Consider the following 128,839-nt stretch of genomic DNA (forward strand, 5'->3'; position numbering starts at 1 on the left):
CTGCTGTCTTTCTACATCGAAGCTCTTTCTCCGTCATTTCTTTAAGTCCCATCCATGCCCCGCTCTAAACATGCTGTAAAAAAAGGTAAAAGACCTCTTTCATCAGTAATTGATAGGTGCTTGTTTTGGTTCAGTGGCGTTGTGTCACTCTTGCCACTATGCGTTAGGAATATATCAGAGCTGGAGCGGCGTGTGAAGGTGGGGAGATGGTGGAAACAAGTGTGTCATGACCAGAGAGAGTGGCACATACGCCATGCTTGTCAGGATGACTAATAGCCCAGGGCAACAGGTCTCACTGTGGGGTGTTAACAATCAGCCAGGCCTCAGTTGCAGCCTGACAGCCAGCCACATGACTTGGATACAAGTCGGTCACCTGCACTTTGAATATCTTAAAAGGACCTTTGTCTCAACAAGCTTTAACCAGCTTTTCATGGTTAAAGATAACACCATTCCCAGGTGTTAAAAATGCCTCACACTACATACAAGTTGCTTTAATTTTACTAATAGCTGAAAATGCTTTCAAAACAATCACCAGTGCCACAAAATGAAAGACATTTGTATTAACGTTTTAGAACGAATCACACAGATCATTTAGTCTTGTTGCTGAAAATGAGAATCTTTATTTGACAAGTCAGCTCAGAAGGCAGCTCATCAATTCAGAGTGACATTTACACTCCCACTGACCCATAGGGGGTAAAAGAAGAAAAGAAACCTGTCCGCTCAGCGCTGTGCAACACTATCCCCCCTTTACATCCAGAGATTCCTGGTAGTGCTCTGCATACAGTAGCCAGCTCATTTAAATGTATTAAATGATTGTGTTTTATGCTTAATTGTCTTATTTATCAACTTTTGGGCCATTGTGTGATATATTGTAAAGTATAGTCGGATAATTAAGCAATATATTTAATGAAGGAAAAACATGTCCTGCCCTGTAATTACCTTGTAATATTAGACGGGGTGAAACAACATGTTAACTGTAGACAGCCACCGGTTGGACCACTTTGTTAGACGCCTCGGTGAAAACTGAGACGCTTGTCTGTCGGCCAGCTTCCTGCACAAGGTGAATTCCCTTTCTGTGAATGTGACTCGTCTCTTCTTAGAACTTGTTCTGTCAGCATGTACAAATAGAAAGACATCTTGACACAAAAAAAGTCACAAACTCCTTCAAATAAACTATTATATTGGCTCTGAATTACCTCGGTTCTTTTTTTTTTAAACCTCTCAATATAGAAATTGGTCGGTGGAGGTGACACGTAGAGTTGTTGACCATACAGTATTTAAACTGGAGCGGACACGTCAGCACTGTGGTACTCAGGAGACCTGTCTTCCTCCAGACTTAGCTGTACATGCTGCCATTACACAGTACATTGGATATTATATACAGCTGGTCGCATGCATCCAATACCCCACATGCTGACAGGGAGAGATTTGTACATTTGTTGACACAGAAATAACTGTTTAAGGGCTGCTCTTTTGAAATGCAATCTCTAAAGCAAAGACATTAAAAACAAAGCTTAAAATGCAGCATTAAGAAGCCTAAATTTAAGCTTTAATCACTATTTTCTGAGTGCCTTTAACTGACCTTATATAGCCTCAGGTTTGCTGTAATGTAATATCCAGTGTGAAATAATTGCAATTGCACAACACCTTAGATATGACACCTGAACATGCTGTACAGATACAGATGGGTACACATTGTTCAGATAACAATCTATGAAAAATAATTAGAAGACATCTTGTTTTGTGCGCTGTCCTGAGTGCTGACCATAGTGATGTCATTGCTCCACACCCCCCATTCAACTGACTACTGGTCTCCATTTTTCCAGCACTGGTTGACGTCCCTTCCAATCATGCCCGTTCATTTACACATCGGTGTAACGCAACAGCTCAGGTTTGTTAAAACAGTGTTAACAGCCAATTAGTCATGAGCAGAGGTGGCGGATTTTATGTTGCCCTGGAAGACAAGCGTTTTCCAGCGGCATTTTATTTTCCAGGTGTGTTAAGCCGATTTTATATGGTGTGGGCAGACAGCCTTGCCCACCCTGTAAACAGTTATGTAGAACGTGTTAGGACAATAAAAAAAGGACCACCAGAAAATTGTTCTGAGATTTAATTGACTTCTATTCATAAGGAAATCAGCTTGGTGGGTGCCGGTCGGTTAAAGGCTGTTCTGGACATAAGGATTAATGTTGTTAGTGTGTAACACATCATAGTATAACATAATATAGAATGTGACACTTTTAGTACTGTCACCTTGTTCTTGTTTTTTGGCTGTTAATGTTTTGAGCAATGTGGTTTACACCTCTCTGATTGGCAGTGGTGTAGTTAAGGGTAAATGCAGGTATACGGGGCATACACACCTCCTTTTATCTTTTCTTTTTCAGTCAAAAAGCCACTGAAATATGTTGTAATATATAGGTGAGTATACCCACTTCCTTCATAGTATCCCACCCATCTACCTAGTAGTACACTCGCCTCATTAACTGCCACTACACTGCTGACTGGAACAAAATCAAACATGACAAGTTGAACTTTATGTTTTCTGCTGCTTTAGATTTAAATTTACATCCATCCAAATTTAAATTACAAAAAAAAAAAAAAAAAAACTGGAGTGAAAATGATGAAAATCTGTATCGTTTATCGTGTGTCAGGTATCGGGTATTGTCTATTGTTTATCGTGTACCGTTTATCATTTATCGTGTGTCGTATATCGTGTATCATTTATTGTGTGTCGTGTATCGTTTATCATTTATCGTGTATCGTGTATTGTTTATCGTGTATCGTTTATCATTTATCGTGTGTCGTGTATTGTTTATCCTGTATCGTTTATCATTTATCGTGTGTTGTGTATTGTGTATCATTTATCGTGTATCGTTTATCATTTATCGTGTGTTGTGTATCGTGTATCATTTATCGTGTATCGTTTATCATTTATCGTGTGTCGTGTATCGTGTATCATTTATTGTGTGTCGTGTATCGTTTATCATTTATCGTGTACCGTGTATTGTTTATCGTGTATCGTTTATCATTTATCGTGTGTCGTGTATCATTTATTGTGTGTCGTGTATCGTTTATCATTTATCGTGTCTTGTTTATCGTGTGTCGTGTATTGTTTATTGTGTATTGTTTATCATTTATTGTGTATCATGTATCGTGTATCATTTATCGTGTGTCGTGTATTGTTTATTGTGTATCGTTTATCATTTATCGTGTATCATTTATCATTTATCGTGTATCATGTATCGTGTATCATTTATCATGTATCGTTTATCATTTATCGTGTGTCATGTATCATATATTGTGTGATTTTGTTTAAACACATATTGCGACAAAGTGCAAGGGAAGCAGACTTCACTTACTGATCATGATGTACATAAAGGATGTGACTTAAATGTCTCCTAAAACTTCTACAGGACTGGAGAGATAAAACATTTTATCAGAAATGTGTGGATTAATAAGAAGATTCAAATGAATACTTGAAAAAAAAGTCACCCCTCCATCATGTTTTCCACATTGTTTTTGATCCATTGAGGTTTGACTCTCTTTTAATTGCTTTATCTTGTTTAACCTTCTGCGTCTGCAGTGGTTTTAATGGCCAACAAATAAATAAGAAAATAACTGGAGTGGATGTAAATGTGCATCTACTGTACCTGTATGTTACTGATTCCTGATTGTGCCTTTAACACATCTAGTAAGGTGACTTTTGCTCGACTAAAGTCTGGCATAAACTCCGTGTTATGCTAAAATCTAAATGATATGTGTATCGTATTTCTCTCGAGCTAGTTGTTTTTGTGAGTCACGCAGTAATCTGAGGGGAATATTCTTCCTCCCAATCCAGAGATGTGACTGCCTGAGGTCTTGGCAAAGTCCTGCGCAGTCCGGGAAAAACTCCACTGAGCACTTGTGATTAAGTGTCTTTATTTAAGCCCATGAACTCAAACGAGCAATCAGAGCCAAACCGAGGCTCCAAACTTCCTCAAAATCATGCTGCTGGAAGCACTGAAGAGTGTAACTGACCGGCTATCATCATTCCTCTCCTGTCAGCTGGTGCTGCACATTAAACTTCTGTTGTTAGATTCACTGAAGTTGCAAACTTTGCAATTAAATGAAAGATATTAAAGATTTTGCTCTCTTTTTTTCTGAGCGATGCAAAACTTATCCTACCTATATACCATATACACCCCTCCTATACTGAATACTGCTATATTATTATTGTAGCACACAGTGACAAAGGAATTATGCATAATTATGGCAACATGTAGTCCTGGTATATAGTCTTTTCCAGACAGATCTGGGACATACTGTCTCTTGGCCTCAATCCAGACGTCTACAGTGGCCTCATTTCATTGTTCTGCTGTGCCATCAAGGCTGCGGCTCTGTGTATGTACACAGCAGTTAATGCATGTATACAAAATAAGATAACCTTTTAAGTTATCCCGACACTCAACAAATTGTATTTAATCTGCGTTACTTTAAAACTTCAGACGCTGGTGCACGTAAAATAAAGAGCGAAGTCATCAGAACACGTTGAGAGATACATGTCTGGATGATAAAGCATGTTTTGCTTTCTGTGGTTTTCATGAATGAAATCATGTTCCTGTGTGCCGGCAGCCCAGTCTTGTCTCTACCTGTCTGACGGTGAAATTCCCACATTCTCTCTGTCTCGCTCACATCACTCGTTCTGATGAGCAGACAATGTCAAGGAAGTTGGATCGTGGACGTGTCTTTATTTAGTCTCCTCAAAAAAAAGATCCTTTAATGGGATATGTGATAAAGAAAAATATACAGCGCTGGTGCCTCGTGATTTAACAAGCGACTGCTTTTATTTGTTGTGTCACCCTAAAGAAACAACTAAATGCTCCATTAAACTGTGTAAATTACGATAAGCTTTTGACAAAGAAAGCTCAAGTGGGATTAAAGGGATGTGATTGTATCTGCCTACGTGTGACACACAGGTATGACACCCGTTGGGTGTGGGGATCTAAGTGGGTGTGGGCGTGCAGTGTCTATTTTTAGAAACATTTAAAGGGAGAATGAGGTCAGAATTCACTGTGTTAAACTCAGCACACACCTCCGGGTGATTCACTGGCACCAACTTGCGAGACCTGGTCTGGCTGGTCGGCTCAGATGTTGAGGCAGGAACAGACCAACACCAGGAACATTAGATCACTGTCATGACTTTCTCTTTAATGTAGAGTTTTTGACTTTTAATGGTGTCATGAAGTCGAGTTTTGATAGGTAAAGCCTTAATTTTTTTTATCATGTGTTGTATCCATATACAATCACGGGCAGAAATGCACACCTCGTGTGCTGATGTTATGCACATTTTTGCTGACTTAAATAAATATAATAACCTTCATTTAGTTCAGTCAATGGTTTACCAAAAATGCAGATAGATGGACAGATTCAAAGATGAAAAATACAATTAAATAATAATAAAGAAAAGAGTAGAATGAATATAGCATCAAGGCAGTAATACAGATTTCTTAAGATAAAAAAATGCTAATGTTAAGCTTATTGAGGAATAATAAATCTTAACAAATCCCTCGTTTGAGATAACAATCCAGGACTTTCAACTGTCATGGCTGTCATGAACAGACAGATTTGGATCTCTTCACGTGCAAATGCAGTAATAGCAATGATTTCATCTATGCCTGTTCTAGGACGTCTCATCTGTCAACCCAATTGCAAGTAAAAAAGTTTGTATTGTACGTTTTTGCAAACCACAGATTTGTTACATTTGTAAATTATTTTGTAGCGGACATGTTGAAACTTAATGTTTCTTAACAATGCAGTGGTAAAGGTGTGGTTACATTTAGGCACAAAAATCCCTGGTTATGGTTGAGGAAAAGATCATGTTTTGGCTTAAAACATTCACTTTTGTGGTACAAAATCAGCTGGAAAAGCAGGGACAGGTCAGTGAAAAACACCAAGGTCCGGTGCCACAAATGCCACGGGAGAAGCTGCAATGTGCCTCTAAAAACACCCAGGTTCAGTGCCACAAACACTGGTGGAAACGTCACAAAGGGTCACCAAAAAAAAGGTGTTTTTGGTTTCGTACAGCAGTCTGCAACTTGGCATCTGTCTTCCTTGACATGCCATCCACCAGCCCCTCCACCTGAAGATGAATCAAGTCAGCTTACATCACCTTAGAAATGTTGATAGGACACATATGAAACATGCTTATTTTGTGGTCTGCAGAAATGTATAATACCAACATTTTCTTCTAGCGACTGGGCTGTGTTCATGTTTGCTTCCAAGTTCAGCCTGGAACTTCATTCTTGACCTTGGGAATATAAGTTTGGCTTAACAATCCAAGATCCACTTACTATCTTTTTTAGGATATCACTTCACATTTCATTACACACATATTACAAATGTTTTAAAGGGTCATGCACTGACTGTTTGTTCATAAGGTTCCTTTCAGTATTATAATGAGTAAACTTTGTTTGTTGAGAATTTAAAACGCAAGTGAGATCACATTTAGTGGTGCCTTTGTGGTCAAAAATCATTTTTAGTGCTGTTTCTAAATGTATTATGAATTGTTTATAGAATATAATATAATAAAATATAGACTATAAATTTCTCCATTTTGGTTTCTGATATTTTCTCAAAGGAGAGCACAGGATTTGTGATTTACAGAGCAGACATAAACTACAGCAGACAAATAAACAAACAATTTCACTTCAGTTGTCAATAACCGGCAGATATATCTGTCAGGTTTAACAGACAGAACATTTCAGGTATGTCTACAGGCATGATGTGAATGTGCCTGAATTCCTGTTGTGATAAGCGCCATCACACATGTGTCATTCATACTGTACACCAGGGAACAAGCAGGCATCTTAATCCTCTTGCTGATGACAGACAGACCTACACCGTCACTAGCTGGAAGCTCTGGGGATGCTGCTCTGTGTTTTAATTCTGCGTACATGTATTTCTATACGTGTATGTGTCTTGCCAGTATACCGTTTCTGCAAAAGCGCGTGTGTCACAGCAGGTTCAGACAGCCAACACACTAACCTGTTTAACTCACTCGGCGCCTGAGCCACTGATGGGGGCCCTTTACTGCTCCCGGCTGGTCCAGCCCCTAAAACAAGCTCCTGGGCTGCAGCAGCGGTTAGGACCCAAACCAAGCCTCCATTCACCTCATCAACCCAGCTGTTTATTTTCAGAGGCATTAGAGGAAACACTCGACAGGGCTTATCAGATCCAAACAGTCGCACGTCTTTGTTATTTTACACACAGGCCTCCTCTCAACTCAGCCTCATTTTCAGTAATTGTTTTCTTTCTTGCTTGGTAGAATAACACGGTGGGCTACATTTAACACAAGTGGTAAGGGAATCCGTCAGTGTAAACAAGGCAGATACAATGCACACTGGGATTTTATCTGAGCCTTTTCTGTTATTCTGTGTTTTTTAAGGGCAGGGCTGGAGCAAATATTGGAGTGTACATGTGTTAAAGTGAAATTGGTGAAATTAAATACAGGTCTTCAGCCTCAGCCTCTCATACAGACCTCTGTTTTTCTCAATTACTGCTGCACTAAACATCAGACCCACACAGGGCTAGTACTGGATCTCCAGAGATACTGGACTGAAGTCTTTTATTTAACTACTTAATTTAATCTGCTTTAAACAAACTATTGTCATCTCACAGCACAACAGAAATCCTTTGCTTTTTAAAATGTGCTGCCAAAATGTTGTGATGCTGAAGAAAGACGGAGTTGTTGTGACACTGTAGTACATGTGTTCAACATGGTGGCAGTGTTGCACTGTCTTTGGGACACCTGAAGCCCTCGGTGCCACCCAGTACCAAGCAGCTGCAGACAGTGCTGCTGATTATCAAGCAGCCATGAGGATCAACAGGCTGATTTTTTTTGTACCAAATCATGATGCACAGTGCTCTGCACATGTCAGCTTAATTGTGCTGCAGATTGCGGAGGCACAGACAATACACAATTGTCTGAATTCAGAAAACAGTGAGTGTGCTGAATCATGTGAGATCTAATCATTCCTCCCTATCAAAAGAGACAGCCTCAGTGGAGAAATCAGCGAGTTTTCAGCAAGCAGGAAATGTTTTCAGTCACTCATGACTGACAACGCAACCTCTGTTCAGCCGCAAGGTCCTCAGACAAGCCAGCGTTACAGCCAAATATCAAGGCAAACATGGTCCAAATCCCCCAGTCCACCTCCGCGTGCTGCCAGCAGGAGCTCTCGTAGATGGGCCGAGCTCCGCTCTGCCAACTGCGCCATAAAATAAACACACAGTAAATCCAGCATGATTAACATTAATCATGATCACGTCACTGCTAATGCACTGACTGAGGGCCATACAGTGAAATCACACTGACCTAGACGCTTGTCTCCTTGTAAGGAGAGGGGGTCGGCACAGACACAACGCTGAACGCTGTGATAACGAATAAGAATTCATTAAAAGTGAAATTAAACAGCTGTGTAAGTGAATGAGTCTCAGACAGAGAATGACGTGACTTGAACGCACAAGTCAGCATAGGTGTTTGACATGGCAAACCTCGCTATATTTGTGTGACCCCTGTATCTGGAGAGAGCGCCGCTTTGAATACATGCAACTTTTGGGAAAGACATTTATTTAAAAGGCTCTTTTCAACTGTGGCAGTGCCAGACACGGTTTGACTAAAAGGTCCCGCAAGGCTTGTAACTTATTGTCGAGGATTGGATTTCAGCTAAAATTAGCCATCAGGCCCAATTTATTACTCTGATTGAGGAGTCTGAAAATGCCAGTAACGGGCTCCCCATTATATAAGCTAAGCCCTGAGTTGAAGATATAATGTTGCAGTTTAATTCAGCCCACATCACTTGTGCGTCAAATGTGTAAAAGTGGTAGTAATAGTAGCTTAGGTTTCCCCCAAAGTATTGAACTGGCCTGAGAGAGGCTTGGAAAAACAGCAAAATCCCCTACCAATTTTATGGAGGTGGCAAAACAAGCGTCTTTCCTTCGGTGACTTGACTTATTAAACCCGCTGGAGACTGTGAGTTATGAAACGGGGGAGCAAACTCAAACTGGCACATTATGGCTCAGGCAGTTGTAGAACAAAATGCCCCTCAGTTTGGGTCACGATTGTGATCTTAATTCAATATAATTCATTCCTACAATGTGGTGAAATTAACTGTAATGTGTTTAGTTGCAGCAGAGAGTGCTGGGGAGAAGTGAGCTACATGTAACTGAATTATGGTTTAAGTACATTTTGCAGTAGCTTGCTGGTAGTTCAACTATTTGCATAGTGATTCAAGTTGTTTAATTATGTTTTTCTGCCATTTTTGTGTTTTTAAAAGTCAAACTACAACCAATTTTTAACCATAAAAGGAAAGGAATGACTCTGACCACCATTAGTCACAAGTATTAATTATTGCTATGTATTAACGAACGGTCAGAAATGTTGTTGCATGCAATTTTAAAGGATACCTGGCTGACTGAATTATCCTGTTTGGTGCAACACCCTCACCTTCTTCCAGTAGCTACACGATATAGAGATATTTCATGTAGCATAGCAGCCATTCATAACAAAATGTTTCTGTTTATGAGACCTGTCACATCAGTTTACCATCATAAATAATTTGAATATCTGTTGACCAGCGCGCAGCTCACCCTGTTTTATTACAAATTCTTTATCATTGTACTGATCTGTCTTTGCACCAACAGAGGCAACAGTGTTCCTCCAGAGGTTTGCACACAAGCTCACCTAAAGGACAAATGTCCTTTTGATTGAAAAGTCGTTTCCTCCTCTCTGTTTAAACACAGGTGTTGATTCTGGTGCAAACTACTGCTGCTGCTGCTGCTGCTGCTGACGCCCTCCCCTCATTTGCTCTTTTAAATATGAAACAGGCCAAATGGTTCCTCTGCTGAGTACACTCGGGCAGGACCTGTGGACACTCCAGCAATTATCAGAGATTATTTGACATCCCCCCGGCACCCCACCCCAATACACACATACACTCCCTTTCTCGTTTTTCCACCCTCTAAACTCGCACGAGCGGCAGGGGATCATAATAGTTTGCAGTTTGAACAGGTCTGCTGCTTGAAAGCGTGTACCGGCTCTGCTGCCAGGAAACAGTCTGTCCTGCCACACTGCTGTAGTACATGGAGACAGGCACTGCCCTGGCTCTGGACACGAACAAGAATACGGGCCAGACAGCCCCCTTCTCCCTTCTCCCCTCTCCCCCTAATGTCACGTACTTCACCCAAGCGTGGGTGTATCTCTGCTGCGTCTGCAGAGTTTTTCAGCTTCTCGAAGCCTCGCAATACGCTAACGGCTTTCTGTGCTTTTCTTTCTTTACTTTCTGCTTAGATTATCTGAGTAAGTTTTCCTTCCCATGGTGCACTATGGATTCCTGCGTGTCTGTGGTTGGCACAAACGCATGTCTCGTGGCACAGATTCTGGCCCGTGGCACTGGCGTCCTTCGAGCCCACACCCAGTGCCATGCTGCACACTCTTCACCACTGACATCCTCCACTCTGACCAGAGACTGTAAACACCAATGGAATGGACCACACACACACACTCCCAATGTTTGAGTGAGCTGCTTGGTGCAGGAGCATGCATGAAGGAACACACACACACACACACACACACACACACACACACACACAATTGGAACTGAAGGCCCAATCAGTTATTTTGTCTTTTTTGACTTTATGAATTATAGATGCATTCACATGTGTTTGAAGGAAATGAAACAAGAAATTTGTGTGTTTCTCATAAAATCATATTTTGAGTTTTTTTTAAATGACCCAGATATTTTATATGATATTCTATCCAGAACATTCTGTTGCCCAAGCTAGATTTTCATACACAGTATTAAAGTTTTAGCTCTTGAATTAACTGTGGAACTCCAAGATCCTAATACTTATTTTACAAATACTAAAAAATATTTATGTTGTGTAAATACAATCACACAAATGTATTTAATATGTCTTTAATTTCCCTTAATAAGCAGATTACTGCACTTTTGAAAAGCTGAAATGCAGCAGTAAAACAATTATTCCCCTAAATGAAATTAAATGGATATGAAATATTGGTTTTGTTTTTATTTAACCTTTAATCAAAATGTACAGTATTACATTTTCAAGATATCCTGTTAAAAATCAAACGAAGTAATACCGATGATAAATGTTGTAACATTTATGATCCATTTTGGTCTGGAAACATTTAGAAAATCTGACACATATTTAAATAACTGTATTAATACAATATCTTCTCTTATATTAATATGTATATAATAATAAGTAATGTCACAGTCATTTCCATTGCCATAAGTCTTTTCTATCACAATAAACAAAGTGTGACTATTGTGGAAATGACATTAAAAAACTTTTGATATGTTAGCATGCTAATATCTGTTTAGCGTTAGCATTAAATGTACACAAAATGCACCATAAAAAATATGCTGTTCCTTATTTTTTGTACATGTAAATGAAATACAACCTGTTTGGAAACCAGGAAACATATTCTTTATTTAAAAACACACAAAAAAAGTTACTTCGATTTCTTCCAATTTCAGTTTCCTCCGTGGTGCTAACTCCTCCAGCCATGTGCTCTCCTGTCACATGACTGTTGCTGTGGTCATCAAGCATACAAAACTCTAAAAATGAAAACAGGACAGGTGTTCTTTCTATGAAAATGACATAAAATACTAACATATCTTACAACACACGATACATTTAAAAAATTGTATTTAAAGTAAACATCAGATCAATAACACATTTAAAATTAAGCAGAGTTGAATGTCCAAAGTCTGGCTCAGGGACGAAGGAAATACAGCAAAAACCTCACATAAAAGGCCACTTTTAATGCAATAAAAATGACTGATCTATCAAATAATTTTTGCATGTTCCTTTTGGTTTCAAGTAAGCGTGACAAAATAATCTTAAATAATCTTCTGTACTTCATTTTCATTTTGAAAACTGCTGTGACAAGCATCCTCTTATAACAGGGCAAAAATAATGTTTTGATCAATGGAAGCTGAATACTGAATAAACAAACAAACAAAAATAATATACATTTATAAATCACAGATAAGAATAAAAAGAATACCGTTACATAATATCCCACTGTAAACAGTGTGGTATAAATCAGAGTAGATGACACAGTAATACGCGAGGTGCTGTAGGAAGTGAGCTGTTTGTACTGCACGACAATGTGTACTTTTCAGGCCTCTGCGGGCTCGAGCCGCGTGTATATAATGGCCAAGCTGTACAGTAGCTGACCACTCGGTGACGGATGCCAGCTGACAGGTGGGACCACAACACCTCTTCTAAATGTTAACGCCCTGAGCCAGAGCCTCATTTCTCATGCCTGTTAGACACTGCAGCTACTAGAAAATAATGCAAATACCTCAACTAAATTTAAAATGACACTGAGATAATAATGCAAACGGTTAACTTGTGGTTCCTGTGAAAATATAGACAACCTTTGAGAATGACAAAACATGTTGCACTGCCCTTACTTGATCATCACAGCCGCTTTTGACAGTGGCAAACTTCTCCACTTGCAGTGTTTTAAGCACCTTATTAGTTTAAAGCCCAAGGCACCAATCAGTCACTGCAACTGACTTCTCTGAGTTTATTCTGCTACGAGCTTTGCAGACTGAAAACATATTTGCAAACACTCTCTGAGTACCGAGTCATCCTGTCTTCTGTTCCCTCCAGCAAGCAGTCTCACTTGGCGAGATTTACAACCCCAGGCAGGGCTGGCGGATAGGGACCTACACAGGAGTGTGTACGCGTAGTGTTGTGCTATCTTTCCTGTTTTTTTCATCATCAGCAGCAGGTGTGCCATTTAAAAAACGGGGTCAAGTTGTTCCCCGGCACTTGATTCAAGGGGTGAGGATGAGGCAGGGCTCAGTGAGCACAAGTATCCCTGTCAGCTGACATTCACGAGGCCCTCGGCTGCCATCGTGCCCTCCAGATGACTCCATTGATTTATATTGGACCTCTGTGGTCGGAGTGGTTTTACTGGTGTGGTTGCCGCAGTGCCCTTTTCAGTAAAGCTTACGTCAAACGTGTAGCACACGGTAAATTGCTTTGCCAATCCATCTAAATATTAGGAGGAGGAATGAAGGAGGGATCAAAAACAACTCAAAAGTGACTCAAAAGACCTTTTTACACGGGCCGAGGCAGACTGCATCTCGCTCTCATTGCTCGGAGGGAGTCGCCAAGCTGCATGTGTTTTCTCACCAGCTTTAAATAAACAAGCCCAGCTCCAGATTTAATGAACAGGAAAAGCAGGCTGATGAGAGAAATCAGTTTATTTAAGGACTGATGCCACATGATAAACAGTAAGCTCTCGGCGTTACTTAGGGCGCATTTTTGGAAGTGCAAATGACTTCATGGTTGCCAAGAAATACATAGCAACACATTTATAATAGCCAGTGAGTTTGACAGTGTAAATGTAATTTGAAGAAATGATTTTAGCGATGCTACTCTAACCCAGCTGTTTCCTAGAAGCTGAGATAATTTGGGAGATTACAGCTCATGGCTGTTTGTTCGGTCCTATAGCCAAATCAAGGCGAATCCCCCTCATGCAACATTTGCATGATGGCCACAAAATTACACAGGTCAACATTAATACACAACCGCCCAGCCAAGATAAAAAAACTGCTATCTCCATGATCTGTTGACTCTGTGAGCGAGCGAGATAGGTAAATGTTAAAATGTCTAAGACCGGAGCAGTTAGAGTGCAAACATGTCACAACAGCTGTGAACACAGTATGGTTTTTAGATGAGCTGAGAGGAGATCTTTGTGTAAGAGTTGAAATACAAGTCGCGCTGGGTGAGCAACAGCAGCGAATCCCTGAATCCTTAAAGCCTTTGTTTGGGACCTCAGATGGGAGCTACTGTAAAACTGTATGTTGATGTGAAACAAAGGTCCTCTGTGTGTGTAAGTGTGTGTGTTTGATATAGAGCCAGACCAATAAATCCGTCAGGCTGACACATCGGCTGATATTAGCACATATGCAGAGAGTATATAGATAAAAAATAAAAAAAAATGTTGGGGAGTAACTAGTTACATGTAATTAAATTACAAAATAGTTGTAATCAGTTACAGTTACTGAGAAAAATAATCTAATTAAATTACAGTCACTAATCAAAATGTTGGTGATCACAAAGGGTTTAAAGCCAAACATATTATTTCCGATAAAAACACACCATCTCAAAACACCTAAAAAAAATCCGTAGGAATGGCCCAAGGAACTTGAAGATCTCAAGGTGTGAACCTGGCCCCCAAATTCCCCAGATCCAAATTTAATCAAGCATCCATGGGATATGCTGGTACCCCACCTCACAACACATGGGACTCAAAGGATTCACTGCCAATACCCTGGTGCCAGAAACCACAGGAGACTCCGCAGAGGTCTTGTGTCCATGCCTCGACAGGTCAGAGACAAGTCCAATCCACAAAAGCCTCAATGTGGATCGGGGGTACCTCTGGAGTACTGGCACGACTCACGGATGCTTGATCAGATTGGGATCTGGGGAATTTGGAGGCCTGGTCCTAAAAAAAGCATATGGCAGATTGACTGTGTGAGACTTTTTACTATCTATCAGCTCTCAAAGACGAGTGAGTTAGTCATAATGGGAAAGATAATAAATACCTTCCTGTAAACATATTTATTGTCAGTTAAATGTCGAGTTAAAAGGAGCTCATCTTTCACCAACACAGAGTGCTCAGGCAGAGGAGTCTTTTACGCCACATTAGGGAAAAGAGAAATGTACAAGAACAACACAACCAATGTCACTGGTGATTTTTCAGGGGTTGAGAAGGAGGCGATATTGTAAAGAAGAAAAAAAAAACATAATTCCACGACAGTAAGCAGGACTGGCTTTCAGATCAGAGGTTGCAAAACATTACAGCCTCAACGCTTTTTATCATCTCCAGCGAGGGGGCAGCCGGGTCGGAAGGATAAATGAGGAGGTGCACTCCACTTTGGTGTCAGGTGGGTTTCAGGTTCCTGCTCCCCAAAATGTTTTTAGTGTTGACTTTCACCTTGTAGCCTGCCTCCAGCTCTCCTGGGCCTACTTATCATGTACAACAAGAATGATGGATGACCTGTGGGAGTGATCATCAGCTTCCATAGCTGATGCAGCAGCCGGCTCATAATTCTTTGACTGTGTAGAGATTAAATTAAACTGAAGACCAGTCAGAGTACGGACGGCTATTACTTTTCCTGATCTTTTTCGGAGAGTCACTGAGACAATGTAGAAACAGGTGCACGATTTGTTTGTCACTCATGTTTGTCTATGTAAATATGTGTCCGTTTGGCGTGCCATTTACTTTTTCCCCCTCTTTTTCCTCCCTCAGTAACATGGAAAGTGTAAAGGCTTCGTTAATGTTTAAACTTTCACGTGTAATCATTTATTCAAATCTTTAAACAGTCATGTATTAGTCCTTTTCATTTTAAAGTTAAAAACAGATAACCCAATCTGTGTTTTGTGTGCTTTATGCACTACAAGATAACATACCTGATTTACATGCAAGATGAGCTGAGGACCATCACTGAACGGGAATGTTTTATAGCAGAGAACATGTATTCAGTGGTTTCTGTAAAACAAGGAAATATAAGGTGTGACAAGAGCCAGAGCTGCAGTGCAAACACAGATGACAGTCATTTGATTTATAGCTAAGCAAATACATTACAGTGGTTAACTCGGAGCTCCAGCTCAGGGGATGAATATGCTGATTTGCTTATTTAAACCAACAGATACTGAGAACAGTCAACAGGCATTTCTCCGCACCTGGGTTTTTATAACTGTGCACATTATAATCTCAGTACAATATTCTTCTGCATCAGTCATGATGGATTTAAAAATATATATTTTTCTGACTTTCCTTTTAAACAACAGAACAAAGAAAGCAGAAAATGAATTTAATGTTCAAGTGAAAGTGTATTTTTAATCATCCCATAGCTCAGCGGTTCACAAGTGGTAGGTCGCTGCCCAAAAGTGGGTCATGGGCCCATTCTGAATGGACTGAATGTAAAAATAACACATTTTATTTTTAAGTACAGTGAATTTCTGGCACAGAGCATTTATTTTGAAGTGCTGTTTTCTGCTGTAGAGTGAGAGACTAACCGACAGCCACTTGATGAAGACAGCAAACTAGCTAAACCACATGGCCAAACAAAAGTATGACATTGAATGTATCAAACTTTAGGAGCTTGAACTAATGACTAAGGAGAAATCTGGACCGCATGGCTGGACCAGTAGGGTACCACTGCTGTAGCTTTCAAGCTTGTACCAAAGCCTGACTCATCTCATCAAAATTGGTCATCCTCATGCTTTTAACTTAATTGTGTCCATAATAAATTTTGACTACTAACTTGATACTGGTGAAAAAGTTCATATGTTTCTTCATAGATTTCTAATGGTTTATAGCACAGAATATAACTCAAACATTGGAGGAAGATAAAACACGACACAGATGGCATGCAGCAAATGTTCCAGGTCACATTCATATCACCAAAACTTGGTATATGATCGAGCCAATGTAGCCACCAGGCCTTAAAGGGGAACTACGACCATTTTCAAATGCATACATATTATATGTGTCATTCCTATGGTCTAAATCAGTCCAAAAACATCAGTAAACATTAACAACTCTCTTCCAGATCCAAACACTAGAGTGCTAAAACTCAAATTTGTGACGTCAGGGTATACTTCAAGTATAAAGTGTGGAGCTGCTGCACAGACAAAGGATTGGGAAAAATGTTAGAGATGACACAGAATGCACTCAGGGGTACATTTTCTGCTTCACAGCTGAGAACACTAATAACGCTTATTTGATTATTAGAAAAAAAAGAAAGAAGAAAAAAAAAACAATCAGTAGTTTAATCACAAATTTGAGACTTACTTCTGTGGTTTCTGGCTTTCAGAGACAAAATGTCATGTTTACAATACCCACTAAACTTTCCTAGGCCATGGAAATAACATACTGGAATTGTTAATGTCAGTGGTGTCCCCCTTAAAAAACTTTTCTTGCCATGCACCAAGGGAAATAGCCTTCGTTTCATGCATGTTTTAACTGGACATCATGCAAACTGGTGACATGTAGAGGGCAGGCAGGTGGATGGGCTCCTCTGTCAGGCAGGTGGATGTTCAGAGAGCCTGTCTGTAGACAGGTCCGTCTATCCTGGAATGTGCCTCTTTGATCCCTGGATTATAGCTCATCTGCTCCTCTGTGATCCAAGAGGCTCCTCAGATCCTATTGATATATTACCTGTCTGTCATGATATGCAGATCGTATCAGCTGCATGGATCCTCAGCTAGGATTTGACAATTTGTAATAATATACCAGCTACAAATTTAGTAAAAGTATCCATGTAGAATGATTTTTCTATTCGACCAAAATTGCAAAAAGTTTGTTTTTATAATTGAAAAATATATATAGTTTGTACATTTGTGCAGCAAGTGTTATTTCAATCAATCAATCAATTATATTTAATTATTTGCTGTTAAACACACATAGCAGGTCACATCAAAAGCAAAATGAATAAATAAATAAAATAAAAAAAGAATAAAATAAAAAATAAAATAAAATAAAATAAAACAGAATAAAATAAAATAAATTAAAACATCCAAATTGCACCCAAATAAAATAAATTCCTAAAGTTGCATAGAAGTTTCAGGTTTTTTGAAAACGAAATGAAATAACAAAAACAATATAGCAATTTTCATACTCTTAAAACAGTAAAACAATAAAGCAAACAGGTACCTGCACAACAGAATGACTAATATCCAACAATACTGAAGCTTCAAATTGTTGTGGGACCACTTTGATCAAACAGAAATAACCATCCAACTAATTGCCAGCATCAAACCATTACAACTATTTTACAAGTACCACTTTACAAGAGTATTGCTACAGTGAAGTGAATGTCCTGTGACAAAGTTGAGCAATAAGTAATGCTTTTTTATGAGGCACATTCCTCTGGGAAAAGAATGCCAACTGAGTGACCTCAAAAAGAAGAGCTGCGCTGGCTGTGGGCTGAACCGTGCACTGGAGTAACCCATCGGCTCTTAAATCCCCTCCATCCATTGGCTCGACTTCACTGGCCCCTCCTATGAGAACATGCTGTCATAACTGTTCTCTTTATCTCATTTCGCTGTAGTGACGATGGCCCTGTTGATCAACAGAAAGGAGTGTGCTGATAATGTACTGTGGAACGAAGCCGTAATAACTCTGGCTAGACCAATAAGAGCTCTATTATGATAAAGATTAGATGGAAAAAAGTGGGTATGTTAAGACAAGGGTGTCTAAACATGTAGTGAGATATGATAATCAGTTTCCTTGTGGTTGAACTGCACCTTGCATTCAACATGTGGGAAAAGATGCCATCTATTTTACATCAAACAACCTATGGTGCACAGGATCTGACTAACAGAGCTCCTTCACATGAATTTCAGACAGCTTTTGGTCTCTACCGCCTCTGACGAAACGGCTTTGCATTCCTGGAGAGGGTGCGTCAGATAAAGAAACAGTATGGAAGCACATTTTTGTTCAGTCACTGAGTCAAGGGACTCTCCTCCACTCATACAGCACACGTGTAAACGAGTGTTTTCATTCATTTGTAGCCTAAAACCACTGTTAAATTGTCAATAACAGATTATTTATTCAGCAACGGTAAGTTGTCACTCTTTAACTGTTGCAGGCTGCCATGCACAGATCTTTCACTTTGCCCGGAATTCACTAAAACATTACGCAAAAGGGTAAACACGGCACCATTTTAAGAGTTTACTGAGTAATTATTTTCACTGCTATCATGTCTAATTTCACTCAGTAGGAATACATGTTGATCTAGGAAGTCAATAAATTGACTTTCCCGCTGAGTAACTCACAGCTTTCTCCACATTCGGTGCCAACACAGGTCGTGTTTTCCTTTTAGTATATTTAACATGTCATCACATGGGCAGAGCCATTCATCTCCTGTGTGAGGTAAGCCACTCGAAGACAATAATTCATGTGATGTTATTGTAGGGAGAGTTATAAACATGTAATGCAAGACAAAAAGGATTCCTTGTAAAGATTACAAATTATGCCACAATAACAAGTTTGTTTAGGTTTATTTAAAAAAAAACAAAAACAAATGACGAAATAAATGTTTTTCCCCCCGAGGTGAACCAATGAACCGACAGAGAGTTCAGTAAATGAAATATCCTTCACCACCAACACAGAGTGTACCTTCCTCAACCTCACCACAGCTCTTAGACAATAATTACAGCCTTTTCATGTTTCATGTGTTTTACATTTCCTCTTTCGGATGACAGTGCAATGAAGCATTCCTCCACAAGTCCCACAAAGTTTATCCAAGTGTGGTTTGGAGGCTAAACCTATTATCTGAGTATCTGCTGATCAGACAATAGAAAAACTACGAGAGCTTGCCACACAGAGAAAGGCAGCACATGTGCGACAAACACATACTGTGATTTCATAGTTATTGTAGGAGAATAAACACAGACAATGGTAAGACAAACACTTGCCATTCTCAGCTGATAGGCTGCTGATTCACTGTAAGTCTCATGACTCAGTCGGTCATGTATGCCGGTTTATGCCTTCGCACCGTAATGTCAACAGAATCGGCCTTTGATCCAGCCATGGCCTCGGCTCAGACTCACAGTCTGACCCAGCGTTTAGTTACAAAGTGGGTGTGCTGAGGATATACTGTGGCTTCCTTTGTGGCAACACTCTCATTTGGCTCCATGTTTAAGGGAAAATATAAAATTGACCCTGTATTTTTACTCGGCACACATTTAATCCGCTGGCAGTTTCCTGCCGCAAATCCTTCCTGTCACACATTACACATCATGTTGAAAAAATAGCAAATTTCCCCATAGGGCAGTCCTTGCATTTACACTGTATGTGACTCAATAGACATACTATTACACATACACTATAATTAAACCTGTGTTATGAATGTACCCACCCTTCCACATACCATTGTCTGTGCAGTAAGTGGGTGCAATTAGATCCCTCACCTGTCAACTTTGATTATCGGGGAAAGCCCCGCTCATGGAAGAGATTCTTCATTTTTTTAATCTTATCCGAATTTTTTGTCAATAGATAGAAAAAAAAATTTTTTTTCAAAAGCATTCAAACAAGGGGGATGGCTGTTTTTCCTCTTTCTCTATACTGAACAGAAAAAAAACCAGATGAAATTAGTTTGGAAGTAATGTCTTTTAGTAAACATATATGCAAACGTGTGCAATATAACAAAATAAGTAAATAAAAATACATTATTTTCCAGTGTGAGTTGGACCATATGCACAAATTATTACACACACAGCCAGTTATCAAATGTTCAGCATTTTCCTTTCTGATATTCATCCTCCAGACAGTAGTGCAGCGGGCAGAGGGCAACAATCTCAGACACAGACAGTATTAGGCTGCTGTCTGAGCTAATACTCAGATGATACATCCTCCAGACCACGAGTGATTCATTACGGGACTGTCTCACAGACCCTTTAGTGTATGGAGCATCTTTTTACATAACCAAAGCACATAATTAACCAGACCAGAAGATGCTTTCTTTTCATAGCACAAAGGCCTCCTGCTTATCAAGGAAACTTCTTTTCCAGAAACCAGTCTTTAATGTGGAGCACAATAAATATAAATGACACAAAGTGATTATCCCTGACTTCTAGGTACTGTTATAGTGACTGACACTGATAGAAGAAACCTGGCCAGACGTCAGCGCACAATATCTGAAGGAACAATTGCTGCAGAATCGAATCAGCGTAGAAAAGGCCGTGAAACTGTATGTGCTCAGCGGTTAAAAAAAAAAAAAAAAAGGAGGAGGAAAACAGAAATTGGCAGAATCATTGAGAATTTAAGGGTATTTTCTAAAAATATAAAGGTGATGTCACTATGTCATTTGAAAAAATTAAGGGAATGCTTTGATGCTGGGGGAAAATATAAAAACAAATATGATGAGTGAGTTAGAGCTTAGATTCTCTGCCCGAACCCAACCTGGACCTGACACGACCCGTCAGGCTCCTCATAACAGACCTAGGCTATGGAACCAACTTCTTATCACACCTGGGCGGGGGGGCCTTGACGGCGCCACTGGCTGCGCACGCATCACACTTGACCTGCTGCGCATAGGCCTAACCAGCGAAATGAGGCCTTTGGATGTCAAGAAAAAATAGCCCCAGGAGAGTTTAAATTGGCCCAATCTCAAGGGAAGTCCGAGGTTTGGGACAGCTTTAAATTAGTTGTCGACGGTGACAACGTGTGTGTGTCGGCTTCGTTGAGTATACCAAGTGCAGCATGATGCTGGTATATGACAGCAAAAAGATGGGGACCTCGACACTTAAGAGGCACATGACGAAGGCTTGCCATGGAAAAAAAGACGAGAGTCAGCCTTCAATGTCCACATTCGTATCCCAACAACTCTAGTTCAAAACGTCAGGGCCCAATACTTAAAAAAAAAAAAAAAAAAATCATGTTTAAACCGGGCTTGGGCTCATAATTACAGTTAAAGGAACGGGCCAAGCCGGGCTTGGACAGATCGTGCACGGGCTCTGGTGGGGTCGGGCTGGATTTTTGGGCCTGATCTAAGCTCTAAAGTCTGTGTTATACTATGCAGGTACTCTTTACGGCACAACTGCACCTAATTGTGCTAATTATTAGGCCTCTGATGCAAATTTAACTGCCTGTCAAAACTGAGTATGGTCACGAGCATATTTCATGATTGGGGTCAAAAGTCAGACACAACTTACACCGTTCTGCTGCTTTGTTGTGTTCTTTTTTTTTTCAGGGGGAAATCTCTCAGCCTGACCTTAAAACACATCTACTTCCCATTTTCCCCCCCTCACACCCAACGCACCCTCCCACTCATTTGACCTCTGACAACTGGGGCCCCTGTGCCACAGCCTATTGATTCCATGGCATTGAACTTGAATCTAGGGGCCACAGAGACTACAATCAAAGAGGCATTGTCTCTCTCGAAGACAGATTGCAGACCAAACAATACTTGTTCACTTTCCTTCATTTCTCCATTCATAGAATGAGCCACTTATCCTCAGCTGTCCTGGACTTTTTGACCATTCAGTTCATGTGGAATGCATGCATTTCCTGTGTATAGAAGATGTCCTATTTACCCTGACGGATCACCGGATGATAACAATCTTCATACGCCCCTTGGCGTAACCCGACCAGTGTCGGTGGCAGGAAGTCAGAGAGGTCCCTCAAACTACTTACAAAGAATGGAGCAAGAAATCACAGCCTTTTACATCTGTATTATAGCATAACATCATATTTCACATTCAGAGTCATATATTCTATGTATTTAAAGGTTAACTTTGGTATTTTCTTTTCACTTGGACCTTATTTTCCCATGTTTTTGTGTCCAAGTGATGAATGAAAACAAAGATTTTTAATTTGGTCCAGTATTGCAAGAGACTGCTGCAGCCAGCAATGGCTAAACGTGCTGCAATGTAACATTGCTGGGCAACTGTGCACTGTCAATTTACAACCACTAAAAGTGCTTGTTTTTGCCACTGACAGGCTCAGATTATTCTGACGACATGTGTCCTTTTTGTTAAAGGATAAGATCTTCCTTGTTCTACCAGAAACAGCCCAGAAATCGCTATCACCAAACCCACCAGACTTCCTTTAAATAAACACCAATTTTATTATTGTGAAACACACTTCATTTAAAGATGGCCGAAACAAAATAAAACTCACAAAAACCCTCTTGGTTTGTCTTTCCATTGTTCCAACAATCATCAACTCTGGTTTGGTTGAAATAAACCTTTAATTCACCAAGTTAGATGTGGAAACATGGTGGATCTATACACGTTAAAATGACTGTTTATTTAGATAGGGTCTGGTGGGTTTGCAGATAGCAATTTTGGGGGTGTTTTTGGTTAAACCAAAAGGATCTTAATCTTTAAAAAAGGTCTACTTCTGTAGGTATCCTTTCCATAATGCTGTCAGACATGTAGAATAATAATCTGAGCCTGTCAATGGCATTGGGTATAAATTGATGATGCACAAATGTCCTGAGTGGTTACATTGCAGCCTGTTCACTGCTGTCAGCTTCAGTGATCTCACAACACTGAAGCAGTTTCAGAAGTTGTTGTCTCAGTCACTTAGACACTAAAACACGAGAAAGCAGGGTCCTGGTTGAGAAATACCAGTTACCCTTTAAGTTACCCTTTAATTGGAAAAGAATAGAAATCAACAATGCTGCTGTGTATTTGTGCAAGAAGCCACATCGATTAAACTGTCAGCAACACACTGACTGCGTCTACTTACAAGTAGATGTCACTGTCATCACCCCTGGTAGCAATGTGGCATTTACTGTATATTAAGTAGACATGGCATAATTGCAAACTTAATTTTTCAGCATAATTACCGGAAAAATGTCTTAATGATTCCACTGGAACGACAGTTTGAAAATATATGTTTACTTTACTTCAAGCTGAAGTGAATTAGAAAAACATTCGCTGACTTCTGCTGGTGTAAACATGAGGCATCTGAGATCCATTACAATGAAGGAATTAAATAAACAGTAGCCCAAAGAACACTGGTGGATGCATGCTTCATTAAAAAGCAATGTTGTTGTAAGTGGCTAATTAACTTGGGGCACCCTTTTGGTACTGTAAATATACAAATTAATGAATACGCTCCCTGATTGGTGTGAAAGGGCACCCACAAATCACTTTTTATGCAGTGTAGTAAGGTCTTGCACTGAAAACGACTAGGAAAATAACTGAATGTTATACCTTTACCATGAAACTCAAGTGAATCTGTTAATACAACATTCAGACCACAAAGATGTAATTAATCATCTGGATTAATGAATACAAAATACTAGAAACACTTTACAAAACAGAGGATTCCCCTTGTAGCAGTAAAAGCTGGGCCAATACTGTTTCATTTTTCCTCTGTTCTAGTTTCACTCCCTTGACCTTGCATTTGCTTCCTGTAGAAAATGCAACTTTTTAATGTCTCTAGCAACTGGCCAGTAAGCATCAGAGAAATGATAAGCTGCTCATGACATTTAAAACTCTCACACCACTTGATAAACAAGCCATTGGGGTGCATTAACAATTCGACAACAGCAAAGTCATTCATTCATTCATTTTCCATAACCACTTATCCTGTTGGGGGTCACAAAGGGGGCTGGAGCCTATCCCAGGTGACACTGGGTAAGAGGCAGGGTACACCCTTGACAGGACACCAGACTATCGCAGGGCTGAGACATAGAGACAGACAATCATTCACACTCACATTCACACCTACGGGCAATTTAGACTCACCTTTTTGACCATGGATTCATCACCCTCCTTAAATCATACCATCTCCATGGGATCTAATCATCAAAGACTTCACATATTTTTCAACTTATGTCCACATGTCAATAAAAATGAGTCTGTCCTGATTGAAATGCGTTTGGCTCCGAACCACCAGTGCTTTTGACTAATCAGCATCCTGTGAAGAGCTACTGGCAGCGACAGCCATGGTTTAGGTGTGTGTGGTGAGGCACGAAGAGATGACTTTCCATTCACAACAACAATGGTGGCTCCTAAAGACTATAGCATAGAAGCATCAGTTATATTAAAAGAAGACAGTATTTCTTAACTTAAAGACTGGCACTGAAGGCTTTTCTTGACGGAAAAGAAGTTTTCACTGTTTTTCCGACTGGAGCGTGATAGACGGTGATAGACGGATGGTTCATCCAATAACCTGCCAAGTATCTTTTTTTTAAAGTGCCCTTGCCCTCTTCCAAACAGTTTCCAATGACAGCTCCTCATATGGTTCTGTGTGACAAACATTCTGGCACGTCAGGTTTCCGACCCACCCAACATTGCCAATTGTATTTCTTGGAAAGTCAACCAATCCAGGGTCTTTGCAATGTTGGGAGAGAACTTTGCCTTGCATGTGCCAATCATGCATCCTCTCTCTCACGGTTATGACTCACTTTGCTCAGCTGACATGCAGTGGTACACATGATGGACAACGTTTTTTTAGTCTCCCTCAGCGTGCCATCAGTGACCACCCACTTCCTGTGCCAATGCAATTAAAACAGCCTGTCTCTCTTCCCAGTGGTAAGCGATTTGAGTTTTTCTCTGCGATTCTCCTCCTAAGAGTGGACCACACCATCAGTGCAGCTGTTGTTGACCAACCACCACCTTACATGAGGCAATAACTTGCTTCCTAAAGAACGGCGCCATCAGCGGGACTCAAGACACATTCTATTTCCCTTACTTCCTGTTTCCCAGAAATCAAAGAGCATGCGTCTGATTATCATGATACAACTATAGGGATGTGTTTGTCTTGGCAACTGAATCACATTCACAGGCATCAAACATGTATTTCTGCATTCCCTCTTTTGCAACAGGAAATACCATCCTTCCACGCGACAGTGTTCCAGTACTACTGTCTCCTCTCTGGCTCCTATAAACGTGACCAGACACTACCTGTCTGTGGAGGGAGTTTAACAATGAAAAGTATGCCTATCTAAGCGATAACAGCAGCTCCACCTGCACACAAGCTGGACTCCGGGAGGAGATCAACAAGATTGTTTTTTTTCCATCACACAGATTTGGCTTCTGCTGGCTGATAATTATTGTCTTTGTGTCCAAGGAGAGTGTGTAATGTTACCTTTGGTTCTCCCTGCAAAAACCACTTACTCTGTTTCTGGGTGTGGATGGTTTTGTTCATGCTTTGTGGTGTCAGGGTCTGCAGTGCGTTTCCTCCCCCAGTTAGCGATGAGGCAACCTCATGTGTTGTCAGTCATCGTAGCGGCTCACTAGCTGGCTCATTGCACGGGTCATACCATTTAGAAGGCGTATGAGGCTATGGGTCATGCTTCTTGGTTGGTGCTGAGAATGACTGTAACAAAACATTGTGACAACAAAAGACTCGGTAACTAGGTTGTCAGGGCTTTTCACAGCAACCTGGGACCGCCTAGATGAGGTTTTTAATCTGTGATCCTGCAGTGCCGACAGCAAGCAGCAAGGCCCAGTTCCAATACACCACTTGCCCAGACCACTTAGCCCTCACCCCTTTGTTTTGCACATCATGTCGGGATAGGGTGTCCCAATTCTTGCTGGGATAGAGGGGTAAGGTGAAGTGTAAGGGCTACACGATCCTTCAGATAGAGATTTGAAGGGCACATTTTAAACCAAGTGATATGGGTAATCACATCACAAAAGCAACCCACAAATGTATTTTCTTTGTTGTATGCCGATTTCTCGGTAGCTTACAAGCTAGCGTACATTGTTATTGCTGATCTGTGCATGACAGTGCCACATTTTGACATTTTTCCATGTGACATTCCCCTTCATTTGATGACATATGATGTCCGAAAGTCCAGCAGCAAAGTTGCTGCACTTGTTACTGCTGCTACTATTATCAGTACAGAATGTTAGGGCAGGAGAACAGGTTGCTAACGTTAGCCTACAGAGCACCACTAGTTGCCTTTTAATGAAGCAGTATTTGTTTTTATTTGATGACTTGTTTGACTGATTTATAGCATGGAACTTAAGCTGTGAACGAATTGTGAGCTTCCTGACAACCACAAAAGGATGCCTGTAGCCCATGCAAAAGAGGTCACCACTAGCAATGGGCAATTTGCAATGTCTGACAATACAAGTCACATTTGTTTACGTAAACACCAGCATGCTGATGATGTATCAGAGTCTTAAAGGGTTGTCCTTTTTCACAGGGGAAGTTTTCAACCACCACCCCTTGTAACTCTGTTTCGAGGGGCAAGGTGGCAAATGAAAACGAGTGAAAGGGGTAAAAATGTGAAATGGGATTGGGCCCAGGTCTGCCATGTTACATCAACGTCTTCTGTCCCTTGCTGTCATTACATTTTGTGATTATAAATCTATGGTTATCATTTTACAAATTGCCTACAAATAAATTGCCTCTAAACGCATGAGGTTAAATATCTGTTGTATGTCAATAGTTAGGATGCCAGGTAGACAAAACTCTTGGAAGGCTGAGGTGAAGCCATTATGTCAAAACTCATTCATCATTCACCAGACCTAACAGTAAAAACACTCAGACAAAACAGCCCAATTTCCAGGCTCTCAGTAGCATTGATCATATCAAAATGTCATAATAATCTGTGATAGAAATAAAGATTAATAGCCTCATTTATGGGTACTGATTAAACATGAAGAAAAAGGTCAACTCAGGCATATTGAATGTCATGTAGCGTACATGGATAGCATTTTTCCCCCCTAATGTTTCTCTTTACAGTGTGAAACAGGGGAGCGACAGTGATTCATATGTCAACCTTTTGCACAATTCCCTGTCCAAATAGCCAATCAGGATCCATTTAGGCAGCAGTGGCCTGGAACATGAACTGACAGGCCTGGCAGAGGTGTTCTGCGCCACATGTGAGCAATGGAAGTCCTCAGCAGTCCAGGGTTGAAATCCATACTGTGGTTTGCACAGACACTGCTGATTACCACACTGCTGGTGCAGACGTGCAGGACAAGGTTGTCAGGTCTAATCGTCTGATGGACAGAGAGTGAAGTCACCCCAGTACAGAAGAATTCCTAGAGAGTTTTACGTCTTTCAGCCTTTAATTAATTTGCCACTATTGATAGTCAGCAATCAGTCTGCAAGAGTGCTTCCTATGGTTATATTTGGACCCTCAAAACTTTAAATTAAATATTATTTCTCTCTTTTTTGGCTTTTCAGATGCCAATGTAATATTTCAATATTTGTGTATATGAAATGGTAATTCACAAGCAACATCCTACCAACAATACAGATAAATGCACAACAACACAAAGCGTAACCAAAACACACAAAAAGCTACCTGGCAAACAGCACTGTTATTTTCTTCTTCATTATTTTTATTTATCCTATGTAAACTTCGGTCCTTGGAACGAAGTTCTGCCGCCAGATCACCTTTCAGGAGGCCTGCAATTTCAATGTCCTGCCTCCACGCTTGGATTAGTTTGGTTTAAACAAACTGGCTCTGGGCTTTGTGAACCTATTCAGACCACAATCATTGTTGAGGGCCCAATCAGACACTTCGAGCCACAAGTCCTTTTACCCCTCTGTTTTTACACTTGTGAGGGTAATGAGACTGTTTTAAATATAACAATATGATGCATAGAGTCGTTTTTGTAATGATTAGGAACAGGTTGTAGTAACGTTGTGAGAAATTGCCCTTTTTTAACTTGAAATTTATTGACTAACCAGACTGCATGTGTTTAAATGAGGCGGTTCTCATGCACTGTTCATATATGCACCACAATTTGTGTATAACCCACATAGTCATGCGCCATTAGTTTGTATATAATCACACGTAATTGGGAAGGCTGCAATCATATGACCAATGTGCTGACAGGATAGAGAGGAAGTAGTCTACATACTGTATGGAGGAAGGTTGGGGTGGTGGATGGGTTATGAAACACAGAACTTTCTGCCAGGAGACCGGTGCTCAGAACCACATGAAACCAAGAAAAGTTTAAGTTACTTTATGGTACACTGTCACCACGTCCCTTTTCCTAAACCTAACCTACAAAAGTTTATGTGAAGTATGTAACATCATTCATGGGGCGCTAATTTGTTAGATATCATATGAACCGTTGTATGTGCATTTTCGTAAGATCCCATACAAAGGATACATTTAATTACGTCCTGTGTTGCAAATTCCACAACATCCTTTGCAATATAACTGATAATACTCATAACAGTTACTGCACCTGCCTGATATGGTGTGCTACTGCTGCTCAACAGTGCTAAAAACCAATTCAGACTAAACTCCTACAATAAGGAGCTCAAGAAAAATGTAAATCATGCCCTCTGTACAATGTATCCTCAACAATTTCCCATCTACTGTTTGTTCCTCAGTGCTGACATTACCTGCAGTGTACTAAGTACCAAGGCACCATGTTGGCTAGCGTCACTGCTAAGACTTCCTCTTTTAAAAGCAGGGCTCCAAATGAGCTCCAACATGAAACCCCTTTGTTTACAGAAGTCAACCGACTTGGCAATGCACAGATTCAAAAACAAAAACAACAAAAAAAATGTCCCGAGACTCCCCTGTGTTTACTTTGTGAACTTTGCCCAATTTGTCTCAATTTCTCAGCCACGTCACTGAAACTGTATATGTCCTGTCAAAACCAGGCAATATATGACAGATCACCCCGGCTTGATTCATCTAGAATTTGGCATGTTTTGAAGTTGTGTACTCTTTCCATGGCGCCACACTAAACTGCCCAACATTTAATTAATTTCCCTTTATTTACACTTGGACTTTGCTTCTCACTAAAAGACAAAGTACGCCTATGCATAAGTCAGGGTTTTTAATTATCATTGAATACCAATAAAAGGTTCCTGCCAGGAAAACTTGGCCAGTGTTTGGTTTGCTCTGAGTCCAACACAACTACAGTCCCATAAAAACATTATCCATTTACATTCCATTCATTACCACCTCAGGACATCTTTGAGCGCTGCTCCAAATGTTTGGAAAAGCACATTTTCAATTTCAGAGCATTTTTATGCCTTGTGAGAGTTTACTTAATGATGCGTAATCTAGGACCCAGCAAACCTTTAATTTCACACCAATAGTTTTAGAATCAATTTGAAAATCTTGGATTCCAGGAAGGTGCTCGCACTGGGCAAAAGGGGCCTCATCTCATCCAAGGCTTCTCAAGTAATTCTCTGGACTATCCTCCAGGGGCTAAATTGTTTATTAAAAGCCAAAGCATGACTGTTTTCGCAAACTAACCACAATCCATCCATCAACCTATAGCAAGTAACCAAATTAGTCTTCTTCCACTTAGGGACTTAAAGACAGAGTATACTGGGCTTCCTGTATGCTCAGAGGGGATAAAGGTGTTCGGAGAGCCTGCATTTGATGTTGCACAGACACCATGTAAACACCATCATCATCACATACGGGGCACATACTATCCTACTTGCCTTACCTTAAATGTGGAAACAGAAAATGTGTTCAAGCTAATGAGCTTTGTTTCAGTTACCAAAAAGAAACATATGTCTAATGGGACTACTATAGGAGTTCCAGGATCAGCTTGTTTTTGGCTCTCATAAAATAAGAGCAAATAACTAAGGTGCTGGTACATTAGTTTACCTCTGTGCTAACACCCCTCTCCCTACCTACCAAGACGAGAGAGATTGAGCTGAGAATCACTGATGACGAGGTCTACATTTCCACATGGCACATTCTGTGTAGGACTGTGAAAGCACTTCTTTTTTTTCCTATCCAAGCATCCTGCATACTTTATAAATCAAACCATCAGTGTGAGGACAGGCTGATGACGTCATTCACGGTCGATTTCCAGCAGCCGACAGGGCTTTGATTAGGGCAGTAAATCTCCTCCTGTTTGTCTGTCCTCTGGAGTGAAAGGGCAGCTTAATGGTCAGCCCTCCATATGTGACTGAATATTATCTGTCTTTTACTGGGCTTTGTGGGAAGGCTTGTGTTTGCCAACACTGAAATTCTGTTTTAAATTCTGGAGGCATTTTGTACTGCAAAATATGGATGATTAGAACAATTTAAATTTGCAAGCTGATGACTGTTAAGAAATAAGATTCTTACATAACTGTGGTATGAAGATGAAAGCTTTAAAATGACAATACGAACTACGCCAATTCCTGATGGCCCATGCCATTACTATTTATTTCTATGGTAATTGAAATTAATATTGATGTATGCACCAAAAGACTGCACTGTTAGATAGACTGACACCCAAATGCTGCCCTTAAGAAGGTCCCGATGATGTTGCTTTAAAACATAACACAACTGTTCTAAAATGGTACCAAACAAAATCATTAGCAAAAACATGACTGTAAAATGACCTCCTTGGAAGTAAAGAATAACTGTTCTGTTTATTTATTTTTTGTTTAACGTCAAATATTTTCATTGCTACACTGCTGAGTACCTTGAATTAAATTTTGTTGCAATTTCCTCCCACATCCATTGCTTCATGTTTGCTGTTATTTTTGGATCAAATCGACTTTCCTGTACATTCTTTCTTTTATTGAATTTCTCCAGAAGTATGATTTTTTTCTTGCTCCAACCAATTTTGCTTTAGTGTCTTCTGATCTTCTGCCATTTTTTTTTTTTTTTTAACAATCAAGCCAACTTTGTAAGATTATATACTTGAGTGCAACAACAGGTAGCTTAGCACAAGCCAAGCACACATTCAAGCAAACAAATGGTCTCCATAGAAACAGTAGAACTTTACTGCTGTAAAATCTCTTTCAGTACAGTAAATGCCTTAACGTCTTACCTTTCAAGAGACTCTGTGCTCTCTAACTCGAACTCTCTAACACCATTAAATAATTTTTTCAGCTAAGGGAAAAACTAAACCGTAAGTGTCATACTTAATGTGCTCTGTGCAACCAGCCCCAGCACCATAAATGAGCAATATTTACATTTGTGTAGCAGAGACGCAGTCAGCAGATGTCTAAACGCCAAAACATGCCACCGCTAAATAGTGTGCTTCAAAACAGCCACCCCTATTATTTTCTACACTGGTGGGGGCTAGGCACACACGCTTGTGGACGCGTCATACATCCAGCTTCACCACCCCTGAGAAAGCACATTTTATCCCCAAATCCTCCTCCTCATTTGTGATGTATAAAGGCTGAATCCAAATGGCCCGGACTTCACTGCATTTGCAGACTTGCAGACTTTGCCGGTACATTCCCGAGAAGTCTGGGAAGGCTTAGGGCTGTCCAAATCCACAATTCATCCAGTCCACAAGGGGCCTATAGTGGACTTCCTGCAGTATTCCACAGAGTCCGCTTGGGGCGCCGACTTCAGCAGACTTCACTGATTTAATTACCCACAATTCATTGCAATACGGAGGTGACTTTGTTGTTTCTTTAATAGCCGACTGAAAAAAACAAAACTTATGTATATGTAAAACTGTTACTGTAGCCTTGTAAAACAATATTTGAATCATGTAGGCCAGAAATAATATCCAACAACATCACGATACAGAAATATGTACTGTAGAAAACAACCCTATACAGAGATTTATAACTTGTTATCTGCAGGGACAGATGAGCAGACAGTATATGACAGCAGTTACAATGATTGTAATTGTCACTCGAATGTTTCCATGGCAATGAGTGAAACGGCCTCAAGGGCTGTCTGTCAGAGGGTTGCAGTCTCTGCCCTCACAGACGTTACATGATGACGAACTTGTCACGGTGCATACAACTGAAGTCTGCGAGTCCAGAGAGTGGACGTTTGGATTCAGCCAAGGAGAACTGTCACCTCTTGCTGTCACTGTTTCTCGTGACATATCTTTCAGTAAAAGTAGTAATAACTGGAAGTGCTGCAGCGTGATGCTTTCTACTGGTGCTATGGGCGAACATTACGCAAGTCATATGTGTTTCCAGCTCTCTTCTCTAGCAAACAATAGTGTTTGGTCTGGCAATTATGTGCCGTTGGTTTATCTCCAAAGGGAGAAGAGAACTACTGAAGCAGAGCAGGTAGAAGGTAAGAGATATTGTAGATAGAAATGGTTGAAAAAAAAAATTAAAATTAGACATGCTTTTGTTAATCAAACAGCCCATTTCAAAGGTCTTAAATAAGCACCACTAATATTTCATATGCAAACATGTAATAGTTATCTATCAGATATATTTACAGGGACGTCAATGACGGAACACCTCTCCAATATGTTTTCTTATCAGTGCTCGTACCACTTAAAGAGATCTCCGCTATGGCCTGACAGTCTAAAGGACAGCAGCAGTGTGAGGACAAAGTCCAAAGCCAGAACTGTATCACGAGAAGTGACTGTGAATATGAAACCAACACTGTTCCTCCTAACACTGCACCATATATGCTGGGTCTTGCATCAGCTTCATGTATATATAATTGATTGCCAAGGCACCGGGGGAGTCACGTTCACCCCCACGTCCAAAACCTGCACAGAATATAATGAATGTTCAGGACTGTCTCATTACTCCAATGTACACATGGAGAGTAACATTGCATCCCAACATGCATTTGACTGTTGTCCAAGCTGTCATTGCTCAGGGAGCCTATGGTCTTAAGTGCTCAGCCGGTAAACAAATCAGGGTTTATTAAATACACACTTGTCACTCTCCACTAGCCGTGCATGAGGAAATTTATTTTGACAAACGTTGCCCCACAAGACTTAAGTGTCCCTAGCTGACGCCAACAGATAAATACCTCTGAATTAGGAAATGGATTGAATTTAGCCGAGGTATGCTTTTAAAATGTGGATTTCTCCCTATCCCTGTGAGCCTATCTAAGGTCAATAAACAGTCAATGAGTGACACATCTAATTGCTTAATCTAATTGTGTTGCTTAAGATGTCTGACTACTGTACATTAAGGCTGAGCGGGTAGCTAAAAAAAGTGTCAGACCATGTTTATTTACAAAAGTGTTAATTAATGTAGGAAAGAAAGAAAGAAAGAAAGAAAGAAAGAAAGAAAGAGGAAAGAAATTAAAGCTCCATGCTGCCCATACATATGCCGTCAAAACACTTAAGTTGCCAAAACATTACGGGAAAGTATATTCCTGTGTACGCACAATGTGTGTGCATGCATGCATCTGTGCATGAGTGTGTTTATGTTCCTGTGCCACATGCAATATAGCATGCTCATGTGAGAATACGTCTTCGGGACTGTGAACATGCATTCAAATGCACTCATTCTGGTGAAAAGGTCAGACTGAACAAATGGGAAATCTTTACTCATGTCTAGGCCAAGGTGCTTATACATCACATTCATGTGACACTTTGCATACATTTGCTGTAAGTGAGGTCAGGAGACTTAAAAACAGTCCCTTCACCATCGTGGCATCGAGTAGTTGTCAGCTGGCTGGATTTTTTAGGCCACACAGAGGGAGTCCCCCTTTCATACAGCCATCTGTCTGATCGTTGTAATACAGCAGGGCTGCAGTGGCACAAGTGAGTTGTCCAACCTGCCAACTAGCAGCGGGTGATTGGGCAGTGGAAAAAGCAGTAACTGTGTGTGTTTGGGTGTGTGGTGAAGACAGAGTCAAGCTGAAGCCAATGCTTGGTCAGGCTGGTAGCACTATATTGCTTGCGTGTATGCTGCCAGAAGAAAGCATCACACGTGCCTAAAGAGACAATAAAAGGGATTGAGGAGACTTTAGTCAGAGAGATCTTAGTTACCTGCTCTCCAGCAGAGCACATGTGTTAGACCACAGAGTGTGGGGAGCTGCAGTGAGAGCTTCCAGACCTGAACGAGACCTTGCCTGTTACCCTCAAACATGCACACACACACACATGCCAAGTCTGTGGCAGGTCTCGCCATGTTAAGCACCAGTGGAATCATGGTCTTTGAGGCTAGACAAAAACACAGTGGAAAGGTGGGAATGATAATAATAGCGGGGGTGTATTTCATTTACTTTGCACTACTTTGGCAGTTGTGCTAAATTGATACTAAACTTCTCTGCTCTTGTTACAGATTCTGTGTTTCACTGCTACATACTGTACTTTGTCACAGCTGACAAAGCTCTGAAAAAAAAAGTAAGAAAATGCTACACATTTTTGTTTTGGTTCTCTCCGGTAACTGATGCCATATGGTCAGTGTCATAAGTAATCTTTGCAATAGGTCCACAGTGCACAGCCAGGTAGGTGAGCTTTGCAGAGAAATAAAAGAATTACATAACGTATTTACATTTAATACTATTTACATTCAAAACAGGTCCAAGCAGTCCTCATGTAAGTCATACAGCAAGAAAGGGTTGTTTGTGTGTGTGTTTGTGCGCGCACTAGTGTGCTCGTGCTTTTGTTCGGCAGCACTGACTTGACTTTCTAAGCGGAACTCAATAATTAATTAAGAATTCTTTTATATTTTGTCCCCTCTTTGTTTCCTATTGGTTTTCTCCCTTTCAATTTTGTCTGCAATCAACTTTTAACATCTCCCCTTTTTCTTCTCTCTTGTGGGCTGAGTCATTACCATAACAACAGAGTGAGGCACAAAAGCCCTATGGGCATGTGACAGAGTTGTGGGATGGGGGCACATGGACTGGGAGAGAGGGAGAGAGACAGGGAGAGAGAGAGAGAGAGAGAGAGAGAGACTGCCCATGCTAATATCTGCAGCTGGGCCTTTGGTTTTGTTCTCTATGCAGCTGGGCTGGATGAGAGAGCCTGGATTCCAACACACCCCCATCGGCATAAATCTTGCCATGCTTGAGGCTGCAACAATGCCACTGGGTCATTCTATGCCAAGTCGGCTGGGTCTGCTCATACACACACACACGCACGCAAGCACATGCTCACAAATAAATTGTTGTTGTGTGGGGTTGTTTGTAGCTACCAAGGCGTTTTTGTTTTTTTGTCTTGTGGGATGCATATATTAATCATTTATCATCTGTTCAGTCAGAGGCTAAATGAAAGCCCAGACGATGCTAATTATTCCTTTCAGTCTCGCTGGCATTGTCCACAGAACAGGACCAGACAAGATTGTGTCATGTGCAGGGGTCAGCTCCAAGAGTCATTTTGATGATCACTTGTCACTTAAGGTCAGCAGCCTTCAAGAATAATGACAAGTTAGTCTTTGCTCTTGCAACTCCGCAGTTGTCGAGATAAGGTTGTTTGGGTGATGACTTTTGAAATGGAGACAAACAGATACTAGACATGCTGCAACACTGTGACAATCCGATGTGCTTTTTAACCTCTGACATATTCAGCGCCCACAAGACCGCGCCACCATCGCAGTGGAATGCACCCTGACTGAACTGGCATGGATTAAAACAAAGCGACGCTCAGCCACAGTGACAAACTTGTTCCCAAAACATTTGTCCCCAGCTTTCAGCCGATCATTAATAACCCCATAAAGAGCTCTTTATGTCTGAGTGGACAGTGTCACTTTTTGGAGTCAACTTTGATGAGATGAATGTGCGTGGTGAGCTTGAATGCTTCGCAGCTGGGTGCGAGCCGGGTGCTGGTGACAGCGGGTACCAGGGCACAAATCCCATGGCAGAAAGGGCATCTTTGTTTGGCCCAGGTGCTCTCTGGATGCACTGCCCTCACATCCTGTGCAGTCTCATTCATTATGCATGAGCCGTACATTTAAAATCATGAGCTTCCTGTCAAAAGCCAGAAAGGGCAGGCCCGGCCAAGTGCGCTTTCTGTGGCTTCAGAGGGAGAATAGAAGCGTAACATTTTCAAGGCATTGAAAAGCCCTAAAATGAAGGCCATTGTGGAACGGGCTAGCATTATAAAAACACATTATAGCTCTAACTTTCCGAGATACAACAAGGGCTCGTAAAGCAGTCAGCGCTTTCAGCCCCATTGACGTGGACTTTCACAGTTGCCTATCTCCTCAGCAGGCTCTGTATGGACCACATTGTCCGAGTGACACGAAATGTGTTTTGTGCAGCTTTTTGGAAAGCTTTTGTTTGCAGCAGTTTGTCATCAGTGGCTGCCATAACGAATAACAATGCAGAGTCCACTCCTCTCATGTGCCCCACTGCTCCCATGAGAAGATGTGGCTCAGTAATTACTGGAGGATTACAATAATCTACGTTTGGAAGCGTAACCTCCCCCTAGCCTTTGTGGCTCAGCACGAGATGAATCCAGTACAATTAAGCCATTTTGTTTCACTGCATGACTGTTCATTAGCATTATCTACACCAGTGGCTTCAGCTCTCAGACCGGGTCCCCCTCAGGTTCTCATCATTGCATCAGTTCCCTTGGTTACAGCTCAGTCTCCCAGAGTCTGGGGTCAGGAGGGTCAACGCCTAATGATGTGATCAGACTACTAGAGTTACTCCTGCAAGTATCAGAGCTATCTCAACAGAGGTCTCTCTTAGACAGTCCAAGTCATGCGCCCGTATTGCCCCCTCATTCTGTAGCACCAACACAGGAGAGTGGCATAAATCACCAGTGTGGCTGACTTTCATGTGATGCATATTCAATCCATTAAGGTCTCTGCTTTATAGTTTAAAGCCAGTTAGCCTTGCATCAGTGGGGTGCCACACCTCTCGTGAAAGGGATCACAGCCCCGTGTAGCAGCCATAGCCTGGAGCAGCTCTTCCCACCAGCCAACCACTCAATATTTGACCAGAACCTTAGCAATTGGTTCACACAGGGACACCACAGGTGGGGACATTAACCATTAAACAGATACTGCTGCTGACTGTCTGGGGATGGAGCAGACCTGTCGGCTTCCTCTGGGCTTGAAATGATCATCTGGGGCGACTCAGCGCAGTTTGGCTTAAACAGGATTTGTGGAGGGAAACCCCTTTATCAGGGCTTACAAGGATGAGACCATATAGCTGCTTAAGCAGATCCCTGGGTTGTGATCCTGCTGGGAGGAATTCTCATAAAAGTAAAGACGTCAGGGTATAATAGGCGGTTAATTTAGTGCTGCATCATATAATGAATTTCATTGTACTATAAAAGTTAATGCTTTATGGTGAGACGAAGATTTACAGTATCAGTGCACGATACTTTTGTTCATGTAAGACATAGTGACATGTACATAAACAATGCTAACACTCTTAATTACAATTAATAAATAATAGCATAAGCAGTTATATTCAAATGTGTTTTTTCCCACAAGGAGACAGCAAGAGTTTGGTTCCCAATAGGTCCTTGGGCTTTACAAGACATTGTCCTCAGTCTACTGGTCAGCAAGTCTTATCCTGATTCCTGTCACCCGTCATCTTAGGCCAAATCTGGGGCCAGACGTAGAATATTGGCTGGTGATGAAAGGTAGGATATACCACCCACTGTTACAGATTTAATCGTGAGCTGGTCATGCCACAAGCAGCAGCTCCAGCAAATCCTGTTTGTTTACACTATTAAAATAAATTGCATGTTGTAATGCTCTACATGGTACTTAGGAACAGTTAATTCCAGATAATGTATTCAGGAATGTAACACACACACACACACACTTGCACACACACAAAATAAACTCATAACAGAATACCTTTCAGCTCACAGCAGGGTGTGTCGATATTTGATTGAGCTTCCAAGTTGGACTTTCATTCGCTATCCTGACAAGCTGTCATATTAAATATGTTATTGGTATACACTGAGATCACCCATTAGTGAAATGGAAAAATTAATTTGGCAGTGGTGTCGACTCCACTGTGAGGTCAGTGTCTGAGGGCCAGGATCTGGATCGCTAGCAGCCTGCTGTGGGTCTGTCTGTCCCACATTATAAGCCAGTTATCCCCCGGCTGCCATATATCCAGTCATAAGACCCAAAAAGAATGGCATCAGTCACACTTTAATGGATCCTGGATTGTTGTGCCCTCGTCCCTGCACCCCCACGGAGCCCAAGGGTGGGTGGTTGGCTCCGCTGCAGTCTCACAGGAGCTGCCTACGTCTTCCCTTGTGACCCTTAACTGTTACCTGGGGGCAGACACAGCATGATAGCTGGTAACCAGAGGGCTGGGCCCTGCTGTGTCATGCTACTTACTGGCCTCAATGTTGTCAAATTAGTAACCAATCTTAACTCTTGTTCTTTGAAAGTACCCATAATCACACGGAGAGCACTGAGGGATCTGTTTTGCCCACTGCAGGTGGACAGATAGGAACAAAAGCACTCCCACTCATCCCGCTGATAAAACTCTCTCAGCTTAAGACTGGCAGGAAGTTGCTCAGGATGTTTTTTTTTCCATCCAATTCAAGATAATCATGTTGTCTAAAATTCTCAACCATTTCATGCAGAAAGAAAAAAGTAATATATTCTCATGCAAAATATAATTATAATCATTCATTTTAATTTGTTAACCCCAGGAGTGAGTGTGCAAATGGAGGGAGAGGGAAAGAGAGAAAAATATTCTAAACTTTGAGGGGACACACCTCAGGTGAACAGGGATTTTTAAAAAATATATAAATACGAAAAATAAACAGATGAACTTTCCTAATTGATAATAGCTGTAATAACTGATAATATAATAATAAATTTTCTTTTTTTTACAATTTTTTCTGTTATTATCTAAATGAATATGTACTGACTTGCATACATTTCCAGAACAAAAATCTGAACATTGGATAAAGCCAGATTTCAAAATACTTTTTTTCATTTTGTTAACATGTTAGAGTAAAAGCTTTTTAAAGAGGGGATTTTAGATATCTCCTTTTATCACTCCATAAATAAGCAGAAATACTGTCAACAGCCATAAAAAAATAAAAATCACCTTGTATTTAGAAATAAAAGCTTATATAATTATATATCGGGCTATGAATGATATATAAACAAACCCCTTAGTAAAAATAAAATAAAATAAAATAAAATAAAATAAAATAAAATAAAATAAAATAAAATTAAATTAAATTAAATTAAATTAAATTAATATAGGTAGAAATATCATCATGAAAATTCCCAGTTGATTGCTCACATTAAGGCCAAAAATAATAAAAAAAATTGTATTACAGTTTTTCAAAAATCTTATGATTAAATATGCAAATTAGGCATTATCCAATTAATTATGCTTTTTTTTTTTTGCATTCAATTCCAGAACAGAAATCTGAACTAACACAAACACCTACATTTGTATTTTGAATGCTTTTTTTCCCATTGGTCTAAAAGTTGACATGTGCAATATAGCCCAGAATCTCAAAATTGACCTGTGCATGAAAAAATGTTTTCACCTCGGGTGTCTCACCTTGGTTTGGTGAACATACACATTAGATAACTGTAGAACTAATAATGTAGATACATTTGAATGCATGTGTAACACTAAAAGTGACACCTTTACACCTCTGTTTTTGTTTTAATTGAAATTGCTGAGAGTCTATGTTATATATGTTATTTCATTTTGGAAATCATTTTGTTGACCCTCCATGACACTGACCTTCATTCAAATATAATGCTTTCTGGGGGAATTAACCGTGACCTCATTTAGCATCAAATTGTTTCTAAAAGTTGACAGATTGAGCTCATTGCAATAAGAACAATTAACTTCTGTAAAGGCAGCCTCTCAGACCAAGAGGCTGCTATCTGATCATTGGTACCACTTAGTGGGGACCTGCTGAGACCTCTGTTTATGCATTAACTGGGCAGCAATAATGAGCACTGGCCTCTCACAGTGCATGAGTCAAATCAAATTCCCTTGCCAATTAGAAGGAGATTTACACGAGGCCCTGTAGCACAGAGGCTAATCTTCTTGGGCGATCTACGGTGTTCCTGCACTAAAACAGCCTCTTATATTCTCATGGACCACTGGTGCTGGCCCTCGTGGTGGGATTTGTTTCTGTTTTCATATGTTTCTGCAGGATTGGGAGGCTGGAGCCAGTCTGTGTGTGAGCATCCTGCTTGTGGAACAGACCTGGCAAACGGCCCACTCAGGACATTTGACCCTGTGGATTTTTCGTTCTTCTGTGTGGTTTTTTGGAGCTAGCACTTTTCCTTTAGCAAGGGCTAAAAGGCTCAAAAGGGTGGAAAGCAAAATATTTTTATAAATCTCCTGGACGCCAGGTTGCATAAAAGGTTCCACAGGCGTTTGCATCAAACCTGGACTGTTGAGACCACAGATTCTGTTTTTGTTGCCATAAAACTGCCCTTTCCAAAAAAGTACATATATGTATATTTCCATTTGCTTTGACTCTTATAAATTTAAATGAACCGAGAAATCAAGTTTGCTCCCCAAAGAAAAACAGAGAGCTAAATATATTAGGCACATGACCGTAAAGATCTATCTATGGATTAATGCTTGCGGTGTGCTGTTGGGTGGTGTTCTGTGAATGCACAACATGTATCTTAGATAAAATATCTGACATGCACTAAATTAGATCTCAAGGGAAAAACAAAGGTCAGTGCACTTGGATAGTATTCAGGACTATGATTAGATTAAATTCAACTATATTTACTGTTTAAACTGTTTAAAAGAGGCTGATCTTGTGCCATGGTTTCTGTGTGGTACAGTGGATGTGACCTCAGGTTAAAAGGGTGTTTGGGCTCAGTGTCACAGGTGGTTTGAAAGAGTATCTACCTTGCTGTCATAACAGCCATGGGCAGAGCTTGTGTGAGCTCCTACCCTAATTTGATTCAATGGAAAACAGAGGGAAGCCCCCTAAAGACCTGAAGACCTCCCTTGTTTACTGATGCAGGATACCTTTCGCAATCCTCCTTTGGTCTCAGGGGGTGGTGGGCAAACAGGGGGCGGGGGCAGACCAGGTTCCTCTCAGGACTCTTTCACCCCCCCATCCCGCTTTGGTTGATAGTGGTGATTACAGGCTAGTTTGTTGGGGTTGTCTGGTCGCAGTAATTGCAGGTTAGTTGTCCGTCACTCTGTGGGGAAAGGAGAAAAGAAAGGAGCCATTTGATCAGCTAGGTGAGGAGGTTACTCAAAATTATGGGCTCCTCACTTTGCCGTGAATGCCAAGAAATATGTGTTGCTGTTAGATAATAAAATTAGCCACAGCGTCTCACAGTGTTGTGTATGGGTAGAATCACTGTGATTTTACTCCCTGTCTTTAAAAAAATATCCTTAAGAGAACAGTTTAGCCATCAATCATTGCATTAATGAGGCTCACTGGTTACCTAAAGGTGACCAGAAAAAAATGTTCCAATGATATTTGAGGGCGTGAAGTTATATAAGGCTGTTTTTAACTTACAGCTTTATTCACTGCTGGGGCTTTCAGAGGTGGCTATACTGCCACTGGGGAGCTGCTAGAGTTGGAAAAGCTATGAATACCCTTTTACCACATTCCCAGCCTTATAAAAAAAAAAAACCACAATATGGACACATGCTTGTCAGCATGTGTTCTGGGAGCAAACTGCAAAACCTACAGGTATGGACCCAAGCTATACTTTAGTAAGGTACACTGTATCAGCAGTGTGTATCAGATTAAGCCTCATGAGTTATCGGTTGTTAAGTATATCAGTGCAGCATTAATTTAACCTAGCAGACAGTGTGTTCCTGGTATGGTTTGCCTTCATGACTTTATCAGTGCCCAGGATTAAGTCTGTTTGCTTATGGACAAGAATGCAATTAGCAGAGTCACACTCACTGATCAATGCTGGCATATCACTCGCAGTCACCCATGAGCAAACATGTTTTTCTTTTGAACAGATAGGGAAGGAATGTCAAATACGACCTCAAGTCCAAATAGCAGGCTGCATGTGTGGAACTGATGTTATGTAAGAGGGAAATATTAATTATTTCCCATGTAGTGTGACTTGAAAACCTTCATGGAGTCACCTGTCTAGCGTGCGTTCACAAAGCCGCAGAGCCCAGTTCTCATCCCTGTGTTTCAGGTGAATAATAGATACGGGACCCCCTGCTGCTTTGCCAGGTGACCTCATCACAGCGCCGCCAATCGGCCCTCGCTCACGCAAACAAAGGTCGGCCCAGTGAAAATGCCAGTGCCGGTTCTCACAGTCACCCCGATAATATCTCCGTCCCCCCAGCCCCCTCACGCATTGACATGGAGCAGCCACACAGATAGAATTGCAAATGGGCACTTCTATGAGTCAAAGCAGGGGAGGGTGGGACACTGGACATCCCCCCAGCGGACGCCTTGTTCTCCCATTAATTGATCGCTACTTGATCTTGGATGGTGATTCAGGGGTACTCTCTAGGGCAGGCCACCGGTCTCGGTGATATGTGTGGGAACTGTGTGGAGGCCACGAAGGTGCACCTGCTAAATGGCCGTTTCGGCCTATTCCCCCAGCACCCTGCCCATTGTTAGGGATTTATATTCAGTTTCCTTCTCAGATGGCCACACAGTGGACGACTACTGAAGTGGGCTTCTCTCTTTTCAGAAAAGGGGTCGCTTAAAAGACAGACCTGCTAAGGTGGGGAGTATTGAAAGGGTGACACAGGAAGAACTGGGATAGACGCAGAGCACAAGAGGGTCTCATGGCACACAGCAGTGATGTCAGAGGCTTTGTTGTAAATTTGGACGCTCTACTTTACGTAGCAGATCTCTTCAAGCATTCTTGTATCAACAATTTCCAATTTCAAAGATGCTGAATGTGTAAAGATAAAAGGGAGTGTGGGGTATGAAATACTAAACAGCATTTTTTAGAGGAAAGAGGATGATCACAAGCTCACAATTAGCCTTAATGATAGCCTGATGTCCTGTGGCCTGCTGGCTGACCCATGACCCTCATTTTAATGATGGCTTTAATAAGAGACATTACTCTGTCAGTGTGGGGTCTCGCTCGAAGGAGGATGGCTAGATGAAAGGTACCTACTCAAGTGTGGGCTGCAGGTGGGGTGACGGTTTAAATGGACAAGAAGAAGCAGGTGCAGTAATGATGTGTAACAGACAGTAGCACAGTCGGCTAATAGTGGCTTTAAAAGGTTGCTAGGTGATGCTAGGGTTTGCCTCTGTTTCAGATGTTCTGCACAGTTTCAAAGATGTTTACTTCTTCACACTGGATAGAATTTCAGCTATCATGAGCAAAGTGTGTGCATTTGAATTCTTGTGCAGAAAACGCATCTCTCTTCATTACTCTGCCATGAGTGAATCAATTGTTGTTTTCAATGTTTCACTTCTTTCCCTTCTCACTCTGTGAGCGTCAGACTCTCTAATCCCTTCCGCAGGAGCATGTCATCACTGTGTCATTCTCACATGTCCACTCTAAGCTGAGGCTGTTACCCGCTGGCACACCACCGCCGTGATCTTCAGAGAGAAGATAGAGAGGCGGAGGAGTGGTGGTGGTGGTGGGAGCAGGGCGTTGTGGGGGGGGGGTTGGAAAAGAGCCGTTATTACCAGATTTAAATAAAGTCAACTTTCCGGCCATCTGGCCAGTGTTTAGGATAGAGGGAGAAGCCTTGAAGGCTGGTAGGGCAGGAGTGAGAAAGCTTTATTTTTAAGGCTCTGTATCCAAACCTCTTAAAGATACAAAACCCATGAAGGTCCTTTTAAGACCATAAAACCTAAAAAAAAAAAAAAAAAAAAAAAAAGGTTTGAGGCACGTATCTATAAAAACAGTTTACCTAACTACTCACATTTTTTCTCCAAATTTGCAGACACAGATATTGGCAGGCAGTGTGCTCATTATTGAAGGTTATATTTGTTAAAATTGGATAAATTAAAAACAATTGCAACACTGATAATGAGGTTTAGCAATCTGTATCAACTCAGTGCACCCCAGATTGATGAGTCGATTGCAGCACACCCTGGAGTCAGTGTAAGTGGATCTAGAGACACGCATCATGGCCCTGGAAAAGTGGCACATGGGCTGGTGAGAGGAAATCGCATCATTTGAACTCAGAATAAGGTGACCAAGAGGACATATCCCTAAACCGAGCACTCTGAAATTAAGGACAAAACAATGTGTCAGGCAATGATTGATCAGTCTGGGGTGTTTTGTCAAAATTCAGTCGTCTTTGCAGCCCCACCTCCAGGCACTTCCTATAATCAAAGGCCATGCCCACCCATGCCTAATTAGACATTAAGCAAACGTCAAGAGGGCTTGATTTAAAGCAGCCACCCTAGACCTGAGCAAAACAAAGGGAGCGGAGTGGGGAAATGGGAGAGATCCAGATCAATATTGAGCGGTACTTTTGTTTGCTAAAATGCCATAGAGGCTGAAATAAATCAGATAGAGGAGGGAGAGAAGGGCCGGCGATTGCGTTCTCACGGCTCCCCGGGCACTGCACTGAGAATAGGCACACCTGGCCTAACAAAGCCCAGGAAGAGGGGAGGGATGAGCATGCACACAGGCATGCTCCCACAGAACCACATGCGCACACACACAAACACTATCTGACTACCACTGGTATAAGATCAACAAGAGAGGGTTTATAAGCGTTTTAAGGCCATCTGCGGGCTCATCCTAAACATCGTCAGACACAAAGCTAAAAATAAGAAGACATTGAAAGCATACTGGAGGAGATCAGCGAGGATTTATATGTTTTGAGACTCTCTTGTGAAGCCTGGGTCCGGACCAATAAAAAAGTATTGCCAGCCAATGAAACTTTATGTGCCAGTTGAGAGAATGTGCCATCTGCAACTTCAGAAAGAAACACACAAACACACTTTGTCTATATTAAGGCTAAAGAAAAAAGAAACAATAATATTTCTGTTGCTCACTGAACATAGGGCGGAAAATGTGTCCTTAAAATTTATGTGAGAGATGAGAAAATACTGTGTGAGGTAACCCTGAGTTTTAAAGGCCATTGTGCATGGACATTTGTCAAAATCTGTTAGGAGCCTACAAAGAACAGTTACAATGTAATTGCCAGAATAAATGCAAACCACGGATGTATTACATTTGTACATTTATTTAATGGATATGTTGACATCTTACATTTCTACAACAATGTGGTTCTGTTAAGGCACAAAAACTACTTGGTTATGGTTAGAAAGAGATGATGTTTGGGCCTAAAATACCTGGTTTAGGTGCCACAATCATGGCTGTAAAAGAAACAATGTCTTGGTGAAAAAATAGCCAGTTTTGGCAAAATAATAGCTACTGGAAAAAAAAATGTTTAGTTGTCTTGAACAGTGGTCTGCAGCTGTCTCACCTAGGTGTCACACCTTCCACCATCCTCTCTACCTCCTGATGACAAAGTCAGCTCATACACATGCCATCAGAAAAACATCACTTTAGAAACGTTGATATGATACTATAAAACGTACAAATGTAACGTATCAGTGGTTTGCAGAAACGTACAATTCCAATATTTTCTTCTGGTGACTGGGTTGACAGTTAGAGCAAGCCTACGCCATACCTTATGCCATAGCCTGAAGTGCACCTCCCCAGAAATGAAACTACACTTTGTGGTGACACAGACTTCCTGTCTATTTTTGTAAGCTGAAACCATTTCCCTCAGTGGAAGCAAAGCTTTTATTTACTTTAATTTCACAGATAAGAAACAATAAATTAATTTAGTAAGACAGCTGTTTTGTCACTGAACCTTGTGAGTTGTAATGGAGCCAAATTTTGTACTGTTACATTTATTAAATGTTGGTGTTGTCCCTGGCTTCCTATGAGTGGAGGAAAAGTCCGCTAGCTGCTGGGCTAATTTATACAATGTAAAACGCCATAGGCTTGTGCTAATAATGTTAGCATGTTGTATTTGTTTGGAAAATGTGTTCAGTAGAAGACAAGTGTTTTGTCAGTGAACCTTGTGAGTTGTAATGGAGTCAAATTTTGCAATGTTACCTTTATTAAATGTTACTGTTGTTACTGGCTTCATATGAGTGGAGGAAAAGTCCGCTAGTCGCTGGGCTAATTTAAACAATGTAAAATACCATAGGCTTGTGCTAATAACATTAGCATGTTGTATTTGTTTGGAAAACGTGTTCAGTAGAAGACAGCTGTTTTGTCAGTGAACCTTGTGAGTTGTAATGGAGCCAAATTCTGTAATGTTACCTTTATTAAATGTTGCTGTTGTCCCTGGCTTAATATGAGCATAAGAAAAGTCAGCTAGCTGCTAGGCTAATTTATACAATGTAAAATGCCACAGGCTTGTGCTAATAACATTAGCATGTTGCATTTGTGGGGAAAATGTGTCCAGATAAAGACAAGTGTTTTGTCTGTGAATGCTGCAAGTTATAGTGAAGCATTCACTATAACTTGATTTCTGTAAGGTAGTGCTAGTTTTCTTTAGTTGAAATCAACAAGTGTCAGAGGGCCAGTTCAATCTGAAGCAGCCACAGAGCTGCGGGCAAATCAATTATCAGGACATTTCAGAAATAATGTAACCTTTGTGGCTACCCAAACCATATATGCTCAACAAAATAAGGCAAGACAATGGAATTGGCACATTGTACATACAATGATCTCACAGTCGATGAGGCTATTCTGCTTTTCACCCATCCAACCATCTTCTTAAATGTGTTGAATTTGGTTCCAACAATTATACAGACTCATGGTGCTGATAGTGATGCTCAGACCATGAGCTGACTTGTGCAGTCCTGTAGGTTTTTCTGTCACTTTGAACCTAACAGTGCAATCACTCTCTAGAGTTACAGGGTTTCCTTTCTGAGGAAAACGCTTCACCTCAGACCCTCCTCCCTCCCGCAGCATCTGCAGCACGGTTCCCCCCTGTAAATCATACTGTCACTTCTCACACTCAGCACCTCTAGAGCGTGAGCACCCGAGCATGGTTTCAATTTGAGCCCTGAGCAAAGTTAATAAGTTTGAGATAAATTCAGCTGGCCTGGCTGGAGCTGATTTGGAGTGGTGTACGCTTTCGCCCCCCTGATTAGCCCTGCTCCTAAACTTCATTGGCAAAGCACAAAGACAGAGTCTGTTTCACCCTGACCCCTAATGCAGTGTGACCCATGCAGAGAAGCCTGTTATCATTGCTATTTAGAGAGTTCAGGTTACAGGTGAGTCAGGTACTAAAAAGATAATACTGACATAGCGTAGGCAGACTGCTAGCTGTGGGGGTTCACTTAAGAAGAATTATTGACAACATCCACTTCAGTGAATCTTCAATTGCCACGCAGAAATCAAGCTGGATCCTCAATCAAGAAATGGTTTTATTCACAAAGGTTAGATGGCGCGGAAAGCTGTCGTACAAGAGAAACTGACAAGTCAAACAAGTCAGCATTGTACCAGAAGTGAAATCATTCATAGTCATTGAGTGTGGCTTTCCACACATAAGTGGCTGTGCCAGTTAGTAAAATAAACCTCACATGGAGCTAATATTCATCCATGGTAACCTTTGGCAACTGGCGTGATGTTGGTAAGCACCCGTTTGGCCATCATTAACCAGCTGGAAGTGACTGCAGCCCTTTCTGCTTCCCACATGATTGGAGGCTACTACCCCCAGTAACCCAACGCAGGGGCCAATTATAGATAATTTAAGACTTAAGCAATTTGGACAGATTTCTGGAAATTACTGTAGAGGTCTTGTTGCTGTCGCCGAACAGAAATGAGAGTGGGATATTTTGACAGGTTTTTACCACAAACCAGTTCTCAGATACACAAAGGCAGAGGTTACATGGTGCCTAATATCCATGTGTTGATTGGGGCTAAAGTCAGGGGGTTAAGCAAGGTCTAGTTAGCTGGGTCCTGAATTACCACAGAGAAGGTTAAGCAAAACAACAGGCCTCCATCCCACCTGTCCACCAATTACCACTACATAAACACGATGGTCGGTCGGCTGCATGCACACGCATAAGATAAATTTACGTAGGTGGTCGGACTTCCCCAATTAAAGAATCTGACAACTGGAGACAGACTGAAAAATGCGCAGTTTGAGCCAAATGCTATAAAACCCCTGAGCAGTGACCAGTCTGGGCATGCTTTGGAGAGTCCACTGCTGGTACCGTCATTCATTACAACTGTATTTCAGGGTTAAATGGTGAAGTAAAAGACATATTACACAAAGCAGTGAGAGCCAAAACTGGAACAAAGGACAAAAAGATCAAGCTGGGTTTTTTCGAAGGTTTTCCTACCATGCTGTAAAATACAATTCAGCGGTGGCCCTGTAAGACACTCACACTTCTTCTCCTGCAATCTCTGGCCCCTGTGACCTGGCTGTGTTAACAGGTGGATGCACCCGTGTTTGCTGCCCGTCTCTCTGTGTTTGCCCATGATGGTCAGACAGGAAGCTGGCCAGACTGCGGTCAGCCTGAGCCAGTGCTGAATGCTTTCGGCTAGGTGTGAGGAAGACTTGGTGACATCACTGTTATGGGATAGTCTTCTGACGGAGGCGAAGAGGAGGAGACTCGCTGTGAATCTATTTCTGGCTCTGCTTATATACACGGCATCCTAAATAGGAGACACTGCTGTTCAATCGAAGCATGCTCAGAATGTAGCACTGGAGGGACAAAGAAATATTTGATGTGAACAAATACTTATAAGTATTCTCTAAGTATAGTCTCTGCTGTCTGTTTGTTGATTGGTTTTCTCATCAGCTCTTTATCCGACCATCTTCACACTTGGCAGGTGTATTGATGGGGACCCAAGGAACTGCAGTGTCGAGTGCAAGCTCTTGAGATCAACTAGACATATCAGAAGTCTATTAGGTACACACAGTGTAGTGTATTGAGAAGGGACCCCTATTAATTATTAAGGCCCAGACACACCAAACCGACCGATAGAATTAGTGGCAATGAAGGCTGACTGTTGTGGTGCCTCATGTCACCTGTGTCTCAGCCAAAAAGTTGCACTTGAACACACCGTAAAGACTACAGCCAACAGCGAACCAGCACATACGTTCTGTCCCTGTGTGAGATGAAGTCACTCTCCATACCAGCAGTCGGTGGAAGTCTGCATTATTCATAAAAAGGGAAACTGACAGGATGCAATCAAAACGCTAGTTAGCCAGTTAGCTCATTAACAACGCAACCCATTTTTAAAGGAGCAAATCGCAGTTTACCATGCCTTGGCAAACTTTAACACAAACAGTTTCTGCTAAAGAGCTTAATGGCTAAGAAAATTAATCCTACCTAATAAAACAAGTCTGATTTTAAACTCACGCCCTCTTGACTGTATTTGTTTGCTATCCTAACTTCCGTTTCTCTTCTCACGCACTGAGCTGAACTGCTTATCTTACCGATGGACTGATTAAAAAGCTGTTAATGGCTGACCAGTGCCAACGGTGTAGCTCACACTGCTAAAAGTAGGGTGACAGACGTTTATCTACAGCCCAGTACTGACTGACGGCTGACTGTCGGCCAGATGTGTCAACGCCCTACACCCCTGCACATCATGCTGGGTACAGCTTGCTGTCCATCGCCCGCTACGTTAAATTCAAGAACAGATGAAGAAAGAGAGACCGGAGATAATACATAGTGGCAAACTCAAACATTTCAAGCATCAGTGATGTAACTTCTGGAATGCTTTGACTACTTTTGTTACCTTAAATGGCCTGGTCCCAAATAGACGTTAGCAAATGATGCTAACTGGACGCAGCTATGTCATGGCAGATGCATTGCTCTGGAACCGAGGAAGCTCAGTGTTGAGTGTGGAGTTGTTTCAGTTCTCGAGGAAGAAATACCTGAGGCCAAACAGTCTGCCTGTTCCAAACAGGCAAGTTGAAAACTGGCTTTGACATAAAGCTGGGCATCACTTTTATGCTGAGTTGAGTCATGTCATTAAAGTATCTGCCCCTGGCATTTAGTTAAACCATCCAGGCATACGCCAAACCAGGACTAATCCTATGGTCTTCCTGCTGCTAGGCCCCAGTGTGTATCAGGGACTCCAAAAACAGTCATGTCTAATTACAATTGTGATGGTCATTCATTCAGGCCATGGGATTACAGCATTTGTGTGCATGTGCATATGTGTGAAAGCATGTGATTGTGTGTGTGGTCTCATTCACATCACACGTACATGCCCCCTCCCCACCGCTGGGCCGCGACCACTTCACCCAGAGACACAATTAAGAGCCCTGGCCGGAAAGCAGGCCTGAGCGGGTGGACGCTGAGACGAGACAGGCTCACCGGGCAGTTCCTTTCCCTCCTCGTCTCTGTAGGCTCCTTGGCAAGACGCAGACGCCCCCGAGATGTCAGGGCTGAGCAAGGGCGCAATTTGTCTCAACACAGCTGGCTGACTGCGGACCCGAAGCAGTCCCAACATGTAGCATCTCTCTTGCTTGCTTTGCACTGAGCCATGCATGCTCACACAGAAGGAAACAGGAAGGCCTGATCAGGCCAGCGTTTCACAGCAGTTGAGGTGGTCTGCATGTAGAGCTGCTAAACTCGCGGGACGTGGCCTCTGATAATTTTCTCTGCTGTAGGCCAGCTTTTCTTGAGAGGCAGTGAGAAAAGTATTGCTTTTCTCAAAGTCACTGCTGGGCTGTGTGCTACAAGGTCAATAATTACCAACAGATGCTTCTTCTGTCTTTATTTCTAATTGAGAACATTAGTCCATTGTTAGCCTTAATAACTGAGACATTTTCTACTGAATAGAAAATGTTTAGATATACAGTATTCATGTATTCAGCTGTCAGTAAGTGTGACAACTCACTCTATTGTACGATCTGAAGAAAATAACAGTTCCCACTGAAATTACAAAATTACCACCAGTGTCATCTGTCAACAAACTGAGACAAATCACCCCCTAAATGTCTATTCCAGAGTCCCTGGGGTCAAATGACAGTCCTGACTACATATAAAGGGCTATATTTAGGACAGTGTCTTGTATCGCCTCTAGCACCACATTAACCTCTGACCTCTAACTAGGCTCTAAGCTCCTGGTGGTTTACAGCTGGGACAACTACTCCGCACTGAGACTGGTGATAATTTATCTGCTGAGCAGTCCTAATACATGCACATTAACGTGACTCAAGAAAGACGTACTCCAAATAAGCAATGATAAGCAATCAATGGCTCTTTAGCTACTCTCAGAAGGTTGACGAGTGCATTCCAGCAGCTCCTCTACCATCATGTGCCCTTTTTCTAACAACATAAGCTCCTGTAGGTTTTTTTAATGGGGGGGGGGAACGATACATTGCTTTCTCATTGGTAGTAAACCAGTGTGTCTTTGTGTTTCGTTTTTGTTTGTTTGTTTTGTTTTTTCTGTTGTGTCACTTTCAATATCATAGACGGACCAAAAAACAGGTAAATAAACAGTAGAAAGCTAGCCTGGAAATCCAGACTCAAATCTAGAAAGATTTTGAGTCTGGCCCTCACTGATAGACCCTTCCTACCCAAGGGGTGGCACTAACTGAGGCATATTAAATGCCGCCGCACACAATTGGATAGCACGATAGCCAATCAGAGCAAAAAACAAGGTGACGTATTCATTGCACTAAGTCCCTGTTTGTTGAACAGTGGGGCTAACTGATATATTATGCTTTTGCCGTATCCCATCGGCAAAACAGCAAAAAGGTCCTTCCTGGAAGTGAAGGCTTCTAGGGCAGTCTACTGTTCCTCTCTCAAGGAGTGTAGCTGGCTTAGCGTTTCTTCCAAAGCTAAATTGAATGGATGCTGTCCTTCAGCAGCTGCCATCTTGGCTGTTTACTTTTCGACTCCTACGGCGCAGCGCTGTCGTCATCATGTTACGCCTGCCCACAGCCTGCCTCTGTCAGATAGACTGATCTGATTGGTCCGATAGGCAATTCAGCGGGCTCTACTTGTTGGGGCCAGATCCCCGTGCAGTGCAAATTCGAATTTGCGAGGTTAGTAGTTTCCAGGTTAGTAGAAAGCAGCATGGAGGCCAACGAAAAATGTTAAGGTGGTTACCTTCTTTTTCTTAACTCTACCTTGTTCAGTCTTTCTCTAAAACTTGGTGCCAACTACATTTTGAACGATGTTCGAGCACTGCTTGGATGGAGAAAGATTGGTGTTCTGTACCAGCCCAGCAGTGCATCATGCTGGCAAAGGGGCTAAAATTAGCACGTCCACCCAGGTGGTGTATTTTAAATTGAAGTCGAAGCTTAAATTCCAGTGGGAAAGGGGCTATGTAGAAAGAAAAGTGCAGGGGCCCCTCTGTTTTTAGGCTTGGGCAGTGTACTCAGAACAAACAAACAGATTTACGGCTTAGAAGCACAAGTGCTAAGTGAGAGTGTTGCGTCTCGTTGGTTTTCAGTGCGACTATCATCAGGCCTTTGAGCCTCTCTGATATGAAGTGTCAAGTGTTTGTTTAACCTTCACCTTTGATGTAATGAGCGAGTCTTGGTGCCATTTTAGTTCCAGTTTATTTCACTTAACATTTAAGGTCACCTAAATTACAAAGGTCTAGAAAAATAACATTATAAAATATGCAATAAATTTAATTCCAACACAGGAACAAAAAAAAACAACTTAATTCCAGCAGTTGTAAAATCTCCACTTCCTTATTTCCACGAGTGTCTAATTGATTGCCGGTGTTTGACACCCAGGTGACAGGTGTTTGTATTTCCCTTTCTGAAACCCACAGTAGGTTTATTTAGGTTTTCACACGCAGACTACATCCACTGCCCAGCTCCCGCTCTGTCCTATACAACAGGAGGACGGCATCATCTGTGTGACTCACATTTCTATCCGGCAGCCTGAAACACAGCTGAGGTCTTGGATGTAACTTAGCCCCTCGCCTCTATAACCCCAGCTGTAAAATGACACAACTCCTCAAGTAGCTCCTCAGCAGCCATCAAACCCCAAGTGCCTGTTAAAGCTCACTGACTCCCCCTCACCTCCACCATCCCACCCTTGTCTTATAAAACCAGGAGCCATAAACCACCACTGGGCTCATTTTTACTCTCTATGTGTCCTCTGTGTTGAGACGAATGGACAATTTAGACATAAATATGTCATGATAATATTTTGAATGTGATCGCTTCAATTGGGGATTCATGTTAGGCAATTTATTTTAATGGAGATCAGAGGTCAGACACTGCAAAGTAGTTGTTTAGTTTGTGTCTATGTGATTTCCAATGCAAACTGGAGTACTAGTGATTATCTACAGTCCAGCGACATTGATATAAATGGGAGACAAATTGTCTCATAATGTGCCAGTCACGTAGTCACCTGAACTGAGTGTGCACTGTGCACAATGTCCCAGTAATGAAGCAAACAGAAAGTGACTGGAAATTTTTATGACCAGCTTCCAGGCCGACACGAGGAAAACATCACCAGCCTGACTAAGTGTGCTGAGGAGTTGGATGTCAGACCCGAAACGCCCCTCCCGATCATCACACCACCCCTTCTACTCCGTGTTCTCACTCCACCCTTTTCCTCTGCCGCACACCCCAACTCCTCTCCACGCTGTGGACCAAGAAAAGTAAGATGGAAATCCTGGCTTTCCTTCATATTCGAAAGAAATAGAAAACTACCGACAAGATCAAACTTCACTAATGAACCATGAAGTTGTGAACATGGTTATTTGGAGGCAAATCATTGCGCCAAAAGCCAGGTGCTGAATCAACTCAGAAGAGTCGTTCAATAAAATATGTTTGACATATACAAATTCAGAAAATGTCATCCTACAGGTCGTAAACACTATAACTTAAGCATTCATTCTGTATTTGACTCAATTTTTAAACTGTTTAGCAAAGAAAACGCTGTGGAGTTTTGCATCTTATAGAGCTACATGGAAACAATTACTTCCTGGCAAATGCAGATCTGTTGGCAGATCTCTTCCTGAGTGTGTTTGTGTGTGTCTGTGTGCGTTCACATGTGTGTAGTTCCACTTGAGCACAAAGAGAATAATTGCCACTGAAACGTCACCAGGTTTCATTTGACAAGTGTGCTGAGCATCAGCCAAGCAACATCTGGACGCAAATGGAGAAATGACTGCCAAGCACATGCATTACAGCTCAGAACCTCTCTGCATGAAGATGCCTGCGAGGCTGAAAATTAGCTGAGAAAGTAGTGTAAAAGCTGCAGAGCGGGACCGTCTCTTTGTCTGCCACTGCGTGCTAATTCCACAAAATATAGCTAAATAATACAAATCAAGAAAGCAGCTACACAAATAATGGTACATGATGTTTGAGGGAAGAGAAGGGATAGTTGGTGGTAAAAGCTGCGCAAATACAAATAAAAACTACCCTAAAAATAAAGCTAAAGGTTATAGTTACCCCAAGGAAGCATAAAATCCTCATAAAATAAAGTCCTCTAATGCATAAAGATGTAATAAATATCCCTTTCAGTGTTTTTACAGGACATATTAACTTCACAAGTGGCTGCTATGACCACATCCATACACAACTCTGTATGTAGTGGCCCTTCTTTGTGCTTTTAAGCATTCAAGCCTGCAAGTTGAGGTCAATACTTGGAATTTGTGGTAATAATAAAATGTAATTAGCAGTTGTGAAAAGGTTAAAATAGGAGAGGAGACATCGCCGCAAAAACTGAGATGAAATAAATAAAAGTGAGCATTCTAATGACTGCGAAATGTCAGACAAAATCTTCTCCGAGTGAAATGATTTCAAGGGTACACTTGTGTTTAAATGTCAAACTTAACAGCAGTAGGCTACCTAAGTAAAAGGGTCTAGGCGCACACTTAAATCCAAGGCTGATGATGTTAAACCTAATTAGAGACCGAGATTCTCAGCGAGTGGAGAAATAAAGCATCATTAAACTCTCTTTGGGATCAGATTTCAGAGCTTGGAAAATGTGTGTAGCATCTATTCTCCGTCAGGTCAAAATTCACACCAGCAGCTTTAGGCTTTGACACACATCTGGCAGAGCAGAAATTCCTTATGTTTTCTAAGTCTGCACCATAGCGTCTGCAAACAAGGAGGGATACTGAAAGCCGTCCTCAGATGAACTCTGACCTGGTTAGCTGTGCCACTGAAATGTAGAGTGGTGGGCCTCTCTATTCTGCATGTTTAATGAGAGCGACTGACAAATTGAATATAAGTGCCTACTGGGGCAAGGGACGGGAGGTTGGTGGAGGGGGTTAGATGAAGAAATTAGCCACTGGGGCCTGTTCTGCGTTGGCTTTAAGTGAATTTGATTGACTGTAGGGGAGTGTAACTGAGCCAAGTTATGTCAAAAACAACGGTTAGCATTTCCTTTCCTTTGGTTGTGTAAAAGAATTTATCACTGTCAACAATATGTTTTCAGGTAATGTGTGTGTGAGGGAACAACAACCTGTCCTAGTGCTGCAGTGATAATGGACCTCCCAGGTTAGGAATTGCATTGATATTGGATGATTCTGCCCCTCCCATCAGGCATCCAGTGCCAACGTTTAGTGCCAGTGAAGGAAGTGGGGAGACCTTTAGGGAGCAAGTTGAATGGTAAGGGCCATCTGTCAAATGAAAGACAGGAATTAGCATCACCTCACAGACCTGTGATAAATGTTTCTTTTTTTTTTCACCTTGACCACACTCAAAACCTTACCTATGACCAAGTGTTTAAGCTGCCAAATCTTACAGGAATACTTCACCCCCCTAAATGATCATTTGTATACTGTGTTAGGCCGAATTTGGGAACAAAACTTTGTTTTTCTCGCACGCGTCTATGGTGAACAAAGAATCCAAAAAGTGTGAAAATTCTTGATGAATTAAAATCATAAAGGTCGATGTTTAACAACAGCAAAACAATGTATTTTTGCTGAAACATATACTTAAAACACTTCCAAACAAACAGTCTCACTCAAAGATAAGTAGTGGGCCTGTGCTGATATTACAAAAGTGTTTGGGAAGCACTGAGGGCATGGCTGGATAAATGAGACTTGGATTATACTTCACAAGTTGTCTGAGAGTCTGTAAACTGATGTTTTGATGTAGATTTGTGCTGTTAACGCGGACCGCTATGACTTCAATTCGTTAAATGAAGATCTCAGTTTTTGGATTCTTCGTTCATTGTGGAGGTATTCAAGAAAAACATAATTTTCTTCACTAAATCAACCTAACACAGGGTGAGAAAGGTTCATAGAAATTATCATTTGAAGAGTGGAGTTCCTTTAACCATACCTAACCTTAAAGGAAGCTACAATTTCTTACAGTTTGGGTTTTATCCTAGTTGCCTTGGCCATTGTTTCTATCGGTTGTGATAACACTGTACTCACCAAAGTACATCCTGAGATCTTGGTATTGGCAACATTTCTAAAAGGAGGCCGAAAGAGGCAACAAGCATGACCATGCAGGATGGAAACAAATGCCAAGGTTAGCTGAAGGCACAGAATGCTTCATCAGCTAACTGATACATTTCTTTCAAACTTAACATACATGTTTTTGTGGCAGAAAGACTATTTATATCACAGTCTCAAAGGTCTCTCCTCAGGCATCACAACACAAGTGCAGTGGCTACTTCACTGACCTGTCTCAGCCAGGCAGCCTGTGCACACACATCTGTTGCTGGTTTTAGAGTATTGTCCTCTTTCATATGCAATTCCTCGCATTTTGCAAAGGATAAGCAATAATTGTTGAGACAACTGTAAAATGGCCATCAGTTGCTGAGTGTTTTAGAAACCGTATGACAGCATGATAGACCGCGAGGGCTGTCCAGCCTGCAGTTGTCTGGCTGAGTGACTTGCTGTGAGGTTTCATAGGCTGGATTTTGCCCCGGGGGAATAGCAGCCGAGGCTGACAGCTTTAGGGCGGTGGGGGTGGAGGGAGAACAGGAAAGAGGTGGTGCAGAGCATTGGAGGCAAGGCCATGTTTTATGGCTTTGATTTCAGAAGGACACTACATCACTTGTATGGTGATGCTGGCTGAATGAAAAAACAGGAACGGAATGGGGCCGATGCACTGAGGTCCAGCGCAACAGGGAGGTGAAATGAAGAGTCCAGCAATGATGATGATGATTAGGCTTCCTTTGGCTAATGTGACCGCTTCGGGGCTGCCTTGCTAATCAAACTCTGGATTTTATGGTGGGATCAGTAAAGTAAACTTCATCTGGCTGCTGTCTGATTCAGCCTCGTGCACCTCATCGTTGTTCTGTGCCCTGCTTTGTTTCCCCTGTTCTTGGCTCAGAGAGCTGGCACAGACAGGGACTGAGACGTTAGTCTGTGTCTGTATTTCACTTGATTATAGACGTCTCTAGATCAAGCCCCTTCTGTGAAAGTCAACAGAACAGAAAAATATAGAGTTTCATAATTTCACAGACCATTTATAGGTCATTGATAGCATGTCATTCTGTTTAAAAGTCAAACTATGTACAACAACCTTCTTGTTCTCATATGAAAAGTTATAAAAATACTGTATTATAATGTAAACATGACCACTTTCTTTATTATTAACATAGCTCTTTTGGGGTTATTCTTAAATGTATTTCATACACGCCATGAGTTGCAAGTCATGTTTAATCTATTTCAAAGAAGTATGCCTCAAAGATAGACATCAGTTATACACATATCACTCTTTACGACGAAAGTTCAAGCAGATGCGGACTCCACAGAAAGATATAAGTTTTAATATGTGTTTCAAGGAAAAAATAAATACTACTCAGTTGTTCACAATAAAACTAGAAGTGCGAACGGGTGTCATGAAAGAGTCCTTGTGCAGCTTCATATGAGACACTTGTGTCCACATTTAAGCAATTTACAGTATCATAATGCCAACCCATTCCATGACTCCCGAGGTGATGGTAACAGAGAAATAGACGGCTGTCATTTGGGATGGCTATACACAGATGAGATCATTATTATGTAATTGGCTCTGCTTTTGCAGTCTCTCCCAATGTGTGAGAGCAGGCATCACCAGCGCTGGCACCCTGTGGATCGGCCAAACCTCAATGTTTGGAGAAAGGCCCACAGATCCACCATATCTGTTACAGCCTGCAGGGCAATAACTGGCATGAGACTACCGGCCTACGATCAAATTGCCTCTCACCGGCCGATTAACACTATTGGAGCCATCCAAATGGATATGAGCCTGTTAGTACTGAATGTAATGGAGGTCTGATTTTATAAAACTCAGTCTTTAAAAAAAAATCACACACACAGTGGAGAGTGGATTTTCTGTAATGCACTACACAGGACTTGATGGAATCCAGATTTCCCTCAGCACACTACAGGATGCCAAGGAAGTACAGTAAAAGGGTTACATTAACCATCCGCTGATAAATATTCATAAGCAGTCCATATTATGAAAACAAAATGGTTGCCATGACAAATAAATAACCTTTATTTAATCACTGTATCGTAGATGTGAATTAATGTTGTTTATGTTGCCTTGAATAAACCTGAAGGGATAACATTTAACGTCCCTCAGGTTAGTAACATTGGACCCATTATTCAAATAGTGAGTATTAATAAGAAACAATACAAACCTTAAATCCATTTCTAAACTAGATCGGCATCTGCAGGTAGGATCAGAGGCTAGCACATGTGGGACCAAGTCATTGTTTTGCAAGTCTCAAGTCTTTGCACTCAAGTCCAAATTCAAGTCCCAAGTTAAGACAGTCAAGACCCAAGTCCCACACTTTGAGTTTTGAGCCCTATGCAAGTCATAATTTGCTCTTTAACAGTTATTTGAACGAGAGTAAATTTACAAAATCCATGAATACTTCTTAAAAATTGTATTTATTTGTTAAAACAAGTTTGTTAGAACAAGTGCGACTAAACCTTATCATAAAAAAGAAGTGCTGACACGCTGCTCTCATAGCATGTTTTTGCCATGTCTTGTATTTAACTCATCTTATATTGGAAAAATAACTTTCTCTTCCCAAATTTGATTAGTGGAAGGTACCGAGTCAAAAGGCTCAAGTCCGAGTGATGCTACAAGACATTGGTGTTAAAATCCAAGTCGAGTTGCAAGTCTTTGTTTTTTTCTTGGAATTCGTCAAAATGAGTAGACAGTCCTCAAATTTGTGACTCGAGTCACGTGACTTGTTAAAAGACTGTTATTGGGCAATCCCAATATCAATCGGTATATCTATCTATCTATCTATCTATCTATCTATCTATCTATCTATCTATCCGTCCGTCTGTGCATCCGTCCATCTATCTATCTATCTATCTATCTATCTATCTATCTATCTATCTATCTATCTATCTGTCTATCTATCTATCCAGCCATCCATCCATCTATCTATCTATCTATCTATCTATCTATCTATCTATCTATCTATCATCTATCCGTGCATCCGTCTATCTATCTATCTATCTATCTATCTATCCATCCATCCATCCATCCATCCATCCATCCATACACCCTCCCACCCACCCACACCTGTCCGTCTGTCCGTCCGTCCGTCCGTCCGTCCGTCCATCCATCCATCCATCCATCCATCCACCTATCTATCTATCTATCTATCTATCTATCTATCTATCCGTGCATCCGTCTATCTATCTATCTATCTATCTATCTATCTATCTATCTATCTATCTATCTATCTGTCTATCTATCTATCCAGCCATCCATCCATCTATCTATCTATCTATCTATCTATCTATCATCTATCCGTGCATCCGTCTATCTATCTATCTATCTATCTATCTATCTATCTATCTATCTATCTATCTATCTATCTATCTATCTATCCAGCCATCCATCCATCTATCTATCTATCTATCTATCTATCTATCTATCATCTATCCGTGCATCCGTCTATCTATCTATCTATCTATCTATCTATCTATCTATCTATCTATCCATCCATCCATCCATCCATCCATCCATCCATACACCCTCCCACCCACCCACACCTGTCCGTCTGTCCGTCCGTCCGTCCGTCCGTCCGTCCATCCATCCATCCATCCATCCATCCACCTATCTATCTATCTATCTATCTATCTATCTATCTATCCGTGCATCCGTCTATCTATCTATCTATCTATCTATCTATCTATCTATCTATCTATCTATCTGTCTATCTATCTATCCAGCCATCCATCCATCTATCTATCTATCTATCTATCTATCATCTATCCGTGCATCCGTCTATCTATCTATCTATCTATCTATCTATCTATCTATCTATCTATCTATCTATCTATCTGTCTATCTATCTATCCAGCCATCCATCCATCTATCTATCTATCTATCTATCTATCTATCTATCATCTATCCGTGCATCCGTCTATCTATCTATCTATCTATCTATCTATCTATCTATCTATCTATCCATCCATCCATCCATCCATCCATCCATCCATACACCCTCCCACCCACCCACACCTGTCCGTCTGTCCGTCCGTCCGTCCGTCCGTCCGTCCATCCATCCATCCATCCATCCATCCACCTATCTATCTATCTATCTATCTATCTATCTATCTATCTATCTATCTATCTATCCGTGCATCCGTCTATCTATCTATCTATCTATCTATCTATCTATCTATCTATATTCTGTTGGAAGTGCCAATGAAGCACCAGTTCAATAAGTCAAATAGGCTGAAGTTTTAAAGAGTGTACTTTTTTTCCTCACAAAAACAACATGGTAGTGTTAAAGTAACATAATTAACGACATAACCGAGGCTGTTGATGGCAGATTTGGACCGAGCCAATATAGAATGACCTGTTATCATTCGTGTCAATAAGAAATTTATGCAGAACCCCAGAGAGTAGAGAGGTTGGGGAAGTGGAGTCAGTTTTCAGAGGCGATAAAAATCAGCTGGCGCCTGTTGAGGAGGTGCCTGTGAATGTCCTGTCACCGCCAAGGACAAAGACTCTTCCCAGTCACACCTAAAACAAGGATTTCGACCTTAATACTCACCTAAACGTTTGGTTCCTCACTCTACTAAAGTTGTTTGTTGTGTTCCATACTATACAATATCCAAAATATTTCACCTCTAACCTTTTGCAGATCTGGTTACCTTAGAGAAACCCACTAAAGAAAAGTCGAAATCAGTCACCTAAAACCAAGTGCCACCTCAAGGCCAAATGGCAGTGCTCATGAACATGATTCTTGTATGATACTTAAATTGTCTTCCCTCAACTCAAGTGAAATGCTGCTCTCCTACCCTTTCCATCTCATATTCTGTGTCGTTTTTCCATACCGTTGTTTTTCCTCACCATTAGCCTTCACCTTTAACTGAAAATTCAAGCCCCCGGAGGGACTGCACGCGTCTTTGTCACACCCTCTCCCTCCCTGGGCTTGTGATCTTTAGGCTGGTGAGAAACATGCAGAGGTTTTCCTTTTCCTTCCTGTTCCATGCACAACTTTAAGTGGTAACCCAAGAGACCTGGATTGGGCTTACTGACAAAACTTTCCACTCCCCCACACGCTCCCCGCCCTGGGTTTATCAACCGGACCTCATCTGCTCCTTCTTGGGGTCTGCCATCTGCATGGTCTTCTGTATAGAAACCCATTATTAAGGAGTTAGGCCTCAGTGAGCAACTTCAACCAAACTAAAGTGTGCTGAAGCCACAGTTTCAGACCACAGGAGTGCGCTGAGGTGTAGGTGCCGGGTAACTCTAGATTTTTAATTACAGAGTGTGCATGGCGGTGTGATAAGAGGGTCACGGCTTCCTGATAACCTGTTTGGTGAGTCAGAGGCTGTTTGTCGCCCAGACCGAGCGTAAGCTGTGAGAACAGGACAAAACCTCATCTTTGTGTCAATACGTCTCTCTGAACTTCCTATAGACTCAAAGTAAGTGCCGCCATCTGCTTTCACCTCTGACAGCTGATACCACACACCTGAGTCACGACTCAAAGTTTCCTCCCTCCAGAGCACAGGAACAAATCTGGGGGTAACAATGAGAACACGGTTGATTTTAAAGAGGCCAACAGTGTCAAAGCTGAAAATGGCTGAGTATGATTAGTTTATTTAGACTTATTTCAGATTATTTCAGAGCATGCAGACAAATGGATGATAAAATTCAAACCAGGAAGTCCAGTTTGAGTAACACGTCCATGAGTTACCGTTCAGGCTGCGTTTTCCTGACCAAACATGACGCGAGTCCGAGGCAGTTATAACTAAGCCCGGCCCAACCCCAACAGACTTTCTGATTTTTAAGTCTGAACCTGACTCGAGCCTGACGTTTGTTACCTGACATTGTTATTGTTATCATGGTTACAGCTTGTCTCTTTACCATGATCACACATGGACACTGTATAAATGACCATCAAAAGGCTACTGTTACGCACAGTCAAACACGCCGCACGCACAGCAGTGCAGGACCACACTGTACACACACTCAGTTGGAGCTGAGCCTGTGTTGCGTTCAGGCATTGTCACGTAAATAACAAATTCCAGCACTTGAATAGGTCAGAGCACAACACAGCAGCATGTCAAGTGAGCCGAACCCCAACCAAACCCAAACAAAATTTCGGATTTGTCATCCAAACCCAGCCCGACCCATCGGGTTCCGCAAGGTCCCACTGGGCTCACGTTGGCTATCCACACTGTAGCCCAAACACACCAAAATAAAATCAAAGAACCAGCGGCAATGAAGGCTGACTGTTTCGTCGACTCGCGTCACATGTGTCTTGGCCAAAAAGTTGCACATGAACACACCACAAGCAATATAGCCAATGGCTAACTAGCACATACTTTCTGTGCCTGCATGAGAGGAAATAACTCTCTATACCAGCAGTAGTGGTAGTTTGTATTTGTCACCAAAAAAGGCAAACCGAAAGACCGACAGGATGGATTCAAGATGCTAGTTAGCCAGTTAACATATTTACAACACAAAGAACAAAGGATATTTACAGAGCGCTAGTGAACAATAACATGAACAGTTACCAATAACATAGTAAATAGCGAGGTCAGTGACTAAAAATATAATCTTACTTAATATGATAAGTTTGTATCGATCTTACTCTTGACTTTAGCTATTTGTTTACTTTCCTCACTTCTTTTCTTGTGCGCTGAAATGAACTGCCAGTCCCCGGGCAGGCTCCACCATCTCCAATGGCATTTTTAACATGCTAAATCAGCCAACGAGGGCTGACTTGTGCCAACAGTGTTGCACACATGGCAAAAACTAGGGTGAAAGACGCCCACCACATGGCCAACATTGACTTACAGCCGACTGCTTGGTGTGTCAGGGCCATTAACCATACTGTAGTTCCATTCAACAGGCTAATTTTATAATAATCTTGATTATCTTGTGCATACTGACACTCCCTCAAACATCCCTCCATTTATCATGACACTAAGACAACCAACTGGTGTGCCAGCTAGCTAACCTGTGGTGACCTCACCACTCAAGTGCCAGGACACAGGAAGGCATCGCAGACAGGACAACACTGAGCTCTGCAGCAAATCTAATAAACCAGTTACAGTTTTCTTTCTCCCTCCAAGAATAGTAACCAAGCTGCTCAAATATTGTATCTCAGGAAATAGTGGAGGACAATTTCCTTTGAGCGTAACATTAGAATGCACGAGCCTGGCTCCCGGAGGTTCGGGGCCACCACTGCTGGGCCGCTCCAATTAGATGGCGCTTCCCTGCTGTGGCCGAGCCAGCCTGAACACAGGAGCACCCGAAAAGGAGCTGGAGGAAGAAATGGAGGAAGGAGTGAGGGGAGACACACACACAGCCTGGAGTGTTGTATTATACTTGGCACGTATCTCGCCTAACGTCTCTCCCTGTCTATACTTCTGGCCCCTGAATATGCTGCAAAGTGATCAAATAAGGAGACGAAAACATGTAAAGATGGAGAGAGTGAAGACAAAGCTCCTCCTGCTGTGGCCGACTGTTATCTTTGATTTTTTTTTAAAAGTGAATATTTAAAGGAATCTCTTCATTTTCCTGAATTACACTTGTTTTGGATTTTATCATATTGCTTACTGACGAAAAGGAAAAGTGACAGAATACACTGGTGAATCCAGTCAAGTGGAAAATTGTTGGAAAGTCTGATTCCAAATTGTGTTGACTCACACGTCACTCCCTTCTAAAAAGTCAGTAAATAGCAGCTCCAGCAGCCATGTAGAAACCACACGGAGGCCACAAAAACTGCTTGTGTTTTCTCTCACAACTTTCCAAAGTTAGTAAAGATCATCTGATCGATTGTAGACAACTTGAAAAAGTTAGAGAAAGGCTAAGTTATTTTCTCCTTTTCAGTAACACACATCTAACAAAGTGCAACCCTCTGATTGTTGGTGTTCCCCAGTTCTTCCAGGCTGTGGGTAATGAGTGGTCTACAACATTTGTTTCTTCCTCTTTGTTTAATTTTTACCAACACGGCAATTAAGAATGAGGCACTCACTCTCTCTCTTGTGTCTTATTCATACCTGTCCCCACAAACCAAGGGCAGGTAGGAACCAATTAGCTCATGACCAAGGGAACACAATGACTCCACTTAAACACCACACATGAAAATGCAAAGTACTATAAATGACAATGAAGTAATAATTTACCAGTAACTCAATAATGCTGAATCTATTACTACATAAATATAAATAATGTACTCATTAATAAATATCACAGTTACTTAAGTAATAAAATAACGCAAAAATATAATGTGTGCAGTAATTATGGTTACAAAAGCAACTTCACTGCGACCCCAACTCTCTATCACAGTGATTGTCTGGAATGTTCTCTTTCAGTAATGAGTCAAGATATACCCCAATGCTCATATAAAAACACGAATGAAAAACTGTAAACACAGTTGTGCTGAAATACAAATCAAAATGTGACACATTAGCACTTTCCCAATCTCTAAACTTCCATCCAAAAGTTTCTGTATGATTAAAGCCTGTAGGGCCAATATTTCAAGCTGATCTGGTGTAGCCAACAGAAATCCGAGCCAAGATTTTTCTTCTGTGCGTTCCATCATTTCAGCTGATCTCTATAAACTGATACCTCCATGTGAATGTTGAGACATTTTTAATAAGCTAATATAAAGCTAACACGTCACATCATAGCCAGTGGGTTCTGAGATTGCATTTGAGCCAATGCGTTCCGCTTCTCCATATGGACTGTCTACCATCATTCAGATGTTATTGGTCAATATTTCTCAGACTACAAATGGAAACCAAGGGTGTCCTTTATAAAAATTGAGTATGCACAAAATGAGTCCTAAAAGAGGACTCAGATTATAGAAACTGTCAAAAAAAAAATTGGCGCACACCATTTTTGGCTTTTGTTCGCACATGCAGAATATTTCTGATAAATCTTGCTCTGTCGTCTACAGACTCTTCATACATATGCAGTTTATAGATATTAGCACTTTTCTTGCCTGCAAGTGGTGATATAATTTTTATATATACAGTACATCAACTTAAATGATTTAATATAGTATAAGTACCAAAAGTAAAAGTACTCAGAATGATCTATTCCAGCACAATATATTTACTGGATATTAATCAGTGATAAATTAATGTCTTACTCACTTTACTGTAATATCAGAGCTGCTAAAGGTGGGGCTAAGTTTTACTATGTTATATACTACTGGTTAGCTTAACCTATTACATCAAATATTCCTTTCTTCTTTGTCGTCTTCTTCCTCTTATATTTTGCATTAAAAATCTTAATCTGCAAAGTAACTAAGACATCCAGCAAACGTAACAAAGTTAAATGTAAAATATTTCCCTTTGAAATATAGTGGAGTACAAGTAGAAAGTAGCGTAAAATGAAATATACTCAAGTAAAGTACAAGTACCTCAAAACTGTACTTTAGTTAAGCCTTGTTCCCACCAAGTAGACTGGTTCAGTTCAATTTGTTACAAATTGTAATTGTTATTTTTGCGTTTCCTTTGTCAAAGGTTGTGGATGGTGCCAATTAAACTGTTCTTTTCTGTCACGTTTTTTGTCACACCTCTGTTAGGATACCTAGCACACTGCTCCCATAGAAATACCGCAGTCCATTGGTTAGTCGATACAGAATCTACACTCTTGCTCCGACTACAGCGGACTGTAACAACTGTTCCCACGGTGGCATATTTACATACATTAGTCAACTAGAACTAAAAAATTAACAATCAGTGAGGTGCAGACATTCCCCTGGTGAAGAAGAAATACAGCAAGAGCAGGATGGTGCAGTGACGCAGCTATTACCATCTGATAACAACTCTGTCTACATTGAGAGTACTGTCTGGGGTGGAAACGCATAACAAATCTACTTTTTAGATAGATATATGTAAGGGTTATGCACAGTTCTAAGGGTACTATGCAGAAAGTGTTTGGTGAAAACGCAGCTTAAATGTACTTAATTACATTCCACTACTGGCTGGATGATGCCAGTTGAGCAGGTGCTGAGTAGTAGTGGCCCACTGTATCCGTCACAATAATATAGAGGTATAAAATTATTTGATTGACTTCTTGCTGTGACTCTATTGTGGAAAAGCACTCTGTCATACAAAAATTGGAAGTTGATGGCATTTTATTTTTGAACATAAATGATAATATAGACCACTATGTTTGCACAAGTAGTCCTAAAGTAGGACAAGACTTGAATGATTATTGTCTAAATATGTATGAAGATGAACACGTTACCTTCAAATGTGTGTGTATGGTCATTAAATGCAGTTCGTTGACCTTCTCTTTTTCCTTTGCCCTGAAATAGGATTTATCAAGAATAGACTTGGCTTTCCCCATTGTAATAAGACACTGTTTTAAAGCCCTTGAAGTATGCCATTGTTCATTTCACCCCTGCCCTTTCTAAACGTATTAATCCCATTGCCGTGGTCTAATGCTGAAATCCCCAGTGGAAACACCTAAGAGGCCTGGATCTGCTCGACCACACAAGATATTCCCATTTCCCCTGCAACAAGTGATATCAAAGGTATGACTGTGGTCACTGCTGAACAGCTAAGAGGAAGTACATCTGTAGGCCGTCCATTTGTGAGCATTCAGCAAAGGTTTGGATACTGGCTCTGATGCAGGTGCTATCCTCTGGAAGGTGATTAGATATCATCACTCTTTCATTAACTCAGTATTTCTAGTATCACGGTGACTGTGTAGAAAGAATGGTCCTTTTCATCGGCCGTCCCAACTAATGAGCCCTGCTGAAAGGACCAGGTTAAGGTGGGAGGATAATGAAACAGGAGAGAAGGGGGGAGAAATATGACAAAAAACATGACACCAGGGATCTGTGAAACACTGCAATGTGGGTGCCTTCTACATGTAAATATTTAAATATATGTCTTAAAATTGTTCCCACTTCAGTATCACTATGATCATTAAATATGGGTACTTCCTTAGCTAAAAACTTTCTAGTGAGATTTTTTTTTAAAAATGATGTAAACAAGGGCATGTGACAGGACTGAAAAGAGGAAATTGGGAAACACATTAGAGTTTATTTTTAGGTTATGGCACTGCAGGCAACAACAAAGGTCTTGTTTCACCTGATCATAGAAACAGGTGGGAGGGGAGAGGGGCTGAATATTCCATTACGTAGACCAGACCTGAGCACATACAGGTTCTTTGTGAAAGGTGTCTCTGTGTGCAGGCAGAGGTGCCACACTGACATCATCCAGAGCTGTGGATGGGACTTTTCATGTGTTGTGGTGCCAGGGAGCTGCTATAGTACTGTCAGCCAGCCTGAGTCAGCACTGCGCTCCAGACACAACTGTGCAAGAATCCATGATGGAAGAGAGCTTCACAACTTACACCGCATTTCTGCTCAAAACCACCTAAACATGACGTCTTGGCACTAAGGGATTAGTACATTTCAACAACACTGGATTTTTGGATAACTCATTGTATTTAAAAATACAGTTATTATAAGGGTTACGAAGGAAAACACTGGTGATATAGGTCTTAGACCTAAAGTAAGAAGGACTGGTTGCCTTTGGAGTGCTGAAGCAGGTGAATTTGTTCTAGAAATTCTGACTATGAAATTGTTTATGGGTCGCGAATGAAATCTGGACAAAACTCAACTATAAAGCGGCTAAAAATGATTTAATAAAGTCTAAGGTATTCCATAAATTCCCTTGTGATTATAGTAGTAAACAAGCTGTTTATATTAAAGGTCCAGTCGTAGGATTTAGGGGCATCTATTGGCAGGAAATTGTATATAATATCCATAACTATGTTTTCATCAACCTGGTCTCACTCCGAAGTCGTCGAAATCCGGTGATTGGGCGGTTATTTGCAACATCAGACACTGACGAACAAAGCCACCCTTTAACATCGGCATGATAAGTGGCTGGTCACCTTTATAGTTTAACGGCACTCAGCGGCTTCGGGGGGAAACGTGGCGGGAAAAGAACGGAAGTTAAGACGGCAAAAGTCCGACAAGGGATGGGAGGGGGGATGGGTCTGACTTTCACCCAGGAGAGCAGTGTTCAATCCCATAAGATTATAAAGCCAAACCTTGTTCTTTTTTCCTAAACCCAACCATTAGTTGTTGGAGGAAAAAAAATGTCAATTCGCATTGCTGTACTGATGTAGTACGTTTATTTTGACAGAGACTGTATGTAAACGTTAAATTTCCTGTGAAAACGGGAGTGTAATTTGAAAGAAGACAATGCATGTAACAGGTATAACTTGACACAGCGTCCCAGAACGTCAACAACCAATGCACCCAAGGTACCTTTCAGGTGGTATCTGGATGACCAAACGTCGATAGGCGACGAGGTCAGAGTGAGAATGTGTTGTTTTCATTGGTTTATAATCACCTGAATATAAGAATCATTGTGTTTTTGTTACCTTAAAATGAGCCATCTAAATCTACATAAGGAGTGGGTCCTCTGCCATGGTGTCCGCCATGTTGTTCTACTGTAACCCAGAGCAGACAAAAGCAAACACTTGCTCCAGATATGGCCATTCACATTTTTGTGTGCGTTGCCCAACGTAGTTCTACTACAGCTTGGCACGCGGGAGAAGTTTTGGTTCTGCAACCTCACCACTAGGAGCCATTAAATCCTACAGACTGGATCTTTAACAACTGGATAACACTTTGTAATCTTTGCAGAGCAGTGGCCTCTATGGCCATGAGTGGAAATTACAGCATAATGACACATTAAAATTGAATTGATTTTCCAACATTTTCTGAGGTGGGTTGCTTTAATGTCTACTTTCTTGAGTGAAAAAGTACATTCTTGATCTTGGAAACTGTACTTTGACAAGAGGAAAATCTCAACTTGAGGTCCACTTACTTACTTACTTTATTGATCCCTGAGGGGAAATTGTTAAAGCAGTCTGTCTGGATGGAGTTTGCTCAAACTAGGTTTTTGTTGCTCCTCCAGAAAGAAATGTCATTAAATGCGAAAAGACAGTAAAAGTAGAGAAAGTAAAAAAAGACTCAGTATCGTCAGTAACACAGAAATAGCTTAGTTTAGCAAGTAGCAAGTTTACTAACATTAGCCAGCATGAGCTACTGGTCATACAAATGGATGTCTAAAGAGAAATCAATACAGTGTTAAAGGTGAGCACCTGTTTATTCCTATGAAAGTTGCTCATCGGCGCATGAAGCCAAAAAAGCTCAGCTCCCACAGTCTGAAATTACCAGGATCTTCCACATACTAGGGCCCATAGTGCAAGCACACTTGGGTAGCCAAAGGCGGCTGAGCAGCTAACTTCCGATTTAGCCCTCCACTAACTTCTAGAATTCTAGACTTTCGAAATGTTGCTGGACCAAATGCATAAATTAACAAGTCATTTCACAGGGGATTTGACAGGCAAAAAAATGCACCCACTAATTTACAGATGTCTCTTTCACAATGTATGTCTACGGGCAAGAGTCTTTTTGGGTCCCAATGGCATCACATAATGGACCCAGAAGTTGTAATTCCACATTTGGCCACTATGTTAAATTGGTTTCAAAGCCCTGCACTGTTCCTGGGGGCTTAGTCATACCAGACCAAGTAAGGCTATAGAAGCAAAAGTGCAACTTGGGCGAGGGTGTGTTTTATTGCTTCTGAGTTAAACTTTTCACAGGTAGACTGTGTTATTTTGTCCTTTTAAAAGTAGCATAGCCTCAGTTTTTACTTGTATCATTGCAAATAACAGTGACAGCACAAGACAAGTGTTATTTCACTCCATTCTTTTAACCTGTCACCTGTTCTTTGTTGAATGGACCCCTGTTGAGGATGCGAACCCATGATTAGCCTCTGCAAAGACCCAGGTGATGTCATAACATTTTGTCAGCACTCTGAGAATGAGCCATTGTCATTAGGACATAATTACAGGTCAGGCTCTACTATTGGAAATGCAGGAGAGTGACCTGCAGAGATCACACTCGGCTTTAACAGCATTTCATTGTCATTTGAACCGACTCAGAGGTCACTTCACCCCAAGGCACGGAGGGAAACTTGTAGTCACTCAGCAGAGTTCAATACTGGATGTGCTTCTCAGGTGTGTTGTCAGAAAGATTCAATGGTGAATGTGAGGATTTTATGCAAGCAGCTTCTCTAGGAATTAACAAGACACAGATTCCATTAGAAGAATTTTGTGTATTTTCAGTGAAGCTATTTTTTGTTGCTGTTTTATTGTGGTTTAACATAAAACTATGGCTCGATGTTGGCTCCTATCCAATGCCCATGATGTTTATCAAGAACTATTGGTTCTACCTCTCTCTCCGAGACCATCATGCATTTCCTTCCCTGCAGATACACTATCAATGAGTGCCCAAGGTGTTTCAGTTTACTAAAAGCCAGGAGGAGATAAGGCTGAGATTACAGTGGCACTATCTGCAGAGGAGGCCAGAGAAAGGAGAAAATATACAAGAAAGCGTGCGGCAGCAATTACCACACACTGCTGGTCACACAGGGGTGAAGGCCAGAATACATTTGTTTCCCAGTTGGACTTCTTTAGTGGCATAGCTGAGCTATCTCATGTGTTATCTGACCTGATGATGGAGGTGGCAACTGCTGTGTCAATTAATAATTGCACGGTTATCACTGTTAACGCAGCTTATGCATGAAGAGTATAATTTGAAATTAATGCTTTACTGCTATTTTGCATTGGTCTTACTTTTTAAATACGTACAGTACATTTTAATGTTTTCCAGAATCTAGAAGAGAGCTGTGGTCTTCGAGTGTCTGCATGCTTTCGCCCCTTAGTCACACTGGTGAAGCCACTGGGAGCTGTTGTGGTTCTGCGTGGGATATCAGGGAGGTGTGAGAGAGTCAGAGCAGGGAATATAAGCCCATCCTTCTGAAGGTGTCAGGACCTTGATAAGTCCTGTTTAAACTTTACCCTTTGCAAAATGCCATGTGTCAACAGTTCCCCGTGGCCAAAGTGCTCTGATCTGGTTAGGCAAACACCTGGGGCAGCCCTTCCATCCCTTCAAGACTTTAGCTGACGATGGGCGAGGGTACGAGGGTCCTACGACCAAACTGGCCCGAACTTTTTCAAGAATTAACAAACAGACAGGTAAATTGACGAGGAGCCGCCAGTGGGAGCAGCCGGAAGGAAAGTTCAGATGGTTCGCCGACAGCATTTTCTCACTTCTACCTCTTGCAGTCTTCTGCCATGTCTAGGGCAGTTGGCACTAGTCGCGGAAAGTCTCAGACAGGTGTTATGTCGGTTGTGAGTGGTTGAAGCCACCTTTGCCTCCGCTGCCTCTGCCACACTATTTGTCACTCAGTGACGTCTTCTAATTCTTCATGGGTCTCGTGGAAGATAATTTAAACGCAGCAAAGGTGTCAGTGCATTTCTTGCTATTGCAACATGTCTAATGGATCTCAGCATTTTACGTCCTGATTCCTCTTTTAGGTCAGTTGTTTGACAAACAGTCTTAAAAGGCAACAACGCAAAAATTTCAGAAACTTACTGTGCTATCACCCACACATACACAACACTAAAAGTTTTTTAAAAAGAGAAGCGGTCTGCCCAAACATTTGCAGTGGAATCTGAGAGAGCTAGGAGAGGTGGAAGACATGATTTGGCAGTTTACCCCCACTGTTTGCCTCAAAATTTTGACGCCATGGCTCGAAGTCAAGCTGAGAAGTTTCCCAAGACCTGCTCGGCCTGCAGCCGGGTATTCCATGTTAAGCTGTGAGCCTGGCCCCCAAGGATCTGTGTGTCCCCCCCGCCCCCAAGCGTAAGTCAGTCTGCAGGGCACCTCAAACCCTCTGCAGTCAGCACTGCGGGGGCGCGAACATGCCCGACCACACCTCTGATGCCTCTGTGTTATAGCCATCACTGGGTTTCCTCCTCTGCATGCTGAGACCCGTCACCTCTACAGCTCAGCAAACTCATCTGGCAACAACACAGCTTAAAAACTGAAAATGACATAAGACATTTACCTCTAATGAGACACGGTATGTTGTTTTGTACTAACAAAACTTAAGAGTATCATTTGCTGCTTGACATGAGCTGCAGCCCTGAGAGGCATCTCAGAAGTTACTCTTCATTGAGGGAAATGGATCAAGGATTTCAGCCCAAGTACAGAGAATCAGGTTACTTTGAACTGATACAAAATCAGCACAATTATACCCATTAACTACCCATGAAACAAAAACAACTTTAGTTTTTCCAATCCCCTCTGTTTCTCACCCACATGAACTTTGGAAGAACAACATTTCTAAATTGTATGTCATCTAGTTGTGTGCAGGGAAGCTGACAGGCCACAGCCTTGATTCAACCAATAAGACACAGAGCAGAAATAGAAGGTATATCTGATATGTGACATAATAGGCTGTTTTTAATGAAAAAGTCAGGGTCAAGATAGACTGAAAAACTCTAACAGGAACCTTGAACCTTTATGGAGATAGATGATATTTATAGGAAACGTTTATTTTTAGCAGTGAAAGGCACCGAGTACTGACAAAGACAATTACTGAACAAATACATTCTGCAATGGTATGATAAAGATATGATAAAATGTGAATTTATATTAAAAAATGAAAATATTTTGCATATCCTTTTACACAGTCCTCATGTAAGTTGTCTTACAGTTATAAAATCCTAGACTGCATCTCATCAGCACCTCTTATACATATTATGTGTATAGAAAAGTCCTTATAGACTTAATAAGGGAATGGATTTAATCAGATTTTACTTTATCAGAAGTCTAAGAAAACAAATATTTACTTACATACTTTCAGTGTGTGTCTGTCATCTTAAATGACCAAGCTACACATTTACACACCTTAACTAACAGAATTCCTTTACTAATACATTCGCTGTACTTTTTTTAAACTGATTATTAACGAAATCAAAACGTTGTGATAAAAATAGAAAACCTTCGATCTTTTCATGTCTATCCCTCGACTCATAACTTACAGTCGGATTTGGTTTCTAAAATTGAATACATGGATTATAGTGACTGAACCCTCTCAACAAAGTGTCCTTTGTCCACCGAAAACAAGTGCTGGAGCAAATCCAGCAAAGTAGATTTTAGTGTTGCGACACGTTTTTGTTTTGCTCCGCTCTTTCCACTGTCTTTACATTTAAACGTGTTTGCGTCTCTAAGGAAAATTCATATATGTTAAATATAATATCATATTTAAAATTGCCATGCATTTATATTATTGTTAAGTTAGTAACATTATGATCATAATAATCCCCATTTTCATTATTATTCGAGTATTATAATCGTTATTATCATTATTATTATTACTACTACTACTTTTATTATTATTATTATGATCATTTTTATTGTTATTATTTTCATATAGATCAATGTATTAATGGTAAAAAAAAAAGCAAATAAATTACAAATCAGTAGTCATAACACAATCAATCAATTAAAAGAATAATCTTCAACCTGTTTAGAAAGAAACCCCTGTTTATCTCAAGACATTATGGGTGAAGTTGGAGATACATTCATGTGCCCTGTTGATTCTTTTCAAGACGACGAAATGTTTTGTTTTGCAATCTGCTCCAACAATAACTCGTCTGCCGGAAAAAGGGAAGGCACAAAACATAAATGTTGAGCGGGAACTTAATGTTTGAAATATGATTTTGTAACACCCTCTTAGTTTGCTCCGCTCACTGCAGCCCCTGCTCGGTTGCAAGGCTCCCTCTCAAGTTTCTGGACTGCTGTCTCCCCCTATTGGCCCCTGCGCTCCTCTGTGCAGAGCTCAGCAGCCAGACTGAACTGTCTGTGTGCAACAAACACTTTGGACGCGACTGCCCGCATGTTGTGAGAGACGCGTAAACATGAATGTTAATTCCAATGAAATCAGATTTATAAAAGATCAGATTATAAAATGTAATTTTGTCCAAATGAGAACTGCTTTAATTTCTGAATAAACCAACTTGTGTATCCCTTAAGTAGATCTCATATAAACAGATGACTGTTTTCAAATATAAAAATATGCCTTTTAGACCTTTATTGGGAAAACAAAGGATTGTCAGTCCGGGGAAAGATGTGTAAAGATGCAAATAAGTCTGTAATGTCTGTAAAATGAAACTAAAAGAAAGAAAGTCTATAAACTTATAATAAAGAACAAGCCTATATGAACTAAATTAAAATGTATTTATGCTTGTAAAAGTCTCATTCAGTTGTCGATACTGATTTTGTGTATAATCAAAGAAAATTCGTGGTATGGTATATTATCATATATTTAATCTCCATATAACTATAATATCAAAATGCTTCACATAACATTTGTGGTTAAAATTTGTAATCACAGCCCCCTTTTTATTTTTCTCTCGGCAGGTGCAATATAAACTTTTAGATGTTAACTTTTAAACTTTAAGTTATAAATGAAACCAAAGATAATGAAGGGGAAAAACACCTTTTTCCTACTGGAGCTTGGTTTTCGCTGTTGTTGACTGCAGAGTTCTGAGCAGAGTCATATTACGTCTCCGCCTACAAAAAGTTTCCCCCAATCATTTCCTTGCCGTCAAACATAAATCCAGCCATCGCCGCCTGTGCTCCTAGACTCTTCAGCAATCCTCCAAGAGCAGATCTTTCAGTCACATTTCTCTTTAAAGTCCCACTTGCAAGGTTGAGCATTAGAAAGCGATCACCTGCAGTTTGCCTTCTCACCTGCCAAACTGTAAAAAGTCGAATGCGCGTAACAACTTTTATTTTTGACTTTTTTTATTTACTTCAACGGATTCAACTTTGCCAGTCACGCTGTGCGCACTCACAGGCTGTCACTGCAGTCTTTGGGCACAGCACTTGGATTTAGACAGAAGGATTTCTCCCATCTTTTGGTGTTTGTTTTTCACTGCGAGAAGCTGTTCGTTAATTTTTTCGCATGAATCTCCTCGACCCTTACCTGAAGATGACAGAAGAACAGGAGAAGTGTCACTCTGACGCTCCGAGTCCCAGCATGTCTGAGGACTCCGCAGGCTCGCCGTGCCCGTCCGGGTCCGGTTCGGACACTGAGAACACCCGGCCGTCCGACAACCACCTTCTCCTGGGTCAAGACTACAAGAAGGAGGGCGAAGAAGAGAAGTTCCCCGTGTGTATCAGAGATGCCGTGTCCCAGGTGTTGAAGGGTTACGACTGGACGCTGGTGCCCATGCCGGTGCGCGTTAACGGCTCCAGTAAAAGCAAACCTCACGTCAAAAGACCCATGAACGCATTCATGGTGTGGGCTCAAGCTGCACGACGGAAGCTGGCCGATCAATACCCGCATCTGCACAACGCGGAACTCAGCAAAACCCTGGGCAAACTCTGGAGGTAGGTTCGCTTTGCATTCTCAGTCATTTTTTGCAGTGCGTTTTTACGCGCAGCTGTGCGCTGCGCACCATTTCTTCGATGAAATGCACCACCTGCCTGCTGTTTCACGTAGCTTCACAGGGAATTTGACTCATGCATTTTTAATTCTATCTCTAAATATTACAGATTTTTCTTTTTTTATTGGGATTTTCGATACACTACTATTTTTTTGTTGGCTTAAGAAACCTTTTACAGCTTCTTCTTGATTATGGATATGAAATCAATACATGCAGTAATTAGTAAAATGCATGTTTCTTGCAATAACTTATCAACTGTGTCACGTGCTTGTTGTTAAATGAAAGCCTTTTAATGTGAACCTCCATTTCTCTGTGATATTTTCAGATTGCTCAACGAAGTAGAGAAGCGCCCATTCGTGGAGGAAGCTGAGCGTCTGAGAGTGCAGCACAAGAAAGACCACCCCGACTACAAATATCAGCCACGGCGGAGAAAATCTGTCAAGAACGGGCAAAACGACCCCGAGGACGGCGAGCAAACCCACATCTCTCCAAATGCCATATTCAAGGCGCTGCAGCAGGCCGATTCTCCTGCGTCCAGTATGGGCGAGGTGCATTCTCCAGGAGAGCACTCAGGTAAGAAAATTAAAAAAAAAAAAAAAAAAAGATTTAAAAAAATAAGATAAAGGAAAATAAAAGCAACTTTCTAGTATTTTGTGCATGTGTTTGAGACTGTAGAAATAAAAAAAACTGGAAGCCTTAAGGGCCTTGAACAGACACCCGTTAATGATTCATCATTAATGATTAGTGGGTTTTACAAGCCATCATGCAGATACACCTGTCAGTGCTCAGGTTTCCTCCTCCTGAAAGCATTAACATTTACGCTTTATCACTTTTTACACAAGCTAACTCTGCTTTTCCTCTGACCAGGTCAGTCCCAGGGCCCACCAACACCCCCAACCACCCCCAAGACAGACCTCCCCTCCAGCAAAGCTGACCTGAAGCGTGAGGGGCGCCCCATGCAGGAGGGCACCAGTCGCCAGCTCAACATCGATTTTGGAGCTGTGGACATTAACGAGCTGAGCAGTGAGGTCATCTCCAACATCGGGAGCTTTGATGTCGACGAGTTCGATCAGTACCTGCCACCTCACAGCCATGCTGGGGTGACCGGAGCAGCCCAGGCTGGCTACACCGGCAGCTACGGCATCAGCGGCTCCTCAGTCAGCCAGGCGGCCAATGTCGGAGCCCACGCCTGGATGTCCAAACAGCAGCAGCAGCAGCACTCTCTGACCACCCTGGGTGGAGGAGGAGAGCCAGTCCAGCAGGGTCAACAGAGAACCACCCAGATCAAAACAGAGCAGCTGAGCCCCAGCCACTACAGCGAGCAGCAGGGCTCCCCACAGCATGCCACCTATGGGTCCTTCAACCTGCAGCACTACAGCACCTCCTCTTACCCCTCCATCACAAGAGCACAGTATGACTATTCAGACCACCAAGGTGGTGCCAACTCCTACTACAGCCACGCGGCGGGCCAAGGCTCCGGCCTGTACTCCACCTACAGCTACATGAGCCCAAGCCAGAGGCCGATGTACACCCCGATCGCTGACACCACCGGGGTGCCCTCTGTGCCCCAGACCCACAGTCCGCAGCACTGGGAGCAGCAGCCCATTTACACACAGCTCTCCAGGCCATGAGGAGGCGGCCCTCAGCACTGACTGTACAACACCCATTTCATGCATAGACTTCTTGCCCGTTGGCCTTTGTGCCTCCATGACACACACCCTTCATTGCCAACAGAAAAACATGACAAGGACTTTTTTTATCGTACTGAAAATATATCTTTGGATTGGCTCACAACAGTGCCTTTTGTATTGGTTGGAATTGTGATTATATTTTTTTAGATATAATGTTTTAAAAAAAGTTAAGTCCTCTGTGAGGACATACTGGTTATAAATATTTTAGTATGTACTGTGTATGTGTTCTACTCTTGTCATCATCGTCATAATCAGTGTCATCAGCATCCTCATCATCACGATTTGAAGGTTTAACACATCTTAAAGGAGCGGGTACAAACACCCTCAGTGGCCTTACTTCTCACTAATGTATTTTTTGTACAGAAGTAAGAAACATCTGTTTACTGACACTGCCGTCTTATAATACCTACAGCCTACTTTCTGCTTTGATTTTTTTTGTACTGTACATATTTTATTGTAATTCCCATGAGATGCAAGAATTGAGCAATGCAGGTTCAGAATAGATTTGAATTTTTGGCCATGATATGACCGTGTCATCAGTGAATTAGTCAAATATTCTACTTATTGTTCTTTGCTTTAGCTCAAATTATTGTGTTGGAAACGCCATAGCAGGTGCCATGTAACTTTACTAGGGGCCTTACTGTGTTGCTAGATGTAACCGAGCAATGCTTGCTTTTATCTGGGTACTGCCTTGATACCATTGGTGCCTCTGGAGCCACAGTCGGGAGGCTCCGTCCACTGGCATTGCGGTGTCAAAACCACAGCGTAGTTCTGACTTCCTGCTTGAGGAGATGCAGGAAGTGACCTTTGACCTGATTCTCCTCAGCAGCCAGCAGGTCTGAGTCTGGCGTGCTTCTGTCATTCCTACAGCCCCATCCTTTATCCTAACCTTTTTTTTTTTCTTAATTTATTCTTTAGCATTAATTTTATTTGAGAATAACTATTTGCAATTATCTTTTTAATTCAGCAGCGGCTAACTGAGATGAAAAGTTTTCAGTGGACTAGTTTGCTGTCATGTGGTACAAATTTGTTTATTTATCATTTGTAAATGTTTCCGTATAAAAGTTTCTTTTATTCATGACCTAGTTATGTACAGATTACTTATAATTACACAATGAGTCTTTCTCTTTTTTTAAAAAAAGAAAAGAAAAACTGGAAGTTTTCTCTTTTTTTTCCTTTCTAACAAATGAATTAATGGATATGGAAGCTGCGGCTGTTTTTTGTAAAGAATTTGCTGGAATCAACAGGATACTTTTTGTTTTTGGAAAAAAAAGTTGTGTTCCTCATTTTATATTCTGTATCATTAGTTCTCATCTCGTCATCTCCTTAATGCAGTTTCCGTAGGTAAACATGGCATTGTCTTAAAAGCTTATCTTTTGTATTATATTGTTTGCAATAAAAACAAAACACTGAGAAATACGTGATCGCCTTGTGCCTTTAATTACCAGCATGTTTCATGCATTATTATCTGTGTTGTAGTGTTTGTCAGACAAAGATCAAAGATCTTTTATGACAAGGTACCTTCCTCCGGCAAAGACCAGCTAAATTATGGTGTTAGCCTACTTTCTGAGTCTGAATCACTTTGGAACAACTCAGAAAAAAACAAGATTGTTTAATGTGACACAGATAATCTGATTTCTGCATTAATCAGAGGCAGCTTGTCGGCTACCCACTGCAGCAATTTGGTCACATTACTGTTAGACCGATGCGAAGTGACGAAAAAAAAAGTCAGTACGTTCAAGTCGTGGTACTGGGAACTGTGGTTTTGCTTCTGGCTTCTCAGACCATGAGGTCACAGGTCCGTTATTACCACGGCCTATTGAGAAGATGTATGTCCACACCCCTCCCCCCGGGCCTGTATACACGACAGCTTAAAGAAACAAACTAGACATTGAATATTGTTTATTCATTACTGGCCAAGTAATATAGGAATCGAGCTGACCTTAATAAATCAGTGACAGTGTAAACACAATCAGGTACTATAGCTTTGTGTTGAAATTCGAGGCACATTCGCAGATGACGTCTCTTTCCTCACATCAGCTCAACTGAACCTTTCTCTGCCACCCACCGCTGCACCTCATCACACAGTGATGACTGGACAGGGGCTTTTTTTTTCAAAGTTCCCTGAAATCATCATACAACTGATTACACAATGCTTGCAACTAAATAAAAATGAGACAATTATAGTATTGTGTCCAGAAAGTTGTCAAGATTTACCTCAGCAGAACTTTTGCAAAAAAGAAAAAAGGTAGATAAATTGCATTCATACACTATGTATATGAATTATTCTAGAAGAAGAAGAAAAGGAAAGCCTCCTCATAAAGGTGTTTATCATACTAATTATTTATTCCCATTTGTTACTTGTCTAGTTAGCACAAAATGTAAGCAACAATAAGTGCAATTTTACATTTTAATGACTGTTTTTTAAGTTTAAAACACATTGTCAGTGTATTTCAAAATGCTAACAGTAATGCTGTGTAACATTTCTATTGTATGCCACCACATCAATATGATGACAACATCCCAAGATGGCAACGCATTCACTCACATGCTCTAGGGTTTGTTGGCAGTGGAAAACAGTTACTAAGCTGTGGGAATGTGGGTACTCTGAAAGGGAAGTTACACCATTTTAACACATAATACCACATGGAATTCACTGGCTGATGATGTGCATTAGTATGACTGTATCTACACTTAGAATTTTGATTTAAAGTTGGCACCCACAGTGTAACTTTACTGCCTTAAATCCTGGCGCTATCAATGATGTGGTGCAGTTGAAGTAATAAAATGTCCTCTGCTCCGGCTTCTTCCTCTGTAACTTTGCTTCAAACTGCTGCCTCTAGGAAGAAGCCGCTGATTAAAACAGTATTGTGTTATATAAACTAGAAAAAAAAGAAAAATAAATCATGAATATGCAAGACAGTGTCCTACTGCAGGCTCAACTCTGCTGTCTCTGGTTAAACATGAGGGATGACATCTTCCCCTCGGACAGTGAGGAGCAGAAAGAGTGTGTGAAGCCCGGCTCCCACAGAGAGCCCCCCTGAGGCACATCCATCACTGGATCTCCAGCAGCTCAGACCTGGAGCGAGGCAGCAGGGCCTCAGGGTCCAACAGGGCAATGCTAGGACAGTTAGTGATGGCTTGGGGGGGGGGGGGGGAATCATTACATTTTTTAGGAAAATGCAAAATAGGGTTCAATCTCCAAAATGGACACACTGGAGACTGTGAGAAAAACGACTTGAAGGGAATTACGAAGTGCATTCAACACAAACACTGACGTTACAGTTGTTGGGAGGAGTTCTTAGTATAAAAGTAATCTTGCCTGACTCAAACCATTGGCAATAGTCATCATCACAATGTCCTGATGCCGTCTGAGCTGGCTCCAACAGATACATAGTAACACAGGACATGATTGGCTCCTGATGGAAGATGTTGCCTGTGAGTTCAATCGGAGCCAACATTTCTATTCAGCAAACATGGAAAAAAGTCCACAATGGTAAACACAGGTCCATGTTTCTCCAGCTCGAGACAATGACCAGATCATTTTTGCTCAATTGTTTCATTCTCAGGTTGTTGGCAGCGTGCGCATGGGAAAATGGGAAAAGTTTACATTTGCAGGTCCAGCTCTTCAAAAAACAATCGTGAGTTCAGATGAATTGAAATCAGGTGAACATATTGTCACTTTTGGGAAACAATTAGTCTAATGAATAATGAGAACTCCTTTAGCCAAACACTATTTCTGCACGACCCCTTCCATGAGGAACCAAAACTAATGTAGTTCCTTTGTGTTAGTTGTAATTCTAAACAGAAAATGAGTGTTTACACATTTGCTTTGCAGAGATGACATAAATGGGAACATTAAAAAAGAAGAAGTCAGAGAAGAAAATTTTGTTGTTTTGAAATACAGTTAGAGTACCTGAATAAAAGACGTGGACAGTGATAGCCGCTTTCATTGTGTTTCATCAGAATCGTGTGTCATGTGTGTCACCCAATCAGGAAATGACATCAGCATTGAGGCTTTCCCTGTGTGAGACCACGGTGACTCATTTACTGGGCTTTTCTACGGAGACAGACGGCCTTGCCCAGTAGCAGCCCAAACATAATGATAAATTTAATATGTTCCATACAGCGACTTGTCAAGAGAAATAACCATTATCACAGCAACGACTCGAATTTTAACTTTGAAATGAACTAGAAATTTCAAAGCAACTATGCAACATCAGATAATCAAGATCTGGGAAACACAGCCACGGCTGTAAGTCTGTTTTAAAAATAAAACAAATAAAAAGCTGCTTTTCTAACCCGTGCGCCTCAGCCTCCTGACCTCAGCTCAGAAAGTCTTGGCAGCAGCAGAGTGACCCAGCCAGGGAGTGGATCAGGGCCTCGATGGGACTGCTCCCGTCCGAGCAGCAGGAGCGCCCTGATGAATGTTTCCGAGAAGGATCGGAAACAAGACCAAATTTTCTTTTCTTTTTCTTTTTCTTTTTTTTTCAGACAGGCCTTTCCATGGGCAATTTTCCCAGGACGACCCCATTATTATTCCACAGAGACGTCTGCCCCCTCCGAACCCTATGGGTGGTCTTTCTGAAGGCAAAAGGAAGAGGAAAAGAAAAGGAAAAGGGGAAGAAAAAAAAATCTGGTGATACACCCGCAGAGACTGGACAACAATAAAATACACAACAAAGTAAAAATGAGACAAAACAAGTTGGCGAGTCAAACAGCACTCTGACATATTGCCTGGTGTATATGTGCTGCGTGTTACAGTATTCCAAAGAGTTTCTAAAATGGTCTAATCAGGGCAACAATGAACATGAAATCATATCCAGATATTTGTTTGTATTTCTAACATTATTGCGTGCTCTTAGTGGATGCCATTCCTCTGTTTAGATTACCTACAGCGACAGTTTGAATTGACCCTCACATTGAGTTACTTTTAAATTGTCCAGTCCATAAAATCCTCTCTTAAACCAATAAGAAACATCCAGTGGAGGAAACCTCTGCTAAATCACCGAGAGAGACAAGCTGACCACAAGGCCGTCTCCATGGAAGCTACACCCTCAGCTGAAAAACTACTATGTGCTGATTCAAGCCGGGAGCAAAGGGAGGGCACATTTCCTACATCCTGAAGCATATTGATTATTGTGTACATTCAATCAGAAGAGTTACCTGAACAACAGCCATCGGAGTCAACTCACTCCTCACTCCAATATTTATTTAGGTTTACAATCCCCTCTTGCCACCGTTTGAGTCGACTTAGGAAGTGAGACTTTGCCCCGCGGCCATCCATCTTGCTCTGAGCCCATGAGGACATCAGCCTGTGCCAAGAGGCCGAGCTGGGCCAGCCTGCTGGAACCCTTGGTGAGCTCCCTGCCTTTGTCTGAGGATGTGGAAGAAACCTGGCACCGGCCCGAGGTCAGCATCACAAAATTATATTACCATAATCCCATTAAGTGTGTCTGAGGCCTCATGAGCTCCAGCTCAGTCTGGGAGGAAGGTAGGTGAGGGCTGGCAGTGGGTGGCTGAAGAACTCAGTCGGTGGATGTTATGAGATGGAAGCTTACCTGCACTTTATATATGTATATTTTAGCCTATATTTTTGGCACACAATACACACATGCAAAGATATATCATAAACTCATGTATTAGCATAGGCCTCAGCTACAGCCTGTGTTGTATCACAGTATGTGCAACCTATTTTCTGTGACATAAATTGAGTGTACTGCCCCAAAAAAAGCATATAAATGTGCCAAGAAGGAAGACAGCTCTCCATAATTGAAGCCAGGAGCCAAACAAGATGATGGATCAAGTGGGTTTGCCTATAAGCTTTACATAATCAAAGTTTCTCATCCTTATCTTTATTATCCCTCGTCCTTCAGAAAAGGATTCTCTCCAATAATAATGAGATTTTCCATCCGTCTCGACATTTGTTTCCAATTAAGACGCTGAGAGAAGCGTCTGAGCGGTCCAACCAACCATGGATACAGTAGTTTGTCTTTGCTAATTCCCTCGCCTGTACCTGGTAAATCTCGGCAGCACGTATCCTTTTACGGTGCACATGCCCGTTGGGCACAGGTTGTTTTAGGGGATGCATATTGACATGTCAGCAAAAGTGATACTATTCTCACAGGGCATGAGAGCTGAATGTAAGCTATGCTCTGGCAGTTGAACCTTGAGGCCCAATTGGCTGTAACAGAGAGATATTATCTGACATGTAACACAGGAATGCAGCCTAGTGTCTGTGTTGTTGAAATTGGGAACACAGCTATGTTTAAAACACCAAAAAAAGTCTTATTCATGGATATTCATAGATTTGTTCAGCTACTGAATTGCAAACAGGAAGACTGCTCTGATGCTTCTGTTTGCTGACTTAAAATTTCAATTAATTATCTTTTATATTTGTCCTGTACTGGATTACAGCATGAAAAATAGTCTCAGATCACAGTGAGAGTGGGATGAGTTGCACAAGGGTTGGGAGTGTATGTGCATGTGGGAGTGAGGTATTAGTGGCTAGTTCTTGCGGTGACTACAGTCAGTATTGTCGGCAGCCATTTCTTTACTTACAGGGCCCAGTATATCAAACATACCTCCCCTATGTTTGTCCATTCCATCTACGGGACAACCAGTGAGACTTAATCCCTTGTCCAAATAAGTTAATACCTCAACTAACATGTAAAAATAAAGTTCAGGACCAGATGCAGATTCCTGAGAGACAGACGGTGCCTAACCTGGCAGTAAACCAATTAATTACACACAGAGTGACTCAGTTTGTCATGGAGACATGGAGTGACACACACACACACACAACTCTGCGGGCTCTCTCTCTCACAGACTCACACACACTGACAGAGGAAATTAACTGTTTTGTTTAGTCCACATTTTTCATAATTCTGCCACTTTGCATGCCTCTTCATGTGAATTTTAATGTGTGTGTGTGTTTGTGTGTGTGTGTGTGTGTGTGTGTGTGTGTGTGTGTGTGTGTGGGTTTCTTCTCCCTGCTTCTCACCCTCTTCCCTTTGCTGACCCCCCCCCCCCAGCATGTGTTGTGATATGGTTCGTCTCTGCGGCCTTCTCCTTTGGGAGAGGAGCTTAGTGAAATATGGGCAGAATGCCTTACGGTCAATGGGGTCTTCACCGGCCTCATTTCCTCCATGCAGAGCTCTGTCAGGGAGCGCTAAGCAGACCCCCCAGGCCTGATGCTGACAGCACAGGAGGAAGCAGACAGTATAGAGTTCCCTTAAAATTAAAGCAAATATCACCTCACTGTAATAAACAGAAGCAGTAACTCAATTTGAGTAAAGGGGCTAATAAGACACGAGTGTCTTGTGATTCGCCACTTAGGGGTTGCTGTGTGGATTACGGCGGCAGGACAGCTGACTGCTCACACATCATGGGTGACAAAATAAGCTGCGTGTTAAATCTGCGCTGGCTGTGAAACAAAAGCTCATGTCTGGAAAATTAATAATAATAAAAATAATAATTTAAAACCTAATGCAACAGGGCTGTCATATTGAGAGCAGCTTCACATGCTCATGCTTTCATTCTGTAACTTGCACAGAGTTATGTGTGCAGCCTCTTTAGCACATTAATTGGTAGCAGTTCTGGGATGGGGGTTGGGCAACGCTTGGGTTTGTTCTGCTGTGTGCCCCTATTATTTTCTCCACAGGCAGTTTAGTGCTTTCCAACTACCTCTGAAGCATCAGCAGTTTTGGCCTCATCGTGCACAGAGGGGAATACTTTGAAACGAGGTGCAGGGGGACTCTCTGCAGGAAGCTTTTATGCAACTCTAATTTTAGAGAACAGTTGTTTTTACAGATGCCCATTTCTCTCAGACAGTTTTATCTGTTTGATGATCGCGCCTCTTCTCTGGCAGACTATCGTTTAATACAGCTCCAACTCACATAAGTCAAGATTTAAAACTCTGATTCGGCAGCTGTATTGCTAACGGAGATTAAATCTTTTCCAGTGCTCTCTTTTTTTCTGCCGGGGGCTTAGAAAACATGGAATTAGCATCATGTCCCAGAGTGCCTTGCAGCAGCAGCTGTGGGGAACAGGTGTGTGTGGTGAGCACATGGTGAGGGTGATGAGGTCTGCCACATGTTAAATGCATAAAACACAACATTAGAGTCTAACCAGCGCAGAGACAGACAGCAAGAGATGCTTACCTCTGTCGAACCTATGTTTTTGTGTCTCTGTTATAAGAGTAGAGGAAACTAGGAGATACATCTGGAGGAAGAGACAGTGGAAAAAAAATGTGAAAAGGAAAAAAAAGGTGCCAGTTAAGTATCTTTTTGACGTGGGCTAGATGAAGGAGAAATTTGAATCTCTCACTTCAGGGCAGGATCACACAGTGGGATTTCAATAAATGAGTGAGTGCTGTGCCCAAATACTGAGCCAAAGCTGCCAGACGGCACATCCAGCCCTCTCTCCCTTTCTCTCCCTCAGCCTTTTTCTCAAGTCACTTTCTGTAACTTGCTGTGAAATTCCAAGGAGACGTCAGGAAGAGAAGAATCAGGAGGCAGACATTTGGTTTTTATGTGCACTAAAGCCAGCTACTCAAAGGCAAAACGGCATGTTTTAACGATTATTTTTCTTGCAGGAGAGATTTGATTTCTCCTTGTTGTGTCTGTTGTCCTTTAACGCTCCAGTTTCCTCCCAACTTGACAAATGTCATCTTTGTTAAGTCTAACCCCACGCAGATGACAGGATGAGGCCTTGGTTTATCAAACTGCAGAAGAGCACACATTGGTTTCCATGGCAATAAAGCCTGCTGGCGTTCTTGGGCCTCAATGGCCCATGGGCATTGGCCAAATGCAAGTTAGATAAAGCTCCTTACCCTGGGAAAAATCATGCCCTCTCCTGATTTATGATAGCTGTGAAAACTTCAAAATTCTCTCCCAGACGTGTCAACAAACATCACAGCACAGGTTCAGCTATGCGTGTGCTCATGTGCAAAGATCCAACAGGCCTGTTTGACACCTTGTTAAGGTTTTCCTCTCCTTCCTCCTGCCCTCTCTATTCTTGCACATCCATGCCTCTGTGGCCCTTTGGGCCTTGGGCACTGACCCCAGAACTCTGAGGATCACTCAAAGGAGCCTCCTAACCACCACAACACTCTGGGAACATTTGGCCTCCAGATTTTCTTTTTTCCCAAGGTTTCCCCATGAACCTCCTTTTAAAGCTTATCTTGCATGTGGATATGTTACCAGTGTTTCACCTGCACTGTAATGTTACTGTTATTGTAGGCTCTAATGATAGATATCATACACAACTTCGTCACAACAGAATCACAGACTTACAGGACTGGGCATGGACCTAAAAACAAAACCGCATTACTTGTCCCAGTGACAAGTAGTGTAACAAATGACTAATCCGATTTGATTTGATTTATTTATTTCGAACAAAAAATAGAATATATTGTGGGGAAAAAAACTACAAAATAGAGACAAATGAGAAATCATATACAGACTTAGGGTGAGAAATATAAATATAAAACATTTCATGTCTGAAAAGGACTAGGAAGAAGCAACATGCTTGTCTAGTCCTAACCCCAATGTAATCCATCACTAAGCAGACCACTACAGAAATACACTCTCCTCACAATTGATCAACCACACATTTACACCACTGCACCCAGTGCATTCCACAAAATCACCCCACAAACTGATATACACATACTTTTGAAAGTGGTGCGAAAACACCATTGTTTCAGATTTAATTAAATTTTTACCTCTTAGATTGTACCCCCACTCTGTGTCCAGATAGTAAGTTATTCCTTGCTTTGTACATGACTACATGACTACATCTACTAGATTCAGAAATTTCAGTTTATGTGACTTCAAAAACAGGTTATTAGTGTGTTTCCAATATCTAACACTGTATAAAATTGTTATGGGTCTTTTTTGCAGTATAGATAATGGTTGTTAATTTCAGTAATAATACTACAGTTACCCTCAAATCATTGAAGTTGCTACAACTTTACTTTCACAACAAAAAAAAAAATTCAACAATCGATCATATTCCCGGATTCATTTTCGCAGTCATCGCACATGCACGTCACACAGCAGCAAGCTAGCTTGGAAGATGGAAAGATTATTGTTCTAGGTAGCTGTACTCAGACTCTCTCTACTGCAAAAAAAAAAACACAACCTCAAAACTCCTGAGACACCTACTACGACCGGCAGGCTACAGAAGATGGCTGTATCCCTACAATGGCGAAGCAACCAAAACTAGGTTGGCTGCATGCTACAAAAAACTAATGAAGCTTGTGGTTGAATATGTGGTAGATGAAATGTTGCATGTATCCATGACTGAGTCTCCATCTTTCAGACAGATCCTCAGGTGAATAGCGGTCACAGACAACAGGAGACTCCCAGGTCAAATTCATTTGCAAGCTATGTAGCGTTAGCGATGCTTATCAGAGATCAACCTGATATTCACACAGAGGCTCACGTGCAAAGTTTGATTTTGAGGAGAAAGGACATAATTATCACTTCTGTGGGGAGTAGTGTAGCAAATTATTGCTAGCTGGGAGTAATAGCCAAAGTTATGATATTACTTTTGAAAAGAGTCATGAGTAATACATTACATTTTTTGTGTGATGAGCCCAACATTGCTTTACAGTTACAAGTCTCTTTTAAGTCTCCATTCAGTCATACACCTGATAATTCAGGGGTCTATTAACCTCTACATTACAGGTTTTATGTCTTACCTACACCATGACAAAAGTCCAAAGGACCTGTGTCCCTGTGTCTAATCTGCCAAAGTACTCCACAATAACCATGAGAACAGACTCTCCTGTAAGATCCAGGAATGCACTGTTGCATATCAATGACCCACATCAACAGAGAAAGACAGAGAGAGAGGGAGAGAGAGACAACAAAAAGAGGATAAAAGGGCCCCTTCCTAACACAGTCACACACACACACACACACACACAAACACACTACAAACACACAGAGGCAGGCAAGTCCGTGAAATATGACAGCCCCACGGTGAAGAAGGTGGGGGTTAGGGAAGCCATATTGTAACAATCTTATTCTGTGGTCATTAATCGTATCCTGCTGTTTCAGCCTCCCCGACCGTGTGCGCTGAGCGTATGTCAAACACATTTCCCCTCTCTCGGTGGGCGCACTCCCAGCCAGCTCTAATGCTGCACAAAGACACAAACCCTGAGAGCTCCTGAAGGCAGACAGGCCAGATAATCTCCCCCTCGGACTCCAGCGCCAAGTCCAGAGCCAGCCATAAAGACACGGAGAGACACAGGCCCACAGGGAACGTCCTCTGGCCTGGCTGCCGCTGCCGATGCTACCACACTACATTCTCAACAAAAGCCCTGAAAAATCACATATATTGTGAATGAGAAGGGAATATTTCAGCAAACCTCTTTATCTCTGTCCCTGCTGGCGTCTTGTCTAAAAGTTGTGAAATGCTACTGTTTAAATGTACATGGCCTCACTGTTGCTTTTTTACCACATGGCTTTCCATTAGTGGGTTCCAAATAACAGTGCAGATGGCTTAGTTCAACTATCTGTCCTAGGTAGGCTTATATGATCAGTACAAAGGGACACTTTAATGTGACATTGGGTTGGAATCGAGAACTAAAGTAATCATTCGAGATACGCTCCTGTTATATAACTGATTGCAGTTTCAGTATTCCACGGCAATCTGAAAATCTGTCCATTGATAAACATAGACAATTTCTGGGCAGCCATGGGTATTTGGCAGCAGCAAAGTGGTCTTCCCTGTCGTCCTTTTTATCCATCTCTCCCTCCATACTGCCTGTCTTGCTCCCTCTTTCCCCCTCCTGCTGTGAGCGGCCTCATTAGGGAAGTGATAATGTAACCCCTCCGTTTCATCAAGCGCTGCCATTTGTCATTATGACTGACAAGTGCCGAGGTGGGCCAACTGAGTGACAGGAAGTAAGGCCTCCCATTGGCCATCTGATAGTTTTATCTATCGTCCCACCTTTCTCTTGCTTTTCTCTTTAACAATGCCTCGGCACATAAAGAAACACAGCCTTAAAAATGATAAAACGCCACCGCTTTGCGCTGTCACTGTAAATGCTATCAAATATGAACACATAAAAAGTATTGCTATCATCAATCACTCTCTATATCTCCAAATTGTAAGTGGGTCTACATATGTCTCAAACTGCAACTGAGGCCTGTTGCCAGAAACCTGAGAAGTCTCTTGACAAGTGGAGTCTCCAGAGCAATGGAAAATCAGTCCGAAACGCCATCAATCACGGCACAGGAGATTGGTTGAAAGACCGGCTTTTCACTAACAGTCTGGTCTGAGATCCTGACAAGATAATAGATTGTGAAGCTGCCAGAATGGCTTGACTGAAGAGACGTATCGATCGTAAATCAAAGTTTTTCCAGACAGTGTTGCTACTGTAAGTGATATATTGGTATCACTATTAAAAGAAAAACACTTTTTATGGCTTCCATTAGAGCTGTGGAAGTGGGTCATTATGCAGGCCGGAGCACAGGTTATTTTTATCTTACCAGAAAACCTGGTCTCATGTGTCATCCCTAGCTTGCACCACTTCGATCAGCTGCTTCTCTTTCCTCTGGAGCTACCAAAATATTCAGAAACTCAAGGGCTGGGCAGCAGCCTACAAGGGAAACAAAAGAAGGCTTGTAAGGATAAACGTTACAATCACAGCAAAGATAAAATGATAATCTGAGTGTGATGGCAACAAGTGAGCGCACAAGAAACACTCCTAGCATAAAGACACACTTAACATGATCAAATTAGTTTACCTCTGGCCGAGGGATGAATGTTAAAAGCTGAATATGCTTTGACAGAACCCTTGACCTCTGGGTCTTAGTTGTGGTGGGCGCCCGTCAGTGAGGACAGGAGAGGGGTGATTGATTGGGTCCCTGTCAGCAGGCTCAGCTGGACATCCTAGAAAGATCTCCCCATCCATCAGATCATCCAGACCCAGGAGGAGCTACTTCCAGATGGGCAGCATTGTTCCCAGGCCACCCTGGCAGACGCCTTGAAGACTCTGCAAGACCCAAAATGTTACTGACAGCAGCCGCAGTCAGCCCGAAACCTTTGCATCTGTGCCCGTGTGTCTGCACGCTTCGCAAGATGTAGCACACACCCAACCTAATCGATAGCATACACCGGACGGGAGTTGCAGAAACAATAGCTGTCATTACAATCACTAGCCATAGCTCAGCGATCATAGACAGAGTGGAGATAAGAGGTTGCAGTGATGGTGCGCTGGCAGCGATCACTGTGTCTAGTGCCTAGTGAGGCGTATCATGGAGACTTAATTGTGGTGCAAGGCCTAATTGCATGGTCAGGACAGGGGGTAATGAGTTAATCCCAAGCCAGTCATCCATGATGAGGAGAAGCAAGTCCTCAGCACAGTAATTACACTCCTGCTCATCAACCTCTAAGCTTCGGGACACGGAAGTGCGGGATGTGTTAGATATTTGATCATCTTGTAAAAAGGTTTGATAACAGGTTGAGCATTTGTTTGTGGTGAAAGAATTAAGCAACAGTCCTCACAGCATCCACCAGCCAACCCGGGGAGGCCAGAAGTTCAGTCAGTGATTTGGAAGACCAGGAGTACTTGCCAGGTTGCGAGCCCTGCTGACAGATTTGAATGTATTTTCTAGGAAGGACTATTCAGTAGAAGAGGACCGGGGAGATATTTAGGGGAATGGGTGGGGATATATGTGATCCCATGGCCCCACTATGACAGGCGTCACGCCACCCTCCACGTAATGATCTCTTCCATATGGACCCAGGAATGGTCAGTCTGTGTTTACACGAGCTGATCCCCAAAACGTGTCCCGAGACTCGTTCTCTCCTTCTCTGGCACTGCAGCGCGGGAGGAGAGCAGACGAAAGGCGCTTGGGCAATCAGGACACCCCCTACCGAAGGTCCATTAACTTAGGCTGCACAGCGGCACCAAGCAGAGCAGCAACCTGCCAAAAACACCCCCCAAATCCACGTGCACTTACACATGTACACTTAAACACACACCAAGCACTGTTAAAGATTACACCCATCATATTTTCATAATTGTTGGAGGCACCTGAAGTCAAGGCCAAGTCAACACATTTCGCCTGGCAGCTTGTGAAAAGGGCCATTTATGTGGCGCGCATATCAAAAGCACTTCATCTGTGTTTGCTTCAGAAAATTGAAGAAAATATCAAGGTGTCGCATTAAGATGGCATCCTTACAGAATCTGAGCTTCTTTGTCAACCTTGGACTGGAGAAGGTGTCAAATGATTTTAACAAGGTGGAAGTCTTAAGTCTCTTAAGTTTCACTGCCAAACTAAATCCTGGCAGCTGGACTTCAGACTGGTACTGGTCACTGCAACGGTACTTACAACCTCCTGCTCTGAAAGCAAAGGTGAAATGTGGAACAGTTCAGACTGTTTGGTCCTTTGCAGCCAGTGTACATAGAAAGGTGTAATAAGCAGTCCAGGGGATTGACCACAGTGGTATGAGACGATCTCACTCAAACTCAATATAAATGAGACGGTGATCATTTCTCTGGTATACCTTCTATATGTTCGGACTCATCATCAGCATAGAGAGAGGTCTCCCTGATAGCCTCTCCTCTATTCCAAACACCAATTTACCTTCAGAGTATAAACCCCTCTGTGGATGTTTGGAGAAGGGGGCTCTCCCCATAGTCTGCTTAAATAACCACTTCCCCTGGAATGAAAACAGATCCATTATAGGACACTGGTATCTCCTCTCCTACTGAGGCACCTCTCTCAGTCCTGACTGAGTTCAGGGTCTGGGCTTAGCGATGGGCGCTGTGATGGCGGAAAACTGCCCCTTCTCTGTTGACTCAGAGCTGGAAGTGAGTAAGCTGAACTCAGGCCTTGTCTCACTAGGGACCGGCCGCACCCTGCTAATGACATCCAGCCCTTGACATTCTTAAAAAGTCTCTGGTTATTAAGGAAAACAAACAAGGACATCAGACTCACTCACTCTCTGTGCTAACAAATACAGTCCCCAGGCAATCCAGTAGATTGCTGGTGCAACTTTATAGTCCCCTGTTGAAAATCAGATCAGGTTATGGTGATTTGGAATGCACAGTGAGTGTAGGCCAGTATTTATCCTGTGAAGTGAATGAAGGAGACAGCCGTAGATTTGATAACACGCAGAGTGTGTGCAGGAAGGGAGTGTGCCTACCTGGCTTAGAGACTCAAGTTTTCCAGCTGCTATACTGGGAGGAGCAAAGCAAAATAAAAAAATGCCTACATTTGCAGTCTAGAGTGATGTTTCCTCATTGCAAGGTTTTTTTTTTTTTTTGGTGGGATGTGGTTCTCATCCCATTGGAGGGAGCTCTTCCACCCCCTCCACCTGCCCTCAAATCCCCTTCCTCCCCCCTCCCTCCCCCATCTTGCCACACATCATTGCCCTGCTAAACGCTGACAATTGGTGACAAATGGACTGCACTGCACACTGTGCGTCGGTTGCCCCGGGAAACGGTGGCGGACTTGGGGCAGGGAAGGAGAGCAGAGGAGGAAGGGAGCGGGGAGTCCTTGCAGCAGCAAGGCGCCTGGCACAGGTGGCTGAAAATCAATACAGATCCGGCCTCTGATTGGGCCTGACAGCACAAGAGCAGTGGAGTGTGGGAATCCACTGAGTGCCACACACAGCTAAATTGGATGATGGAGGATAGGAGAACAGAGGAAGAGCAGAGGGGAGAGGGAGGGGTGAGGACACGTTATTCCACATTATCACAATGACATTTTGACAGGGTGACAAGGACACACTCCGAGCGCATGCTCACATAAGACAGGATAAATGAGAAAGACACTTTAACAGATGGCATCTGAACACTTACGCACAGCTCATATTTTGCATGTTTCTGTAGCTTGTTTAATTATAGTACATTCTCGAGGGAATTACACTGTCCAGGGTTAACAATGCAGCTGCTGACAGTGGCATGTTGAGCTATTAGGGGACTAAATGCTCTGGTTTAGTGCAAATAACAATGATTCATGCATGCATATACACTCGCACTTGCAGGCTTGCTTTCTGCCATGCACAAACTCACTCTTGCTGAGCTCGCAGTCACAGTTATTTCACCCGAGGCTGAGTGCGTGAAAAAGTGTGGCACTGTGGCCTCTGTGCCGCTGCTTGCCCTAAACATGTGACCAGCCGCTCCTGCAGGCCCAGAGAGGAGCAGCCAAATGAAAAGAGGAAATAAAACAAATGAGTCAGGAAACAAATAAATAAATAAATCAACAAAGAAGCAAGAAGAAATTCTTTCTAAAATATGTTAATCAATGCTTTTACTAGGTTGTCATCACCTCTGTCATGTCTTGGAAGAAGTTCGTTGGCAAGTGCACACAAACGATTGACGAAATTGTTTCAACACCATGAAGTATAAAACTCGTTTTCCCATTTTCCATTGTTTACTAACTTGAGCATAACTCATCAACAAATTTGTATGTGGAATAATTGTAATTTCCTCCAGAAGACAGATGCATCTGTCATATCAGTATCAGTGATACCACGATTTAGTGCAGAGAACAAACAGGAATATTCCTACAGAGAATAGAAGACAAGTGTCACGAGGAAAAGGATTTAATCAAACTTTTATGGCAAAGAATTGCCTTAAGAGGTTTTTGGCCTGTGCTCAAACTCTGATGTTTGTTCACCATGACTAAATATACCATTTTAAACAAATCTACAGACTGTACTTTCTGGCTGTGGATAAGTCGTTTGTGCAAAATTGAATTGATGCTGATTAACTGAGGCTTAAGCCAAAAGTTTCTTCATCACATAGTTGGAACCCACTCAGGGAGACCCCAGTCCACTGTCAGTCTATTTGACAGGGAGGAACATAGAGTAAGTGACATTCCCACCCTGCACCCCCTGGTGAAAGACCCCTCCCACATATGACAGTACAAATTAATCAAGATCCCAGACAAACCCTCACCCTTCATGCAACAAAAGGATTTTCCCCGGCCCTCTATGGCCTCACCAGGCAATTAAACTACATGTGCAAGTGTATGTGCACATGCTTATAGGCAGCTATATCAACAACTGCATCCCATGTCATAAATTCTTCCTCATGCATTAAACATGAGCAAATATCTGTGTCAAAACCAGCAATGCATATTTAGTGTTTGCTTTGTAAAAGTGCATGTGTGTGTTTGTACATGCATGTGGCGGAAAGTGTGTTTTGTGTGAAAAGGGGGGCACGGAGGGGCGCCGCGATCAGCTGTGTGCAGGTTGCCGTCTTTGAGGGGTGGCTGGGTGGGGGTTTGAGGACATGTCGGCCCTGTGTGTGGGAACCCCGCGCTCTTCACTTCTCATACATTGTTCTCCTGCTCCTACAAACCGTTAATGCCACAAAAGATGCTCAGCCTATTGTGGCCCGGGACAGCTGAGGGGGGAGGGCAATGGGGCGGAGGCAGGCAAAGGGAGGAGGGGTCTGGCTTAGCCTGAGCCTGGTATGGCTGCCTTGGCTACCTCCCCTCCTTTCCTCTCCTCTCCTCTTCTCTCCTGTCCTCTTCTGTCCTCTCTCCTCTCTGCTCCTCTGTCCTCTCCTCTTCTCTTCTTTCCTCTTCTCTCTCTTCACTCAGCTCTGCCACTTAGCCCCTCTCAAGAGGATTTGGCAGGGCTGGATTTAGGGGGCCGATGCTTATCATACAAAAGAATTAAACCAACTCAAGGTCCGAGCTTTCTCTTCTAGTCCGCTATGGCTAATCTGAGAATCTGTGAAGGAGGGCTTAGGTGATGTTACATTTTCATTAGACTTCTGATGGCAAACGGGCCACTAATGGTAAGAGCCCTGGGTGCCATTGTGATGCAAATCCTGATTATTTCTTTAATTAAAGCATCAGAGGGGGGGGGGCAAGAGGGGAGAAGGGGTGGAGTTGACACTGACAGAACTGCATGTCCTTACCCCTACTAGACAAGGATTCTCACGTCCGTCCCAGACTGGAGATCTGGGGCTCGGGGGGATTTGGCTGGTTTGTGAAAGGCTGGTAGGGTTAGGGAATTGAGGCTGAGCCTTTAAATCTGTGACACAGGTCGCCTATATTGCCTGAGAGGCTATAATTTGATCTAGGCCCCAAACAAGTTACATGATCTTTCTTGCAGTGTGAAGGCTTTGACTCCATTTGAAGTGAACAGACAATCACATTAAACTGACATTCTGCAATGATCAGCGCCCATCTATGCTCCTCGGGTCACATTACCTCACAAGCACAAAATGTTCCTCCTCACTGCTCAAATCTTATCATGTTTATCACTGCAACGTTAATTCCTAAAAAAAACCCAAAGAAGATGGGTTCAGTGGGATCACTGTGAGCTGAACTGGAACCGTTCACAACAAACTAGCTTAACGATTGATAGCCGCAATGACCGTCTGTTACTGCAGGCTGAAAATTAAGGCAGTTGCTGTTGTTTTTTCTGTCCTGTTCCCTAGAGATGATGTGCGCCACAAAAGAGGAAGGCAGAAAAACACTAACTGTTGGGGTAGATGAGCGATCCACCCTCAGGATCTGTATTGTTTGTCCTCGCCACGGTTCTGGTATTCATGGGAAGACTCTGTGTACCCTGTGCGGCTGTGGACCAGATGTGGTCCTAAGCTGACTGTGAAGAAGGACAGGGGCCACCGTTGGCACTGGAGACAGAAAAGAGAGGGAGAGAAGGAGGGAAACAGAGTGGTCAGATGTGTGCAAGACACCTCCCAAACCACCTCTGATCACCCTCCAGTAGCGGGTGAGAACTATGTGCACACGTGTGTCATGGTTGGTGGTGAGCGCGCGCTGCTGGCGATGACTGTTGGAGTTGGAGGGATGTTGGGGGGGAGTGGTAGGCGGGAGAGGAAGGAGGAAGGGGTGTGTGTGGAAACCCTGAGAACTTTTTTTTTTTTTTTTCCTCTTGGCGTAGCTGCACTGCTCTCCAGGACCACGGAGTGTTGCCCCCCTGCAGTTTAAGCCTCTGTCTCTTTTTGTCCCCAGCACAACAGCCTGTGGCATTCCATGGCAGCAAATCTGGCTGTGCTGTCACATGGGAGAGATTAGCCAAACTAAGACCTCAATAGAATGCTCACTTTACTCACCCATTCCAGCAGTGGCCGCCCCCCGCGCCCAAACACCCTCACACACCCAATTTAACCGTTCCTCGTCTAGACAGAGTGCAAAGCGATTATTATTGGCATTATTAAGACTTATATGCAATGCTCTTTTTCTCCTTGTCACATTCCCAGTGGTACACATGAGCTGCCAAGCAATGAGTCTTATTTCCCACTGTGCAGGACACTTCCTCGTCAGCCTGGCCTGTGCAGTGCTCCACCTGGCCGAGCTTGAGCTTCTGAGACTAGACGCTAAATATCTTGCAGTGGATTTACATCTATTTCCTTTCCATTTTCCTCAGTAACTGTGGTTTCTCCTGCCTTCCGGCTCCTCCGGTCCACCTCCCCTTCATAATGCAGTTATTCTGGGCTTGGTCACAGATATTTAGAGCTATTCTAGCCACACCACCACTACCCACACACTCACCATTCTTATCTGGCAGAGGGACACTCGGAGGAGGATCTTCCAGGAAACGAAGCTCCAGCAGGCTGCAGAGGTCTGTGGCTGCCTGAAGGGACCTAGGATGAACTGGGAAGGGGACAGGGGGGAAACAGTGGAGATCTGGGTTGAACAGAACCTTCTCTCAGGGGGTACTGCAAGAACAAAGCCATCTGACTGCATTTATAGACAAAGAGGGAAACACATATGGTTCATGTTTGTAGCATGTCAGACTTACACCACTTGCCCCTTTTACACAACCCCTCCAGCCTCATTTACATATGTATTCATGCCCAAATGGGAATTATTAGATTAAGATTTACCAGATATATTCCCTGGGTGCGTTTTTCTGAAACCCGCTTACATCAGGTTGGAGTTAATGCGCTGAAAGAGGACACTTGACAGATTATAATAGACAGAATCTGATGATGGTTATGATTTTAGAGCTAAGACCATTGTTCCAGTTATTGGTTAAGTGAATCAATCTTCCTCTTTGGGTTAGCCTCACAGATATAGCAATGGCTGAGCTTCATGAGGCCCAGGAGCTGAGGCCAGTGTAATAGTCTGAGTTTGCAGCTGGAGTCTGGGGGCCACAGTTGCAGCGGCACAGAAAATAATTAGGTTTATTTTCACGTAATGGTCTACTGCCCAGAGCAGCACCATTGCTAAGCATAGGCAAAAAGCTATTTAATCGCTGCCACATAAAAGGACCTCTCTTACCGCCTCCCAAAATGGATGTCATTAATGGACCAGGTCTGGTTGAAAAGGGGTGAGGGTAGGGACATCGCAGGCAGGGGGAGGGTTGATACATTAAGAAAGGATATATGGGCAAGAGCTGCCCAATCCAAACTGGCGAGCCGCTCAGGCCGTGCCTCGGTGGCACTGCTTCCCTCACCTGTTTTACATTACAGGCAGAGCAAAGGCAACAGTAAACCGTGAACCATGAAGTTTAACCATTAAGCATTGCAATATAATTGCCGTCTACGGCATATCTGCTCTCAAGTCACGTAGCTGACGCACACATTGCTGACCGGGAACATGCAGAATCTGAGCTGCGTATAGACCAGGAGACAGGACACTCAAAACCCACACTACATTACAGTCTAATCACAATCTCCTGCCAGTACCGAGACATGCCACTGCAAGCCATCTGTCTGGATCGCTAATTCACCGAAATTATACATCACAAATACCAATGTATTGCTTATTTTCATCAACACATAGATGTTAAATTCTGATCAAATCAGCATATTTAAGATTCTGGTTCCAAACACATCAGGCTGATTTTGTTTATCCTCATCACTCAGTCTGTTGCTCTCCTCTGACGTAGCTATTTGGCAGCTGCAGCCATCTGCAGCTAACCCAGCGCACCACAGTCCCAGCCAAGCTTAGCCAGGCCTGCAGCAGCAGTGGGCCTGCTGGCTTTTACTGGACAGATTAAGTCATGCTTACGCGTCTGGGAGATGTTGTGAGACCCAGTGATCATCTAAGCCACCAGCGATCCAACGCAACCAGTGGAGGGGAGCACTAGTGACGTCCGCAAATCACGTCATTTCCCATCTACTACAAACCCTTGTACCTCCAACCCGTGGAGCACACTACAGAGTGCCCAGCTCACCTTGCACCCCCCTGGCTCCAGAGCTGGAATCTATGTATAAGCCATGTTTGTCCACGGCTTTTGGAATAAAGTGCTGTATAGTCAAGAAAGTGGTCATAATAAAGTAAGACGGATAGGTCCAAGATGAAAGTAATAGCTTTGGATCACTGCATAGGTGGAGGTCATGTGCGTGTAAACGATCAGAGGGTGGGGTGCTCCGCCCCTGTAGCTCTGTGGGTTCTGGGTGGGTGCCTTCATCTTTCACCTCAATGAGAAATAAGGCGCCTTACTGAAGTTTACCTCTCTTTGTCAGACTTTGGGTGCCTGTCAAACAGACAAACCTTAATCACCTCCTCTTGGCAGTTGACCCAGTTCTTATAGGCTGGCTTTGCAACATGGAAGCTGTGGGCATGTCCAACATATCCATTAAGTATGGTTTAATCCCAACTCGTTGCATCCCCAGGGGCACAGGATTACCAAAAAAATCTAGGAAAATAAGGACCGGATTATTAATGGGGAGACTAGTGAATGTTTTTGTCACAGATGACCTCTTGCCACTCTCGTGACGCACACACACACACATGCACACAGTCAGGAACAGGAGTGAAGTCAGAGCTTGGCACAGCAATAGTGCGGGTACCTGAGATGTCAGGCTCCTGGCTCCACTGATTCAGCCTGTTATTGCCCCTTCCTCCTATTCCTTCCATCCTTCCCACTTTCCACTCACAGCAGCAGTGCTTTGCCAGTGGGGTCACCATCTCACACAACACTCTCACAATGCTGTATTGTCTGTAATATGCTAATATTGGCATAAAAGCAAGTGATTTTAGACAAAAGTTGACTAAAGGTTTGTGATGTTGCTCAAACAACAACCCCCCCCCCACTCCTGCTAAACAGACTCTGCTATCAGGCATTTTCCAGCTGTCTCATGTGGTAACCCTTTGGCTAATGGCACCAAAATTAGTATTCATGAAGCATCCTACACTTCCCTGCTTGTTTGCTCTCTGCTGTGTTCTCACCATAAATTTGGCTCCCGGAACAGCAACTTACAATGGTTTAAATACTTCTTGTTTTGTGACTGCATGCATGTGAAAGTGTGTGCCTGTGCACATATGTCAGGATACACATGTATGAGTTTATGTGCGTTTATTTGCATTTGAGTAACTCGTTGATATGCAGCGGCCACAAAATCGTGCAATCTAAGAAGTGATTCTGGAATTTCCATAATAACTTGTGACCTTTTGATATTTAATTGTTTTTGTAGTTTACAGGAAAGCTTCTGGAACTGTCTTTCAGTTCTGTTCTTGTCAAATCCCTGACCTTTATGAAGACACAAACATTTACTGCAGCTTTGAGAAACACATTCACTGCAACTTTGACAGGCCATTGGGATTTTTTTAACCCATGCTCTGGTTTGGAAAACACAGTGGCAGGTTGGACAAGGAAACAAGGGAGTAAGCGTGCTGAGACAGAAGCTGTGAATCCCCACTCCCAGAAGGCTACAGCAGGGAACGTGTGATGTTTTTTTATTGCCCGTGGCAGAGGGAATGCACCCCTGGTAGCCACAGGACAGGACACTCCCAGCCATCTCTGGAGAAAAGGGAAGCACAAACCACAGAAGTTATAACAGATACTACCTAAAAAGAAGTCGTCACAATCATCACGTCACAACGAGTGGGAATGACTTGACAGGACAGCGTATTTAGACACACGCAGTACAACTTCCCCTTTGGAGGCTGTTGAAAAGGAAAATGTGTCTGCATGATATCACCCATGTCAGACAGACGTGACAAAACAGAGAGAAGTGAAAGTGCATAATGTCTGCGTTCAGCCCACAGTGATGATGTCAAAGCGTCTCATGAAGATATCTGATCAGGCTGGGAATGTCTCTACTGTGTGAAACATGACTTAAAACATGAGTGTGGATATGATAGGGTAATGAAATGATCTATTACTAACATCTGACTTAACAACTAATGAATGAGCTCAGGTTTTCCCTTATTTTATAATTACGAGTAACTCTTTGAATTAAAAATAGAGAAAAAATATCAGTCCTATTTAAAGTAGTAACACAATGACGTATGTGTTTCTGACATATAATGAGTCATTGTGCTCATTAATACAGCATTAACTCAGCTGTGTTATATTTCTCTTTAGGAATCATAATTATTTTAATGTTTTGATCTTATTTTTATATACATAATCAAGGGTGTAGGCTTCATTTGGACATAAAGTGGGGGGTACATGGCGGGAAAACTTTGAGCGCCAAATATTTAATTTCCTGCATTCCGGTGAATTTTATGCACCAATTTGTGCAGTTTTTGTATCAATTAACTGGTTTAATCCCAAATTTTTCCTAGACATAAAACTATCAAAATCATCTGTCACTCATAACCTTTTGATATAATCAGTCATTTTTACTTTTTTTTCAAATTTCAAGGAAAATTAGGTGAAAAAGTGTGTTTATGTTCAGTCACAATCGTGACCGGTGGGCTAATATGTCGTATCTACCATTTATTGACAAATGAACATACAGTAATCTCCTATGCAGTCATCAAATTCTTATATATCTCAGCTCAATTATTAACCCACCAAGGCTCTGTCACATTCTGGAGCGACTACTCTACACATCAAAAACCCTTATACCTTTTACATGTATATATGACATGATCCTTCTGCATCTGCTGTTGACGTTCCAGGATGTGCTACCAATACCGTGACATCAACAAAAGCAAGTTAGGTTTAGAAAGAAACATCTTGGTTTGGCATTCTGGAAGGGAATACTTGTCTCCTGGGTGAAAGTCCGGGGTTTGTTGGACCCATCCACTACTCCTCCTACTGCCCTGATAGTTGCCATCTGGCCGACCAGTTGCATATCATAGCAACGCAGGTTACGTTTAGCCGCGTTACATACTGCTGCAAAAAGGTGGCTTTTGGGGTCAGGTGTCTGATGCCGAAATCATTGACAAAGCAGCGGTATTCGACGACTTCCGAATGAGAATGGTCTAGAGGGGGAGGTCATAATCACTTATAAAGTTGCTCCTGTCATGATCTGTTTGCACAAGATCAGCATATGAATTCAACAGCCTGGCTGGTAAATGGCCTGTCGCCCCCTCATAGTCTATATCTGGCCCATTGGTATCACAACCACTGAGGACAGCATCTTTTTGACTTTGAGGAGCAACTGTAAGGTTGTATGCATTGTCCACGCCTTCACTGAGATCCCACATATCCATAATTTCACTCAAAGAAAACCTGAAAAAAGAAGAGTAGAAATTCAGTAGAACAAGATCTATATATATGTATGGACATGTACACTTAGATGCACTGGGTTATCCCACGGTCACTATTGTTGCCATCAAGATGTTCACTAATTCTGTGACCCCACTGAACAAAGTTGAGTAATTGCAAATGCACATATCAGTACCAGACACCTTAAAGATAATGTGTACCAAAAATTCCTGTCCTATCTTTATGTTAACATACTATACAAACCTTTTGTTTGGGAGCTTTGATGCAGCCATCCTTGTCTCAGGGTGCAACGAGGAAGTAAACACCTCTGGTCATGTGACAGTTTAGACTAAACGTGACACTGCACATATTTCACTGAGACTCTATTATTTCAATATTTGCTGGAAATGCTTCGATACATCATTTGGTAACATTTTTAGGGCATTATAACTGAATTGTTACCAGTGAGATGAAATGGGTTAACTGTGTAAATGGTTAGGGGTGGGCAATGCACATAAATATTTCTTATTTATTCTTAGATTTAAATTCCTACTGTATTTCTCAAAAATTACACTTTTTTTAATTTTATTTTAGCTTTCATTTGATGTCACAGAAGGGACACAGAGCAGATGGGAAAGTGCTTTCCTTAGCCAGACTCTCAAAATGACCTATAATTGGTATTTTTGGATGCTGTTTTCAGTTACCGTATGTGTGAATATTATACATCCCCGAGCATGTCTTGGCTGCTGACAGTAACAGTAACCTTGGCACTGCTGCTTCTGTCCCTGGCTCACCCCGTACACCTCTAACAGTGCCATCGACTCATAAGACAAACTGAACAGCAAATGTGTCACAAAGTCCTAAAGCAGCAGCAGCGCACAATGCTATGAGAGAAATGTAGCCGTCGTGGCTATAGTACAAAGATTTTTCCAGCACCCTTTCCTGAATGCAGTGGAACTAAAGTCTCATACGGGGTATCAGTTTCCACTTTCCAGCTCCCTATAATTGAACAAATTGCTTTGAATCAGATTTGCTTGCACGGTCTGTTCTTTGTTATATGGGTTCAGAGTGATTACGGGATCATGACTGAGCTTTGCCTCAAATGATGACAAACTACATGGATTCTCCTCATAATGTGTTCTCCCCTGGCCATCCCATGTTTCTATATTGCTGGCTGGCTGCTGCATGTAGAGCCATGCAGCCTGGTTCAGGCCATAAAGGAAAGATGAGGAAGTTTGTTTTCCCGTACAAAAACTTAATGATTAAAAGCATCAACCCACTTAGGACAAATGTTTGAGAGAATGACCTTTCGGTGTCCGTTGAGCTGTTACTGGCTCCAAAAAGCTGCTCTTTAGTTGAGAACAAATGCTTTTCATTACAAAATCATTTGGAAAGTATTTTTCAGCCAAGCTGCTAAGTTATTAATTGGCCACTTGCTGCTAGTTACTACCAGGTTACTGTATCTTTCCTAAAAAAAGATGCCTTTATGTGGATTATGTGCCAAATGTGAATTACCCTCCATCTGAACTCAGGAGTTACTCACATTCACACTCACACATTAAAGCTGTAGTTACTAACTTTTTTCACATTTGCTAAAACTGTCACAATATTCTCACAGCACTAAAGGAGAAAGAAAATCACACTCCTCTGCCAACTCTATTACCTTGTAGCGCTTCTAATGGCCTTACCGCTCATTAACAGAAAAACAATCAGAGCTGAGGAGTCTCTAACAGCTGTCAATTATGTTAAAGGGCCAGTGTGTAATATTTGGCATGGTTTATTGTCAATCTGAATCTGAATCTGAATATTCTACCCATTAATATGTTTAGACAAGTGTATAATCGCTATAAAATAAAATTCATCTGGTTTTCATAGCCTTATAATTATGCTTTTATATATATATATATATAGCAAGGGCCTTGCTTTAGAGAGGTCACCATCTTGCGCCGCCATGTATGTACGGCAGACCGAGCGGACAATCCAGCCAGCCAGAGAACGCGTTTCGAGTGTATAAATAAACCAACGAAGACAGCGGGAGGAAGGAAGAAGGAGGAGGAAACAGCAGAGAGTGTTAGTAGTTCGTTGATAGAGAGTAGTGAAAAGTTTTTTTAGTTATAAAGTTTGCGAATGGACCACACTTACCACGCAACAGGAGAGAATTAACCCAAACCGTCATCTGCGAGGAAAAGAAGACGCAACTTCACTCCTTGTGATGCATTTTTTTGCTTTTCCTCCTGATGATATATCTCCCAACGATGGTAGCAGTAGCACCGAATCCCATTCTGTGCATTCAGCCTCTCTTCTTGCCCGCTCAGCATCGAACACATGGAGTTCCTCATCTGTGTGCTCCGGCTCAAACAGGTATGGCTCTGGATCTGTGTCCGCTACAAGAAACTCTTCAAAATCGCGTTCAAAGTCGTTCATTGCAGCTACTATAGTCTGGAGATATTGCTAGGCTAAATAAACAGCTGAGCTCTGTTTACAGGCTACGCTGTCAGTCAGTGTGCGGGCTGGAGATTGGTGGAGCATGGTAAACGAGTATGTGTGTATGAAGTGTGTCTGCTACGCTAGAAGAGTCTGAGTTTGGGACGGAGTCTTTTACCCCCTGGAGTGTTACCGGAGTTTTTGGAGTGCTCAAATAAACTTTGTCCCTACGAGGCCACCATCATTTATCCGATGGGAGGGGTGAGCGAGTGAGCCCTGCAATCTAGAATTTGACCACTGATGTCACTGTTTTCAACCCATTTTACACACTGGCCCTTTAATCACTACATAAACTGCAGTCAAACTGTCATACTAGGCAGCACTGATCAAATATGGATCAAGATTCTGTCACTGCATGGCCTATTTCTCACCTAAAATGTTTTCAGAAACACTTTTTATTGTACTGTTTAGCTGTAAAATGAGAGAGTGTGCTCCAGCAGGTGGGTGGTACTTGCTTTTGGTGGCTGGGTCGTATATGTTCTCATTTTACAGCTAAACAGTACACTAAAATATGATTCTGCAAACATGTGAGGTGAGAAATAGGCAATGCAGTAACAGAATATTGATTCGTATTGATCAGCGTCGCCCAGTTTGACATTTTAGCCACAGTTCAGGAGCATGATTGTCATGATTGAGGTTTGTTTTTGGTGTGCCATGGTAGAAGCAGTAGGAAGCAGAGAAGGGACATGATTTTTTTTTCACAGATTATGTGTCTCATGTACTTTTTTATTCTCATAAAGTTACCAACTGTAGCTTTCACAGACATGCACATGCACACATGCACTCTGTTTGAAGGTGAGTATCTTTATTGCAAAGCGATAATAGCCTGCGAGGAGACGCTGGCTGACAACCATGACAGATCCACTTTTCACAGCCAGTGCGTCACCTCAGAATTCAATTTCCAGCATTTAATGTCATCAGAGAACTACAGAGGGCCAAACATATCAATTAAGATGCTCTATGTTATATCATCTTACTCTGTTCAAGAATAATATTTGCTGTCATGTAGCCAAGCATGATACATTTTCAAATATGATACAGTCATAAAAAAAAGTACAGCGTCCTTTATATTCCTGTTCTTATGGGTTGAATTTCTTTCAGCTGCACTAGTCTTTCTTTCTTTCCTTCTTGCCCTCATAGTTTTGGCACAAAACAAAACGGTTATTGAGGCGCAGCAGTAAATGCAGCATGACGTTTCTGGCTTTATCAATGCATGTCATTTCAGAAACAATGAGGCTTCCACTTTGGATCATCAGCTGCACCGTCCAGCAACAAATCTGCTGGCATGTGACTGTCAAATGATTCAGCCGGTGCAGGACCTCAGGAAGAGTTTAATAGGAGGAACAAATGATTAAAGCGCAGATCACAACAACCTACAAATCCTGCAAGTAATCAAATCATTAAACAAAGACAACTCTAACAGGTCCCTCTTTCCCATAAGAAAACCTCTTCAACAATGTACACTCAACAATACAGTGCGAGGCAATAATAGAAGTGCCCTGAGTTTCTATTTGATAGACATTCCCATGGTTTCAGCTGTCCTAGGTGCCTGCCAGGATGTTGCTGGCCCATGCAACAGACAGCCATTTCCTCCCAGGCCCAGGTGATTGACAAAGACACAACGGGCCACAGAGCCAAAACGACCCGCTGCTCCACTGCCAAGCACTCTGGGTTATAGTGCCATTCCCATAGTGAACAAAAGCGTCAAGCAACTGAAGATAGAGAGCCAGATCAATTTCAGTTTTAATGAGCACCTTTCTGTACTCAAGGTTAATAAGTAGAATCACCAGCTATCATCTCAGTGTCTCCCTTACATGAACTTGAAAAAATGCATTTTATGATTGCGGTTGTTATTGTAAGGCCGACGTGAAGTCAGCCGGTGGCAGATTTATACTTTGATAATGACAGAACAGTTTATATGAATGTAGGTGAATCACGTCTTTCAGCAATCATATTTATCTCAACACAGTACAAAACACGTTTGTGAACTGACATGCATCGGAAGTGAGGGAACTTCATCGCAATAAAAAAAAAAAAGCGAGCAGATACAACAGAGGACCCAACGCTGGGATTTTGGGCTGTAAACAGCTGCATGTTATCAAGCTCACGGCAATGAGACGTGACCGAGCCTCCCTCCCTAGCGCACATCTCCCAGGATCACTTCTAGGTGAGATACCATCAGGCGGTAGCGATAGCATCAGATGCAGGCCCCCAAACATCCCTCCGCAAACAATATCACTAATTTGTTCCTCTCTCACTTCCCCAGAGTTCCACTGAGTGTACGTAAGCTTTTGTTTTGTCAAGCGGAGACAGCGAGACAGATTCCTTGTCAAAACTCTTTTCCTTCAGGCCTTTTTCACTAAGAGTTTGACTTCCAATCTGTTGACTGCACTGATGACTCCACTCATCTGTAAGGGATCTGTGTGAGTGTGTGTCTGTGTGTGTATGTGTGAGTGTGTGCATGACCATATATAAGCATGCACATTTCCTTGCAGTAGCTGTTGAGCTCATCAGGTTTGGAGGAGACGGCTCCTCTGACAGGTGTCGTTAAAGTATGAGTAAGTGTATCTGTGCACGGGGACGCTCACGGGCTCACAGTTGCCTATTATTAAAGAAAACACTCAGTCACCATAGCGATGGCAGTGCTCTGAGATGACTGCTGGGAGTGCTGACAGGCCTGTGTCAGAGCAGAATTTCCACCCCGCCATTAAGGATCACTCCATCTCTCCACCCCTCTTGACATTTCTTTTGTCAAAACACTGAAGCTTTCTCTAATACTACTTTTCTTTGCTCTCATCTCCCTCCTACCCCTACACATGTTGTCATTTTTCACTGCACTCCCCTCTGTCCATATAGGCTCTCCTTGGCAGCTCCCCAGTCTCTAATACACACACCTCAATTAGTTCTTGAGAGACAGGCAGCGGCAGGTAGAGCTGCCTCGGTTTTCGCGCTGTACCCCGGGCAACTACCGTGTCTTCATATTTACCATACAGTCCCATTATTTCACACTAAACAGAGCTGTCATCTCCATCCGTCTCCACAGATCCGAAACAAGGGAAACAAGTTTGTGCCTGAAAGTAACACAGATGTACAACTGTAGTCATACGGATGATCCTGCGCAGGAAATCTGAAGCAGCTATTTAAGTGTTCCTGCACAAAATGTGTGACTACCTGAGAAACAATGAGATGGTACAGAATGCATACAGTATGTTGCATTCTCTCAGTGTTGAGCTGGGCAGGTAGAGCCCTGTATTGACACTGTCAGTCACTGTGGTGTTTTTGAAGTAGATGAATAATGGAGGCTGAAGTTGCTTGTGTGAGTGTGGCACAAAAGTAGCACATACCGGTTTATGTGTCTCACCCACCCAGCGCAGTTTACTGGGCACAAGCTGTCAGCTTATGTGTTCTGCATGACTCAGATTTTCTGATTAGTGGCCTGTTTGCATAGATACAGCGCAACAAGAAACAAATGGGGCTGAAGGATAACCAGTGGCACGCTGACATGAAAGGAATGATTTAATAAAAATGAAGGTTCAAACTACGGTCAGTGACAATCACCTTTAACTTGTGACATCAAAACTGATTGTAATTTATGTGTGCATCACATGTTTGTCTCTTTCTTAAAGGGACAGCTCACCCCATATATTTTACCTCTTAGATGAGGTGCTGTTTACCAATTGAGATTGTTCTGTTGTGAGTTGCAGAAGGTTGGAGATATCAGCTGTGGAGACGTCTGCCTTCTGTTGAATATATTGAAACTAGATGGCACTCGGCTTGTGGTGATCAAAGCACCAAAAATGCGAAACTCAACAGCAATGTCTCTTTACAGAAATCATGATGGGATTTATCGTTCACTTGTGAGAGTCGGTATTTTGGCTCTCATTTTCTTTGAAGAGCCAGTTCAAAGCTGCGGATCATTTGTTCATCTTTTTGCTCTGTGTGTGTATGTGTGTGTGTGTGGGTGTGTGTGTGTGTGTGTGTGTGTGTGTGGGGGGGGGTTATTAGTGGGTTCAACGACGAATCGCATTGCTGATTTATTGCATCACGTGATCTGAATATTGTAATGTGGACCCAGAAAAGACTCTGCAGATATAAAGTTTGGTGCAGCCATAGCAATGCCCATTATAAACTACAAGCCTGTCAATACAAGCAAGTGCTAGCGGATAGTGAGTTAGCTTTAGTGATGTGACGTTCGCAAAAGAGCTGAGTCTTTGAACCGGCTCTTTGAAGTGAATGAGTGAGCAGCTGCACTGTCTTTCTCCCTCACAAACTAGTCTCTCTCGACTTGTTACGGATCAAATAATCTGAAAGTAATGGATACAGAGTAAATTAAAGCAAAAAACAAAGAAATTAGGAACTGGCTCGTTCACTCTAAAGAGCCGGTTCACTCGTTCACTTCAAAGAGCCGGTTCAAAGACTCGGCTCGTTCGCAAACGTCACATCACTAATGCAGTAACTCAGGACAACCCACAGACCCTGTCATGGGCACGAGCCACTCATCAGTGGGTAGATGCACGCTTCCTTCTGTGCAGTGATACAGTCGGTGGGTGTAGTTTTGGTAGAAAGAAAATAGTTCCTACATGAAACTGCTCATAACAACTTGAATAACCAGATCATGATTTCTGGAAAGAGACATTGCTGTTGAGATTTTCAAATGTATTTTTGGCACTTTGAGCACCACAAGCCGAGTGACATCTAGTTCCATTATATTAGAGAGAAGGCAGACATCTGTACAGCTGATATCTCCAACACTCGGCAACTCACACAAAAATAATCTAGCTTGATTAATAGCACTGCAGGTAAGAGGGAAAATATGTATTTTTGATTTTGCTTTGCTCATTTTATAATTGTAGAAATAGAACTTGAGGCATTAAAAGTGTCACCTCGCAGCAGGATCTGGCTAATGCATGTCCGTCTACATATGAGCCCTGTAATATATTGGCAAACTAGGTAGTGTTTTCTCTGCATGCTTGGTTAGGCTGCAATTGCCAGTATAACACAATAGGAAAATGAGGTATGTATGTATGTTGTGGTATAACGTTTAATCTACCATCAAATTGTTTGCCTAGTGTTCTCCCTTGCGTGATATTTTTGATACAACACAGAGGCAAAGATTGTGTATATTTCATGGTAACTATGCGTTCAGCACGCCCAAACATTAAAGTGGAAAAGCACCAAGTTCAGAACACCAGCTAAAGTTCATTGTTTCGCTTCATTTGAAGTTTGTTGTAGTTACGACAATGCAAAAGGAAACACTGTTGACACATTGCACCTGCAGATGTGTTGACGTGTCACCTCAGTGAAAGATGACGAGGCTCCACCCCCCTCACAGTGGGCAAGCTTGTCAAACTGCACAGTCTCATGTAAGTTAAGGTGGGAGGAAAGCTCAGTGGGCTCAGTTTGGATTATATTCCTCAAAACATATGACGCTTGCAACATCCATACAGACATCCTTCCTTTCACTCAGACAGCATTACATTTATTTGGGACTGATGTATACGTGGGGATTAAGAGCAGAGCTGTACCTCACTGTAAACACAGCCTGTACAGACAATGCATGTCCATAAGCTGCTTATCTATATCTGATGTGCTGTGACTGATCAAACACCAGAGGAAGTCACAGTCCGATGTTTGTGCTTGTTGGCAGGATGGTATTTTTGTGATCCATATATGTTTGTTTTCTCTTCTCAAGCTTTGCATAGTTCTTTTTTAATATGCTTTGACATCCTGGTCCATTTGCAAGTAATGGTCATGCAAAAGGGAGCCTCTGAGAGATTTGTCATAGTGCAGCTACGTGATTTATGAATAATTTTCCACCAATGTGAAATCATCACCAGTGAGCTTTTACAAGCAGGATAATATCATAAAACTTTGGCACCTCCACCCAAGTTCTTTCATCTCACTCTCCTCCTCCACCCCCCTTAATTTTCCTCTTAATTTTTAAGGCACGTGGTAATAAAGTAACAAGTAAGAATTGGAACGGCTGCAATCTGATGACAGATTCATGGTGAATTTAGGAAGAGGCTTTTCAAGTGACGCACAATGAAATTGTTACATTTCAAGGCATGAATGGAGTTTGGAAACCTCGCTGGATCCAATCTGTTAACGAGCCACGACTGTCTAAATACTGGACGAGGAGCAGTATACGTTGTGCTGTGCCAACATATAAACGTGGGGCAACACACACTTTTATTCCTCTTGATCGTTCACCTTTGCTCTCTCAACCAGCTCACACACATGCATGCAGATACATGCAAGTGTGCAAACACACACACCATGCACAGAACCATCAGATACAGAGCTGCTGACAGTAACTTTGGACTGATACTCTCCAGCTATGGTGACAGGCCAAACAAGTCTGAGCAGTGTATATTCATACACTTTTCATTAGCCTTGGCCCGAGGCCTTCGACACAGTAGGTAGTCGCAGCAGGGTGGGGCTCATGTACCTTTTACTGTGGCACCAGACCTGGCAAGGCAGCACAATACTCACACTGCTGGGCGGTAAACAGTTAGCACACATGAGTACTTTGTCCGAGCCAATCTTAACTGTGATTATTTTAACAGCTCTGTATTATTTTGTGCTTGGAGGTGAAGGTTCAATAGCTGCATGCTCCATGACAAAAATGCCTGAATCCCAAATCCTTGAAAAGCTTGCATAACTCAAGACAGCGTACTTTTGAGAAACGTTTCACAAGGAACGACGCCATTCCCTCATACTAACAACAGCCATACGTGACATCCCATAATTTGAATCCTGTCTCATTCTCAAGTGGTTTGTGTATCACCAAGACAACATCTATATAAGCCTGTCCTCCCAGTGAACTGTGCCCTCTTCTCTGACGAAGCGAAGGGGAACAACAGCCCTCATGGCTATGGGACAGGTAAATTGCACTGCGAGACAAGGGGCTGTTTGTGTGAGACAGAAACATGACACGTTCTGATGCAGGAAGTGAGGCTTTTCTTTTTTTTTCTACCACTGTAAAATAAAGAATTAAACCCTGGGAAGAGGGAGCATTATAGAAACAATACTGGCACCTTTGTGTCTGTGAAGGTGTTAGAACAAGGTAATGTATGACTGACAAGCAATATGTTCCCAAGCCGTGCATGTCTCATCACGTGTAAAAGCGCAGCACAGTTTGTACAACAGAGGGATATTACCATTCAACACTGTATGGTACAACAAAATTGCCCTTGGAGCTTGCCCAGGCAGTAATCGAGCTGTGGAAGTGTTACAGTCTTCTGTGTGCAAGTCACTGCAGATCAGACATGGAAGGAAATCTAAAGTTCTCCTCTTTCCTATTTACAATTGCTTGGTATTATGTTGTTGCACTTGCCAACACCGTCAGACCAAATACTAGAAAGCAGGATCCAGCATGCATGATATCTAATTTTCAGGATTCAGCTATTTTATTGTACCCTGTTGCCACTTATCAGCTTCCCTTTTGTCCCCTGAGAGAAGTCCCTGTGTCTCTGAACATGTAAACCAACACCCTTACCAACCACAGTAAATCTCTGTGTCTTTATGCCTGTCTCGTAAAAAATGCTTTATGTCCAGTTTAACAACGCGGCAATTACTAAACGTAAGGGATACATTGCCTTCTGAGAAAACTATAGGTTTGGCTCAAGAGTTGATACCCTTCTGTGACATGTAACAGTATCTGAATATGAAATCCTGTCTGCCCTACCATATAGCCCTGTTTTGGCAGCACTGCTGTTATGCTAACATATCACGTCATAGGACCATTTTGTAATGCCAAGATGCAGAGACACTAATGATTTGTGCTGTGTGGGAAAGCTAGTGCAGCGTTCATGGATGGGGATCTTGAGAGATTCAAAGATGACTAATATATGACCGTGATATAGATACCATATGTTTGTAGGTTGGAGGGTGATGAGGTGCTAGGACGTCAGATCCTTGACACTCAGAAAGCTAGGTGATAGAGGGGAGGGGAGGAAAGAGATGGAGAAGAAAACGGAGAGTGGATAGGAGGTACGGGTGCTGAGAGAGATTCAAAGACAGTTCCCATGCATCATGCCAAGTATTAGACTGGGGCATACAGTCTATGACCTCACTGCTCTGTGGCTGGGTAGAACTGCTCAGCAACCTCACTGCATTAGCCCCTCCACTTTTGTGGTTTTGTTTGGGACGGATCAAGAAAGCCCAAATGGAGCACAGAACATGGAGGTGGGCTGGCCGCCCAAAAATGAGCCGGAGCCAGCCAAGTGCTTGTGGTCGTCTAGTCAGGTCAACCCCGGCCAGGGCAAAACATCGCCCCATCCATCCAGCAAAGAGGGCTTACCCTGGCTGCCTGTGATGACTGCGTCACAAGAGAGAGAAGCCCCTCTCTGACCCAGGACCTTAGTCTGTGCAACCCCTTTGGACTGAGCTGCCATGCTGCTGTACTGGTGCAGATGCTGGAGCCGGAACAAGGATCGCAGCCAACTGGCAATAGAGGTGGAACCACTGCTCTAACCCTGCACTAATGTGAAAAGTAAGGCTGTATGTGAGAGCAAGGGGAAGGACCATTTTGGGATTAGGGCACAGTACCCTCAGTGGATAAACTGAAGTGGTGATAGAATACATCCTGCTGAGATACAAATGGAGAAGAAGAAAAATGATGAGGCATAAATGGCTGAGAAATGAGCAAGATATGTGCCGGGCAGGGTAAAGGCGCTTCAATTTTAAATCCTGTCCTACCTACAGTGAGGGTCTCAGGGTAGCAGGTAGCCATCTTGGTGAAATTCAATAGACACCATGACTCAGTAGACCTAGTTTTTGTTCCACTTCTTGAGTTGCAACTGCTAATTTACAGCTGATAACGTTTGTGTGCTTATGTAAGTTTGTTAGCAAGCTTACAAGCAGTAAGCAGATACAGTGACATCTGATTTGTGCACTCCTATCTCGTACTATATCGTACAAACATATAACATCAGCATTTTTTGCCTGATTAAATTATCCTGTTAATTATATAACCGCAATGCTGTATCTTGTTTTTTTGGTTTGTATATTACTTGCACTTGCAGTGGTTTTGAGATATGTGATGCAGCTGCAGAGTGCATTCTGGATGTAAGTACAGAGACAGAGAGATTAGGTTACGCACGTGTAAATTGATTTGTAAGCTTGAGAATGTGCATGGGACGTGTGGCAGCATCCACGTCATGCTTACATTACAGAGCTCTTTCTCTCTTTGTAACTTTTATTCCTCTCCCACAGAGCTGAACTTTGTCCAGCAGCTCTATCTAGCTCTAGCCAGGATGCTAACCAGTCCCAGGTGCTGTCAGAGCTAGGCTAACACAGTAGGCCCACCTAGACTGCGAGGCCTTGGGTTTCACCTCAAACCACAGGCAGCCCTCTCTCAAAGATCCAAACTGTATCATAAAAGCGCTGCGGCTAAATCGGTCTAGCCCTTGTGCAAGCATGTCCCACGATGCATTATAAATCCATCTGCATTTCCATCATGGACGATGAATCTCAATCACATTTCTAAGTTATTTGGACTAAGGTTGTTTGCTCTTGTTAAGCCTTCTGAAAAGCTTTGAACAAAGGGGATTGCTCAATGCTCCCTGCCAACCAGCAGGGCAGTAAATAAAAGATTAAGGGATGCCAAACCTGAAACCAAGCAGGCTCTTTCAAACCTTGATATATTTGTTGTCTTTGGTTAATCCTGATCTTGCTGAACCAGCACAGAGCTAAGGTCTCTGTCTGAACTTCCTGTATTACCCACAATACTTCCTGTTTCCTATGAGATGTACTGCATGTGTCTGGTTGATAAAAAATTAAGAGGCAGAACTAACTTTTCTTTTGGGTTTCTAGTCTGACTGCTGTCTACATATTAAACATGGATCAACAGATGCACGTGCTGTTGTGCCTTAACAGTCTGTCAGGTCGGGGTGTTCGGCCTTACAGTTAAACATGGTGTGCACATGACCTCCATTGCCTTCTTCCAGCAGTGTGTGAGGACAATGTGGTTGCAGACACAGGTAAAGGGAGGGGCGCTGTGGCAACATGCCTGCAAAATGGTTTTACAGGGGCCAGATTAAGGGGACAGGGGAGGGAGGAGGACAGGATGCACTATGATAAATCTCCTAAGCAGCACACAAGGCTCTACCGCCATGCTCTACATATAGATACGCCATACGCATTATGCACAAGTGCTACAGAGAACAAGTTAAATAACACTTAATCCCCTCCAGATCACATCCATCACAGCCCTCCCTATGTGCATACACTCGTATAAACTCCCCTCCACCTCACCTACATCCTCCTTGAGCCCCTTCCAACCCTTATCTCTCCTTCCTCCCCCTTTCGTCTTCTCCTCAAGTTAAAGCTGCCACCTTCAGTGAAACCAGCGCTTCTAGATAGCAGCCAAAACAGCTTGATGACATCATTTTTTCCACAGCTACTATCACCCCACCATTACCCAAAATCCTGTTCGCCAGTGTCATTATCTCACCTGGCATCGGGCCCATGTTTTGTTGCCTGTGTGCTCCCTGCCACTCTCTCCTCCACCCATTGCCCCACTAAAACACACAAGCGAGTACGCACACACACATGCGTACACACACATTGCCACCTCTACCCTAGAGTCGGAGCCAAAGCCTGCAGCAGGCAGCGCCGTGAGAACATGTCCTCGCACATCCACTTTCTTGGAGGCCATTTTAGCTTGTTTGGTTTGTCTAAGCCTGAGCGGAGGAGACGGTATGAAGCTGTAGCACATTTGTCTTCCAGTACGACATTCTGATGTCATTTGACATCAGAAACACCATGCGATGAAATGCACAGGGAATATACATCTCTCTGCTTCAGCTTTAACACAAAAGTTATGTCAGTGTGCCAAGCAGATCCCACCCCACAGCTGCAACGCTACAGCTCTTGGCCTGTAATGGAGGCATAGACGCACATCCACCATGCAAACCCTCAAAAACCATCACAGAAATCCCCCCACCCTCCCACCCACCCAAAATAAGAATAAAATTGAATCATTGCAAGAGACACATCTCTGTTCCAACATAATGAGGTAATTCCCTTTATCTTTTTACGCCTTACTGTCTAACCAGGACTGCATCACTTCATCTTGTGTTTGATGAATCCTCTGGGATTGTTATCTCTCCGCGTCTTTTGTTGCTGCATTACAGGGTCAGCCACAGGTTAGCTGATGTCATCCGATTGTGAAGGCTGATTCTTTTTTTTGTGGGCTCTCTATCAGTAGCCATCTTTTTCAGCTACTGTTTGCTTTTCAACCCACACGGAGGCAAGATTCTTGTCAACACTCACACATGACATCATGAGTGAGAGGCAGCTCATTAGGGTGCGAGTTAGGTGTGTTATTTGCATGTAAGACAGAGAGAGGAGCGAGAGATGCAGAGTGAGAGAAAAAGGAGGAAGGTAGAGCACGCAGTAGGCAGTGAGTTATGGGGAAATGAAACACAAGATCCCCTTTAAAGGCATGTCCTGTGGAGAGGAGCCCTACAGGGTACAAGGTAGAGGTATTTGGTGCCCTGTGTCATCTCTTTCACAACAAGAATCAAACCTTAACCCTTAGCAAATACAAAGATCTGTCTGATCATGCAAACCACATTGAAAGGCTGCACTGCTAATCTCAAAATAACTCCATTAAAGTTATCTTAAGGCATCACCAACATAAAATAAGTGTTCAGTTTGGGGTTATTTTCAAACATTTATATATTTAAAAGCTAAAAAAAAAAGCATGTTCTTATCTTGACATGTCAATCTTACATTATATGTCTCATTACAAATGTCACCTGAGCTGATTAATGAGTGATGACTGACTGTGTGGGTGAGTAACAAAGTGGGGAGAACAGGATGAACAAGTCGTGTTACCTCTCACTGGTGAGTTTTGCATTTACAAAAATAACAATGAAGCATTTCCGTTCCTGCAACTTTGGCAAACAGCCATTCATTTCGCAGAAAGTGTTTGGCTACGGAGGCCGCCTGTCAATCAGGTGATCCGAGAGAGGGAGCGATATGCAAAATGATGAAATAAGCATCCACACAGAGGACGCCGATGCGTTTCAAGAAAAACTTGTCAGGCTTGTAGATAAATGTGTACGTGCATGTGGTTGTCGTGTCCCAAGTCATGCAGGTGCAGGGCAGGAAGTAGGGAGGGAGGAGGTGAAGTATTGCACAGCGTTGCGTCGCGTCGCGAGGAGGCAGTGGGTGGTAGGGGTGGAAGTGCAGTGGAGATAATCCCCAGCTTTTGCCCTAAGTCCTGTGCACGCTGGGCAGATCAGGGACTGAGGGGGGAGTGGTGCTACCCTGTGGCAGTCACCCAGCCCCGAGCCTTTCACCTGACCAGCCTGGCAGCCCTGCAGCCTGCGAGCCCAGAGACTCAGCCCTCAACTTCCATCAGGAACTGCTGAACATTTACGGCTAAGTCTGGCTGAACAGACTTTGAGCCTGCTGTTGGCGTGATTGTGTCCTAAACTGCCCCTGTCCACTCAGCATTAGCATGTTCTACATTTTTGCTCGCATGCAGAGCCTTCATCTCCTGGTCACCTCAAAGGCTTCATCATATCTCACATTTAAAGTTTTGTACTATTTGCAAATGAGTGCCTTGAGGTGTGTAATAATAGCTATTGTTACTACTGAGTGAGGATGAAGTGTTCTGTGTATCAATAAGCAGGACAGAGGGGGGTCAGTGGGTTAATGCGTTCAGTATGGCTATGCATTTGGCCCTGGGGAGAGATGAAGTTGAGAGGTTAACCCAGGGGTCGAAAGGTCACGTAACCCCCAGAGCACTACTCCAGGCCGAGCCCAGATTCAGCTGGACACCCTGAGGAGAGACCCCTTCAACCCACACATCACCCTGCATGCAGTTGGGAGCACCAGCTGTTAAGAGGAGCAACGGAGGGAAGGAGGGAGGGAGAGGTAGAGAGGGAGCTCAGCTGACAGGATGTGAACCAGTCCCAAGACACTCTTTCACTCTCATCCATCCATCCATCCCACACTCTGTGTTTGTTATCAATCATACTAAGCACTTTCTACAATCATTTAAAACTATTTCCCCTGTTTTAACATTTTTATGTATTCTTATAAGACAGCTATAAATAATGCTGATAAATGTCTTTCAATGACACCAATTTCTGAGGAAGTTCTGGATATGAAACCCAAAAAAAACACTGCGGCGTCACAGTTAATTGGTCCCCCCAGTCGCAATAAACTGTGGCTCTTCCTCAGCCGGTCATAACCTCTCAGTAACCCCACCACCACCGCTGTCATTATGGCCATCACAAGTGCTCTAATCATGTGATATGCAAAGCTTGGCTCCAGCTGTGAAGCCACAGCTTCACACCCATGTCCATCGGCTCGCTGAGTGACTCCAACATGCCCTGGTTGTAAACACATAAACAAGAGGCCAGCACATTGCTATGCTGAAGGGATTCTTTAGATAGCTGAGCTGAATGTTTCCCCATCCTGCACCACAAAGTCACTGTCATTTCCCTCTGTCTATTTTACCGAAGAAGTCCCTCTCTTGCTTTCCCTCTGTCAGGGGGATTCCCAGGTGCTTCAAATGAATGCAGTGGGTAAAATTTGAGAAGTTGTACCAAAACAGGAAGGACAGCTTGACTTAGGTAGGGGGCACTGACCTTTAGTATTTGTCAAATGGATAGGATTGGATTTAGTTTTGTCTTTTAAGGCCCTGACACCGAGCTAATGGTCAGCCGACAGTCAATGTCCGCCCATTGGCGAGCATCTGTCACCCTAGCTTGGCTGTGTCCCCCACACTGTTGGCACCAGTCGGCCCTTGTCTGCTTTCTGCCGACCAATTCAGCACGTTCAATGGGCACCGGAGACAGTGGAGCCCATCTGTGAACGTAATCACTGATCGGCACTTCAGCTCAGTGCCAAGGAGAGAAGGGAAGTGAGTAAAGAAGAGAAAAGTCAAGAGGGTGGGAGATCAAAACAAACCTGTTATATAAGGGTTGATTATTACAGTAGTATTGGTGTGACTGGGCTTTTAGATGTAGTCTAAACAAAGGTTGTGTAACTGGGTACTGTGAGAATGGGTTAATTTGATGTCAAGTATGCTGCTTTCTCACAGCTCAGCTTGAGTATCTTCATACAGTAATTGTGATTTCTAATTAGAGCAGAAGATCTTTGCATTATATTCCATGAGAAACTGAGCCTGAGCCCAACAGGTGCCAAATTACACTCACCTGCAAAGATGACAATGTCATTAAAACTGCATCAGGTGTAGATGGGACGATTTGCTAATGGTCGTTCTCAGGAGGATTCAACGTGGGAACGTCTTCTATCCTCCAGTGAGAACAATGAAACTTCTCACATTTGCATTCACGGAAAGAGCTGAATCACACCACGCAGGCATTTGTTAAGAAGTTATACTAAACACACCTGACAGAAGCACACAAACAAAGCAACAAATTCACAATTAGAAGTTCCTGCATTTTCTCAAGCTGAACAATATACAGAATCAACAGTGTGTGTAGGCAGCATTTTGGCACAGGAGTCTTGCAACCAGATTTTTAGAGGAGGCTGGGAGGCTGCAAAGACCCTGGTCCTGCTCTCCCACACAAACACGTCCCCAGAGAAAAGACACACGGAGCCAACTGCTGGAAAATTTTGAGCAGTCTTGACTTAGTCACACCAGGCACCCACCCTAAAACACCACTCACTGTCAGCGATTGATGTGGTCACAGAAAATCAAAACGTGCCTCAGCATATGAGCGTGTCACATAAAACATTCATATTCAGAGGGTCTGGCCTTTTGGACTGAAAAAGAGGGGGGTTAGTGCTCCACATTGCCTGATCTGGTTGTGTTATATGTTCTATGTTGCCACTGACACACGCAACTGCTGCACTTTACTCAGAACTCTCACTGACTGGACAAAGGCCAGCGCAACTCATTTCTCTATCCAAATAAAAATCTCCATAACTGAGTGAATTCATGTTTGTTTCTGAGCACAGTGAAAGTAAACTCTGAGCAGTAACTCGGCTCAATTACTGTTGTTTTAGCAAATGGACTTGCTGAGTCGTGTCCAGTAACTTTTGAACTAAAATGCACGGGGCTTGAATTCTCGAAATACTCGACAGATGTTTCGAAAATGTTCATACGATGATTCACGATTTGATTGGCTTTGGAATTAGCATCATCATTTAAAGGACATTAAAGTGTCACCGTTGAAGAAATGACCAATATAAAACCTTCCTCCTGGGTTACCTTTCTATGCACCACAAATAAATTGTTCAATTCCACCATTTACTGGTTTAAAAATCTTGAACTTCCTGAAACACTTTCCTTTTTTGTCCTGACTCAAAGGTACTCTGTGGAGTTTTGTCCACTAGTAGCACTATAGAGCGATGTTTTTACAAGTGGGTCCCCGTTTTGTTTGTTTCTGTGTAACAGCGTACATGCACATGCAAAGCTCTCCACATGCAATACACATTCTTGCCAGTGCCTTCATTCTGTTGCATTGATGTACAGGTGCAACAAGAAATGCAGCAATGTGCCAACAGAAGCAAGGAAGAAGACGACAGCTGTCCAGGAAAGATGAATGTAAGCAATGCAAGTTTCAAAAATCGGCTTTGGGAATGTTTTGTGAGGAAGGACATGCATTTATAACACCATCTCTCTCTGAAAGTCGTGAATTCCAGTGCCTGGGCAGTGACTTGCAGCGTCAGACACCAACAAAATAAGCCGTCCTTTAACGTCGGCATGATATGCGGCCGGTCACTGTTGTAGTTTAACGGTGCCCAACGGTGTCAGACGGAAATGCGGCAGGATGAGAACGAAAATAAGGCGGCAAAAGTCCGACTTGAGCAGGCGGGGGTAGTGGTGGAAGGGTCCAACAAACACCAACTGTCACCTAGGAGAGCGGTGTTCGCTTGTTTGTTCATGGAGAGTCCATGACCAAATGTATATGTGACATTGCGGAGTAAGAATGTGTTGGCATTCATCATGTTTGTTAAGCATCAAGGATAAGCATGCTACAAAATGTGCCTTTGTTGAGTGAGTGAATTTTGTTTGCAAGAAACCCCCACAGGTTCACCAAAAAAACAAAAAAAAAAACAAAAAAATAGACATCACACATGTAATTTGTGCTACTTATTATATGTATACTAGTCCACACCCATTGGTAGCTTTGTCACCTTCTACCTATGCCAATCCTCAATGCCTATGTGCAGTTTCACATAGATTGACCACGTCAGTGAGGAGAAAAACATGGGACAGACAGAATGACTGACTGACAGAATGACTCACTGACAGTTTTTGTGATTATGTACAGCATACCATACCATGATTTAGTCATACCAAAAATTAGAAAAAGAAAAACAAGGGGGAGTTAAATTTCTCCAGTCACCTTGAGGCGTCCTGTTCTACATATCTACCAAGTTTAGTAAAAATCAATATGGCGGATAGGCCTAGATAAGAAATTAGCTCTCTAGCGCCCCCATTTTGTTTGATGGGGTCAATAATGGAGGGGTACCCTCAGATTATGTGTGGTCATATGCCTACAAAGTTGCGTGGTGATCGGTGAAACCCTTGAGATGTTATACACCTTTATGTGATGAGCCACACCCTCCGCAATATTCATTGCCTTATAGAAGCTCAGTTTTAGTAAGTTTTCCAACTTTTGCCAAGAGGGAACTTTAGATATTGGTCCCTAGATTATGTTCACCGAGTTTCATACAGATCGGTCAAACTTCCTAGGAAGAGATTGATTTGAAGTGTTTTTCAAAAAATTCAAAATGGCGGAAAATCTATATAACCAGAAGTTATGGGTTCTTGAGGCAAATTTGTTCCTCATGAAGAGAGGCATCTCTGTGCAAAGTTTCATGTCTCTACGACATACGGGGCATGACTTATGCCGATTCAAAGTTTGCAATTTCAATCAGTTGCTATAGCGCCCCCCTTTGGCCAATTGATGTAATATTGCTTCTTTCACATCCTCCCATGACCCTCTACCACTGTGCCAAATTTCACATGGATTGACTAAGTCAGTGAGGAGAAAAACGTGGAACAGACACACAGACACACACACCCACAGACAGAGTTTTTGTCATTATATAGTAAGATTGGGCTAAAATAATGAACTCACTAATGGATTACTGAAGGGGCCAACTGGGTAAAGGTCCAGGGAACCAAAGTGTCAGGGCCCCCCCTGGCCTCCACTGGCAAAATGCCACCCAGGTGACAGGCACCACCCAAGAGGAGACTCAAAAATACCACAAAGAGATGCAAAGGAACTGCAAACAGACACAAAATAACTACAAAAACGGGCAAAACCACCACAAAGAGACACACAACTACAAAAAGATGGAAAAAACAACAAAAAAAGAGACAAAACCACAAAGTCTATGTGTCTCGCTTCTGTGTAGGGGAGGGGGGGCCTTGTGCAACTCTGTGCCCAGGGGCCCATTGTCTCATTATCCACCCATGGATGAACTACATCTGAACTTAACTTAATCCTTATTCATTTTTGGTAGCTTTTAATGAGCTAAAATCAGATTTATATTTGACACATACAGAAAAAGCCAATGTTAAAAACATTTACATAAACTGACTTTCAGATCTGAAAATGGGTCAATTACTGTTTATTGAAAAAATAAACAAGTCGTGAATGTGATAATTATGCAACATGTTACTCTTCTTTCTCAAGTCATTGAACCCAAAATGGATTAAACATGGTATAGTCCAAAGAATTATGAATGGTGTTGACTCCAGAGCTTTCGATGAAGTAGGAAGAGTGTTAAATTTCTGGCACAAGAACATTTTGAGGCTTGCTGATAAGATCGCACAACGTCAACTTTCTGGGCTACATTTCAGGCAGGATGAACAGGAAGACAAAGCTGCCTTTGAAATACAAACACAAGTGAAGAAAAACCCTGAGTCTGCAGTATTTTGATCACCCTCTGCTTCGAGATAAAAAGCAGCCCCTAATTTTGTCTTGGATTCCTCCGATTTCTGCCTGCAGGATGTATGCTGGGTTTAACCTTTACCCTCTTTGGGATCATTATCAACCATTAGCAGCCTAAATATAAACTCATTAATGTCTAGAGCCATAGCAGCAGTTTGTGTGGCAGCTGGAATATTTAATTTGGCCTGTAGCTCATTTACTTTTTAGCATGAACACCAGTAGATTGAGAGTGCGCCATGGTCCACGACAGAAGGTGGGAAAGGAGTAGATGGTGTCGATTATGTCCGTATCTTTGTTATGTCCTTGACTGTGTGCAAATAGGGGTGTCCAACAGTTATCCTGGTGTATGCACATGTGTGACAGGGGGAAAGCAAGGGAAACAGAAGTGTGTGTTGGCGGCGAGGGCCTCACCGACTGTGTAAACAGGGCTTGACTACCCTGAGAGCTGATGGCTATCGACCATCCCAGACCCAGGAATGACAGGTCTTATCTGGAACTTGGATTGGCTATGTGAGATACATGTCTATGTGTGTCAGTGAGTGCACAATACAGACAGTGTGTTTTGCATACTCTGTTTAAATCTTTGATAGAACGGGTTCAGACTTTGTGCAGAAAGACATGGAAGAAATACCCACGTTGCGCACAATGCTGCCGCATGAGTGACGCACCACTACTATCTTGTCCGTGCTAAGATTGTGATAAATGGCTGTGTGAGTTCTCGTTGTTCCTCACCCCTCTGCCAGCTCTACACATCAGGAAACGAAATTCAAGTGCCACATGTAAAAAGGAACTTTGTGTGTGTGGGTCAAGGGGTCACTCCTTTCTCCGACCAGAGTGTGGGAGGCAAGAAGCTGCCAGATCTGTTGAGGCGAAATAATACGATCCTGACGTACAGTGAAATCACAACTCAAAACTCTCAATACAATGCAAAAGCAAATCAAATTAGGAGTGGTTTGAAGGTATAATTCTCACCTACTTCAGTAGGAAATTTAAGATTAAGAGATCAATATCGCCCATAGCCATGAGGTGTACTGGTTCTGGAGGCAGCATTGATACACTACCTTTTTATCAGTCACTGTACAGTACTGTATGCAGGAGTTCTCTGCATATGCATGATTCCTTTCCAACAGCAGCTACTCCTTTTACAATATTGATTTAAAAAAGGGAAGGATTTTTTCAGTAGTGTGCAAGAAGGCAGACAAGACAAGATGACCCACAGATAAAGAAGTTATTTCTGGACAAAAAAAAAAAACAGTAAAGCAAGACCAATGTCTCAGCATATGCAGGAAGTGTGAAAGACTTCAGAGGGATTAATCACATGTGAAACAAGTGTCATAAATGTACAAATCAGTATCTTGTTTCTGGGCAATTCACGTCAGCATAGGATTTTCACATCTGCTTTTTAGCGGTGGCGCTGCCAAGGGGTGGCCAGCTGGAGTACCCTGAGAAACCCACACTGACATGGGAAGAACATGCAAACTCCGCACAGAGGGGCTCCACCACTCCAGGTTTGAACCAGGAACTCTGGTTCTTGGATATTTTTTGTGGCTTTCTGCCTTTTATTCGATAGGGCACATATAGGGCTCTAGTTTCTCGACGCAGTGCAGGTGGCGCAGGGTGGCGAACCCCGCGCAGAGCTAGTTTCGAGCAGCGCAACCCGAGGCGCGCTCAGTTTGGTGGTTTGGCAGACCGAGGTGCGCTGAGATGGGTGTGGCGGCGCAGCAGGGGGAGGTGTCGACAGATCCAGCTTGGCGCAGTGACAGTTTCGTGCCAAAAGGCTTCACCGAAGGTGTGCTAAAAGCTTGCCAGCTGAAACCAGGTCTACTGTCAGCGCAGGGGGAGCGCAGCCGGTGTAAGCCGAAGTTTGGCTGACCGGCGGACAGTGTGCACACGTCACCAAAACCTCACAGGCAGGTTTCCAGAATATCAGGCACATTAACAATGCAATAAATACCCCCCCAAAAAACTGTTCAATGTAACTATCTGCAGTCAGCACATAAATGTATCTCTATATCGACTGTCCCGTCACATCTGATGTCAGATCAAAGGGGATTGGCACCGTTTGGCACATTTGGCACGCGTAATGGAAACCCAACCTGATTTGATTCAAAAGAAAGGAAACAGAGTGAGACTGCGAGAGAGAAAGAGAGAGTGCGCGCGCACGAGAGAAATGCAACATTGATTTACAATTGTGGTGACCTCCTCCCAGGCTACCTTTGCATCATCAGCCCGTGGAGGTCTGCTTGCAGTTCCGTATATTCGGACACTGTGAGCTTGGACCTCCCGGACCAAAACATAAGTTTCCTCCTGGGAGGAGTTTGGCTGTCTGACGCTGCTGCTCTCTTCTGCCATGGCGAATTGAGTAAACTCTCATTACACCTTCACGCGGCGCATTTAAGGGTGAGGAGAGGGGCTCATTTGATTGGTGTGATGTGTGTAAAGCCCACTCCACGCCCTCTCTCCTCCCTCTTTCCGACTTGCACCGGTAGGAGGGACAGAGGTGGGATAGAGGAGTAGCTGCACCAGGCGCACGGTATGCCAAACTTACAAAATCCGCCTGGCCACACCCAGTTGACGAAGCGCAGGTGCGCTGCGCCCCCGCTGCGCCCCCGCTGCGCCCGGTCTGTGAAGCTAGAGCCCAACGTGTGAAAGGGGGGGGGGGGGGGGGGGTTGGAATTGAACCCACAGACGCTGCGGCAAGGACACAGCTACTTGCTTCTGTACAAGGTGGCCAAAATAATGACAAATAATCATAAGCCTCTGTGTGGTGTTTTTAAACTTGTGTAGGCTAGTCAACAGTAGTTTGGTTCCGTTCTAAATATGTGGCAACAGCACCTCGATGTTTGGCCATTTAGGGTTTTGTTTGACTTAAAATAAATACAGCCTTGGCTTTCAGAATATGAACCCTGTATCAACAAGCTAGCAGTGAACACTTGTCAACTGCACTGTGGTTCTACTCATCACCACTATCTCCCCCTACCTTTATTTTTAGGAATGACAGGCTTATGGTAACAAGGCAGGGTCCAGGACAATGGGTTTTCGTCTGATTTCAACTAAACAAAGTTGTTGCTCTCAGAATATTAATATCTTTTAAGACCCAGCGGGTAACCGTTGGCGACCTGCTTGAGCTAGTTCCAAGTGGCTTAAAATCATGCGTCAAAATATGACTGTGGTGGCGGGGTGTGGTTGAGTTACCGGCTGCTGGAGGAGGGAGGGGGAGTGTCTCAGCCGGCTATTAGACAGCTGGACAGAATCAGGTAATCACAGTAAAAACATAAAAGCATGCTGGTAACTTGGTTCTGGTTCTCTCTTGCAGTAGGCTGGGTCCGGAAGAGAGCGGACAGTAGGGCCAGCGAGAGCGAGAGAGCGAGAGAGCAAGAGTGCGAGCCGGAGCTGCAGCTGGAACCGGCTCGTGTGTATATGCATGTGCTGTGTAGCCTACAAGATAATAAATATTGTACAGCATTAAATCGTCTGCCTTCCCTCTGTACCCGACCGTGTGAGTGTGCGACATCACAATGACATTAGATATTAAAACTTTTGTCAATGTGGACATGCTACATAGTGTTAGCTTGGTTAGATTCTCCACAATTCAATCACTCAGTTCACCAAAAAATACTCCCTACCTTTGAAGCATTCCTAAAGTCCAATTATGTGTCCATTCCTTGATTATTTATATTTCTTTAGTCCGTAAGGGTCCACCAATCAATATAGGGCTTAACAAAATTAATCCCAATGGAGAAAACTGTCTTGTCAAGTCCATGGCTAACTGTACGCTAACTTCATTCTTCAAACGAAAAATGATATTTCTTTGTCTTTCTCCTCTTGTTGTTGGGTGTTTTTTGTTTTTCTTATTTTTACTTTTCTGGCTACAAAAAAAAAGTGTTTTTCTGTGTATATGTCACCCTGGGACAGCCCCTGGAGTCTGCGCTCCCTCTGTGGAAGTCCAGTGGCCTGTGTCACACTTCTGCAAACTTTGAAGATCTTTTTTATCAAAATCATTACTCAGTGACAGTAAGTACTGTGACAAACTCGGCTTACCATTCGGATAACAAGAAACAAAACTGATGTCATTAGAAATCAAAGAATCTATTCATTCCAAATGTGAATAAAATGTAAAATGACTGGCTCGGGTGAAAGGAAATGATAGCGCAAGACATATTTGTCTTTTTAAGGAACAGGACAACTCAGCTATTTGAGGACCAATCCATCATCTAACACATACAGATATATGACCTTAAAATGTGAACTGTACTAGTGTTAGTCTATGAACATCAGATAATTAGGAATGTTAACTGTAAAATAAGAAACCAAAGTATATCAGCATGTGATCCCTGAGCTTTCACACTAACACAGTTTTCAACTAGCCTAAAAACAATTCCTGAAATTCAGTTATGGTTTTTGGTTTTGGTGTGCCACCCCAAGAACTGCAGTGGCCCCTATAAAAAAAAAACTAAAAAAAAAAAATCTAAAAAAAATATCGCCTCACATAAGACATAATTTGATGTTTCAGTATGCTGTAGAAGTTGATATATAGTGTTTTTATTTCAGAGGCTGTGACGCTGCATGCAAACTAAAAATGTGGCCAATTTATTGTGACATTTCTTTCTGACAGCTTCACATGAAGACATCATTTATCCCTGCAGCTGACAGCTTGACACCCTCTGTCTAAATTCACCAGAGGCATAATGAGACGTCTTTATCTGACTGTGTTTCCCAAGGTAAACTCCAGAGTATCACCAGTCCTTCTAACGAAAAGGACAAGTGCTGACCTGACCTTTGACTCAGCCTTTCTTTCACAGAGAGAAGATATGAGCAACACTGAAAATGCACCACAATAAAAAATTTTTAGTGTCTTCCATTTAAATGTGATCCTTCCTCTTTGCCAATCAGTAAAAGGTCAGGCCACTAAAGCCTCTGAGCTGAATCACCCTCTGCTGGAAAATTTTCAGATTTTTGAGTGGTAAAAAAAAAAAAAGGGAGAAAATAAAAAATCATTTGTCATAATTTCCCCCGTCGGACAGACTTGGCTCTGTGGCCAGTCGGCAAAAGTTTAAACGGGGTGTTCAGCGGGCTGGGAGTGACGTTCTCACCAAGCGGGGACAACCCAGAGTGTTTGAGGTGGTCTCTCCGCCGGAATTCTGAATCCAGGAGTGAAATGGCCTGTCAGGGTGATGTATGATGTAGAGGGGACAGAGGGCTGGCATCCTAGACTTGAGAACGTCCACCATGCCCCTTCATTTCACGCAGACAGGCAGGAAGCACACATGCACACATGAATTATTTTACGGTCTCACACATCCGCATGAAAAATGTACTCGCAGGACAAATGTGTCATAGGAGGCAAACAATTCAAAAACAATGTTAAGCTGGAGTCTTAAAGTTTGAGGATTTGCTGCTAATCAGCACCAACTGCAATTCGTTAAAAAGCACTCACCCAGTCATGTGTGACCTAAAACATAAAAACCAAATGGCAAATGACTTAATCAGAGATCAAATGTTCATGACCACTGGCTTCAAATCGATGATGCACTGTATAGTTCCCCCTGTCTATAAATATATGATTTTCTAGTAATCACTTCTCCAGAGAAGACAGAAAGGGAAATGCTGCGCTGAATCAAAATGTGCTCGCTCATAAGGTCAAGCTCACATCATCTTTGCCTTAAAAGTAAACCTCCACCTCACCACCTCTCTCGCTCATTACAACCTCTTCTGGTGATTGATTTCCATCTCGGACTGCCCCCCCAAACCCCCCCCCCCCCTTCTCCCTCCCACCCAACCCCACCCCCAAAACTCTCCCACACCCCCTTGCCCCCGCCCCTCGCCTTGCCACTGCCTCTCTGCATTGATGCTAATAATTACGAGTGAATGGATCTGCAGATTCCCATGGATGTCAGTGGAGCCTTTGGCCTGTTCTGTCGCTCCCCTCCTCCTCTTCATCCTCTCCTGCTTCCCGAGTCTCCCCTTCCCTCTTCTCAATGGGGATTAAGAGAGTGGGACAGAGGCGCAGGATGGAGAGGGTGAGAGAGGGTGCTTGCCCAGACTGAGGGATGGTTTCCCATGCAACTGCCTCATCTATGTCACCTTGCCAATCAAGGCTGTCACCACGAATAAACCAGAAACGCTGCTGCGTATTTTATGATTTCTGGGAAGCACATGACCTTAATGTCACTATCAATTTGCTGTTGATGTTTTGATAAAGTTCTTACTTAGGAAAATACGGTCATAACAAACTCAAGGTAAATCCCATGACACATTTAGAAAGTGAAAACCTGTTGGAAAATAGGTTACCTCTATAAAGAACAATTGTGGAAAATACAGAGAAAAGGCGAAGCAGTGGATTCCCACCATTTCTCCTGTGCAAGCAGAGCTGTGTGCATCTACGTCATAGTCACTGGGAGCCCACGCACCCTCAGCATGCCAGAGGTAACCGATACCCAGTCAGCGCTCATCCAAGCTCGAAAGCTAAAGTCATGCTCACTTCCAACAAAGTCCAAGGAGGGGCCAACCCAGCATACCACAGTTAATCACATCACACCACAAGGAACAGCAAGAAAGAGTAAGCATGAAAACTATAAAGAGGTGCACTTTAAAGTGGGTAAGAGACTTGGCATGATGGATAAGATAAAGACAGAAAGCTGTATGGAGGAGCAAAAAGAGAAAATGATCCTATTTTTTCCATTCAAACCAGTATGTACCAGCACTGACATGCGTCATACATGAGACTTTATTGCAATATGTAACGTTCAACGAGAAATGTGGACATTTT

The 128,839-nt window shown here is 42.5% G+C and overlaps 1 protein-coding gene and 1 long non-coding RNA gene across 2 annotated transcripts; one reads left to right on the forward strand and one right to left on the reverse strand.

Moving 5' to 3' along the window:
- Window positions 1-11,044: 11,044 nt before the first annotated feature.
- Window positions 11,045-90,395, reverse strand: LOC117268539 (uncharacterized). Its single transcript, XR_004502657.2, has 5 exons — window positions 90,106-90,395; window positions 89,848-89,957; window positions 41,064-41,239; window positions 15,499-15,577; window positions 11,045-11,618 (listed from the first exon to the last, which is right to left on the reverse strand). It is a non-coding gene; the product is annotated as an uncharacterized LOC117268539 (long non-coding RNA).
- LOC117268538 (transcription factor Sox-9-like) lies at window positions 74,843-78,760 on the forward strand. The gene is made up of 3 exons (XM_033645088.2): window positions 74,843-75,594; window positions 75,976-76,223; window positions 76,518-78,760. Exons 1-3 carry the CDS (start codon window positions 75,167-75,169, stop codon window positions 77,279-77,281), a joined length of 1,440 nt encoding a protein of 479 aa, XP_033500979.1. The 5' UTR covers window positions 74,843-75,166; the 3' UTR covers window positions 77,282-78,760.
- Window positions 90,396-128,839: the final 38,444 nt, after the last annotated feature.

The sequence above is a fragment of the Epinephelus lanceolatus genome, chromosome 18, assembly GCF_041903045.1.
Source record: "Epinephelus lanceolatus isolate andai-2023 chromosome 18, ASM4190304v1, whole genome shotgun sequence".
Classification (NCBI taxonomy): Eukaryota; Metazoa; Chordata; class Actinopteri; order Perciformes; family Serranidae; genus Epinephelus; species Epinephelus lanceolatus.

Coding starts and splice junctions, on each gene's coding strand:
- LOC117268538 (XM_033645088.2), top strand. CDS start 75,167: ATGAATCTCCTCGACCCTTACCTGAAGATGACAGAAGAACAGGAGAAG. Junction 75,595..75,975: donor ACCCTGGGCAAACTCTGGAG/GTAGGTTCGCTT, acceptor TGATATTTTCAG/ATTGCTCAACGAAGTAGAGA. Junction 76,224..76,517: donor TTCTCCAGGAGAGCACTCAG/GTAAGAAAATTA, acceptor TCCTCTGACCAG/GTCAGTCCCAGGGCCCACCA.